At 45.7% G+C, this 144,179-nt stretch overlaps 3 protein-coding genes, 1 non-coding gene and 1 pseudogene across 6 annotated transcripts; 4 read left to right on the top strand and 1 right to left on the bottom strand.

The window, feature by feature from the left end:
• Nucleotides 1-46,064: 46,064 nt before the first annotated feature.
• LOC119512108 (vegetative cell wall protein gp1) lies at nucleotides 46,065-46,917 on the top strand. Its single transcript, XM_037806623.1, has 2 exons — nucleotides 46,065-46,145; nucleotides 46,327-46,917. The coding sequence occupies exons 1-2, from the start codon at nucleotides 46,137-46,139 to the stop codon at nucleotides 46,915-46,917; spliced, it is 600 nt and encodes a 199-aa protein (XP_037662551.1). The 5' UTR covers nucleotides 46,065-46,136.
• Nucleotides 46,918-47,011: 94 nt separating this feature from the next.
• Nucleotides 47,012-56,925, top strand: PKDCC (protein kinase domain containing, cytoplasmic). Of its 3 annotated transcripts, none has more exons than XM_037807387.1 (8): nucleotides 47,013-47,227; nucleotides 47,342-47,752; nucleotides 51,889-52,011; nucleotides 52,685-52,956; nucleotides 53,548-53,627; nucleotides 53,885-53,992; nucleotides 55,674-55,847; nucleotides 56,054-56,925. In XM_037807387.1, exons 1-8 carry the CDS (start codon nucleotides 47,114-47,116, stop codon nucleotides 56,137-56,139), a joined length of 1,368 nt encoding a protein of 455 aa, XP_037663315.1. In that variant the 5' UTR covers nucleotides 47,013-47,113; the 3' UTR covers nucleotides 56,140-56,925. The 3 variants fall into 3 exon arrangements, with proteins under 3 accessions (XP_037663313.1, XP_037663315.1, XP_037663314.1); XM_037807386.1 differs by having other exon boundaries at nucleotides 47,013-47,238; nucleotides 47,341-47,752; XM_037807385.1 differs by having other exon boundaries at nucleotides 47,012-47,752.
• Nucleotides 56,926-75,831: 18,906 nt separating this feature from the next.
• Nucleotides 75,832-76,216, top strand: LOC119512107 (annotated as a pseudogene).
• A 3,214-nt stretch (nucleotides 76,217-79,430) lies between these two features.
• Nucleotides 79,431-135,947, top strand: LOC119512106 (translation initiation factor IF-2-like). The gene is made up of 4 exons (XM_037806622.1): nucleotides 79,431-79,465; nucleotides 110,684-111,326; nucleotides 115,445-115,523; nucleotides 134,667-135,947. Exons 1-4 carry the CDS (start codon nucleotides 79,431-79,433, stop codon nucleotides 134,687-134,689), a joined length of 780 nt encoding a protein of 259 aa, XP_037662550.1. The 3' UTR covers nucleotides 134,690-135,947.
• On the bottom strand, nucleotides 126,882-127,006 carry LOC119513033. Its single transcript, XR_005212538.1, has one exon. It is a non-coding gene; the product is annotated as a U6atac minor spliceosomal RNA (small nuclear RNA).
• Nucleotides 135,948-144,179: the final 8,232 nt, after the last annotated feature.

The following is a 144,179-nucleotide window of genomic DNA, read 5'->3' as shown; positions in this document are numbered from 1 at the left end:
ATTTAAAAAAAAAGAAATCAGATCCCTCAGCCCCTTGACAGGTGAGCAGATGCCAAAGTCTGAGACGTGTTCAGCAGTTTCTCTCAGGTTGTGGATAATCCTGAGCAGCAGCCCCAGTGTTAGACATTTGCTAGCCACATGGATTAGAATCCACTTACTGTTACAGTAACCTTGGGCAAGAGGCTCAACCTCCCCAAGCTTCAGTTTCTCTTTTATGTATCTGAAAGGATTTTTAAGAGGAATCGAATTAACTAGCAGCCATTAAGCACCTAACCAGAGCCTGGCACTTGGTTGGTGTGTAGTAAATGTTAGTTCCTGCTGGTCTACAGTGAGGGCTTCTTAAGAGGAAACGCCGCCTCAGAATTCCTGCCCCCATCTGCCTCCTGCAGAGGCAGAGCTGGGGGTCAACATAGCCGGGGAGAAGCGGGTGGCTCTACTTACCTGAACAATGGAGTCCTAGCACCTCTTAACGCATCAGAACAAGAGCAAGTCCATTTTCAAAGCTCATGTTCATATCACAGTTTGTGAGATCCATGCAAACATTTATTAGGCACCTACTATGTGCAAAGCCTGTGCTGGGTGGTGAGGAAATAAAAGAATTATAAATTGTGATAAGTGCTATAAAGAATGGGTGATGTCACAACTATATAATGGTACTGTGAACAACTGATTTTACGCTTTGTATGACTGCATGGTATGTGAATATATCTCAATAAAATTGAATTAAAAAAACAAAGAACTGGTGATGTCAGAGAGTAGCTAGAGGGAGGGGCACTGTTTTCTACGGGAAGTCAGGAGAGCTCTGTGGGGGTAACACTGGCACTGAGCCTGAAGGATAAGAAAGGAGTTTCGAGAAGAGCCTGTGAGAGATCAAAGTCAGAGTCACCAGTAAGGCCGCGGTGCTAGGAACTATCCAGAAGGCCAGCATTGCGGCACCAATAAGGTCAATCAGAGAAGGGGAGGGGAGAACAGGAAAGGAGAAGAGCAGAGAAGGAGAAGGGAGCAGAGGAGAGGAGAGGGGAGGGCAGGAAAGGGGAGGGGAGAAGAGGGGAGGAGGGGGATGAGTAGGGAGGAGGCAAAGAAGGCAAAGCCCAGGATAAACACTGGGAGCATTTGGTGGAGCACACAGCAAAGGAGACTCCAAAGAAGGGGCCGAAGGTCTTACTCAGACCAATCCCTAGAGCTGCTAAAGCCCCGCATAGTCACCACAACCTTTCTCAGGGTGCAAGTTCAGCTCCAGGCCGTGGCCAGGGCCCAGACGGAAAGCCAGCGTAACTCCAGTCTCCCACCCGTGTTCCCCACCATATGCCAGCTGAGGATAGTCCACTCTCCACAGCCAGCAGGGCTAAGGCACCCCCAGGCCTGACAGTGGGGTGCAGGGCTCAGAGCTGAGAGAAGGCTGGGTTGGGTTGGACTGGAGCTGAGAGCCCTGGGACCCCCATGCAGCCCTGAGCCCCAACAGGAGTCTCAGATTGAGTGAGGGAGAGGAGGTTTGGGGGTGGGGGGAGAAGCAGGGTATGTCCTCCCCTTCCCCCTCCTACCCTTGTCCCTGCACAAGCACAGCCCTGTGGAACTGACTCCAGAGAACAATGCCTGGGGCTCGTGGAAGTGGGAGAGTTTCCAGGATGCCCCAAACGACATGCCGTCACCAGCCCCAGGAACACTGTCCCCAAATGCAGCTTGGAGAGACCAGGACCTGCTCACCTCCTCCACCCCCACCACAATACACAAATACACAAAAACCGTCCAGTCCTTTCCTCCTGAGCTAAGCAGAGCTGCTTTAGACCTTCTGCTCTTGCGGGCGGCTTCCTCTACCGCCCATGTCGCCAGCCTGCGCTCCACCCAGGGGCCATTAGCATTTTTACAGTTCCTGCTCCCATGCACATCCTGCCCTGGGACCGTCCTCTTCCTTGAGGCATTAGCACCTTCCACACGCTTTTTATCACCCCAGCCCCACCTGGCTGGAGTCAGCCTTCAATCCACAAGTGTCTGAGGCCAGGCGGAAGCCGGTCACTTTTCCCAGGCACGTTTCACTGCCCGTCCCCTCTGTCCTGAAGTCCCGCGCTCCCTCTCACCTTTTCTTCCTCCCCCCACAAGAGGTGTTCCCATAATCAGTAGACATCAGTCGTCTCTAATCAACCCCCTGTTTTGACTATTTTAGCAGCAATAAAAGGGCCATAAAGAGAAAGTCAGTGGGCCCTCCAGGAGCGTGGAGCCCCTTTGCTGTGATATAATGAAAAACACCAAGTGCTTACTCGGAGACCTAAGTGACAGCCCTGGCAGCCCAGCTATTGGAGGAAGCCTAATTATGCTATAAATTAAAGGCCTTTTTTTTAAACCAACATTATGACCTTTAATAAGATTGTTTTTACAACCGGCTGTCAATAAATCATCCAGGAGCACCAGTGAGAAGCATTCTCTGAGAACTCCTGTGAATTTCATTAGCTGCAGTTTATTTGGTTTTGGCGAGCTATGATGTTTTTTAAATCTCAAATTAAAGGCTCTGAACCATAAAAGCTAATTCAGAAAAGTTCCTGTTTCGGCCTCTGAAAACAAGCCTCCCTAATTGCAGAAATTAGCTGAGATGTGGCCAGGCCAGAAGGTAATTAACTGGGAAGCCATGACAAGTGGCTGGGGCTTCACCAGGCCTGGCAGCCATGAGACCCAGAGAACCTGAGGGTGACGGGTCCCAGGCAGACAGCTGGCCCTGCAGCAGCCAGCCCTGGGATGTCCCGGGCCCAAGTTCTTCTGACCCCAAGAGGGGCAGCCACTGAAAAAGGGGCTGGCTCTGACACGGCAGCCAAGGTCCTTGGGCCGACAGGTTAGGGAATCCCACAAAGCTGTTTAATCTACCGTTCAGATCTTCTCCCCACTCCAGCGTTCTTGGAGTTCAGTTTCTGTCCTTCTCAGGACACCGACTACTAGCCTCTCCAATATAATCCTCCTGAAATACATACAAGGAGAGACATGAAGAATTGGATATGAAAGTGGAGCCTTCAGAGGCAGCCGCTATGCCACTGGAGTACGTGGCATCCGTGGAGACATGGTCAACAGAAGCAGAGTATGACATAAGGTTTGTGGCCCACCTTTTAAGAAAGCAAATGGGCGCAGTATACGTGAGGCAGCAGCAAGTGCACTCGTGGAGACCAGTGTCAAGGAGACCTTCCAGCTCTCAACTAATTGTGGAACCTTGGAAGGTTAAGCCAGTAGAGTGTAGCAGTTTAAACGATGGAATCAGGTTGACCTAGCTCAAATATTGGTGGTGATACTTTCTAGCCGACTGACCTTGGGCAAGTTACTTCATCTTCCTGGGCCTCAGTTTTTTCATCTATAAAATGGGGATGTTAATAGTACTTACCCCAGAAGGTTGTTGTGAGGAAGATGAGCCTATGCACGTAAATCACTGAGCACGGTGCTGGTATATATTGGCTCTTAACAAATACCAGCTGGTAGTAATGGTAGTAACAATAGTAGCAGTATTTATGTCTCCCGGCCTCAACTTCATCATCTAAAAAAAGAGGAGGTTGGACTAATGATTTCAAAGACGATTCATCACTATGCGGGTGCGATTCAGAGATGTAAACTCCCCTGCATGAACCTTCCAGAAGTTTCCCATTGCCCACAGAGTAAAGCATGAGGTCTTGGGAGAGGCCTGCTTGTTTGGGTCCCTGGCCGCCTCTCCCGGATCATCTCCTGGCACTCTCTGTCCCACCATCAACAGAACTTGCATTCACAGTCCCCCTCCCTCCAGGCCCAGCCACACACTCTCCCCGACCACAGTGGGCAGCACAGACCAGGTCTGCTTGGGCCTTCTTGGGTCCCCAAAGCCTAACACCATCCCTGGCATACAGCATGGGCTTAAAATATTTGCCAAATGAATGTTAAACGTCATAGCATTTGGAGTCATAATGCATAGAAAAAAACTACACCCAGAAAATAGAATAAGTTGTTTTGTAACCAGATAATTGATTAGAAACTAGGAGTTGGGTTTCTTTATTTTAAAGGACATCAGTAGATTGTCAGAACATAAAATTGCTAATACTTTTTCTCAGAGAATGAGGAGGAGGAAGAAAAGAGACTAAATAGGATGAGGCGCATTGGAAAGGATGATTTTGAGGATCAAGAGAAACTGAGGCTGGGACCAGACCCATTCACCCCACCTCCTCCACCTGCCCAACTCCCACAGTCCAGGGTTCTTTTCTCCTGGGGTGGAAACACTGGTTCTAAAATTTCCAAATGAGAACTACACAGCACCAGGGTTGCCTGGGCAATGAGATGGCAGCAGGTGGGCAGCAGCAGCTGGGAAGAAAGTGGCCCCTTGGCACTCACCTGGGCTCCTATCTGTTTGCCTCCTCAATCGGCTCCCCAGGTCATTGGGGTGTCTCGCCTCAGGCTCACAGGTCTGGTTTTCGTATCATACACATTTCCCCCAGTTTTTATTTCATCAGCTTTTTCAAGCATGCTTTCCATTATTTCTGAACATTTGAATTTAAAAATGTAAATTACAGACGCCTGTGGACTGACGTAATGTGCAAAGAAGGCAGCTGTTTGCCCTCCCTCCAAACAGAGAATGTGTTTTTTAAAACTAATAAACCCCTTAAACCTCATGAAACCCATTTCAACCCTTTTTTTTAATTTTTACTTATGTTTATTTTGTTATCCACCCCATTCCTTTTTTTAATCATATTTTTTATTGTAGAATATAACATGTATACATAGAAGTGATAACTTTCCAAGTGCAATTTAGCAAGTAGTTAGAGACCAAATTTCGAAGAATGTTATGGGTTACAGTTCCACAGTTTCAGTTATTTCCTTACTGTGAAATATAACATATATGCAAAAAGATAACTTTCAGAGTACGATTTAACAAGTGTTATACATGAAATTTCCAAAAATGTTATGAGCTACAGTACCATAGTTTCAGTTACTTCTTTATTGTGATATATAACACATATACAAAAAAGGTGATAACTTTCAAATTACAATTTAACATGTAGCTATAGAGCAAATTTCAAAGAATGCTATGGGTTACAGTGCCACCATTTCAATTCTTTCCTTCTAGCTATTCTAGTACCCTAGCTACTAAGAAAAAGAAAATTATATAAAGATTCAGTATTCATAATCCTTTGTTAAATTTCATCTTGTCTGTGGCTACACCTTCCTCTAGTTTAATCACTTTCCCTATCCTCAGGGATGTCTAAGTAGTGACCACCCTAACCAGTTCATGTTGAAAAGGGGTGTTGACTTTATGGGAAAAGGGGACACATCTGGTTGATGTTCTTGAAGAGACTATTGCCTCTGGGTTTGGGGACTTAGCTGGCATAGGAGTTCTCTGAGAATTCAAGTTTCTGAAGAATAAATTTAGTGAGTGAAACTTTTATAGACTCTCACATAGGGATCCAGGTATTCTTGAGGGTTTTCAACACTACTGTTGACTTGGGCTTATCATAGTATGATTAAAAAAAGGAATGGGGGTGGCATATCCAGCTGAAGCCTGCATAGGAGTAACCTCCATGACAGCCTCTTGACTCTATTCATTTCAACCTTTTTACATGGCCATTTACAGATGGCAAAAGGAAAAAGAAGTGTTCGGGGCAATGTCATGGCAGGTGGGCGCGCAGGGTAGTGGGGGTGAAGGGGGTCCCAGCCTGTGCTGATGGAGTCTGACCCCTCCCTTGGGGCGGAGGTTGGGGCCTGGGAGACTGGCCACCGTGGGTGAGGGAAGGGAAGGCCCCCACAGTGGGGATGAGCTTCAGAGACCCAAGGAGGGAGGAGAGAGGAATTTCCCGGTATGGTGGTTTCTGGAGCAAGTGGGAGCAGAAGGATCAAGAGGGAGATAGGAGGGATCTGGTTTGACCTGGGCAGGCAGATTAGCTATGCGGGTCCTGGCAGATTAGCAGAGGGAGAGGAGGTGCCTGGGAAGTGTAGCCAACCCTGCCTTCTCTAAAACCAGGAATCAAATGCGGAGGAGAGCTTGGGACTAGAGGTTTATGGAAGATGGGAAGATCTGCAATCACTCCACGGGGCATTCTAGGGAGACAACAAAAGACATGTGGCAGGATGGATCTGACCTTAATGTATGCAAGGAGGAAACTCTCCTGTTTGTCAACACACACACAGAGGAGGGTCCCACTCAGTAATCTCTAGCGATAGAGTCACGCGTTACTTTCCCCTTTCCAGAGGGCTCTGGCTGACTCTGTCTACTACTCAGGCATTGGCTCCTTTTCTGCCTACAACCCTGAACCACACACCTGGCAAAGATACAAACAATAGAAGGCACCCAGCAATCTTTGCTGAATGAATGAATGAACTCATGTATGAATGGATGAGTGAATGAATGGAATGAACTTCTAAGCAAATGAAATCCTTCTGGGAAGACGTATGTGTGCCCTTCTCCAAGAACACCAAGATTATAACCCAAAAATGAGGCTGCTCTGTACCACTGTACAGGTATCAGGGATCCAAATTTTAAAATTTTCTTCCAAAGCAGCTTGTCATTCAAGAACGAAAACTTCTACAAGCAATTAAGAAGCTTTCTCTCTGTCTTGCTCCTTCTCTCTCTTCTGGGTTCAACGGGTTAGGACATGAACGTTAGAGAAGGCAGAACGGGTGGCAAAATCCATTTGGAAGTGCCCCAGAGCGAGGCTGATTGATGTGAGATACCCTGTGTGCCCCACCTATGTTGATAATCCTTGCTATTTAGAAACCTCAGATGGCAGATGCCCCCTCCCCCCCAGTCCCCTGATAGATGGTGCCAGTTCTTACGATATCTAAGGTCTTCGCCAGAGCTTCTCCCCTGTTCCAGTCTGGCTTGAAAATAATTTCTCCAGTGCTTCTCAACTTCCAATCCATTAAAGAGACTTTAAAATTTAGCAAGATTTGTCCAACCCTGCTGTTTTAGTTTCCTTGGCTGCTCAAGCAAATGTTATGCAATGGGTTAGCTTAAACAATAGAATTTATTAGCTCAAAGTTTTGAGGCTAAGAGAACATCCAAATCAAGGCATCATTGAGAAACTGGCATTCTGGGACTGGCTACCAGTGATCCTTAGTCTCTGGCTCCTCTGTTTCACGGCAATGCACAAGGCAGCCTCTCTATTCTCTTCCAGGTTCTGTGGAATTTCAGCTTCTTGCTTCCCGTGGCTTTCTCTCTCTCAGTCTAAATTTCATTCTCTTATAAAGGTCTCCAGTAATAAGGATTAAGACCCATATCCTGATTGAGGTGGGCCACAACTTAACTAAAGTAACATCATCAAAAGTCCGACTTACAAGATCTATAGTTTTCTAAACAAAATAACGTCTATAGTCAGTTTGTTCAAACACCACAGTTACATGGAACTTTGAATAGGAAGTGAGCTATGGTAGATCTGTATAGGTTAGAATAAAATAGCAACACATCCCAAAGTAATTTGGGCGGAGAATAAAAATATATATTCGGGGCCCCCCTGAGGGGCTTGGGGAGGACGTGGAGGTGCTGGACTTCCTCGCCTGGATTGTTGTTGATGTTCTCACGAACATTGGAAACTGACAGCTTGGTATGCTGAGCCCTCTGTCTTGGGGTTTGCCCCTGTGAAGTTTGTTACTGCAAAGGAGAGGCTAAACCTGCTTATAATTGTGCCTAAGAGTCTCCCCCTGAGTGCCTCTTTGTTGCTCAGATGTGGCCCTCTCTCTCTCTAACTGAGCCACCTCGGCAGGTGAACTCACTGCCCTCCCCCTTATGTGGGACCTGACTCCCAGGGGTTTAAATCTCCCTGGCAATGCAGGATATGACTCCCAGGGATGAATCTGGACCCAACATCGTGGGATTGAGAACATCTTCTTGACCAAAAGGGGGATGCAAAATGAAATGAAATAAAGCTTCAGTGGCTGAGAGATTTCAAATCAAGTCAAGAGGTCACTCTGGTGGACATTCTTACGCATTATACAGGTAATACTTTTTAGGTTTTAATGTATTGGAATAGCTAGAAGAAAATACCTGAAACTATCAAACTCCAACCCAGTAGCTTTGACTCTTGAAGACAATTGTATAACAATGTAGATTACAAGGAGTGACAGTGTGATTGTGAAAACCTTGTGGATCACACTCACTTTAACTAGTGTATGGATGGATAAGGAGAAAAATGGGGACAAAGACTAAATGAAAAATAGGGTGAGATGGGGGGGGATGATTTGGGTGTTCTTTTTTACTTTTATTTTTTATTCTTATTCTGATTCTTTCTGGTGTAAGGAAAATGTTCAAAAATAGATTGGGGTGATGAATGCACAACTATATGATGGTACTGTGAACAGTTGATTGTACACCATGGATGATTGTATGGTATGTGAATATATCTCAATAAAACTGAATAAAAAAATTAAAAAATTAAAAATTAAAAAAAGGTCCTACTTACAATTGATTCACACCCACAGGAGTGGATTAAGTTTAAGAACATGCTTTTCTGGGGTACATACAACTCCAAATCACCACACCTGCCATTCCCACATCCAAAGGATGCTGCTAGGGATCTATAGGGGAAATGCTTCTGTACAGAATGACCCTGAGATTCACACTTCCTTCTAGGCAATTGCAATGGAATGGAGAGGGGTGGATGAAGATGGGTATCCTATGAACAAGAAACAGAGAACTCTCAAATCAACCAATGCCTGCCCCACTCCACCTCATTTGATGCCAGGGAGATATGTGGATGGGTTTCCAGCCAACTGTAAATGTCTCCTGCAATTGGAACTGACTAGTCTAAAGTATGTGCTTGAGTGCTCTCATTCCATTCTGACTTATAATTTAGGGAGCAGAGGAGAAAGCCTCACAGATCTAAAAAGTTTTTAAGGTAAAATTAAAATCCCTTTTAAAAAATGCAACTGCTTATCAACTTTATTCACCTCCTATTTAGATGTGAAAAATATTCCAAAGGGAGTTACCCCGAGTGGAGGTCAGGGTTTACTATGTGTTTCCCACCAACAGGGCTTACCGGTTTGTTCTATAAGAAATGAAACGCAGAGGAGGACCCACCCAGGGGGCCTCATGGACAAAAAGGAGTCTAAGACAGATTAAAAATCCTCTTCAGGACTTTTTTACTGCTGGGGTGGGTTAGAGAGCTGTCAATGGGCAGGAAAATAGCACATCTGGAATGTGACTTTGTCCCCAGGTTGACTGGTATAACTCAACGTGTATGTCGGATCTTTTTTTTTTTTTTAATGGCCAAGATTTATTTGGCTTCTATTCGTTTTTTTAAGTCCAGGGTGAATATGATTGTTAAGTACTATACTTTTACATTTGTGTAAATTAAAAGCCATATTTCACTATTGGGCAGATTGCCTGCTTGCCTTAAAGGTAAAAATGGCAAAAACTAAGTACTGAGATCCCCAACTCACCCAGAAGATACTAAACAGAAAGAGCTTGTGATTTTCCTAACTTGAGCTATATCCCTTTGTGCCTTTATAAGATCTGGTTCTGGAAAAGTCGGTGCCAAGATGGTCAAATGGAAAGTAGACCTTTGGATTAATTTAGTCAGTCATTTTCTGACCGTGGCAACAAGAGGCTTGTTTTAGGCCTTTTTGCAGCAAGCAATTGGTTCATAAAATTGATATAGCCATTATAACTCCTAAAGAGATTAGAGAGGCAAGTTGATGGACCATTCTGGAGACAGCAATTTCTTGCTTTTTGGGTCAGAGGCTGACATCAGTTTTGACTGGAGGGAATGTCTTGTTCATGGAAGTCCACACTTGGCATTTGCTCTTATGTTAAAAGCAATAGCAATGTAATAAACGTTTGGTAACAACCCTTCACGTACTTAGATTTATTGGCTAGTTAAATCTTTAATGGCTGAAGTTAAAAAACCTTTTCTTTCAATGGCCTGGGGATTTGCACAGCTGGAACGTTGCATCTTAATATATTCAAATTGGAATGGAAAAGCAAAAGTGAACAGGACACTGACTTTCTCTCCCAGGTGCCCCCACACTGGTGGTGAGGAGGCAACAGAACAGCCTTACCCCAGGGCCTCTCTCCTCACCTCAGGCCCCATCCAAAGGGAGGGGGCAGGATGGGAGCATGCTGCAGGGGCCCCTTTGGGTGGCTCCCTCTCTTCCTTCACTCTTCTGCTCTTGTTCTCCATCCCAGTAGCTGAAAAACCAGGGACTATCTACACTCAGGTTCTGTCACCCAGGTGAGTGAACCTCCTGGCTGGGCCAGAGACCTGCTAAGTTTTCTCTTCTGGGAGGTCCCTAGTTTGGTGGCCTAGAGTGGAAGGGTGGTGCTCAGAAGTGGTGAAAAGGCTGTGGTGTCTGATTTGATGGGGCCTGATAAAGTGATGAAAGCCCAGTGGGAGAGAATAGAAGTCTGTCAAGGCAAAATGGGAGCGTGGAATGCGAGAGAGAGGTGGGAGTGACGGAAGCAATAAAGGGGTAACACTGATGACGTCTAAACAAGTGCTTACTCCATGCCAGGTAATTTCAAGTTGCTTTACATCAGTTATTTCACAGATTCTTCAGTTTGGTGTTATTTTCCTCTCCTTTTACAGATAAGGAAACTGAGGTTTGTAGAGACGAAGCAACTTGCCCAGGGTCAAGAGATGGAGCCAGGATTCAAGCCCAGGCCTTCTCTCCCGAGAGCCCACAATCTTAACAGGGACTCCAAAGGTGTAGGGATGGGAGTACCCGAGATGGAGGAAATCAAAGGGAACAGTGTTAGAGTCACCGGTGTGGCAAAACCAACAAGGAAAGCTCCACATTGCTTTCAGGCAACAAGAGAATGGGGAAATTCCCTTCGTTGGCTCCTCTCCACGATGCCCATGGCCATTTCATCCCAGCAGTTCTTCATGCACCTTAACACACACACACACACACACACACACACTTACACACATATTCCGGCAAAGGCATTTTACACATCCATCTACTCACTTCACAGGGACATGCCTCAGAGACACACACCATGGCACGAATGCTTTCACACAGGTGCACCAGCATTCAGACTCATATCATCTGGCACCACACACACACACGTTCACATTTGTGCACACCATGGGGTATACCAGATGCAGTTATCGCTTGATGATCCCCTGAGACCTGGCCATGCCTTTGTTTCACCTGCCCTGCCCACATGATCCACCTGGCCAAGAGCGGTCCAGAAGATGAAGGATGGAGCTCGGAGATCAGGTGGCTGGAGCATCAACTGACCCAAAGCCTCCCAGGGAAAAGTAGATTATCCTATGATTGCCCACCCTTTGCTTACAGTCCCCCTTCTAAGATCCCTGAGCCCTTGCCTTGACAAGGGTCAACCCAGACTTTGCTATGACTTTGCAGGTGTGAGGTTAAAGGTCAAGCCTGGGTCTTCAGTCACAAACAGCTCTCTCAGGATCCAGGAAGAAAGCCGCAGGCAGCAGGGGTTTGGGTCATTATTGGTTAGGAAACTTGATCACTAGGTCCCAGGGAGGGAAGTGTCTTGATGGAGCATGCTAGGCTCCGAGTGAATTTTCTAACTCTGAAACGCTAATATTTCTCATATGGAGGCTCATGGGCCTTCGCAGGGTTTTCCATTTCAAGACCATTTTGGTTTTTTATGGGGTTTGATGTTCTCTGCACAAACTTAGTTTAATAATTGACAGCGCACGAGGCTGCCCACTGTGGCACTTGGAGACATGTCCTGCAGGACAACGAGGCCACGCAGCTTGTCTCGCCTGCAGCACCGTGACAATCTACTCCCTGGCAGAGAGACCTTGCCAATTTCAGGAAGTTGGGAAATAAAAGAAACTTTTCAAATAAAAAGATGTCAATTTAACAGCCGGGGACCTGGAAACAGATGTTCCTCGCAAAGCCAGTAGAGCTGCCCACCCGCCAGCCCGCCCGCCCATCCGTCCTCCGGGTTTTCAAAGTCTCTTCTTGTCAGGTGCCCTGGTTAAGAGGGAGAATTAATGAGCTGTGCTCCATTTTACGGCTGCCGTCTGATGTGGGAGCCGTGTGTGCGGAGGGCTCCGCGGACAGGCCAGCCCTTCCTCCAGCAGCTCGGCTTGGATCAAAGCACAGAGCCCTTCAGTTTTTATAGCAAAATGATTAAAACCACGTGGGGCTTGTTTCCTCACACGTGACCTCCCAACAAAGTGCAGAGCGGGGAGCAGAGGAAAGGTGAACCCAGGGGTCTCCGGGCCCAGAGAAGATTAGAGACCTGAGATGCAGCGACCACAGAAAATATGCACAGACACGCGCATGCACATACACACACTCTCACACACAGGAAACATGCCTTGTCCCTGCAGGTTGAAACATAGCCCCAGAATGAGCAGAGGGCCTGATTAGCCAGGTTAACTAGGACCACAGAGCACCAAAAAAAAAAAAAAAAAACACAAGTTGTTCATTTTTCGATTATTCCTAGAAAGTACGACTGGATTGTACATTGTAGAACTTGGCACTCTGGCACATATGAAAATCAGAGCTCCCTTGTGGTAGTTGGCTCCACCTCTAAATTTGGCCCCCAATTGATGCCTGCCCTCTGATGTTGACATGTGATCCCCTCCTCATGAGCAAGGACTGGATTTAATTCTTGCTTCTGGTGACTCGAATGAGGCAGAGGTGATGAGATGTCACTTCCGAGACTGTTACATAAAGACCCCTGCAAGCTCGCTTGCTAGGGATGAAGCCAGCTGCCATGTTGATGAACTACGGAGAAGCCCATATGGCCAAGAACTGAGAGAGACTGCCTACTAACAGCCCATGTGGAAAGGAATCCTGCCAACAGCCACAAGAGTGAGTTTAGAAGCAGACCCTCCCCAGTCAAACCTTGAGATAAGTGCAGCCCCAGGCAACACCTTGGCTGCAGCTAAGCCGTGCCCAAATTCCTGACCCACAGAAACCGGGAGATAATAAAGGTTTGTTGTGTGAGGCCCCAAAGTTTTGGAATCACTTGTTATGCTATGCAGCAATGGATAACTAATGCACGCACCTTGCCACATCATCTGCATCTGAAAACTCACAGCTCCCTCAATCTCTTCCCCTCCCCTGAGATACCCCTGCCTGGCCAGGTATAACTCACAGCAATCTCTAGGGGCTTATATCATCAGCCCACTGCTGCCTGCACCTTTCTGAGCTCATCCCAGCAGCCCTGGCCTCCTTGCCAGGCCTTGAACACACCAGGTAGGTGCCTTCTCAGGGCCTTTGCACTTCCCCAGGGCTTGCTCTCCCATGTCCCAGGTCTTTGCTCAAACATCACCTTCTCAGCAAGGCTTCCCAGGCCACTCTGTTCAAAAAGGAAACCCTTTCCACTCTACCCCTAGTGCTCCCTCGTCCTCTTTCCTGCTTAGTTTTTGCCATAACCTTTGTCATCATCTAGCACACATACTGCATTCATTTTGGTTACTGTCTTCCCCACTCCCACCAGAGGACAGGGATATGGGGATATTTGTCTATTCTGTTCACTGCTATATTGCCGGTACCTAGAACCCTGCCAGACACATTGTAGACATTCAACAAATAATCCTTAAATAAATTAATGAATGATGCTAAAGATCCCTTTGTCTAAACACCTACTGTTACATACCAGTGTTACCCACATTCATTTATTCTCATATCAACTCTACAGGGTTGACATTATTACTTCTCATTTTACAAAATTTAAGACCCGAGACTAGGAGACACGATGCCATTCCGGGTCCCGCAGCTGATATGTGGGGATGCTGGGATTTGAGCCTCCTCCATTCTCTGCACTTTTTCCACTGCACTGGCTAACTCTTCACAGTTGACAAAGCTCTTCCCCAGGCAATGAGCTCATCTAACCTTCACAATCACCCTGTGAAAGAGGAATTATAATAATTATCTCCATTCGACAGAAAAGGAAATAAAAGCTCAGAGAGGTGAAAGCATTTGCCCCACTTGACCCAGCCGGCGAAGAGCAGAGCCAGGATTTCTTCCATTCATTCAGAAGACGTTTCCCGAGCAGCTCCCAGACGCCAACTCTGAGAACAGGTCCCCCCGTCACGTGCCCTGGTTCTCCAGTCGGCCCCAGTCCTGTCCAGCTGTGTGTCGGCCACTGCCGGGTACCGAGTACTTGTTCCAGGTCAATGCAGAGACTTGTAAATGTTACCTTGAGTTGTCCAGACACAGACTAAAAGGGGCTGATCTCAAGTGAGACTGACAAGTGAGGGCTGAGATCATGGAGAAGGGGAATGAGAAGAGATGATAGAAGAAGGAACTCTTGAAAGATGGAGCCAGAAGATGCATTAAGCAAGGGAAGGTTGAGTTATCAGAGCTTTCTCTAAATTTCCTTTAATCCCCAATCCTCACTCCCAACCCCACCACCAGGCAACAGTCTTAATGTGTTTAAGGTGTATCTTTCTGTTTGTTTGTGCTTTCGCAAAGTTTGCTCTTCTTTTGCACATAAGTATTTTTAACTTATGCAAATGGTATTATGTTTTCTATCTCCTACTGTGTGTGTTTTTTTTTACTTTTCCACCCAACTGCGTCTCAAAGATCCTTCCCTGTCACTGCATGTACATCTAATCCATACTTCTGTTACACAATACTCCATGGCCTATCCACTCCCCCAAGGATGATGCCCAGAGCTCCCCCCAACCACCACAAGGCTGGGATGCACATCCAGGCCATTCCCCACACCCCCTCCACCCGGGCCTGTGGGGGGAGGGGCTGCTGGTTCATAGGGAAGAACTAGCCTTAACCCAGCAGTGCCTCTCCTTACTCACTCCCACCAGCAGAGCCTGGCCATTCCTTTACCCTCAGATACCTGCCAGCTCTTGGGATCATTCAAATAATATCTCATCCTTGCTTTAATTTGCATTTCTCTGATTATTAATGAGTCAGAGCATCTCTTCATATGTTTCTTGGCCTTTTAGATATTTTTGAGTGAGCTGTTCAGATTGAAATGGAAGAGGGAAGATTCATCCATTCAACTCACCAGGATTCCTGGAAAGGGCGGAAGGGTTGGGAGGTCCCCTGGCATAGGAGCAGGGATGCTCAAGGAACCCTTCCAGGTGGAAAAGAAAAGACTCTAAGGTGAACAGTTTGGGCCTGAGCTGTGGGGTTGTCATTGAAAACTATCTGGAAGGGTAATTTATTTCCACAGAAACACAGGACAGAACTTGGAAAACGGGACAACTCAGAAAGGGAGAATAGAGTGAACCAAGAAGATAGGAGCAGGATTCAATCAATCAAAACATATTTCCTGGAAACTTAAATAAATGTAATTATATCAAGGGGAATAATTTCTGCTCTTCAAAAGGCAACATTTAAAAAGTGAAATAGCAACCCCCAATGTGAGAGAAGATATTTGCAGATATATATATACACATATACATACATATACATATATTCTGCAACTCAGATCCAGAATATATAAAGAACTTCTACAAATCAATAAGAAAAAGGTATATACCCAATAGAAATATGGGCAAAAGACTTGAACAATCGCTTCATAAAAGAGGATATATGATTGACCAATAACCACCTGAAAATGTGCTCAACTTCTTTGATAATCAGAAATACAAAACTGAGACATCAGTGAGATACCACCAGAATAGCTAAAATGATAAAGAATGACAAAATCAAATGCTGGGTGCTGAGTAATTTGGCACATCCTCTTTGGAAAACTGTTGGGCAGTATCTTCTAAAGCTGCCTTTAGGCATACCCTTTGACCCAATAATTTCACCCTAGGTATATGTCCAACAAAAAAGCATACTTATGTTCACCAAAATACATATACAAGAATGTTCATAGCAGCATGGTTCATAATACACAAAATCTGGAAACTACCCAGAGACCCATCAACAGTAGAGTGGATAAATCACTGTGGTATATTCACATAATGAAACATTATACAGTGGTGAAAATGAAAGAACTACTGCATCACACAATATAGATGAATTGCACAAATGTGATGTCAAGCAGAAAGTAGCCAGATACAAAAGAGAGCACACAATATTTATTTATAAGGTACCAAAACAGGTGCTAATAATCTATGGTGAAGTCAAGACAGTGACTGCCCTTGAGGGGATAACAACCAGGAGGCGAATGGAACACATGTTTCTGGAATGGAAGAAATGTTCTATTTCTTGGTTAGGGTTAGGGTTTCATGGATGTGTTCACTTTGTGAAATTTCATCCACCTGGATTCTCACGATTTGTGTAGCTTTCTGTAAATATGTTACAGTCCTATTAAAAGTTCAAAGAATATTTTGTGGGAGCCTATGTTCTAGTCCCAGCCCCAGGCTGGCAAATGAAGGGTAGGAGACAGCCTCTGGGGAAAGGGTGGCTGGCAACTGGCAGAGGCGTTATCACACACACACACACACGCACGCGTGCACCCACACGTGAGAAGAAACGCCCTCCCCTCGTGGCTCTGTCAGTGGGGTACCAGGGAGTGCCACATTCGACACGTGTCTGGGAGTTCAGGGGAGTGTCTTAAATGTGTGTCGGGCTTTATCAAGAACCAAGTACTTATTTTATCCCTCTTGTGCCCTTTTGCAGCTAAGTGAACTGAGATCCCAAAGGACTAAGTGACTTGCCTAAGATAATGCTGCTAGTAAATCCCAAAGCTAGGTCTCATCTCCAGGTTTCCTAGTCCAGTGGTCGTTCCTTCTCAGCTGGCAAAGCTCCATGGAGGGGAAGCGAATCACACTGCATTCTTGAAGGATGTTCAGGATTCATGAGAGCAGACAATGGAGGTAGCCAGGGAAGAAAATGCCAGGACCACGGCCTCACCGTTTTACCTGGAGCTCAGCTTCCTGCAGAAGAGGTATTATCCGAAGGCAGCAGAATGGCCAGGGGGTATGGATCGGCTCCACATGCCCTCGCTCTCTTGCCCCTTCTAGAAGGCCCTAGGAGTCTCTGTTCCCAGCAGCTCTCTGTGCCCCCAGATTTATTTTGCTTTCTTTCACTAAATCAAACTTTATCAGACAGTTTTACTGTCAGCCATTAAACCAAAATGTGTTTGTGCAACAGTAAACACCTTGTTACTGCAGGGAAGGATTACATAAACAACAGTGGACGGGCCTGACTCCCTGTGCCCGAGAGCCTGTGGCCTCTCGGTGGGGGTGTGGAGACGGGCAGCCACGAGGGCACTGCAGGGCATCCCTGGGCCTGAAGGCGAGGGAGCACCTGCAGTCAGGCCTGGGCATCTGCTCTCACCCAGATGGAAAGGCTGGAGAACATTCTAGAGATCTCAGAAGGATACAGGGACTCTTGCCAGGAGCCCCGGGGAGGTGTGTGTGGGGGGGAGCAGGAGGGAGGGAGAAGGGGGAAGGAGGCAGGGGAGGGGAGGAAAGGGGAAAGGAGAAGCATGGGTTGGGAAAACATGTTGCATTAGAACCTGGGATGGTGAGATGCAGGTGGGTTGGGAGCTAAATAGGGGTGGAAAAAAGATGAAAGCTGGAAGACAGGAGAGACCTGGAGTCCAGTTGAGGAGACAAGAGGCTAAGCACATAGCAGTGGAGCTGGCTACTTGGGCCTGAATTGTTGGGAAAAGTTAGTGGAGAGAGTTGGAGAGTTAGTGGAGAGATGGGGACATGGAGGAGAGTTGGCTTAGAGCTGGCCTGGGGTAAGTGGCAGATGGAGACACTGGAGTGTCTGACAGGGGCAGGGTAAGCCAACCAGAAGGCCCCTCTCACTGCGTCTGCCCCAGGTCCCAAGGCTTCAGGTGCTCCCCTCAGGGCACGCTTCCCCCTCCATTCGTCTACACTCAAGACCCCTTGAGTAGGGACTGCTTGCTGGGCCAGACAGGGCCACGGGAGAGAAGTTGTCTCAGGGAACTTGAAAGGTGGATTCTGAGGAGGCCCCAACTGCTGGGCAGAACACAGGGGACAGCTGGAGAGAAGAATGAATAAACAGATGTAATTCTTGCCGTCCTGGGTACCAGGCACTATGCTCGGAACTTCTGCACCACAGACGCAGTTTTGTTTTGATTCTCACACCCACATTTGGAGTATAATTGAGTATCCCCATATACTACACTGCTTGTCCATCAATTATTTTATTCCTCTTCTTCCTACCATTACTACTACTACTAAGTTATAATTTTATTGAGTATTTACTATATGCTGGGCTTTCTGACTATTTTATTCTTTTTAGTCCTTACATTCACCTTATGAGGCAGGTACTTTTTTATTCTCTTTTATAAATGAAGAAAGCAGGACTCAAAGAGGCTAAGTTATTTGGCTGGGGTCACACAGCTGGTAAATGGCCAAGCCAGAATTGGAGCCTAAATCTCTCTAACACCAAAGCCTCTGTTTTTCCTGTCTGAGTCTGTGCTAAGAAGAGGGTCTGGAGGAAGGAGTAGGATCATTGTGTGTGTTGGGGTGGGGGGTGGGGGTGTATTGGAGGGGGCTGGAAAGGGTAGCACACACAGAAGGGTTTTCCCTGGTTCCAGGGCATCTAGAGGCCCCTTTTGAGGAAGAGAGAGAGCATGCCCTCCAGTGCTCTGGGAAACACTGGCCATTCAGGCTGAGGCTCCCTGGGGCACCAACTCCAGCTTCCTGTGACATTCTCACCCTGGGGTGGGGGGGGGAGTCTCCCTCTTTCTTCCAAAGGCCAGATCCCAAGCATCTCCTAAGCCCTGCCACTGATTTCCAAGCTACTCCCCAGGCACTTTGTCTCTTCCACCTCCCTTCCCAATCCCACCCACCCACTCTAGCCCCTGACCCCTGCCAGCACACATATTGACCCCATCAGCCAGGCCACAGCCCTGGAGCCTGAGGTCACACGACAGAGGCCTAACACCTGGGGCTGGCGAGACCTCAGAGCCCTAGAACACTGGGGCTGCAAGGCCCAGGTCCCCACGGGTTTCCTGTGAGCACACACAGGCCACCTGACTTCACTGACGGTCTAGTCCTTTCTGAGGAGACCAGGGATCAAGCAATCTCTGACCCAGGTTCACAGATCCTGAACTCCATTTAGAGGAATCACGAGACAGGACTCAAGGAGGCAGGCTCAGGGGGCTGCACACAGAAGGGCCCCAGGCTTGATTTAGTGACCTGTTGCCACCAAGTTGAATTTCTTAATATATTTTTTTTAACAAGGAGCACAGCATTTTTGTTTTGTACCAGGCCCTGCAAAATTATGTAGCCAGTCCTGCCCCATGGCATTGGGTGTTCCTATGGCCTGTACCCACCTCTTGGGTCCCCCAGGTCAGCTCCAGATCCAGAAGGTCTGCTATAGACAGCAGCCCCTGCAGCTGGACACCACTGGACAGAGCCCAGGTCAGGGCCCACACAATGAGAACTTGGCTAAAGTGCTCTGGGAGTCCTGGCATTTGGGACTCTGGGGGCAGAGGGAGGGAAGGGAAAGGTTGTGGTTTAGGGAAGAAGGTAGAAGAAGGGAGAGAAGGGTGTCCAGCAGCTATAGCCAGAGCTCTCCCTCAAAGAGGACCAGGGAAAAACATACAATCAGAGGTCCAGGAGAGAACACCCCATGCCACTCAGCTAATCGCCCTGTGTCCCTGGAACCACAGCGTCAGGACCAGCCACAGGCACAGAGCCCAAAGCAGGATATCACAGGGGGTCAGGCATTTGAAGATCAGGATAAGTCCTGCTCTCCCACTCAGTAGGTGTGATCTTGCTACTTGCAAGCTTGGGTTCCCATTTGCAAAATAAAAATACTTCCTGCCATGCAGGATAGTTGCAAAGATTAGAGATAATGTCAGTAAAGAAGAGTTTCTCAAAGGCCTGCTCTGTGCCAGGCGCTGTGCTAGATACACATCACACGTGAGGCCTCATTTAATTCTCAGGATCAACCTGTGAGGTGGAGATTGAGGCTCAGAGGGCAGACCCTGCCCCAAGGCTGCAGAGCAGGTGAGAAGTAGAGCCAGTGGCTTCAAGCCTCCTGGTGACACTGGCCCTCCCCACCAGGCAATGTGACGCTGAGCTGTGGATGTGTGTGCAGTCTCAGCCACTCAAGTTGCGGCGATTTATCAGTAAGGAAAGGACTCCAGGAGTAGATGACATCAAGGAAGTTCTTCCATGGACTACCATTTAAGGTCTCTCTTTTGAAAAAAAAAAAAATCCTTTTTCTAAAAGTTAAAGCATAATTAGTCTCCATGGAGCCTGCCACCCTGTCTGAGACAGAACTGAATGGAGGCACCATCACTTCTGCACTCCTGAAGCCACTGGCTCGCCCACAAACCTACTGCACTTATTGACCTTTTTAAAATTGTTTTATGGAAATATAACCTACACACTGAAAGTGCACAAACTGTTGAGTTTACTACTTGATGGATTTTCACAAATCAAATAGATCCAGGTAACCAGCATCCAAAAACTGAATATTCCCAACGCCCCCAAAGTCCCCTGTGCTGCTACCTTCGAGTAACTCCCCACCCCACCTGCCCCCAAAGGTAACTATTACCCTGACTCCCAACACCAGAGATTAGTTTTACCTGTTTTAAAATTGTATATGAATGAAATCAAATGATATGAGCTTTTTGTGTCTGGCTTTTTTGCTCAACATTATGTTTGTGAATTTCATCTAAATTATTCCATGCCCACAGTTGTGGTTCATTCGTTCACATTGGTTTATAGTGTTCCTTTGCATGACTATGCCACAATTTACATATTCTGGATGTTTCAGTAAATTCCAATCACTTATTGGTTTTAAGTCTTGGGATTTTCAGTGGCTAAAGGACCACCTCTGCAAAACTCTTTGTAAAAAGCTAGATTGTTTCATGACTGACTGTTTTGTTTAACAAAGATGGGGATGATTTCTTTTCTCTGAACTTAAGACATCACAATCAATAGGAGTCCTAGAGAAACAGCACTTTAAAAAGTCATTTGGAACAAATACAGGGTAAATTCCATAGGCAATCTACTGAATCTTCTCTTAGAAGCAATTACACTTTCCAGAAAGTGTTAGAGCTTTCATGTTAGCAAATTACCCAACAAGAAGGTGGGACAAAAGAGCATGATACCAAAAAAACTTTGCATAAAATGTTCCTTCTATAAAAGAAGGGGTAGGAAGACCCTTTTAGCTGGCAAGTTCTTGTCATTTTTTTTTCTAAAAATATTGTAGACACAAATATGACCAAAATAGCTAGAGCAATTTTCTCCTCTTATATTGCAAGTCACAAAAAGAGGCTGAGAGAGTCTAAATGACACACATATTACACAGTAAATTAGTAATTTCCCTCACCATGAATTTCTCAGCTGCCATAAATGACAGAACTTATATTACGAAAATGCCTGAGGACTCATGTTGGCACAAAAGTGTCACTAAAGTTTTAGAAGTTACTCCAGACTTTTTTTTTGGCATTTGCTAACTTTCCACTACAAAGGGATATATTGAGAACATGAAAACCATGTTCAAAAGCTTCATTGCAGCCACTGGAGGAGAAAGTTGTCCTTATGTAGTTCTGACAAGGGAGAGGAAAATGAGGATGGACATTGTTACATCTGTCACTCACTAGCCGTTATCTGTGCTGAAGTTACTTTGCCTCTTTGAGCTCTGATATCTTACTGGTAAAATGGGGATAATAATGACCACCTGCCAGAGTTTTGTATAGATTAAATGAGATAATACATGCACAAGCCCATTAGCCCGGAGCCTGCCCATAGTAGAATTTCATTCTACAAGAAGTATGGATAGTGGAGGGGAGGGGGGGGTGTAGAGGGATGATTCATTTCTAAAGAACATTTTAAATGAAAGTTAATCAAATATCACCGCTATGTCGTTGTACTTGTCATATACTATGTTGATGAGATTCCAACATACTGGGACACTCAATCCCAGGGAGTACTACAAATCCCTGGGAAAAAAACTTTTTTGATTTAGAAAAGAAAGAACTGCTATTTTGGTTTGTCAGTTTACTTTCTAAGGATCCAACCATTCATTCAACCAATATTTATTCAACATCCAAAATGGTCCTTGTTCTCAATTTAGTTGTGTAGAAAGAAAACAAGCAGTAAATCTGATTACAAATTGTGATCAGTTCTATAAAACAAATAATCAGAGTGCAACAAGGGACAATAATGGGAGGAGGAGCTTTTTCATAAAATTGCTGAGAAGGACTCAGTGAGTGGCATCGAAGATGAAATAAGAAGGTTGAGCAGAACCAGCCAAGCAAGGAGTGCAGAGAAAGTGTCCCAGGCAGATGGACTTGCATTTGGGAAAGGACTCAAGGAGGCCAGATTAGCTGGAACATGGAGTTGGAGGAGACACTGGACAGTGGTCAGGAGACAGGTTACACGGGACCTTGTAAACACAGGCAAGGAGCTTGGATGTTCACACGTGAGGCTATAGAAAAGAAACAAAATTTATTTTTAAAAGAAATAAAATTTCCAAATACAGTCTAAACTTCCGTTAGGCAAAAATACAATTTTTCCCCTCATTGTTAAAATCAACATAATCTATCAAATGCAAATTGAAACAGTCTTTTGAAATCTTGCCACCAAAGAACCTGGGCCACTTTTTAATCTTCTCTATACAGTTGAAAATAATACCCAAGATGTTGCCTTTGAGGGAAACTGGGTGAAGGGTTACATGAGCCCTCACTCTCTGTTTTTTGGCAACTTCCTGGGAACCGATCATTATTTCAAATAAAAAGTTTAAAATAATAATAACATTAAAATAGTAAATCGCCCTGTTGGCTTGGCTTTTGAATCATTTAACCCTGTCTTCCAACGTCATCTGAGGAATCAGATGGCGTTTTGAAGACGTTGAAGCTGGAAAATCTCTCCTTTCCACAAGTTTGTTATCATCTCAGAGGGCAATGTAGAAATACAGCCTCCAAAAAGTGATTCAAAATTACAGACATTTGCAACCATTCAAGACTTAGAGGTTGCAAAAATATCTACTTTCCTTCCATTGAAAACCTTTTGTGGGATAAAAAAAGACTTTCGGAAATTTTTCTCCCAAAAAGTGATTGTACTGAAAGGTCTGGTCTTGCTCTACATTTTGTGCATATTCTTGGTTCTACTTATATGTATCTGGAAGCAGATTTTATTTTCTTCCGTAACTCTGTTTAAAACACAAGTATGAAGTTATGTTAACAAATTTTCTTTTAGGCAATTTGAGTTGGTAATCACAGGGGAAAAAATCTCTTAATATTGAAAACTTAGTAAAATTACTGAAAACGGTGCCATAATCTGGTTTGGGGGCCGCCAGTGGGGATGTGCCTGGAGATCCTGAGTCCCTCGGTGATGCCACCACTCCATTCAGTCCCTCCGAAGAATATTCTCGAGTGCTGTCCATGCACTGCACTGGGGAGAGGCAACTAGGGTGTGACACTGTGCTCCAAGGCTTGGCCCAGACCTTTCAGGATAGAAATTAGATGTTCTTTGAACTCTTTCTCAGCAACAGATTCAGACTATCAAAATTCACAGAAGCAGCAGTGGAAACAAGAGTTCCGATTTATGAAATTAATATGGGACTGACCCATTAATCCCTCATTGTAACAGTTTGCTAGAGCTGCCATTATGCAAAATACCAGATATGGATTGGCATTTATACAGTGGATTTATTAGGTTATAAAGTTACAGTTCTAAGGCCATAGAGGTGTCCAGACTAAAGCATCAACAAGATGATACATTTACTGAAGAATGGCTGATGGTGTCCAGAACACTTCTGCCAGCTGGGAAGGTATGAGGCTGGCGTCTGCTGGTCCTTTGCTCCTGGGTTGTGTTTCAAAATGGCTTTCTCCAAAATGTTTCTGGGTTTCTGACTTCTCTCATCTCTCTCAGCACCTGTGCATCGTTGCTTCTTTCTCCCAGGGCATTTCGCTCTAAGTAGCTTCTCCAGGGCAACCTCTGGGCTTCATCTCTTAGCTGAGCATCTTCAAACATCCTTCTGTCTGCATCTCCAAGCATCTCCAACTGTCAGCCTCTGTGTCACCTCTTGAACTCTCTTAAATAGTCCAGTGAAGTAATCAAGACACACCCTGAATGTGCGGGGTCCACACCTCCATGGAATTAATTCATAGTTATCACTGTTGGGTGAGTCACTTCTCCTTGGAAACACTCAGTCAAAAGTTTCTACCCAACAAGTCTGGTTTAAAAGATCATGGCTGTTCTGGGGTCCACAACAGTTTCAAACTGGCACACTCACTAAGAGCCAGGATGCTTAAATCCCCTGCACAAATAACCACCTGGTATGCAAGTGCAAGGAAGGAGTTCAGAGTGGGACCCAAGAGCCAGACTGCCTGGGGTCAAATCCCAACTCTCTCACATCTATGTGACCTTGGGCAAATTAATTAACCTCTCTGAGCCTCAATTCTATCATCTATAAAACTGGGATAACAGTAGTGACCTATGTTATTGCTTACTGTGGAGATTAAAAGAGATAATGCATATAAAGTTCTTAGAAGAGTGTTCCCTATTATTATTAAGTGGAATTATTCATCAGAAAGCCACTTGGTGAGCCAGGAATCAGAACAAAGGGCAGTTGAGGAGCTAGTTCCCCTGGGCTCTGGGAGATGTCAGTGAAATATCCTTCCTCCCCCACTATGAGTACCCTTGGGTCAGGAAGCTGCTCCTGATTTCCACATCCTCCACTCCCCTCCCCGGGGGCCAGGCTGGAGAAGCTTGACATATGTTGGTTCTCTGAACCCCATTTTCCATGTGAAGCACCTCTTGTCTGTGATGGCCCATCTTTTCTTTCTACTTAAAGTGCAGTGAGATTGGTTTCCCACAGTCCTTGCAGACATTGTATCTCCACCCCACCCCCATCCGGTCTGGGGTTGATTCAATTAGAACAACTCTCCAGGCCCTAGCTGGGGCCCCCAAGGTCAGAGCCCATGTGCAGAAATCACATTATCTTCCCTGTGTATCACAGCCCATCATTTCATAGCGGTGCCAGCAAGAGTTAAGTCTTTCAGTTAGAGCTGCACATGCACTTTGCAGTTTTAGAGTTCCCACTTATTTTTTTAGCACAATTAAATTTAGGGCATGAGTAATTTTATTTTAGCTTCCATTATTTTATTTGCATCTCACAATGGAATCTGTATATGGGTTTGCATAGTTTTTTAGCATGACAGATAAGCGGGTGGAGGTAGCCTGTGTTAACTCCCTTGATCTCAGTTTCCTTGCTTAACTGAAGACTATTTCTATTCCAAGCATCATGTTTTTGGATGACTGGCTTTGAAAATCTTGTGACATAGACATGTGACTTCTGACTTGACATTTCTCCTCTGATTTCCAAAATTGGAATTTTTGAATTTATGTTCAATATGTCTAAGGCCAAATTCATAATCTGACTCCCACCAACTAGGTCTTCTTCCAGGGTCCCTCATTTGAGTGACGGAACCTCCATTGTGCGTCTGGACAAGCCTGGAACCTAGAGGTCTTCTTGACACCTTCTCTCCCTTGCCCACCACATGCAATACATCTCCAAGATGTTTGCTCCTGGACATCTGAATCCATTCCACCTCTCTCCATCTCCAATGCCTCAGTCGTTGTCGGAGCCACCTTTGTTTCAGAGCTAGACTCTAACATAGCCCCTGACTGGTCTCCCCACATTCCTTCTGATGCTCCGTCCTCTTATTGACCATTATTGATTAAGGAGCATTTTCTGTTTTCCAGATTCTCTAGCTGCAGTTTCTAAACCTTGTTGCACATCAAATCACCAGGCATCCTTGCTAAAATGCAGCATCCCTCTGTGGAGATACTAATTCATTGAGTTTCGAGTGGGATTCCATAATCTTTATATTTAATGAGCACCCTAAAATGATTCTGATGCAGCTAGTCTGTGGATTACATTTGGGGACCATTGACTCCAGCTCCCCAGCTCCATATCTGGCCCATTTTAAAGATGGCCACAGTATGTTTCCTGCACATATCAAGGAATAAGCACCCATTTGGCAAATATTTATTAAGCCCTATTATGTGGCAGACATTGTTTAGGCTCCAGGAATACAGTAGTGAATAAAACAGAAAAAAAAAAATCCCTATCTTCATGGAGTTTACATTCCAGTCACAGCAGACAAACAGAAAATAAAAAACAAAAAAAGTAATAAAATGTGTGGAATGCTAGATGACAGTAAGTGCTATGGAGAAAAAGAAAGCAAGATGAAGGATGGGAGAACAGAGATGTGGAGGCAGGGACAGGTTACAATTCAAAATGGAATGGTCAGGGAAGGCCCCGCTGGGAAAGGAGCAACTGAGTAAAGACTTGAAGAAGAGGCAAGCCGTGCAGGTAACTTCCCTCAGGAGCTCAGGGGCTCCTCACCAAAGCTCTTTCAGAGTAGAGGCAACAAAGCTGAGAATCTTCTCAGGGGATTTGGGAAGGATGGCTGGACTTGGAACTGCATGGAGCAGGCCTCCAAAATGAAGTGGTTCCTGAGGGAAACAAGTCTCCAGGGTTGGCCACAAACGGACATGGCCCTTGAGTGCTGCCACAGGCGAGATCTGCCATGGCTTCCCACCGGTCAGGGCTCTGGCGTGGCCCAGCTCCTGGGGCACCATTCACGCTGTTCTGTAAGAAGAAACCTTTCCCCCTTGGGACAGCAGGCTGAAAGGGAGAGTCTTTGGTCCCTGTATCCGCAGGACACTTTCTTGTCCGTCCCACAGAGCCCCCTTCTCCACCCCACACTCATCCCACACTACCCACCCTCTTCCTTTCCCCGGAAGACCTCCTTCCCTTGGATTTTTCCACCACTGGCAGAACAAAATTTTACTTGAGGGAAGGGAGATTGGGGTACAGGGCCTAGGATTGAGGAAGAGAAGGCACAAAAGAGGTGACAAGGAGAAAGGTGAGGGTCCAGCCTGGGCCCAGGCAGGGCCCCTGATTCGGGAAGCTCAAGAGAAACTCGACACCAAGGCCAGGTCCCGAGCCAGGGCGGGGGAGGGAGTAAACCTTCTTCCCGGAGCCGGAAAGCAGGAAGTGAGCGAGAGTGAGAGCGAGCCGGGGAAGCGCTCTGTTTTCTTTGGCCTCCTCCGGCCCCAGCCCCCGGAGGGAACTTGGAGAGAGGGGGAGAGAGGCCGGAGGGAGGAGGATAGGGCTGAAGGAGGGATCCAGCTTTTGTGTCCTGCCCTCCCCCAGGAGATGGAGGCTGGAGGAGGGTGGTGGGGCCGGGGCCACCTAGGCCAGGCCGAGATTTCTGCTGGCTGCTCCCTCTGAGACGTGGAGGGAGCTGAGGGCCCAGAGTTCTGAAATCAGAGGCCAGTCCAGTGAGAATGTGGGGTATAGGGTTAGGAGGGTCTGGGAGGAGGGAGGGTTAGGTGCATGAGGGATGGTACTAGCCCAAAAGCAGAACCCCAGTGCCCCAGACAGCCACCTTGAGTTCCCTGCATTCTCCCCAGCCTTGGACCTCCTTAGGGACCTTCCCCCCAAAAGGTTCTACTCCCTGCTCAAGGGAGGCCTTGGCCTCATGCACTGCTCTCTGGGTGGGGTCTGAGGTTCCCCAGAACAGAGTGTAGGGGGGGTCATCCTGGAGAAACGCTCCAGCCTTAGGCAGGCAAGGGCACTTCCACCTCAGGAAACTGTCCCTTCAAAGCCCCAACATGTTTCTCCTGAACAGACGCTGAAACACAGAGAGGAGGTGGTCATCTTCCTCCTGACAGAACTGTCTTCCTTAAAGGCAACTCCCTCCCGACCCCTAATTCTTCCAGCAACTTCCACCCCAAAAGTCACCCTAACCCCAAACTCAATCCTAACACCCACCCCTCACAGGAACCCACAGCAGACCCATCCCAAGCACTATTCAAAATCCTTGACTTTAACCCCATACCTTTATCCTCATGAAATCCTAAACCTTACCATAGCCCCAACTCTAGACTCTCACCCCGATCTAAGTAAATCATAAACCTGGCCCCACATGTTGTGTGTGCTGTGGGGCAGGAATTAACAGATACCAAATGTTAACACATAATTGAGCATTTCTGAGGTGTCAGATAATGTAACAGGCTTTTTCCATTTATTACCATACTTAATTAACACCAACCCAATAAGGTAGGCATTACTGTTAACACTACTTTACAGATGAGAAAACCTTTCTGAGGCTCAGAAAAATCAGGCTAATTACCCTGGGAGGGGATCCCAGCCTGGCATGCACAGACAGAATGAGGATTCCCACCTACTCTATCTCACTGGGTGAGCCAGGGGCCTCGGCTGGGTTGTGTTTTGTCTATGTAGGGAACATTATGGCTGCTCTGGAAGCCAAACCCAGCCCTATTAGATGAGCTCCAAAAGGGGTCTCTGCTCAGATATGGGATGAGAGTTGGCCCTGAGGCCTCAGCCTGGAACCCCACAAGAATCCCAGCCCAGGTGAGAAGGACCTAACCCAGGAAAATACCCCAAAGCTGGTTAACTCCCAACTCTGCAGAACTAATAAAGGCCCCACCACCTTGGGATGCTTTTCCTGATCAGCCAACTCCAACTTGTGCTCAAGTTGGGTATTCTGACCAACCTGGGAAACATGCCAGGCAAAAGGCCATTCTAAACCACAAGGTCTTAGAGCCTGCCAGACGTAACGAGGGGACCCCTCCACCAAGACAGGGATGGTGACCTCGTAAGCATAGGGGTTTGTCCCATGCACTGCACACACTCACGGAGGGGTTTGCTCATACACTCACACACTAGCTCATTCAGGACTTCTCCAGTATCTTTGCCCCAAATTTTATGGTCCTCTAGTCCAGTAAAGGAAGGCAACAGGGGGTCGATCTCCCTCACCCTAGAGAACCTCACTTGGGGGTCTCTGGCCTGCTAGTTCCTTGGAATCGGACCAGAAGAAAGCCACCCAGTCTCTGGAGTCCTCCTTTCCTTTCTGGGTCATAATACTTTTTGTCAGGGTGTCTGTCCAACCATGAGAGACCACAACAGGAAATGTCCAGAGGGCCACCCACACCTGCCCACTCTCCACCAGTCTTGAGAAAGTGACCTAGCCAGGGAACCCCGGCCACAAAGAAGCCAGATCAGGGGCCCGCTAGGGGCTGAGCTCATCAGCCAAGAGGCTCTGGCTTGAGAGCCAGCAGAAGTCTTCTCAGGGATGCTCCTCGTCTGTAAACACTAAGTATCTCAGCCACTGCAACCCTTTCCCCTGTATTACATGTTCACATTACCCAAACGGCCTGGGGACCCCTGAGGCAGCCCAGGGGTGGGCCTCAGAAGCCATCTGTGCCCACTCCCATCACAGTCCTCCTCCTCCAATCTCCCATGTTCGTCTTCATCTCATATCCAACCCAAGTTTTGTCACTTGGAAGCCCTAATGTGGAGGTGGAGTCAGTAACAATAAGAAGTATAATTAGCTCCTGGGGAGTAGGGACGGTGGCCTAGGCAGAGCAGGACAGGGACAGGGAGCAGGTCGGGAGGGAGGTGTGAGGGCCCTGATGGAATAGCTCCCCTGCGGGCTCTGCCTGCAGCTAAAGAGCCAGGGACCCGCGAGTGCAGAGAGGTGGGTATCCACGCCCCAAACCCAAGCCCAGCAAGGCAGCTCCTCTGGAGCCTGGTGACGCAGAGTCCTCCCCAGCCCTTCCCCGGAAACTGACAGCTCCTGGAGCTGGGAATGCACCATCCACAGATCCCCTCCAGATTCCACAGATGCAGATAAAAGTCAGAATAGAAATAACTGGCTCTGCGCGGGGGGATGCAGATGTGGCTGTCAGAGCTCCAGATGTGGTTCCGCCATGCCATGGCTGCTGTGGCTGCGAACAGGAATGTGGACCCAGGTGGGGATGGGGATGGGGATGGGGGCCGGAGAGAGGGGCAATGCGTGGGGCCGCTCCAGGGCTCTGGGAAGGAGAGCCATCTGGTGTCTGACTTCATGAAAAGGCTCAGCCTGTTCCCGGGGAAAATGGATTCCTACAGAAAAATACTCTACCCCCATCCATCCCAAACCTCACTACCCCCATCCTACACTCTCTCCCACTTCCTGCCGCCCTTCCTGACCTCAGCCTCCAGGCATTGGAACGCTTCTCTGTCGGTGGCCAAGGGGTTCTCTTCAGGTACCTCCTGCCGCAGAGGGGCCAGCAGCTACGGCTGCCTCTGCCTCCAGGAAACAGGGAGGGACAAGTCGGTGACAGCCCAGCCTGGCATGTCAGCCTCTGTCCTAAGCCCTGCTAATACCCACCACTCAGGGCACCATAAAAATGAAGGGGGCCCCCGGCCCTGCTCAGAAAGCCCCTGCCCATAAACACCCCCAACGATAACAGTCCCTGTGCCATCGCTCACTCCCATTCACTTCCCACTTTGCTTGGAATTTTCATCTTGGGAGAAATTTTCAAATCCCTAACAGCAGGAGCTTCCCAGAAGTGTTGGAATATAATCAGAGCATTCTCAGCCTTGTCACTTTCAGAGGGCGCTCCTCAGGGGGCAGAGGGAGCCACGGAGGACCAGATAGCCCAGCCCCCACCCCCGGGTGAGCTTGGCCTGCGTCCCACCCAGTCCCCATCGCTGTCCTGTCTGTCAAAAGTCAGAGACCAGCCCACGCCCTGCTATTCCAGGAGGATTAGCTATCTCAGCACAGAACCTCTATCCTGGGCAGGAAGTTTTGCTTTAAATATAGCCTGGATCTCTCCCATTGCAGAATCAGCCATTTCCTTTGGTCAGGTCTCAAGAGAGTGGAGGAGGTAGAAGACAGATGTCACTGTCCTCCATGTCCTGCACGGATGAGCCAGAGCTACAGCGCTAGGATTGCCAAATCCCCCAATCACTGCACCTCTCTTTTATGTGCGACAGAAACCCACTCATTCGCAGAGTGCTCTGGGTTTGCAGAGTGGACTAGGTCTCTGGGCATGACCCTGGCCCTGCAGCAGTGATCTGCTGGTTTGGCCTCCTGAGTTGACCACAGGAAACAAAACCTCTTTTAGAATAACTGACAGTCTTCTTCTAGTTTCCTCTAAAGAGCCAAGCTAACACCTACTGAGCACCTACTGTACATTTCATGTGCTTTATCGCACCTAGTTTCATCTTTGCAACCCTACAAGTGTGAAAATGTTTCCACCATCTTAAACATGAGGAAACACCTCAGAGAGAATCAATAACAGCTAATAGATGACAGGGCCAGGACTGGAATCCAGGTTGACTCCAAAGCCTGGGTCCTCCCTGCAATGGCCCACTCCTACCTGGGAGGGCTGGTGGGCCAGACCCTGACGTTCACCAAGTGGGCAGGGAAAGGGGCAGTGAAGATGCAGGCGCACTCCCTCCCCTCTGGTCCTCAATGACGCTTCCAGCTGTGACTCCCCAGGCCACCTTCCTGCCAAGCAACATCCGGGGTTCACACCTGGGCTCACACTTCTCACAGTCCAGGCACAGGATTCCCAGCAGCCAGGAAGACCAAGGAGTGTCCACAAACACCAATTTTCCCTTCTCCATATGAGTTCCAACTGGATTTATAAATTTATAATGAGTATTAACATCAGGTGGCCTTAAATCAAGGCAAACTCCCAGGAAGAGCAGAGAAGGTGGTCAGTTTTGCAAAGAAGTGAAATTCTTTGGGGCAGAAAGGAAGGAGAACAGAGAAGGGACTGGAACAAGGACTAGAGAAGTGGGCCCACCACCTGGGGGGCAGGAACCCTATGTGGGGTTCGGCCATCTGCAGTTCTCCAAATCCCAGATCCCAGAGGGGGCCGTGGCCGCCTTCCTATGCAGTCTCCTCCACATTCCTCGCATTCTTTACGCTCAATTAAGGAGAAATAATCAGGGGGGCAAGCGAGGCCGCAGCAGGGTAGCCATGCCCCAAACGCTGCCCGGATCGCATGTGCGGAAACAGCTTGGCTCCACTGAGCCAAACCAGACCACAAGAGGGCCCTTAGGGGGGATGCGGAAAACAAGCCAGGAGGACGAGGGTGTCTCGCTGCTCTCCACAGAGACAAAGAAGAGTGGAGGAAAGGCGGGTGGTATGGGGAACGGGGGTTAGGAAAGGAAATGAGAGAGCAAGACAACAGCAAGCAAAGTCAGAGGACTTGCAGAGTCCTGATCGCGGTCATAGGCTTACTCCACCACTAACAGCATTGCCTCATCATCGGTGCCATCACCATCGTCTTCATCAAATGCCTTTTGAGATGCTCCTGGATGATTAGAACTTTACTTGCTTTCTTCAGTTGGTGGCACACGGGTGATTGTGTCATGGGAATCATCCCTCTCTGATGCCTTCTCAAAATACACCATTCCTAGTCTGCAGGGGGATGCGGTTCTTGGAACAGCGCTCAGTGGAACGTGAGTGTTGTTGCCTTCTCCACCTGAGCCCGACAGGCTTGGACAGTCACGCACACTCCTCCTCCTCAAGCCTCTGTTCCTAGAAGGCTGCCTCTTCCCAGAAGCCTTCCCTAAGACCCCCCAGCAGACCCAGCTCCTCCCTCTGGGCTCCTCCTGCACCTGGTACATGTCAACAGTACAGCTCTTATCGCGCCGTTTCGTAAATGTAGATGTATATTTATACAGATGTATGTCTGTATCTCCTCCAGAATGAACAATAACTAAACAAATGACTATTATCATCTGTTGAGCATGTATTATGTGCCAGGCACTATGTCAGCCCTTAATAGATAACCTCATTTAAACCTTTTAACATCCCAAGAGATCAGTATTCTCGTCTCCAATTTACTCATGAGAAGTTGAGACTTGGTAATTTGTCCAAAGTGACCCAGCCAGTAAATCAAGGAAGGGGGGCTTGAGCACAGAATTGTAAAATGCCAAAACCCACACTATTGACCTAACACTAAGATGCTTGAGGACAGGTCTACATCTAGCCTTGTTTATGATCATATGGCAAAGAATCAGTGATCAATATACGACAGATGGGTGATATGGACTATACAGCGTTTTGACAGTGTAACTGGGTTATTAAAAAAAAAACTCATTTCCCACCTCCCTTAGGATCAATAATTCAAATTTTTAAGATGATTTGTGAGGCTGAGACTCATCCTGTACTCTTTGTTGGGTCTCAGACTATGACACTGTTAGGAGCCAGTCTCTGCCACTTTGAAGCTTTGGTCTTGGAACCATGCTGGGATTTCAGTCTGTAATAACTTGCAGCAGCCTGTAGTCAGCGGTAGCAGTCAGTTTCCAACCAGGGTGGGGCTCAGTCTGGACAGCCTGGAGGAGCAGCCTGTGTCCAGTGTACATTGGAGGGAGAGAACCCATCTCTGCCAGGCTGACTTGCAGCTGATTAGAGAAAGGATAGTTCTCCAGCCAGAGTCTCTCCTTCCTGGCACTTACAGGTGGAGAGACGATGTGTGGGAGGAACTGGGTGTGTGGGATAGTTCAGGCTGAGTACCCTGGGAATGGGGGGCATGGGGGGGTACCCACTAAGTGTGCACCATGTGCTCTTTGTGAGTCCCACATACCCGTGTGTGGCGTGGCAAGTGAGCGAGTGTGTGTTGTGCATGTTGGGGCGACAGGGGCCCCGTGGGGTGTGGGAGAGACAAGCACACACCTGAAATAACATTAGCTTCAGACGCTAGGAGAGAAGAAATTCCCCCAACTGTTTTATCAGAGCCGAAGTTACCAAATTACGTTGTTGTTTTAAATTTGAGCTTCTCTGCCTGCAAACGGGGGATCTCAGGTTCACGAGCTTAATGCTTGGCTGGGCCTGAGCTCCACTTCCCGACCCAGCCCGGGCTCCCAGGGCTCCCAGGCCCCAGGAACAAAAGTCTTCTCTCTCAGGGCTTTGAAGTGGAAACACTAACTGCTCCCTTTAATTAGAAAGAAAATCTCTATTGTTCCTGCTTTATTACTGATGGATGAAGAAATGTTGGGGTGGGGGATTGATTCTGAGGAGCTGGGGAAGGGCTGGAAGAGCAGAAATCTCTAATGTATTTAGAATGGAGAATCCCCACTCAGTCTCCACGTACCCAAACCAGGCCTCTTTGTCCACTCAGTCAATGAGGTATTTACAGGGCATCCAGCCTTTGATTAGATGTCACAGGAAAGACTGAAGAAGACAGGGTCCCAGCCCTCAGCGATTTTACAATTTGGCTAAGGGAGGTAGTGCAGTAGTGCAGGGGGATGAGAAATGAAAGATGATTGATACTAAATCAGTACTGTCAGTGTAAGCAAGAATAATTTCACATAAATAGAGTGGGGAGATGATCCCACACAACCTCCTAAGAAAATTCTGGAGAGTGGTGGTGGTGAGGCATCTTGAGCTGGATGCTGAAAGCTGGAGTGAGTTGACACAGAGAATGGGGGAGGGCATTCTGAGCAGGGTAAGTGGTGAGTGCAAAGACACAGAGGTAGGAATGAATGCTCTTCTTTGGAGCACAGCAAGCAAACAGGTGGGGTTGGAGACGCTGGGAATCGGCTTGGCTAGAGCAGGTGGAGCAGGGCAGTGGAGACTCGGAAGCATGTAGGGGAGAATGGCCTCGATGTGACAACTAGGGAACCCCTGGGCTTTCTTGAGCAGGGAAGTGACCCAATAAAAGCTGGCTCTTGGGAAGATTAATCTGGCAGCCCCACAAAGGAAGGCAGAGAGAGAAGTTGGGGCATCCTGCAAAAGTCAGGTAATGATGCCTTAAACTAAGGTGATGGCAATGGGACCAGGAAAGAAAAGGTGAACCTGGGATAGATTTCAAAGGAAGAAACAAGGTGTGTTGTCAGAGAGTATAAAAGGGGTGAGGAATGGGAGGAGTCAAAGACACCAAGATATCTAGACTGGGAAGCCAAGAGTGTGGTGGAGGTGGGTGAGGGAGAAGGAAAAGGAAGACAGAGGCTGGCCTGATGTGCCTGTGTTTAGACACACTGAGTCACAGGAGTCAGGGGAGAGCTGAGTGGAAGTATCCTCCAAAGGTAGAAAAGGCCTGGCAGGAGCTCAAAAAGTCATCATCTAGGGCGTACATCTAGGTCTCATCTACAGGGAGGCAATGAGATGTGGCTTCTGAACCCAACTGCCTGAGTGTGAGTCCGAACTCAGCCACTCCCTACTGTTGACTTGGAGCGAGTTGCATAAAGAGGCTCTCCATTTCTACAGATGCACAAGATGAGGCTCAGGGACATCAACTGACTTGTCCAAGGTCACACAGCTACTGAGTGGCAGAGGAAGGGTTTAGGTCTGGGTGTCTCTGACTCCAGATTCCGCTAAATTGCATCAAACAGAAGGAACAAGGCACCAGGGTTAAGAGCCTAGACTTTGGCCCCAAACTCCCTGGATTTAAATCTTAGTTCTGCTACTTAACACTGATGAGGCTTTGGGCATGTTGCTTTACATCTTACACTACAGTTTTCCCATCCATAAAAGAATTAAATTAGTTAAAACAGAGTCTAGCACTTAGTAAGCACTATTTAAATATTTACTTATTAGGAGGAAAACTGACTCTTTTCTCTGCAAGGAGACAGTACTCAGCGTTGGAGCCTTGCACAAGAATAGTTCATTGAAAAAATTAATGAATCCTGCCAAGTGTTCTTACTCGCTCTGCAACCTTAGATAAGTCATTTAACCTCTCAGAGCTTCAGCCAGGTAGAGAATAATAGTACCTCTATCAAAAGCCAGTTGTAAGGATCAAATGCAGTAATGAATGTACAGTGCCCGGCACAAGAGTAGGTGTTTTAAAATTATTTGTTGTTTTTCTCTTTTGACATTATGGAAGATGAGGAGTTGTGATCCCTGACCTCAAAAAAATTTCTGGCTAAAGAGAGAAGGCATAGATAAATAAGTAGTTACATGCAGATAAGAATCAAGCAGCAAGTCATGAGGCTCATAGACAAACTGTGCTAAGTCTTTAGAGAACAAGGAGGTGAGCATGGGTTCATGCAAGAGAGGGAGCTGAGTGACATCCTAGAGAAGGAGGGGACATGAGCAGACATGAGAGGTGCGATAGGGATAGCACATGGCAAGGGCACGATGAGACCCAGCATTCTCAAGCAGCAGGGAGGAAGCATGAGCCAGAAAACAAAGTTCTGGGGCCTCTAGGAGATGTGTGGGTAAGGGAAGTTTGAAAAAACAGCCCCCCAACAAGTTTCATTCTCCCACCCAGAGCCAAAAGATACCCTGAACCCAGATACTCAGGGGACAGGAACTCCAGGGAAGATGGCCCCGTACTGTAAGACTGGGAGCACCATTAATGAAAACATCACCTTTTTATAGTCTTTTCTTTATGTGCTTCAAGACATTTCACACCTGTGCCTCATTTGATCCTCAAAACAACCACAGCAGGTATCATTACCCCATTTTGCAGATGAAGAAACTGAGGCCCGGAAAGTTGAAATGACTGGCTCAAAGTCACACGGCTAGTTAAGGGCAGAGCCTGAAGCAGAAGCCTTCTGACGTCCAGCTCAGAGCCCCTCCCGTGCCTGCTGGCAGCCCAGGAGAAGGCAGGGGCCGGGAACTGCACGTGCCCTGAGCCACCTGTGCAAGGAATCGGGCACTCAGAGAGAGGGTCCACTCCCCAACTCCAGCCACACCCCCAGTCTGCTCCTCACTCCCGAACAGGGCGTAAGTCAGGAGCCCAGGGTTGGAAACGCCAAGTCTAATCAGACCTCACAAGCCCACAGATGGTTTGAATCAACTTGCTACCTTGATAGGAATAATGAGCAGTCCTGAAGACAGTCGTATGCCAGCTCCAGCTGCCTGGACAAAGAACCTCATCTTCCACGAGAGGTTCCCTGTCCAGAGTCTCATCATCCTCCCAGGTGGGCAAATCCTTCATGAGGAAACTCCCTGGCCCCACATCATCCCTGTTCCCCAGCCCCCACCAGCAGAATCAGAGAACCCAGTTTTCTAAAGACTCCGGCCTCGGGTTCTGAGTTGACAAGCTCTGCCTTCTGGGGTTTTCCTTGAGGCTGAAAATGGTTCCTAAGGAGAAATGGGTGATTTCAGACTATTAAGGGAGAAAGCCGACAAGGTGGGGTGGGTCGGCCTGGGTGCAGACAAATACAGAACCAGACAAATGTCCTGCCCATTTCCTGGCAGAACGAGTATCCTCCCCAACGTTCATTGTTTCTTCGTTCAACATAACAAATGTCATCATGACATTTCCTTTGATGGGACACCTGACCATGGGCACCCAGAGCCCATGAAGCCAGGAATTAATAAATCTATGAGGTCAGAGTCCCAGGACAGAACCAGACCTACAGTGTAGGAAAAATGTGCCTGTTACTGGGAGTGCCCCTGGGAGGCAGACCCCCAGTCCAGTAGCAGAGCCCCTTCCTCAAGAAAAGCACAGGCGTGGGGTCTGAACCCCCAAGAGTGGCTGTGTGGGCAGGGACCTGCTTTCATGAAAATTTGGCCCCACCTTGCTCCCTTGCCTAGCAAAGCTTGATTCGAGGCTTAAAAAACAATGGAGTTAATTTTTAAAAACCTTTCATTGACTTCCATGAGACCCCTATTAATTTTATTGTTTCAATAAAGCATTTATTTAATTGTCTCCAGAAGGGCCCTGTTAAATGCACAGATGTTACCTGAGTCAGAAGAGAGGAAGCTGGGCGCCTTTTTTCACCCTCTCCTGTTAGCACATTAGCAGGATTCTGTTATTGGATTAACTGATTGTCACCTTAAAAGTCACTAAAGTAGAGCCCTGAGGGAATGAGGCGCCACACAGGTAAGTTCTAGGAAGAAGGGTAGATATGAGCAGCAGGAAGTAGGAAGGGGGCTCAGGATACAGAGGCTGTGTTGTTTGATTAGAACAGAAGGAGAGGATTCTTTCTTTCCCCTGCTTATTAGGAGACACTTACCATTTAGCCTCTGACACAAGGCCCTGGGAGAAAACAAAAATTCAGAGGACGAGTACATTACTAGATGTAAGATGTCCAAACCATAGGATGGCAAGGGCTCAGCTTGAGTTGGCCGAAGATCCCTGGAGTGTCCTGTTCAGCCTTTCCACAATTATTTACTGAGCTCCTACTTGTGCTGGCACCGTTTTAGGCTTTGGGAATACAGTCGTGAACAAAACAAAGACCCTGCTCTCATGTGCTTCATTTTTATGAGGGGAGACCAACAATAAAAAAGTAAAAATATAACAGACATACCAAGATAATTTCCAAAAATATTAAGCTCTCTAATGACATAAAACAGAATAACATGGTAGAAAGTGGTCAGAGGTAGCCAGTGTGATGAGGTGATGTTTGATGCTTGAGCTGACATCTGAATCTGGAGAAGGAGCCAGCCCCAGGAAGCTCTGAGGAAAGAGCTCTCCAGGCAAGAGGGAACAGCAAGTGCAAAGGCCCCGGGGTCGCATTTTAAGGGGAGCATCATCAAACTACTGAGCAATCCGAGAAGCCTGATGGAAGGAGAGGAGCACCCGAAACCTCTCTCAGCAAGACTATTTCGAGAAATACCCCAGGACAAAGATGACCATTACTCATCGTTGTGTCCTTGGTTACTGGCTTGGTCTCTGGCACAGAGCAGGTGATCAACAGATACAGGATTCAGTGGAGGGAAGGGAATGAGGAGGGGAAGAGCCAACACTTGGGAACATCATTCATTTAGTCAGATTATTTTTAATTCAACAAACAAACAACAAAAAAAAAACATAAAGGGGGAAAAAAGCTTTATTTCTAATCTAGGGAGGGCATAGGGGATGATACACATCTAGGTCTGTCCAGGAGATGAAAATTTAATTGAAGAAATACTAATAGTAAGCACCCCTAAAATTTTTACAGGTCCTGACTTCCAGCTTACAAAATGCTTTTACCTACATTTACTCTTCCAATGCCATTGTGAGATAGAAAATAAATACGTACTAATTGCCTGTGGGCCTTGGCCCCATGCTAGGTGATGGGAATGCATGGCAAACAGAAATCATACAGATCCCTATCCTCATGGGGTTCACAGTCTAGAGGAGGAGACAGACTTCAAATCACGCACAAATAAGAGAAATTGCAACCACAATAAGTGCTACAACGGAGAGATACAAGGGGCTTCAAGAACCCACACTAAGGGTGATCAGGGAAGGCTTCGTTGAGGAGATGTCTTGGGAACTGAAACCTAAGAATGAATGGAGGAACTAGGCAAAAAGGGGAGGGAAGAGTGTTCTGGACAGAGGGAATAGCAAGAGGGGAAAGGAACAAGTTACAAATGAGGAAGAGTGGAAGAAGGTAAGTGAATCTAGAGCAGAACGGAGGCGAGGCATGGCTAAGGGGGAGGCGGGAGCCTAAGAGACCACAAGGAGGGTTTGTCTTTGGCCTATGCGCCACCAGAAGTTGATGAGGTTTTGAGCCATCTTCAAATACTTGAAGGGTTGTCCTGAGGAAGATGATTTAGGTTTACTACATGGTACTCCAGAGGCCAGAGTGAGAATCAACTGCAGAAAGTTACAGAGAGATAAGAAAACTCCCTAATAATTTTAGTAGTCGACTCCCTAAAAGAAAATGAGCTTGCCATCAAGAGGAGTGACTTGGGCCATTCATCCATCAGGGATGTGGTAGGACAGAGGCTCGCTTTTGTCGGGAGATTGGGCAGGATCAATGACTCCAATTTTTTTACCACTAAGGATCCCTTTTTTTCATCCTGCTTCCCAACACACCCCAGATTTTGAAAGAGGCTGCCTATCAGAGGATATTTATATAACACTTAGTTTATATTCCCATTTTTCTTAACAAATAACCAATTTCTTAATGCATACCATGCCTAATGCATGATATAATTCTGGCCACAAGCAAAGAAAGTCAATGTTTCCATTGACTGGACAAATTTTTCATGAGAGATATAATCTCCTACAGGCTTTCTGAAATATTGATAATAGCTCATGGCCACCCCACCTCCCGATACATGTGCTTCAGGCTGGGAGCTACTATTCTAAGGTCACACTCCAGGCCTCTTCCAACCAGAGGGCTCTCTGGAACCACGAAGTCCAGCCTCCTTGTGTTCAGGCATCTGGGGAAGGGAGCAGTGGATGTGGGCTAAAGCACTCAGGGAAGGCTTTCTGGAAAAAGGAAACCGTGCAATGGGCCTTGAAGGATGGGTGAGGGCATCATGCACTCTAAGATTGGTGCAGCAACCAGCCAGGCTGCAACACATCAGGAAGTACTTGTGGATACAAGAATAGAAGTAGGTGGTGACAAACTTTATATACCAGGGAAAATAATCCTCGAAATTATGGGGAATCATTAAAAATTTTAAAATAGGAAAATGATGAGTTGGAAGTAGTGTTCTTGGCAGATGAATGTTTTGCCCATACACACTTGGAGGTAAGAGGAGAACAGCTAGAAGATCCAAATGGCAGATAAATGTGAGATGAAGAGCCTAGTTTAAGGGAAGATGGCAGTGAAGAAATAAAGAAGCAAATCCTAGAGACAGCTTTAAAAAGGAGAGGACTTGATGAGAATTTGAGTTTGGAAGCATCAGAGAGACTCTAAGGTGTCTAACCTTGGAATCCAGTGGTACAGAAATGAGACAGTTGCCAAGGGAAGCTGATGGGAAAGGAGACGATGAATGAATGGGGCCCTTTAGGGAGCCTCTGCATACCACACTGTGTACAGTGGTCACCTATGCAGATGGATTTGGAAGGGTAGGCAAGGTGACTTTCACATCTGACTATATATAATCTCTTTTAATGCAGGGATTTTGTGTAATTTTTACTTCCTTTTTTGTGCTTTTGGTATTTCTCAAATAATTATTTTAATTCCATGCAGACTCCCAGAGTCTCATTAACCCTTTGTAAACCATCATTCCTGGTTTGTTCCCTCTCCCTCCCGGGAAGGGGCAGGCAGAGGAATAATTACCAGGTCCAGAAGATCCACTGGGTTCTCTGAAAAGCATTTCACAGGGGTTTGGGCTCAGCTCCTGGGTCTGTGGTTTTCCCTGTTGAAGGGTCTCCTTTTTCTCCCCACCTCACCCCTAGGAGGGTCCAGTGCTGTCCTTTAAAGGCTCAGACATCATCAGACATCCATCATCTCATCAAAGATTGCCATACTAGGCTTGGAAAGATGACCTTTGGATTTTTGTAGCTGAAATCAGCTGAGCCCAGCGCAGCCCATAGACTGAACTACAGGATAGAAGATGTAAGTGAAAGGCACGGGCTCTGCCATCACACTTAACCGGGTCCAAATCCTGCCTCTGTCTCTGCCTCTTAATAGCTGCGTGTCTTTGAGCAAATTACCTAACCTTTCTGTGTCAATGTTCTCATCTTGAAATTTGGAGAAAATAATATTTATCTCCTAGAGGTATTAAGTGGACTAAATGATAAGAAAAAACACTGAATGAGTGTGCTATATCATTAGTATAAATAAGGACAATAAAACAATAAATATGACCAAACTTTGTTGCTTGGAGGCAAAAATGACCTTAATGAACTTCCATCTTGATTCCCACTGACATGGGTTTGCCTCTCTGCCTCTCTCTTCGACCTGATTTTTTTTTCCCCAAACCAATAAGGAGCAAAGAGAGGACCCTGGGTCAGGGCCTGAGTCACTGCCTCTTGATTACATGGCACTCTTCTATGCCACTTATGATTTGTGTGACCTTGGACAGATTTCTTAATCTCCTGGGCCTCAATTCCCTCACCTATAAAATGGGTATAAGAATACTGACCTCACAGTGTGTGTCAAGATGTTGGACAGTTCCTGGCCCACAGCAGGCTCTCAGTACACGTTAGCTCTCCATCCGGGTTCCAGGTAGGGGCCAGCTCTTTCTCAAATCTATGATGCCTGCCAACCCTGGCCCCAGACTTTCCGCATTCTCCTTTATATCATTCCCTGATGTCGATCTTCCCAGTTACAGTGCAAGTTCCCGAGGGCAGAGGTAGGGGCCAAGGCCTTCTTAAATGTTAAGGAGCAGCCTTCCTCCTGAGCCAGCATCCTGGGGCAGCCAGAGAAGAGGGAGAGAATTCTCAGCCCTCTAGAGGTCGAGAACCAGATGCACAAACTCCAGAACCCCTCCTTTCTTCCTTTCTTCCCTCCACTTTCCAAACTGCAGCCCTGAGGCTGCTGGCAAAGAGCTGCTTCTTTCTACTTGACAGTGGCCTAGAAGAAAAGTGGCCCCATATATTCAGGGTACAGTTGGCTTGGTCAGAGAAGGAATGATACGTTAGCTCCAAACCACCCGGCCCCTCTGAGCCCATCCCCACACAAAGCCCTCTGACCAAAGGTCAAGGCCTCACCTCCACCACCTCCAGTCCCCAAAGTCCGTCTGTCATCTGTCTATCCATTGCCCAACTCTCCATCCCTCTCCCTGCCTCTGTGTCTGCCCAGGGGAACAGAGGCCCTGGGGCTGCATCTTCCCAGTTCCCCTTCCCCTACAGGGTCTTCAGGACAGAGTCTCTATTTAGTATGGGGGATGGACCCAGAGGAGCCCCTCACTCCTTCCCGCCAGGTGCTGGCTCTAAACAGGGGCCCTCAGCCTTCTCTGGGGGAGTCACTCCCCTCTCCCGTTCTCAGCTCCACACTCCTCCCAGCTCTTCCTCCCAAAGGAAACAGTGAGAGGCGAGGGCACACATCTCAGAGAGCCAAGCCGTGGACAGAGAAACTCTGTCACCGAGCATCTCTCTGGGATGGTGGGTAAGGTTGAGCAGGAAGGAGGAGAGAGGAAGGGACAGCCAGTCCCTGGAAGGGAGACTGAGAGGGACACACTGGCCCACAGGCCCAGAGGCCGAGACAGACCCAGAGAGAGCAGCCCAAGCAGTGAGAGCTCCAAGAGCCCACAGAGCCTTTGGTTTCTGGGTTCTGGGAGGGCCTCACCCTCTGACAGTGGAGTGGAGTCAAAACGGCTCAGGTTCCCACCCTGATACCCACGGAGGGGAACTAAGCTCTTTTCCAGAAACGGGTGGAATGATCTCTCCTGAACCACAGCTCTCTGTCTCTTTGTCTGAACACCTCTCTCAGGATCCAGGGGTTTGTGTCTCTGCCTCCACGTTTCTGCATCGTTCGTCTATCTGTCTTTGCTCTCCCTCGTCTCTGTCCCAGATAATTTCTTGGGGACTCTGCCTTGGGGCTCCCGCTCTCCAGTGTGCAGGAAACCTGACCTTCATCATCTGTTTTTTATATTTTGGAAATGGCAACTTCACTTCCTACCTGGGGATGTGGGGGTGGGGAGCAGGCTGCCGGGCTCCACCCCTTCCCCTCTTCTTGGCCGGATCAGCCCGCTCCGCCAGCTCCTTGTCCCAGGGAAGGCAGAGCTGAGGCCGTCACTGCTCTCGGTCACCCTGGCGGCATCCGGAGGCCGAGCCCAGCCTCTGATTCTTAGTCTTCCCTCAGCAGCTCACTGCAGGGTGGGGGAGGCGGTGGGGACCTCTTCTGATTGACCACTGGTGTCCTGATTTGGGAAAAAGTGAAAATTCCAGGCACCGAGAGAGCCCAAGAGGCTGTAAGTTTTGCCAGTGAAAACCAGGGTGGAAAGTGGTTAAGGACATTTCTGCCTCTAGGCAGTTACAGGTGACCAAGTTGTTGCAAATACTTAGCCCTTTAACATTACTGTCAATACTAGTAATCGATAACAAATACCAAGGCCTTATCACATGCCAGGCACTTGACATGTTTTTTGCATTTCATCCACTCAACAATTTTATGTACTGGGTACTATTGCTACCCCCCATTTTCTTAATGAAAAACTAATATCCAGAGAGGTTAACTAACTTGCCCAAAGTAACCCAGCTAATGTGATTTGAACCCAGGTTACCCTGATTCCAAGGCCCAAGCTTTTTATTCTACATCGACATTTCCAAGACCTGAGAAAATGATTTTATACACTTTCTTTTAAAGGAAATAAATCTGAGGCTATATCCTCAAGATTCCAGGCACAGAGCCCAATTTGAGAAGCATTGTCTATAACTCATGACTTTCTGGGAGACCTTTGAAGAACCAGCTAGCAGAGGTGACGTGGGGAGGCTGGAAGAGGGCATTCCAGGCAAAAGGATGTGTGAGCAACCCTGGGAAAATGCAAACGATGGCTGCAAGTCAGGAGCCAGTGCAGACACTGGACTGGGAGGAATCTGGTTCTGGGAGTGGAATGAAAAGAGAGAGGGGAGGCTAGGTGGAGGCTGGGACCAACCCGTGGAGGCCTGAAGGCCCAACTAACTTTATCCTCCAGGTTTTGGAGCATAAGAATAATACTCCAAAAGAGGTGGTGTTGCTGAGCTGGAGGGAAAAGGGCCGAGAGGAAAGAGGACTTCTGGGAGGCTGGTATTAAATCCAGGCAGTTTAGGATGATCTGACAGAAACATAAAGTAAGGGGGTATCTAAGAGACATTTCCAAAGAAATACAGCATTTCAGAATCTGGGCTACCTGCCTCCTTCTCAAGGATTGGTATCCGAGTTAGCGTTCTGGGGTGGGGTGGGAGGTGTGGTGGGAAGTGGGAGAGAACAGGAAAACATGGTGTATCTGAACCACTGAACCTAACACAGACACTCGGGTCAGAGGGGAGTCCTGGGTGAGAGCTGGAAGAGGACGCCGTCTGGAGGCTCTAGGAGGGAGACGGCACCAAGGGCTCTGAGCCGGACCCACCTGTGGGCTCTGGCCTGTGAGCCCAGGCCCCAGGCCCTGCCTGGTCTCCGGGAAGGTGTGCAGACCATACACCAGGAGGCTGCAGTGTTTCAGGTCTTTCAATTTTCAATTCTTTGAAATGATTCCTCTCTCTGGGTGGCAAAAGTAAAGCAAAATTTGGTTAAGAACTCAAGAACTGCCAGTGCAGAATCTGTTCAAAATGTTCAGTCCTTTTCTTTGAGAACCCAGAAACCCATTTCCAACTCGGAATATGTATGTCTCCGTGTCTGAGAGCGTGCGAGGGAGGGAGAGTGAGTGTGAGAGGGAGAGTTGAAATGTCTTTGTTCCTGCATATGAGGCTTAAGTGTGTGCATTATATGTACATTTGCTCCTGCGTCTGAGGCCCCTGTGTGCGTTGAACTTTCAAACCATAACAGAAACACTGAAGCTTGGCAAAGATATCACAGGAATAATTATCTAATTTTGGAACATGTTATTATAATACCTACACGATGTGTAACGAACTTAACAATGTTCGTGTTATATTCACCAACTCTTGAGTTGTAGACTCACAATGCCAAGCTCTACCCTCAGAGTCTTCTCCAAGATGCACGAGCAGAGAAAGCCCCTAAGAACTTCTTCAAGGAAAATCACCACACACCTACACACACACACACACACACACACACACACACACAATGGATTCCTTAGGAACCAGGTAGATGTGAGGTATTGGCTGGGTAGATATGGGGAAATGGCTGGAAGAGGGGCAGAGCCCCAAATACCCCTGCTCCTCCCCAGTCGGGGAGGCCCAGGAACTGGTAAGAAAACAACAGCCATATAGCAGTCACAGAGGCAGACAGACTTCCCCTGACTCAGCTCTGGGCCAGAGGGCCCCCAGTGATGAACCAGGCTCCCCCTCTTCCCCAGGGGGCTGAATTGGACTGAGGCTGAGAGTGAGGGGAGTGTTTGCTGTGTGCTGCTGTTCCCTGTTGACTTTAGCCAGTAGCTCTGTTTACAAACCCAGGTTGGTTTTCCTAGCACAGCTAATTAGACCAAAGACATCTGGTGTGAGGGCTGGGGAGGGCAACTGTGCAGAGTATCCCCACCCCAACCTCAGCCCCCACCCACCCCCACACACACCCTGCAGCCATGGACCGACACCGGGCAGAACAGCTGAGCAGGACCAGACTGGACTCAAAGTTCTCCAGGGAATCATGGTTTTCCTCACCCTGCCCTTCCCATGTTAAGCTAGAGTGGGTCCCAACTCTGCAAGACTTAGGGGACCCAAAGAGTCAGGGCTGGAAGCCCTTACTTCAGTGGGGTCACAAGCAGCGGATCTAGGACTGAGTTCTCCCCTTTATCCTCCCATATCTACAAGAACCAGGCAGATTCCTTCGCTCATCACAGAGACCCTGCATTGTGCAGAAACCTCAGCCCTCTTCCGCCTCCGCCTGCAGGAAAATCTCCCCTCCCTGGACACCCCTTGAGAAAGGAGGCTCTGGACCCTCCTGCTCCTCCTCGACCCCTCCCCAGCAAATCTCTGACACCTGTGGGGAGCAGCGAGATTAACCAGTCTTGGCTCAGAGGGAGGCAGGAAGGTGCCCCGGAAGGTGAGAGGATGTAGGTGGACAGTTCCAGGGCTGTGGGGAAAGGGAGGGCTGGGAGGAGGAGGAGGAGGGGCAGCGGCTTATCTCTCCCAGGAGGGGGCAGCTCACTCCAAACAGCTAATGCACTGGCGTGTGAAAGCCCCTCAATTAGCACTAATGATGCAATCAGGGAGGGAGGAGGAGGGACCAGAAATTCTGGTAGAGTCAGCGCCAACTTGCACACACACTTCCTTTCTCGGACACAATGGCCCCTTCAAACACACCTCCACAGACAGCTTGGACCACGCACGCCCGTGGGCACAAACGTACTCTTTGCACAAACTACTAGCATGCACAAGGTTCTAGATCCGCTGCTGACCTCGTGGGACTGCGCAGATCCGGAGGGAGGGGGGCGCCCCCCACCCCGGGCTAGATTTTGGGCTTCAGGGACAACGAAAGTCACAAATCAGAAAAACTTGCTTAGAGGGGGTTAAACAGGGCATGTCCAAAAGCCTCACGATTATTCCTCTGCTCCCACAGTTCCCGTCCCGTGCGCTCGCAGGTGCTGGCCCCGCTGCGCCCGCTTCTCCTTCCTCACCCCCGCTCTCCGGTCCCGGGAACCCGCGGCTGAGCAAGGAGCCGCCACCCCCAGCCCCACCCGCGGAAGGCGGGACCCACGCGCCTTTCCTGCGTCGAGTCCGCCCAGGACCGCGGGGTTCCAGAGAAGGTTTGGAGCCAAAGCGATTCCCCGCTTCTCGGCTCAGCTGCTCGTCCCCTCCGGAGCCCGTTACCCGCCTGCCTCGCCCCTTTATCTTCTCCCCAACCCCGCCCGGCCGACTCCGTCAGGCGCCTCCCGGTCCCGTTATCCGGCAGCCCCGGCCCCGTTATCCGCCCTCGCGCGGGGCCCCGATTCCCCGGCCACAGCTCTGGGGGCCGCGGGCTGGGCAGGGCCGGAGCCGCCTCGGCGCCGCTTCCCAGGCCCGGACGGCCGCGGGAGGAGGTCCCGCTGTCAGTCAGCGAGGAAGGCCGGGCCGGGCGGCCGGAGGGGGCGGCGCCGAGGACGGGCTCGGGCCGGGAGCTGGGAGGCGGAGGCGGAGGGGGCGGAGGCGGGGGCAGCTCCGGGCCTTATAAACGGCGGGGGCAGGGCGGGCGGGAGGCAAGTGTCAGGTCGATGTGCCGCCCGCGTGGGGCCGGGGTCGGGGCCGCCGGGGCCATGCGCGCGGGCTGGGTAGGGGGCCGGCGGGGCGCAGAGCGGAGCCGCCTCGGAGCCTGAGCCGCCCGGGGCCGGGGCGCCGCGCGGGGCCGGCCGGCCGGGGGGAGGGGAGCGATGCGGCGCCGGCGAGCGGCAGTGGCTGCGGGTTTCTGCGCCTCCTTCCTGCTCGGCTCGGTCCTCAACGTGCTCTTCGCACCGGGCTCCGAGCCTCCGCGGCCAGGCCAGTCCCCCGGGCCCTCGCCCGCCCCGGGCCCGGGCCGTCGCGGGGGCCGCGGAGAGCTGGCCCGGCAGATCCGGGCGCGCTACGAGGAGGTGCAGCGCTATTCCCGCGGCGGTCCCGGGCCCGGGGCTGGCCGCCCAGAGCGGCGGCGCTTGATGGACCTGGCTCCCGGCGGGCCGGGCCTGCAGCGCCCCCGGCCCCCGCGGGCCCGGTCCCTCCCCGACGGCGCTCCGGGCTGGCCCCCGGCTCCCGGCCCAGGCTCCCCCGGCCCAGGCCCGCTCTTGGGCTGCGCCGCGCTCCGCAACGTGTCCGGCGCGCAGTACTTGGGCTCCGGCTACACCAAGGCCGTTTACCGGGTCCGCCTGCCCGGCGGCGCCGCGGTGGCGCTCAAGGCGGTGGACTTCAGCGGCCACGATCTGGGCAGCTGCGTGCGCGAGTTCGGGGCACGAAGGAGCTGCTATCGGCTGGCGGCCCACAAGCTGCTCAAGGAGATGGTGCTGCTGGAGCGTCTGCGGCACCCCAACGTGCTGCAGGTATGAGGGTGGGGATGCGGGGTGGGGTGATGGGGAGGGTGGTGAGGGTGCTGGCTGAGCGTACCCAGGCCTTGGTCACTGCCTGAAAGAGAACCTCTTGGTTAAGAAACTGAGTCCAGTGATTATGCCCAGGTTAAGCTAGGGGCAGACCCCATACCATGGCACTTCCCATTGTACCCCCTGCCTCTCATTCCTGGGTGGGCCGCCCTTTCCCAAGGGACGCTTGGTTTTTCTGAGCAGCTTCGACACGTCCCTTGAGGACAGAGGGACTCAAGACTCCCGTGTGGGAATGGTGGGAGTGTCCATTAGAACTCTGGTCCCCACTGGAGCTAGGGCATTGAGCACCAGGGAAATGACCCCCAGCAAGACACCAAAAAGTAGAGGTCGGTCCTTAGTAGCGATCTCAACTCCAGTGATAGGGCCCCTTCTTGACGGACTCTGCACCCCACTTCTCTCAACTTCCAGTGACCTGTCTGGCATTGAAGATGGGGTGGAACAGCAAAGGGGCTAGAAAGAACCCCTGTATCAGACTTCATTCCCAGAGTTTCTCCCTTCCTGCCTAGAAGCCACTGGAAGGACTCGTGGGGGGTTGGGGACTAGGCCAGAAATGCACAGCTCCTCCCAGAAGTGACCCCAGGAGTCTCCAGGCCTTAAAGTGGGTCCTTGAACCACTGGAGAAAGTTCAGGGCCTCAGCTCTGTGCTGGGGACATGCTGACAGTCTCAGGGGCTGAAGGTCACACTGCCTGAGTGTAGGTAGCCAAGAGGCTGGAAGGTTGAGAAGGCCAGATGCCAGGTTCCTGATAAGTGGGATTCTTTTCCCCTGTTCGCTGGGGGGGCAGAGGGAAGAGATGAGTCCCCCACTTTGCCTCTTCCAGGCTAGACACTAAAGAGTGGGCTTTATACTCCCAGCACTGCCCTAACACACCCTACTTCCCTTCTCCCTCTCCCCCAGGTCTCCGTCCTTGAGACTGCCCTAGGATCAGACAAACTGTTCTTTTGCACATGTCTGAGCAGACTGAGAGGGGAATCCCTGACTGATCTTGGCCCTGTGAACACAGGGTGTGTGCAGACTCCCCAGCAGGAATCCTAGCTGCACCTTCCCCCTCCCACCTCCCAGCCCACTCAAGTGAACCTTCCTGCACCCAGCAGAGCTGACTGGAAGACTAGGAGACTCTCCTATCCTCAGACAGGAGATGGGAGCCTAAAGAGCTGGGTGGGCATAGCAGAATAGTAGAGATCGGGGTGGTGACCCCGTATGAGTAGACCAGAAAGTTGTGTATACTTTGTCTGATTCCCAGGACACCCTAATTCTGGTCAGACACTTGCAACAGGGTCCAGGGCCCTGCAGTCGTCACAGGAGGTCGGGCAGAGCCAACAATGCCTGGTTGCAAGGCTGGCACCATGTCCCAAGCTTCAGGGAGTGAGCGGCTGGTTATGTGGCTAATCTAACTGGGAGGATCTTGTTCTCTTCACTTCCCAGAGGCTCTCGGGAACTTTTTGGAATCCCTGGGGTGTCAGCCAGATTCTGAGGGGGAGGGGAGGTCTTGAGTGACTTATCTCAAGTGACTTAGTTAATTGATCCAACACCCCCCCACACACACACACACACATACCTTGGGACATGTTTGATGTTTGATGTGCTTTCCTGTTTCTTAAGGAACTTCTCCCTCACTAACCCCATCCAAACTTCCTGACAAGATTCCAACTAATCCCCCCCACACACACATACACATATAACAGAATTATCTTTCTCTTACGTGTTAGAGGGCAAGTCATTTCTCCAGCCCAGTTCTGAAGAAGTCAAGGAGAAAAGAAAATTATAACTGAATAATTTTCACCTCTTCCCTCACTATACCCAGCCTGGGTTCATCTGGGGTTGGCTGTGTGACCCTTCCAGGGCCAGAGCCTGGAGTTAGCTGCCCTAGAGCAAACAAGTTAGTAAGACGGAGGGGGCCCAGGTCCTTTCCACCTGTGAAAGGTGAAAAGCTACCTTTAGGGAGAGGTGGAAGTCCCTTGGTGGTATGAGTTTAGGGAGTGTTTTGGGGTGGGTCTCCCCATTTATCTCCTGACCCTCAGGCCAGTGTCCCTCTCTTCCTTAGCACAGCCACCTCTGCTGCCAGGGAAGCCTGCGATGGGTTCTTTCCTGCTCTGGAGGCTTCAGTGTGGGTATGCAGAGAACTAGAAATAATGTTGTTTTAATACCTCATTTAAAATTTCAAAACCGTTTGACTATTTGCTGAACTAGGGAGGAGCCAGAGAACATTCCTTAGAGTTCCCGCCTGCCCTAGAGTCCCACTTCCCCGGCTGCCCAAGATTCCCTCCCCTTCTCTGTGCAGCCCCAAAGCTGGTGCTGTGGATTCTAATAGAAAATGCTCAGGATAGCATGTCCCACGCTGCGCTGCCCAGTGCCTGCCCTAGTCGCCGGGTTCTGCCTGGGCGAGGTCTAACTTTCTATCCATCTTCTGTGACCCCTCCCCAAACCACCCCTGACACACACACCCTCCCTCACGTGACAGATTCTGGTATAGCCCAGGGTCAAAGGGCACAAGGGTCTTCCCTCCCTCCCACCCCCGTCATCCCCGGGGCCTCAGGCCCCAGATGGGGTCCCAGGCCTACTTCAGCCCAGAATCTGGGCCTGCTGGAGTATGTTTCTTTCTCCCAAATGAACAAAAGATGTGGCTGAAATGCTCAGCCTCATGCTTCCTGGGGGGGTTAATGATGTCTTTTTATTTTTTTCTTGAGGGGTGTTGATTAATACCTCGTTAACAGCGCATTTAACGACCTCCGGGTGTTTAATAACCTTCAGAAGTTTTCCACAAAGGCCCAGAGGATGGGCAAGAAAATGAGAACCAGGCCCCAAGGCTGCTCCCCTTACCCCCCACCACCACCCTGCACCCCATGGGGGTTTGGAGCCCCCCTGGGCTGATGTGGGGAGGTGGAAAGAGAGGGAAGAGGACTGTGCCTGGAGATGCCCCTGGGTTCCCCAAGTTGCAGCCCAGGTGATCTGATGGCGGGACATGGAGTAGTTCTTTCCCCCGTGTGACAGCACAACAGGGGCAGCTGGCTTCAGGGAGGGGAGCTGAAAGGGCAACCCTGGGGATGGATGGGGGCCTGCGAGGGCCTGGGGAAGAGCTAGGGGAGGGTTGTGAATGGCGGCATGCAAGAGTGACAGTGTGCAGCTCGGCGTCCCTCCCCCACCCTGCAGCTCTCCCCTCTCCGGTCTGGACAACTCAGCCTTTGTGTTGCTACCCCATAGGGTGCTGGTGGTTTTGAGCCCGGAGCCGAGCCCAGAGCTGACGTGGAGTGTGTTGGGAGAGGCCGAGAGGAGCAGGACTCTGTGGATGATGGGTTAGGTGTTGGCGGCAAAGTCAGGCAGTGCTTCCTAGAAGCCCCTGGCCAGCTGGGCTATACAGAGCCCCTCCCCCAGATGATACAGAGTGGACAGTTCCATGTGTGACCCCAAATAAGTGATCTTCCCTGAGAACTTTGCCTCACCACCCCCAGGCTTATGCAAAGAACACCCGAGATTGTGAATGGTTGTTACTTCCCGAGGGAGCTTGCTTTTCCTCCCACAAGACCCAAGCAGAAAAAAAAAAACATTAAACTGCCAGAAAATGGAAATGCTGAGGAATAGACAAGGATTGGAGCAGGAGAGGAGTTACAATCCTCGTTTGCTGGCTTGTCTATCAGCAAATGGCATTCTTGGAAAGAATCAGGCTGTGGAGTCAGAGCCGCAGAAATGTGAAATCTCAGCTCCTGCATGCATTAGCTGTGTGACGTTATGCAAACAACTTAACCTCTCAGAGTCCATTTCCTCACCTGTAAATTGGAGATAATAACAGTACCTACTATGCCCTCTTAGGGTTGTTATAAGAATTGAGTCAAGCCTGTAAATAAAGCATCCAACACAGTGCCTGGCATGTGGTTAACATGTGGTAGCCAGACCTGCCCATTTACCGAATGGCAAGAGGTGAGGGCTGATGGGGTCAGTAGGAACTCTGGCTGAAGAGAAGAGAGGGAATGCAGCCAAGGCCTGCGGATGGCGGGGGCAGAGGGAGGGCTGTCCGACAGCCCAGCCCTCCTCTGTCCCCACCCCCACCCTGTGACCTAATGACCCGCCCTGGGCCTCCTCCAGCTCTATGGCTACTGCTACCAGGACAGTGAGGACATCCCCGACACCCTGACCACCATCACGGAGCTGGGCGCCCCTGTGGAAATGATCCAGCTGCTACAGACTTCCTGGGAGGACCGATTCCGAGTGAGCAGGGAGGGGGGCTCGGCCCCGGGCTCCTTGCTGGGATGGTTCTCCCTTAGAAGGCCAGCGCTCCTGAGCAGCTTCAACTCCTCAGCGAATGGAGGGAGGGCGGGAGGGAGGGAGGGAAAGAAGGAGCAAAGGCTGACTGGGCCAGTGGCCAAAGGGTTAAATAAAGAAGCAAGCCGCGGAGATCCTGACCTTCCAGGCTCTCAATGTCCTCAGCCTCTCCCCCACCCCGCTTCTCCCTACCCCACCCCACCCCCTCCACATAAACACAGGGACACACACTCACGCAGCCTGGCTGCAGGAGGGCCACAGTCCTGGGGCTAGAAAAGACCTTAAGGTCATCTTGACCATCCCCCTTTTTCCATACAGTGACCTAAAAGCTCACTCAAGAAGCAGCTCCGGGGGAGACACTTATTATCCACCCCCATCACCTCCGGCCACCACCACCATTTCCCACCCACTGCATATTACTTACAGGGTCAGCATAGCCCAGGGCTAATTAAAAAAATCACTGGCCTCAGCCCTTTCTAGGCAGGGTCCTCTAGAAGAGAAAGGCCAACCCCCAAGCCTTTCTTTGGGCCCAGAGCCCAAAGGAGGGGAGCCCTGGTGACCCCCCAGCAGGGCCCCCCACCCCAGCAGCAGTGAGCAGCCCTTGTGTCTGTCCTCGCAGATCTGCCTGAGCCTGGGCCGCCTCCTCCACCACCTGGCCCACTCCCCGCTGGGCTCGGTCACGCTGCTGGACTTCCGGCCTCGGCAGTTTGTGCTGGTGGGCGGGGAGCTGAAGGTGACGGACCTGGACGATGCCCGCGTGGAGGAGACGCCCTGCACAAGCAGCTCCGACTGCGTGCTCGAGTTTCCGGCCAGGAACTTCTCCTTGCCCTGCTCAGCCCAGGGCTGGTGCGAGGGCATGAACGAGAAGCGGAACCTCTACAACGCCTTCAGGTGGTCCCCACTCCCCCTCGGAGCTCCCACGAGGGAGAGGAGGCCTAGTGGGTGCAAGAGAGACCATGGGGTCTGGGAGGCCAGCGAGGGACAAGACGACCCAGCCTTGACCAGTGGAGTCACCGGGCAGGGAAAGGCATCCACCCAGTCAAGAAGGAAACATCCCGGCTCCTGGATGGGGAGGCTAAAAATAGTCCCGAGAAGAATCTGGGCAAGGAGGTGGCAGCTGGAGGCTTCTTAAAATAGTCTCCAACTCAGAGCCTAGGGCTGGTGGGGCTGGCACTGGCCTTTGACCTCTGAGAAGCCCCTCACTGGGCCCCGGTCATGGGCTGCTCTGACACCAGGGTTCATTCAGGGGTGTGATATGCAGTTGGGGGGTGGGGAAATCGTGGGGAGGGACCGGGGAAATAGACTTCAGTTTTCAGTTGGGTATGAAGTTAGTTGTGGCTTCAGCACGTGCCCAGACCTGTACCCCAACTCTGAGTAGTCGCCATGGTGGACCCTGGGGATATGCCTCATTGGTAGGCCTGAGGTGTCAGGGACCCTGGCCAGGTGGGGGTTCACTGAGCCCCCCGTTTCTCTCTACGGCAGATTTTTCTTCACATACCTCCTGCCCCACAGTGCCCCACCCTCACTGCGGCCTCTACTGGACAGTATTGTCAATGCTACAGGTGAGTCCCCCAGGACCCATCTGCTTCCCATCACCCTGCCCACCCCCCCAGCGGGAGTGGGGACAAGAATGACCCAGCACATCACATGGCCCAGAGTCTATTATTTCCCAAGCGGGCATTCTGGGGCAAACCCATCCCCAGGTCTCCAGACATCTGGGCCCACACTCAAGAGGAAGCAAGGGTAAGGCAGCTGACTGCCTCCTTTGGGGAGGAGTGGGAGCCCAGGCACCCTCCTCCAGCCACACCATGCTCTGCAGGAGAGCTCACCTGGGGGGTGGACGAGACCCTGGCTCAGCTGGAGAAGGTGCTGCACCTGTACCGGAGCGGGCAGTATCTGCAGAACTCCACAGCAGGCAGCAGAGCCGGTGAGTGGCCCCAGCAAGGATCCAGGGGCTGGAAGGTGGAAAGCAGGTGGGAGAGTGAAAGCCCCACCCCCTCCCCCAATTTGGCCACTCCAAGGACTCACTTGGAAAGTTGCCTTAGAGGTGTTGATGCAGAGACTGCTGACCGTTTAGCCTTCACTTTGGAGTCTCTGGCTAAGCTAGAACAATCATGATTCACCCTGGGGATATGCCTCTTTGGTAGGCCTGCGGGGTCAGGGGCCCTGGCCAGGTGGGGGGTTCTACCCCAAACCCCCCTCCATTTACTGTGAGTGGCTCCAAACCCCCCTCCGTTTACTGTCTGTGTGACTTTGAGCAAGTTAACCCTTGAGCCTCACTTTCCTTATCTGTGAATTGGGTTCCATATTACCTGCCTCACAGGTGAGGTGTGTGAAAGCTATTAGCTGGGTTGTTAGCACACAGCTGGAACAGAGTCTGTTCTCTTCCCTTGCCCTTCCTCCCACCTTCCCAGGGCTAGCAGGGCTGCTGGGCTTGGAAGGGAGCTCCCTGCTGAAACCAGCTGAGGCGCCCCAGGGCAGGGGGAGAACTCGAGCCACTGGTCACCGGCTGCCTGCGGTCCCTCCACGGAGGCTGAGGCTCGCAGGGGGCGAGGGGTGGGCAGCCTCTGCGTTCTGTGAGCCCTGGCCAGTCTTAGGGGTGGGGGAGCCCTCCTTAGCCCTGTAAATAAAGTTTAACGAGGTGAACAATGGCTGGCTCTGTCCCTGAGGACACCGTTTATGGGGCTGTAAATCACAGCCAGCCCTGGACTTTGGTCTAGTCCCTGGTAGGAGCAGGAGGCAGGAGGGCGGGGTGGTCAGAGGCCCGGGGCTTCTGCATTATCAGTCGACAGCTGGGGCTCCCAGGCAGTGGGGACGACTCTACTCAACAAACTGGAGGACTGCAGCTGGGCAGCTTCTTGATTTCAGGAGTTTTCAGAGCCTCTGGAGCTCTTTCTATATAATGGGAAGATCACAGATTTTTTCCCCCCTAGCCACCACCTCAAGCACTCAAGCAGTTGATTTCCAAAATGGGAATTTGTGTCTTCTTACGTTCATTTGCATGCCTCTTAACTTCAGAAATCCCTGACTGCCCTCCAGGCCCCTCTGAGGAGCTGGCCAGCCCCTCTCACCAAGGCCAGGGAGGAAGTGGGAAGGAGGGGTGCTCTGAGCCCTTGCTATTGAAAGTATGGTCTGCAGACCCCAGCACTGGCATCGCCTGGAAGCTGGCTGGAAATGCAGATTTTCAGGCCCAACCCGAATCTGCATTTTAACAAGATTCCCCTGGTGATTCACATGCACACTGAGATTTGGAAAACCCTATTCTAAACTTCCAGAATGTCATAACCTCAGCAGCCATCCTGGACAGCGGGTGGTTCTCTGTGTGCTACACCCATGCACACTCCCACCATCCTGTGTCTGCCTAAACACTCTGTGTACCCTTAGATTTGGGAGATGTGTGCCTCCCAACAACCAAGTCTGACCTTTGCTTTACTGAGCGGTCAGCCCATTTTCACCAGTGCTGGCAGCCTTTGTCTCCATGCCGGGGGATTGGGCTGGACCTCAGCTTTCACCTAAGAAAGGAGTCCACCGCCCTTTCCAGAAAGTGGCCCCAGCTGTCACCTCTGGACACACAGAGCTCTCATTTGTGCTCCTTCCCCAAACCACAGAGTACCAGCGCATCCCAGACAGCACCATCCCCCAGGAGAACTACCGCTGCTGGCCTTCCTACCACCACGGAAGCTGCCTCCTTTCCGTGTTCAGCCTGGGTGAGGCCATGGATGTCTGTGAGAGCCATGCCCAGTGCCGGGCCTTCGTGGTCACCAACCAGACCACCTGGACAGGTAGGCCAGTGGGGAGGGAGCACCCCAAGGGAGGAAGCGGGGCTACCCTGGAGGAGCTTGATGGGTAGTAGGCCCCCATCAGAAGCCCAAGGGGAGGCTGAGATGGTGAGAGAGGGTTATGTGAGCTCCCAAGGCAGGCGCATCAGGGAGCGTGGCCCTGCCTCCCTCCCAACATCCAGCCCTGTTACCTCCACCTCTGCCCCCAGGTCGGCAGCTGGTGTTTTTCAAGATGGGATGGAGTCAGGTGGTCCCAGATCGCAACAAAACCACGTACGTGAGGACCTCTGGCTGAGCTGTCCGTGGGCTCTGCTGACCAGCTGACGTTCCCCTCCGGCCAGACTTGCCTGTGGAGGGCGTGACCTGCACCAGCAACGCTGCATGTCACCTTGGAAACCCTGCAGACAAGGCTGACATCCCAGACAGACCGACGTGACCAGGACAAACGTGCAATAACGTGAAATATTAAAATGTGAGTTTACCAGCCTGTATGTGGACTGCTGGCCCCAGAGCCAGGAATCCTGGGGGCTGACGGTGTCTGCAGCGCTCTGGGCTGCGATCCGGAGGCCGTGCCCCTCCCTGGGACGGCGCCGTGGGCAGCCCCATCACTGTGTTCATAGCATGAGAATGTAGCCTAAGCCCTGCTGCCGCTGCACGTGCCAAGGCCAGACAGGGCTGCGTGGGGACAATTGGCCATGGAGTATTTGCTCAGCTGAGCCCCCGACAGGAGACTTGGCTGGAGGGGATGCTCCTGGGCGACTGTGGCCTCCCGACGGGGGCACTCATGGGCCAGGCCAGGGAACGAGGCGCACACATCCGTATGAGCCAAGACATGGGGTGTGGGGTCAAGGAGCAGGTTGCATTTGAGCCAGGACCTGGGGCGGGGGTGGAGCCGGGGCCTTTCTGCCTCATTTGCTTTCAGTGAAAGCAGCAAAGCAGCCAAGACCAGGCTCTCCCTGCTCCTGGAGTTTGTATATCCAGAAGCTTTTGTACTTCTTGTTAATTAAATTGTTTATTTTTGTAAAAAAGAAAATATCAATCGGTTAATAAAATGACGTTTCACAGCAAAGTCTCTTCCCAAGCCACGGTCTCTTGGGCTCTGAGTTAACACATCCTCAGTTATGTTTCCCGTGTGTGTCTGTGGGTGTGCGTGTGTCGTGGGGAATGAAATCTCAATGGCAAACACTGAAATTGGCAAAATGTATTTTCAGGCCCTACTCCCGTGGTGCCCACCTCCCTCCTTGGCCCTCCACATCCACGTCCCAACATAAGGGCTCCTTCTTTTCCCAAGGAGGGATTGCATTTAACACAAGGTTTCTTTTTTTTTTTTCCTTTTCCCCAGTTTTACTGTTATTTTTTAAAATATTTTTGAAAAAATACAATATTTTTACAACATTTTCAACTTAAACACTAATCACACTGAACACGTATGGCAATGTAACCTATCCAAATATGAAGTTTAAGAAGCCGAAACTGTTCTAGCTTTGTTGAAAGAAAAGTTGTGCTGCAGACTATTGTTGGGATGGTTGACAAAGCAAGGAAAAGCATAACTCAAATCATGTTACAATTTCTTTGTTCACTTGGATTATGGATTCTTCAAATGTTGCACTTGACACAGGCATAGCTGTGATGCAGTGAACCCCCTTAAAAAAAGATGGAATTCTCAAATCACATACTTCCTCAGATACATCAGGAGCAGAATTCAACATTTCTAACATGATAACATATCATACAAGTCAGGAATAGTTCTCATCTGTCACTATCTTGGACCTCAGTAACTGAAGGCATCCTTGTCTATAACAGATTACTTCAAATTAACAGGCCTTCTTCAGAAAAAGGAGATTCTTTTGATTAGCACAGGGTTTCTTACATACAAACCTTAACCCAAAGGAGTGATGTCCCTGTGGTGAGAGGGCAGCCACCCTGGTTAATGGGTGGAGAAGTGCTTTCAGGAAGGGCTCGTCAGGGGACATCCAGCCAGGCCAGCTTTGCCCTGTCCCATCATTTGCTGCTGCCCACCACAGGTTACAGTTTTCTTCTTCAAAATCTTTCCCTGAGCAGGAAAGAGATGGAGAGTGGGGGAGGATGGAGAGAAAGGAGGAGCTGTGGAAAGGCCAGCCTCTGTCTGGATTTTAGGAGGGGAGGTCCAGCAGGGGAAGGCCCAAGCCAGTGGAAGCCCAGCAGGGAAACAGATATGAGGGTCCAAGATCCCTGCGAGGCTGGAGAAGGCCTCAGTGCAAATGCAGGCCTTCTCACTTGAGATCCCACACCCTCTCTCCCATACACCATTCTGCATCTAGAACATTCTCAAAGGGCACAAACCTCTGAAAGCTTTCAAAAGCATAACTGAACCTTAACTGAGAATCTGGTCTCTCAATAGATGTGATTGGTATAATTTGTCACACACAAAGTTTGTTCCTGTAATTCTAAGGGATTGAGGACCCAATGTTAACTCTAGATTCCTTATGATGGACCCACTGGATGCCACTGAGACCCTCAGAGGCTGAGGGAGAGCAAGGTTGCAGCCCAACACCACCATCTCCAACACACACCTCCCACGTCTTGCCTCTGGTGCTGTCTGGGCTTGGCGGTTGTGAGGGGAGGGAGCGGCAGGGCCTTCGTTCAACCCAGACACGTGGTACCTGTGCTCACCAGCCTCAGGCCCTATAGCTCTGAGGAGGAGTCCCGGATGGAGGTTTCACACCTCCGGCCCTCTTTCCCTCAACACAACACGTGCAGCCTGCCCCATCGCATCCAATCTAAGTGCATTCAATTTTATACTGACCTCCGTTATTCTCCAACTGTCAAGGTGTCTGTGAGGACTTAGAGGGCAAGAGGATCCACGTCCGTCCCTGAGCTGGGCCCAGGGAGATGCAGGAATGGATGAGAACTGAAGGGGAGGGCCCGGGCAGGGAGCTCTTCAAGGTGTGTGCAGTCCAGGGGGACAGAAGCCCATAGTATGATCAGGGGAGAGAGGCTGCCAGGCCCAGGAGCCACAGGATTAGGGGTGGGGAAGAGGATGAAGAAGGCTAAAGAAGGACCAAGCACTGACTTCTGGACTCCCAGAAGTTTCCAGACAAGGAGTTCCCTGGACCCCGGGCAGAGGGGAACAACATTTACAGAGTGTGCCAGCTCTGGCCTCTGCGAGATGCAATTGTCATTCCAATTTTACAGACCTGAAGACCAAAGCCCAGCTCACATATGCCAAGGGATTTAGTGACCATTCAAATCCAGCCCCAACTTCAAAGCCCAAACTCTGCTCACTACCATGCACTGCCTCCCAGGGGGGAGAATTGCAGAAAAAAGAATCCAAGTTAGAGTTAGAGTTTTAGTTTCTACTTCCCACCGTACTGACATAACGTGGGCTTTTAAAAGAAAATACTATTTTTAAAATGTCTGAGTCCTAACTAAATTATAATTATTTCCCAATTTAATAACTGTTTGTCCCCATTTAAAAGAAAACTAAATACTTATTTTTATTAAAGCGGTTTTATTTTTTATTTCCTGCAATACTGACATAGTACTTGGGCCTTTAAAAGAAAATTCCTAGGAAAGAGCCTTGTGAATGTGTGGCACACCGAAATGGAGGTCCAAAGGGAATCAAATCTTTCAAGAATGACTCACCCACAGGTGGCTAAAGTGATGACAGGCAGCTTCTTCCACGGGGAGTGAGTCTTGCTTCAGAACCTATTTCTGGGGCAAATACGGTCAGGCTCAGTCCTGCAGAGTAGAAACAACAGCATTTGCAAGTGGGAATGGTGAGGTAATAGGGTACCCAGAAAGAAGGAGGGTGGTGAGTGAAAGCCTGAGGCAAAATTATTCCTCCCCACCCCAGATGGCCATTTATATGCAGCCACCTGTCTCTCTGGAGGACTCTTCGTTTCCTGGGTGTGTCTTGTCCCCACTCCTGCAGAAGCCAGGGCCATATCCCTCCCCCCCCCAAAGCCTGTGTTCTTTCCACTCCACTGCACTACCCATGACCCCCAGGTCTAGTCGATGGAAGACAGACATTCACCCACAAAGCCTCAGGTGATGTGTGCCAGAAGAGGGAGGAAGCCCCCTTCTCAGGCTGGGGGAAGCAGGCAGCAACACAAGAGGGGCCATGTCGCCCAGCGGTTCGCTACAAAGCTCTGGAGCCAGCTAGAGCTGGGCAGGAGTGCTGACAGTTACGCTCTTTACTGTGTGATCTGAGTCATGCCAGCTTTCCCGAGTCTCTGTTTCCTCAACTGCAAATTTCAGATTGGTAATATCTGTTTCACAGGAGCGTTAGGGGAATTGCATGATTTGCTGTACCTAAAGGTCTTAACCAGAGTCTGCAAATGGTAGGTGCTTAGGAAATAGCTGATGTGTCATTGTTATTGTTATTAGCAAGCTGAGCCCTCAGCGTTCATCCATCCAAGAGCATCCAGGCCAGCTGGGAGGACGGAGGCCTGGGCCGGCTGCCCTTGTGCTGCGCCTCCAGCCCTCCCAACAGGGAGCACTGCCAGGGCCGGTGGAGGGGGAGCCCAGCTCTCCGGGTCAATGCCCTGGGAGCTGAGTGTGTGGCAGACGGGAGGAAGAGGATTAACATGAAAGCAGAAAATGGGATTAGGAGGCCTCAGGATAACATGCCCACCCACCCCCATCCATGACAATGATTTCTTGCTTTCACTCCGTGGCTTCTGGAATCCAGAACGTGTAAGACTTGGTTGCCCCCTGCTCCCAGGGGCAGAGCGGTTTGGTGGACTCAGAGGATCAGAGTGCACAGACTGTAGGGCGAGGGGCAGGGCTGCTCCTGACTCCAGGCCGGGCCTGGGTGCCTATGGAAAGTGCTTTCTCATTTAATCCTCATTGCAACCCTGTGTGATAGGTCATGGCCCAGAGACCAAAGAGCCTTGCCCAAGGTTACGCAGCTAGAAAGCTCAGAGCCTGGATTCAAGCCTAGGCTATTGCACTAAAAGCCCGTTTTCCTTCCTCTCCACCCCACTGTCTCACACAGAAGCCCCGTTTCTCCCCGTACCCGCAGGACGACTGATGTGCTCACACCTGCCAATTCTCTTGGGAAGGATTCCCAGGCTTCCACTCTGCTTTCAATGGAAATCCCAAAGGCTGACTTGAGGAGACCAGGTGTTCCTCTTGGCCTCATCCCATAAGAGTGAGGATGTCCCCAAATAGCCTGAGCTTCTTCAAGGACCCCTTTGAGGCCTGTCATGCATGACTACTTTCTCCCCAGTCACTTCTCCATGAAACCCAGCCCACGCTATCCCTTTGGGTGAATCAAGTGCCTGCATCAGTCCCAGCCATATGAAGATTGGCCATGATTTATCTTAAAGTTACCTGTCAAGCTCTAGAGGATCCCTGACAACAGTGCTTGGGGAAAGTTCATTCCACCACCCCACTCCATAGGCCTGGTTCAAGGCCACTTTCAGCCTCCTTCCACCAAGACTGTGAACCCTTATCCTCCTGTCCCATCCCACCTCCCCCCACATACACTCCTACATCCTCTTACTTGCCCTCCTCTGACCTTATTCCAGCTCCAAAATGTCTCTCGTAAGGTGCAGTGACAAGAACCCCCCTCCCCTGTATCAGTCAGGGTCCCAACAGAAAACAGAGAGCACACTCAACATGAGATTTATTTACAAATGTGCAAGTTCAAGGGAGCCCCAAGAAAGGGCTGTAAGTTGGGGCTAGTAGCAGCAGAGGTGTTACTGTCCCTTCTCCAGGGACCCAGGAGGAGAGAGTCATGTAGAGCTGACACCTTGAGAAGAGAAGTGACCAAGGGACATGGGCAGACAGGGGAACCCACAAGGAGGGAGTCAGGGGGACACACACCCTGACCTCACTCCCCTTCCTCCCTCTCCCAATCTCCAGCCAAGCTCTTCTTTGGCCAAAGCTGGAGGGCAAGGGAGCTGGATGTGAGGTCTGTGCTGATCAGTCCTCCAAGAAAAGAGCAGGCTGCAGAAGGGAAGAGAGCAGATCAGGAGGGGCAAACAGAATACATCCAGCATGCCTCTCCAGTCTGCATCTGAGCCTTTGTTTGCTTTGAGGGGAGGACAAGAGGAGATTGTTTTTTGCTCACAGTTCCATTCTTAGATACTCAGCTATTTGTTGTTCTGCTCGGATGAAGTAATATGCTGGGCCCAAACCTTCCCAGGGTCGTTTACAGCATATGTTTTCAACAGGGACAGTATCACCCCCCAGGGGACGAAACTTGGTTCCTGGATGAAAAGCTTTAGTTACTACAGTGGTTTGCAGTCCTCCAAAGTGTAATTTGAATTATTTTTCCCTAAATGATTCACTCAACCTCCCCTTGCCCATGATGAACACCTTCAGCCACTCACGAGCCTCTTGCAGCTACCTGTAGCTTATAGCTGTTGATGGGGCTCTCCTTACACAGAAGACCTTAGAGTCAATCGCAAGCCAGAGGATTTCAATGTTTGCTCACTCTTCTCTTCACTAATCAAGCCACAAAATATTCCTTGAGTGCTAGTCACTGTAATGAACACAGAAATGACAGACCTGTCCCTGCCTTCTGGGAGCTCACCATTTCACTGAAGATGCCACAAAAGTAGACAAATTCAAAAAGACAGCATATGCGGTGTGACTGCAAGGTAAAAGGTTTATGAACGCAATCTAAGGGCTAAGTGGTAACCTCACAAATCATTAAGGGATGATTAACCTGGTCCCCCAGAATCATCCACACCCCACCAGGAGCCCCACTGTTGACACTTTTCCATCCAGAGAAATGCTTGTTTATCCTCACTCTTTTTTTTTTAATGTGTTTTTTTTCCTTTTTTTAATTCATTTCATTGAGATATATTCACCTACCATGCAGTCATACAAAACAAAATGTACCTTCGATTGTTCACAATACCCTTACATAGTTGTGCATTCATCACCAAAATCTATCCCTGACACCTTCATTACCACACACACAAAAATAACAAGAATAATAATTAAAGTGAAAAAGAACAATTAAAGTAAAAAAGAACAGTGGGTGCCTTTGTTTGTTTGTTTGTTTTTTTCCTTCCTCCATTTTTCTACTCATCCATCCATAAGCTAGACAAAGGGGAGTGTGGTCCTTATGGCTTTCCCAATCACACTGTCACCCCTCATAAGCTACATGTTTATACAATCGTCTTCAAGATTCAAGGGTTCTGGGTTGAAGTTTGATAGTTTCAGGTATTTACTGCTAGCTACTCCAATCCACCAGAACCTAAAAAGGGTTGTCTATATTGTGCGTAAGAGTGCCCACCAGAGTGACCTCTCGGCTCCTTTTGGAATCTCTCTGCCACTGAAGCTTATTTCATTTCCTTTCACTTCCCCCTTTTGGTCAAGAAGATGTTCTCCATCCCACGATGCCCTGTCTACATTCCTCCCCGGGAGTCGTATTCCACGTTGCCAGGGAGATTCACTCCCCTGGGTGTCTGATCCCACATAGGGGGGTATCCTCACTCTTTCATTTCTTATCTCTAAGCCAGTTCCCTAGTTGTCACCAAACATTCCCTCCATTCCCATGGCGACTCAACTTCTCCAACAGGCTTTGGTGTGGGGCCCGTCAGGGGCTTCTTGAAAGTGTAAATAGATTGTGTCTACTGGTTCCCCCTTATCCTTACACTTCTTTGACCCTTCAAAGAGCTCTAGTAGATTAGAGAGGCAGGATTTCTCCTCACTAAAGACAGGTGACCTTTCCACAGGAGGTGGAGCTTGCTCAAGTTTCCATAATCCCGCCCTCCGAGGTTCTGCTGAGTCGCCTGGCTTGGAGACTGTGGGCCCCTCAGCTCCGAGGCCAATCTCAAGGAAAGGCTCTCATTTTGTCCTGCCCTTCCATGATATCAATCTTTTTGTTGAGGTGGGAGTGGGGGAATAAACATAAAATGTATAGTATGCTTTGCTTTCCATTGCTTGGAGATTTAAGCCACTGTTATTCATCTAAAATTGTACAGAATATAAGAGTGCAGTTATCTGTATCACATTTCATTTTTTGTCATATCACCTTGTTTATACCACTCTTTAGGTTGTTTATAGGATATAGATTACCTTTAAATGCTCTGGTCTCATTTAGTCATCTGTTTTCCCCCATCAATAAAAAAAGTTTAAAGGCAGCCATTGTTCTAAGAAATGACTGTTGTACTTAGGGCAGGACAATGTTTTATTTGGGAAGGACATTTTGTCCTGTATCTTGGCTTTCTATATCTTTTTGAGCCAGGCTTTGATGCTATGTGGAGTTTTCTGACTCCATCATTGAGCTATGCAGCATTTTGCAATTATTAAGAGCAAATGAGTTTCTTCTTTAAACACAGACCTCTGCATAGCACATTTAGTACTATTTGACTTGGGTTTCAAGATAGTGCTATTCCCAGAATGGATTTCACACGTGCTGAAAATGTTTTTAAATAATTACCCACAATCCTATCACATATGCTGAAATGACTTTTTTTTTTTCTTACAGGCTCTCCAACAATTTGCTGAGATGAAAAGATTTATGCAGGGTACTTTCGGGTTAGGAACTTACAGGTTAACTCTTTAGCGTTCAAGTCATTATATAGCCTATTAATTCTGCTTCTGAAAATATATTCTGAGCAAATAACTCAAAATATGGATTCATATGCACATAGTTGCTCCTTGCAACATTATTTAGCATAACCAAAACATGAAGATTATATAGCAATACAAAAAAAATGTGTAAACATAGTGTTAAATGAAAAAGGCAAGATGCAAACCCATGTACGCAACTACGTAAAATTGTATATGAAGAAAGACTGGAAGAAAATACACAAAAATAATCTTGTGCAAGGATGACAAACTGGTATTTTTTCTTTACTCTCTAAACGTTTTTTAATATGTTGTAAAGTTGCTTTATTAACAAAATGATTTTAATTAGAAAATTGTTTCCATGAATTAAAGGAGTAGCTGAACTTCTTTACCTAAAGGAAACAAAATCTCTTTCCCATTGTGTTAGATAACCTTTATTTAAATAGCACTTTTGGAAAGTCAGCCCCACCAACTCTCCAATCCATAAAAAGTGTTTGATAGCATTGAAATTACAAATGACTACAGAACCCATGAAGGAAGGCAGTAGGGGGAGAAGGAAGATGATGGGGTGCCCAGAGCAATCTGTAGGATTTAGGTCAGAGCATATTGATACCACAGGAGAATGCAGGGCCAGAGCTGTCAGGTTTTCTGATTTTTCAAGGGAATTGGAATTTTTTGTGAACCTTCCTGATTTGTACATTTTGGTCCCTAATTCAAATACAAAAAGAAAATAAAAACATTTGTGGGCCAAACAGACTATGTCTACAAACTGGATTCAGCCAGCTGGCGGCCAGTTTGTGACCTCTAGCATAAAACTCATTTCTAACTTTACAGCCAAATGCCTCCTTTCCAAGTATGCAGACAACCCAAACCGCGCCCCTGTTCTTCCACTCACTTGTCCTCGGTGAGTCCTCCACCACTTCCGGCTATTTGATGAGGGCGATGAAGGATATTAGTCCTCAGAATTATGAAGTCCTGTGCATTTGTTCCTCATTGGATGCATGTCTCTTGCCATAACATGAAAGCTGGCAACACTTTTTATATTAATTCATTTCTCCGTCTGTCGCTTACATTTAGTGTTGCTTGAGAAATGGATTTGATGCTGTTCAAATATGCCCAATTTCATACTTGAGCTCCTTCACAGTTGTCAGATGGTGCCAGCCAGTCCCAGGCTCTGTTTCCAGTTTGTTGTCAATCAGACTGAAGCAGTCAATGTGCTTATCGCTGTTTTTTTCCAATGCCACTGTCCTGTCTAACTCTGCCTACCAGCTCTAGAGGACTGATGTCAAGATGTAGCCACCTCTTCTGCTCCACCTCTGCCCTCCATCTCCCTCTCCCTCTTATCCTTGGGAGCACCTTTGGCCCTATGACCACTGAGGGATCCTGCCTCCTTCAGGCTGGCATCTGCTTCTGATCTCCCAGGAAAGGGCCCAGACAAACTCCATTTCTGGAAAATGACCCTTTCCCCTGCAGTGACCTCACTGGCTTTGCCACAGAGATTTTCCCAATGTTCTCAGGTCCTGGGATACTCAGACTCTGGACTTCCAGCCAGGCACAGCTGATTCCCCAGAACAGACAGTCATTCCCAGTCTCCGGTACACCAAGGACCATTTGGCCTCACAAGTCAGTCATGAGGACCTGGGGCCATGGAAAACCGCAACAGCAGAAGCTTCTAGGAAAATGTGCATTGATCAACTAATTTATCACAGATCAATAAGCAAATGAGTTGAGGCTCCCCAATTAGCCAGCTTTGGCTTCTACACAGCCAACCACCTACCCTTCCCCATCCAGGACCTGTTGTGGTTACAAACGTCCCTTATTAGATCTTGGTTTATTTTGGGCATTGCAGATGCTGCCAGATGTTTACTTTTAACGTGAAGAGAATTACACTGCTCTCGTGGTTTGGGGGGAAGGAATAGAGAGTTCAGGGCTGCTGGGTCTGTCAAGCCCTTCCATAGCCCAGTCATCGGGGGCTCTTTCCTCTCCCCTCCAGATGTAGCCCAGCCCCCAAGCCTCTTATGATCAGTTTTGCCAAGTCAGCAGATCCAGGCTTTTCCAAGCATGGAGGCCCTCGCAGAGCCCGGGCAGCACACATGGTCCACCATGTGGGGAGCACGTGTGTTACTCTGAGGTCATGCCCGGGCTCCACCCATGTCAGAGGTGACTTCGGAGTGGAACACCCACCGCAGAGCTGCCGTCTCACCTTGGCTCCCCTTTGAAACAGCTCCCTCCTTCACGAGAACAAAAGGTAGAATTCCCCTTTGAATTATTTGGACTATCTGAAAACGACACTTTGGGCAGTTATGGCCATGATAGGACCCCAAAACTAACCTCAGAACCCCACAAAGCCTCACCCATTTTGAAGTTACAATCCTATTCCTGATCCCATCATAGCTTGCAGAGTCCAGCAGGATTTGCTAAAGGGAACTGAGGCTATTGGCAAAGCCCAGTACAAATATTGTTTCTTCCTACCAGGGTCTGAAGACTTCCAAAGACATGGGAGGCCTACAATCCATATCCTTTAAAGGAAAGTTCCTGATTGCACACCACCTTGTGCCACCATTATCTCAGCTGCTGGAAAAGGAGGGATAACCTACTCATTTGCCCATTTATCAACCTGTTCTGTCCACCCTCCTTCTCTCCATCAGCCTTCCTCCTTCCTTCTGCCCTCTTGGACACTAATAGCCTAGAGGCTAAAATTAACTTCTCTTTTCCTTTTTTTCCTCCTAGTGCTCAATAAACAGAACCTAAAAGCAGCAGTTCAGAATCAACTCACACCCCAAACAGAAATGGACCTGGGAGAAGGGAAGGGCGAGCAAGAGCTGGAGGAGATTTAGAGAGGAGACAGGCCCAGGGGCAGAGCCACACGTGGTCATTATGACTAGGTTGGCTACAGCCCATGGGCTGTTTCCTCCTAGAATTCCTAGGAAATATACTTCTCCCATTTCTGAGCCATTTATCTCAAACTCAGCAATGATTGAGAGCTCGTATGAACAGGAGAGATCTCTCTCTTTCTTGAGAAATTGCTTTCCCAAGAATAAACGGGAGGCAGAAATCACGAAGCACTGGCTCAACATGAAACTGAATTTACTCAGTTATAGTCCTGCCTGTACCCAACCCCCTCCAAACCACCATCTTTTACCATCCCCATCCCCTTCACCAACTCACAGTATATAATTATTCAGTTGGAAACTGGAGTACCCCCAATCCAGGGCCCATCCTTTCTTTCCCTTTCCCCATAGCTACTCTGGGACAGGGCTAAAGCCAAGACAATCTCCACCACCGCCTTCTCCAGAAAACTCTTCCATCTCTCCTTCAAAGACTCCTGCCACCCCCAGGGCACCTTTCCTTTCCTGCTTCCCCACTCTGACCCATCAAAGACAGCTCCATCAATTAATAATTTCATTGCACACACACGTTTCATACTCCAGCTTTGTTAACCTGGAATATGATGACTCCCCTAAAAACGCTAAGCCCAAGGGAGGGCACACAGGGGAGAGGGGCCTGGGGAATACACGGGAAGGATTGGGTGATGGGGAGCTCTGGAGGTCCACTCCTGGAGGTGGCCAGGAGGAAGTTTATTCCAATATTCTTCTCTTGAGGATGCAGGAATGTCCAAAGGCTTGTCTGAGAGCACAGCCTTAGCTCAACCCTATCCCTGTGCATTAGTGTACCAAGGGGGCGCTTTTGTCTAGTGGTTATGAGCTTGAACTCTGAAGACAGGCATCCCAATTCTGATTCCCACATCCATAAATTACTCATTGTGGGACCTTAAGCAGATACATTTATATTACTAAGCTTGGTTTCTTCATCTATGAAAAAGGGATATAAATAATAGTACTTAACTTCCTGGAGTAGTTGTGAGATATAAGGAAAATAGTGTTGGTAAAGCACGGAGCCTCTCACATCATAAGTCCTTAATAAATATTAGCTAGGACAATAATTATCATTATTGTATTTTATTATAATAAAATAAACCTGGCCTTCCCCGAGAGGTCCTGAAGGAGGATGACCATCTCTCTCCAGGTGTCAGTGTGTTGTGGGTCCTTCCAGGCTGTCCCAGCTCTGTATCCAGCCAGATGTGGCTCATAAAGTGCAGCAGATGAGGCAGGCTGAAAGGGCCAGGAACTGGACAGGACCACCCACTGGGCGGGAGAAGGTGCTGGCAGGAAGGCCTCAGTTGCAGCTGCTGGGCAGCTGTCCAGGGTGACAGGCAGAATGCAGCATGCAAGGGTGTGGAAACAGATAACAGGTGGCAGCCCAGCAACAGTTGGTCTTGTTGGGGAGCAGCACATCATCTAGCATTTGGGAACAGGGTGTTCCTACCAGCAGGTGGATCATAGCAACGGGCAATTCCGGATGGGTATTCCAGAATCCAAGCAGATGGACAGCATCAGGAAAGCCTGTCAGCAGATCCCAGAGCCCAACTAAAGGCTACATCTGATGGGGGGAGGCCAGTGAGAGCCAAGCAGGGCCTCAAGCCTACAAGGACTAGACAAGGGATCAAGACAAGACTGCAGGCACAGGACAAAGGTAGTAGTCACATAGCAGAACACGGGCATCCAGCCTGCAGGGAGAAGACTGCATGGGCTAGAGTGTGACGGGTCCTCATGTGGGCCAGCACTACCCCGCCCCTGGGTTCAGGCCAGGCCAGTTGCCAGGGCAACGGGGGCAGGTCTGAGATGGTAGATGGTGCTGTCCCCACAAAAAGGACGGTGAGGGAGAGGGAAGCTCCAGGTCGTTGTAGGGATAACTCCAATCTCTCTCTCCCTCTCTCTCTCTCACTCTCTCTCTCAAACACACACACACACAGTTCTCTCATTACCCCTCCAATTTTCCTGATTCTTGCCCTTTTGTGTATTTTCTATCTCCTGCATCATACTTGCTGATAAGGAAGATCCAAAACAGGTAGAATCAACTTTTTTTAAAATGAAAAACCCAGTCTATCAGGTCTAAATAACTCCTGACCATCATCTAGCAAGTTATGTGTCACTAGCCCTCTGCTCTGCACCCCAATGGAAAGAGGGGTCTGCAGTGGTGAACACGGCTCAGGGAGCTGGACCCCCATTAAGCAAGGAAGATGAGAGTTCCCCTAAACCCTGACTTGAACTCATCCCCCACCTGTCCATTTCTTAGGGACTCAGCTAACAGCTCCCACATAAATTCTATTCTAGTCCCCTGTCTTACCAGTGACCCCAAAAGACGTTATCTTGGAAACCCTAAGTGATCTTGGAAGCCAGGCTCAAAGTTCATTATGCCAGACCCACATCCTCACAGACATGGAACTAAAACCCATATTCGTCTGTGCAGGACACTAAACCACACTCCCCCGTCTACATTACCCCTGAGCCTCACACACACACACACACACACACACACACACACACACACATCCTATTTCCCAAACCACACACAGGCTCTTAATCACTGGCCTCTGGAACTTAGATGTACATGTGATAAAAATAGAACCACATCAGGGTACCTCAAAGGGCAGGGAAGCTGTCACTAGATCAAAACACATCTAGCCTCTGGGCACATCAGCTGCACTGTGCTCCCACAGGCCATGGCCAGGCCTCTTCTTCCTCCCTCATCTGGGGGGCTAGTGATCAGGACTTGGTGGGAGCAGGCCAGGCCGCCTTCTCAGTTTGTTCTCAGCTTTGGACTATGCTTACTGGTGTGCAAACACATGGATCCAGCTGAGCTCCACGGCTTCCATTCAGAGCAAGGACTATGCTTCTGGTGATGGGGAAACCAGGATCACGGGACCTTCCCAGCCCTCCAGGGTTTCCTGGACACACGAAAGGCAGAATGACCAACTACATCGGTCTATGACTTTGCAACAAAGGGAATTTAATAGAGAGAACTTATTACACAGGTGATGAAAGAGCTAAGAAGCCACACAGAGGATGATGAGCCAATCCAGAGATTACCAACAGCAGAAAACCATTCTGCCCTAGACCGCAAGGAAGAAAGGAAGGCGAGGAAGTGGAGTTATGAGACTCCAAAACCCAGAGCTTCCAGTGGGAATTGCAGCCACAGAGAGAGGGGCTGTCTGATGTGACCTGGAGCCATGAGAGAGAGACAGCCTCTGCCAGAGATACCATAGGAAGCAGAGAGAAAAGAATACTCTATTTCACTCTTCTAACACCTTCTAGTCTTCTGCCAGGATCCCCCATTGGCTGAATTTACCTGGAAACCAAAAAGCGAGGAGCCTGGGAAATGCAATCTCTGCAGAGCTGCCTGGAACCAATCTGAGAGCAAACAGGGAACTGACCAGCACCAGTCAAGAATGACACTCACTGGGCCTTGGAGTGGCCAATTGCATGTTGTAGAGGAAGACTAGAACCAGCACCCTCCTTAGTCCTCTCAGCCTCATAAATATGAAAAAGGGTCAGCAGCCTCTGATGGTAAAGTGTGCACTGTTCACGTGCACAAACAGGCTATTTTGTATGTTCCTCAAGCAAAACGATATCCCTGAAAGAAAGTGGACATTGTCTGTAAACAAGCAGCGCCCTCCCTCGGGGGCTATCTGTAACTGTGCCCTAGTTAGGGGATGGTCCTTTGTACCATTTCTTAAGCTGGAAAAACGCTTGCCCTGTGCCTGGGGAATTGGTGAGGTATCTGGCTGGGGGCTAGGAAGGAGGCATTGTCCAGAGCACCAGAGCACTCAGCTCACTCCTTAGAGGAGACTGGAGAGCCTTTTCCTCCCATCCCCACCCTGTGCAACCCACCCCACCAAACCCAGTTCACATTTGGCCCAGCTTCCTGCAGGCCTTTTAAAGTGGCTTGCCTGAGATCTGCAGCCTGAGCTGGGTAGCAGGGGCATGTGCCACTTTCCATCCTTGAGCAGTCCTCCCAGGCACTACGAGACCCCCTCCACCCACCACGCCCTCCCCAGGATCTAGTCCTGATATGGGAAGCCCATCCCTTCAAGGCCTACAGATTAAGGGTCCTGGAATGAGGATAAGGGAGGAGATAGGGTGGGGAGAGGAAAAGGACATTTCTAAGATTCCTGGAAGCTTTTCTGGCCCCAGAGCAGGAAGGCTTTGCCCAAGGGAGTCGAAAGTCTGAATGTGTGCCAGAGAGAGTATGCAATATGGGAGGATCCACCTCACCCTCTCCCAGCCCTCCTGTGCTCACAGCCTAACTTCTGCTCAGACACTGTCATTTACTAGCTTCAGTGTTTCACATAAACCTCATGCTCTCAGCTGGTCTGTAAGGTCTCTACAGGCACAACTCCTGAGGGCACTTTCATATCAGGCAAATACAAGACAGGCTGCATAATTTGTAGGGCCCAGTGCAAAATGAAAATGCAGGGCCCCTTGTCCAAAAATTATTAAAATTTCAACATGGTGAAAGCAGAACATTTAATCAAGGGCCAGACCCTTCTAAGTGTGGGATCCAGTGTGACTGCAAAGGTCACATGATCACAAAGGTGTCTTTGGTCTGTATGGTGTTCTGTGATATCTTATCTCCAAAGATGCTGCCATCAATTCCTTACCTCCCTTTGCCTGTATGCCATTCCCATGGCAAGAGGTGGAGTCTAATTCCCTCCCCCTTAATCTGGACTTGACCAATAGAAGTGGATGACCAATAGAAGTGATGTTCCTGAGCCTCCAAGACTAGGTCATAAAAAGCTTTGTGGCTCTGCCTGGGCCTCACAGAATGCTTGCTCTTGGGACATTCCCTCTCAGAACTATCCAATATGCTGTGAGAATCCCAAGCCACATAGAGACCACATGTATGCACACTAGTCATGCTTCCAGCTGAGTCCCCAACCGACAACCAGCAACAACCGCCAGGCATGTGAGTGAACAACACTCTGGTCATCCAGGCCCATGGAACCTTCATATGACTACAGCCCCCAGATGACTTCTTATTGCAACCACATGAAAGACTCTAAGCAAGAACTACCCTATTGAATGGGACATCACCAAGATGGCAGAGTAAGGCACTCCAGGGTTCCATTTCCACACAGAGTCTTTAAACAACTAGGAAAAAACTGGCAGAACCATCTTCTCAGAGCTCTGGAAAACAATTAAAAGGTTGCACTAACCAGGGAAGCACCAAATCAAGAAAAAAACAACTTAAAAACTATAGGAAAACCCCATGGTACAATTGCTGCCCCTCTTTGCCTAGCTCAGTGCAGAGCCAGCCTGTACTCTCAGTGCTTATCACTAGTCCAAGTTCCAGAGGGAATAGTGTAACTCCTGTTCACAAAATGGAGGCATATAGGTCACTCCCAGTCTCTCTGGTGGCAGCTTGAAGGACTGAACCAGGACACTCACTTCTGGCTTGCTGTCCCAAAAGTTGCCCTGCATGCAGAAACAGTTTGTGGTTAGCTAAATCAATGTAAAAACCGATCAAATAGTAGCAGTCTGTGGCAAAAGATTTCCACATTAAGACATACAATAGAGCACACAGGTTGGAGAGGAAAGGCTATTTCATAGGGAGAAGAGGGGCATTTGGACTCATGTAATGGGGGAATTCTTAGGACCACAACACAAGCCCAGAAAAGATCAGAGAGGACCCTACACTTTGTCTCAGGCTATTCTTCAAGTTCATTGGTAAGATGCCTAAACTGAATGAGAACAACAGCCAACACAGGGGCAATCTGCAAAGACCATAGGAAAGTGTTTTGTTCATTTCTTTGTTTTTGTTAGCTTCTGGCATTCAAAAAAATCTCTGTCATTTCACTAGCTGGGTACAAACTGAAGGAACAGACACCTCAGGGACAAAATACCAGAGTTAGCACATTAGAATATCAAAATGTCCAGTGTGCAACAAAAGATTACAAGGCATAAGGAAAACAGGAAATAATATCCCATCCAAAGGAGATTAGAAATTATCAATGAAGACCAGACTTAGGACACTCCAGACAAAAATTTTTTAAAAATTGTCTTAGATATGTTTAAAGAGTTAAAAGAAAAAATTAAATGATATCAAGAAAATGATATATGAACAAAATGAGACTTTCAATAAAGTGATAGAGATTATAAAAAGAAATAAAACAAAAACACTGGAAATGAAGACCACAGTAACTGACATACAAATATTCCTTAGAGGGTTTAAATAGCAGATTGGAGCTGGCAAAAGAAAGAATCAGTGAACTCAAAGAAAAGGCCATTAAAATTATTCAGACTAAGGAGCAGAAAAAAAAAAGAATGAAGAAAAGTGAACAGAACCTAAGAAACTTATTGGACACCGCCATGTGTACCAATATATGTATTATCGGAATCTCAGAAGGAGAAGAAAGAAAAGAAGGGGCAGAAAGAATACTTAAAAAAAGAATAGCTGGAAACTTCCCAAACGTAATGAAAGACATGAATAAACACATCCAAGAAGTTCAAAGAACTCCAAACAGGATAAGTGTCAAGGATCAGTACCCAGACACATTATAATCAAACCACTAAATGACAAAGATAAAGAGAGAATTGTGAAAGCCACAAGAGAGAAGCAATGTGTCATGTACAAGGGAGATAGATGCTCAATAAGATTAAATGCTGATTTCTCACCAGAAATCACGCCAGCAAGAAGGCAGTGGGATGACATATTCAATAAGTGCTGAAAGCAAACAATTGCCAACCAAGAATTATATATCTGGGAAAACTACCTTTCAAAAATGAGGGAGAAATTAAAACATTCTCAGATAAACAAAAACCAAGGGAATTTCTTACCATTAGATCTGCCTTACAAACAATGCTAAAGGGAGTTCATCAGATTAAAAGGAAAGAACGCTAGACAGCAGATGAATGTTACATAAAAAAAATTCTCTCCAGAAAAGGTAACTACATGGTACTTACAAATGCCAGTGCTATTGTATTTTTTGTTTGAAACTCCACTTTTTATTTCTTATGAGATCTAAAATGGAAATGCATAAAAAGTAATAATAAATCTATGGTTTGGAAGCCACAATGTATAAAGACATAATTTGTTGACAGGAACAACAAAAAAGTGAGGGGCACTGGCTCATGGTTTGTGTATGTTATTGAAGTTAAGTTGGCATCAAGTCAAATGATAGTTTTATACATTTAGGATGTTAAATTTAAACCCCATGGTAACCACAAAGCAAATATCTGAAAAAATATATACAGATGGACATAAGGAACTCTAAATGGTTCACTACAAAAGATCAACAAATACAAAAGTAGCCAGTAGTGGAACAATTGAGCAACAAAAAGGTACAAGATGTACATACAACAAATAGCAAAATGGCAGAAGAAAGTTGTACATTATCAGTAGTTACTTGAAACGTAAATGCATTAAACTCTCCAGTCAGAAGGCAGAGATTGGCAGAATGGATAAAAAAGCATGACACAACTATGTGCTATTTACATGAGACTTCTGAAATTCAAAGATACAAGTTGGTTGAAAGTAAAGGGATGGGAAAAAAATTATTCCACACAAATAATAACCAGAAGAGATCTAGATGGTTATAACAATATCAGACAAAATAGACCTTAAGTCAAAAACTGTTACTTGATTGCATACTTTGGATGGATTGTGTGGTGTGTGAATATATCTCAATAAAACTGCATTTAAAAAAAAATGTTTCAAAAGACTAAGAAGATTACTATATATTGATAAAAGGGTCAATTCATCAAGGAGATACAACAATTATAAATATATATGTACCTAACAGCAGAGTCCCAAAATATATGAAGCAAATATTGACATATTTGAAGGGAGAAATAGATGGTTCTACATTAATAGTACGAGACTTCAATATACCACTTTCAATGATGGATAGAACACTTAGACAGAAGATCCATAGAAAAACAGAAGACTTGAACAATACTATAAACCAACTAAACATAATGGAAATATATAAAACACTTCACCCAAAAACAACATATTACTCATTCTTCTTAAGTGCACACAAATCAATCTCTAAGACAGACCATATGCTAGGTCACAAAACAAGTCTCAGTTTAAAAAGATTGAAATCATGAGAATTATCTTCTCTGACCTCAGTGGAATAAAGTTAGAAACCAATAACAGAGGGAGAACAAGAAAATTTACAAATATGTGGAAATTAAACAACACATTCAAACAATGCATGGCTCAGAGAAGAAATCACAAGGGAAATTATAAATATCTTGAGAAAAACACAAATGAAAACACAACATACCAAAACTTATGGGATTCAGCAAAAGCAGCATGGAGAGGGAAATTTATAGCTCTAAATGCTTAAATTAAAAAGGAAGAAAGCTCTCAAACCAATGACCCAAACTCATACCAATAGAATGAAGGGGAAAAAAAAACACAATCCCCTCAATTGATGCAGAAAATTTGACAAAATCCAGCACCTCTTCTTATTAAAAACACTCAGAAAATTGGGAATAGAGGGACTCTTCTGCAACATGATGGAAGGCATAAAACCCCAAAGCTAGATCAACCACATGTATGGGAGCTGGGTTGAAGCTTTCGGTAAATGCCAACACCAACTGGCATCGCACCTGTTGGTGTTCAGATGGAGCAGTACACTAGTCGTACTAATAGAAAAGCCAAAGAGGGAAGTAGTGCTGTGCCTCTTTGTTGAACCAAACACTCCCCCAGCTATATTAAAATGCAAGCAAATCCCCCCTGCCCCAAACCACTTTCCTGAACATCCAGATAACAAAGCTACTCTCAGGAGTTGACCACAAGCCCAAGGAATGCTTAGGACTCCTAGAATGTACGTACGCCAATCTCCAGCTTCAGACCCAGCATGCATAGCAACAGATGGCCCTTTTGGAAAATTTACAAGCATCCATGGCCCAAAACTGGCTCTTCTAAAGGAAAGCAAAAGCTTATCTCTCCCAGCTGTATCTCATAATCTGTTGTTAATTGAATTGTGGAACAACTACAACCAATAAAACAAAAAAACAAAAAAACAAAAATCTACAGCTAACATATTCAATGGTGAAAACTGAAAGCTTTTCCCCTAAGTATAGGAATAATTTAAGGATGCTCACTTTCACCACTGCTATACAATTTTGTAATGGAAGTTCTAGCCAGGGCAATTAGACAAGAAAAATAAATAAAAGGCATTCAAATTGGAAAGGAAGAAGTAAAATGTCCCTATTTGCAGGTGATATGATACTATATGTAGAAAATCCTGAAGAAAGCTACTAGACCTAATGAAGAGATTCAGCAAAGTGGTGGGGTACGAGATCAACACACAAAAATCACTGTTGTTTCCGTACATCAGTAATGAACAATCCGAAAAGGAAAGTAGGAAAACAATTCCATTAGGGAATTAAACAATTATTCCTAAGGGAAATGGAAATCAAAACCACAATGAGGTACCACTTTACACCCACAAGAATGGCTATTATATTTTAAATGGAAAATAACAAGTGTTGGCAAGGATGCAGAAAAATAGATCTCTTCATACAATGTTGGTGGGAATGTAAAATGGTGCAGCTGCTGTGGAAAACAGTTGGGTGGTTCCTCACAAAGTTAAGTATAGAATTACCAATTGACCCAGCAGTCCCACTTCTAGGGATGTATCCAAAAGAATTGAAATCAGGATCTCAAAATAGATACCTGTACACCAATATTCTTAGCAGCATTATTCACCATAGCCAAAAGATGGAACAACCCAAGTGTCTATCAACAGATGAATGGATAAATGAAATGTGTTACTATACATTCAATGGAATATTATTCAGCCAGAAAAGGAATAAAGTTCTGATACATGCAGCAACATGGATGAATCCTGAAGAAATCACGTTGCATGAAATAAGTCAGACACAAACAGACAAATGCGTGATTTCACTTATATCAAATCACTAGACTATACACATTCATTGAGACAGAAAGTAGATTACAGGCTACCAGGGGCAGAGGTGGGGAATGGAGACTTTCTGTTCAGGGCACCAGAAAAGTTTTGGTAATGGATGGTGGTGATGGCAGCACAACATTGTGAATGAAATGAACACTACTGAGTTACATACTGAAAGTGGTTAAAATGGGAGATTTTATGTAGTATATATGTTAATACAATAAATTGTTAAAAACATGGAACTATACAACACAAACAGCAAACCTTAATTAATGTAAACTAAGGACTTTAGTTAATAACATAATCATAATGATAATTATAATAATACTGGTAAATCAGTTGTAACAAATAGTCCACTCTAATGCAAAATGTTAATAATAGGGAAAACTGGGGAGAGTGGGGTTATATGGGAACTCTGTCCTGTCTGCATATTTTTCTGGAAACCTACAATGGCTCTAAAAAATAAAGTCTATCAAAAAAAGGAACAGCCAGTTGAGTTCCGTCAACCCATGGAGCCGTGGAAAATGATAAAACTGCGGTGGTGGTTTGTTATACAGCAGTGGATAACCAGGACATGCTCCAAGGAGTGACAGCCACTTAGAATACAATGGGAATGTCCTGGGTTGTTTAACACAACAGGACCAGCTGAGCACACAGTAGGAGCTCAATAAAGGCTGATCGCCAGTATTTTGGCACCAGACCTGTGGGCCTTCTGACCCAGGCTTTGCCCCTCCACTGCCGTGTCCTTTCTGATGAAATATTCACCATCTGGCTTCATCCTGACATCTCCCTGGCTAATGAGGTTGCGGATACTGCTGTCTCCGGAGATTCATGACCACTTCCTCCCACCCCATTCCTACCCTTCCTATCTCAGGAAATGAAAACCAATTTTTCCCTGGGGTTTGTTTACTCCAGCAACATAACAGGATTCCAAAAACCAATCCCACAGCCAGTTTCAATGTCTGTCTTCACTGTCAGAAGACAGATGCTGCACCTGCCCCCAGATTCTGTTCTCTGCTCTGGTGTTTGTTCATTTGTTCCTCCAGGATCTTTAACCATCTGATTACATTTCATGCTTCAAGTGAAAAGTTCTGAAGATGGAAGTTTATCAGAATTGTGACTTTCCTCAGCCCTCCTCTCTGCTTGCCGGCTGTTTACAACCCCTTGTCTCCCACTCCTCACCCCCTGCCTCCCAGAAGTGCTCTCGTGTCCTAATAATTCCTCTCCCAGTCGTTAGTCCCAGCACCCTTGCCTGCCTACAGCCCACCCGTGAAACCCATGATGTGAGCAGAAGCTAGAGGAGGTTCCAAAGTCTGTGCTCAGCCCATGGCTGAGAAAAGGTGTAGCTTGGCCAGGGATGTGGCCCCCAGATGCTCAGCCAGACAAAGATAGGTCTAAGCCGAGGCTAACATGACATGCCCTCCCTGTGATGCTCCTGGTCACGTAACCCCACTCTTTATTGTACAAACTTCCCCCAAATTCACCCCTTCCTAAGGTGGGCCAAAGAGTGCAGGTGAAACCAAGTGAGGCAGGACCCCAGGCAGAAGCACTGGGACTGGGGAGTGTGTCCACAGAGGATCCTAAAGCTGCTTCTCCTACCAACTGCCCCTTCTATTTCTGGGACAACAAAAAGGATGTGGTGGGCCCTGGGCCATGCTTAGTCTGCACAGCCTGATTCTTCTCAGTTTGTGAGCATCAGGTACCACTTTAGATCTGGGTTGCAGGACAGGTCGTCCAGCAGCTTTCACTTACTACCTTATTTGCATGTAGAATGTTGGGCTGCCAGGTGAGTGGGGGTGTCAAGGCAACACAAGGCAACAGGAAACAGTTCTGAGATAATAACTGGTTTTTTTCCTCCCAGGAGCTCCCTTCTGTCCTCCTACCTCCCACCCCTTTCCCAACTCGCATTCCAGCAGCCAGGCTGTTCTGTGCTCTCAGCCTTAAGTGGGACTGTAATAGTGAGAGAAAGGAAGATACAAGCTTTGATGTCTGAGCAAGATTAAAATATTTAGGAGATTATTCTGTTTTGAAGCCAAAAAAAAAAAAGTATTTAGGAGAAACATCTTGAGTAAGAGCAGGGCTTCTCTCTGCCCTTCCTCTACACCCCCTAAAAACAAACAGTAAAATTCCTCTGAAATGGTGAGAAGAGATGGAGGGAAGGTGATGAGTGCAGAGAGGCTGGTGGGCCCAGGCCAGAGCCCCTGGCCTGAAGGACCCACTGGACGGCATTAGGGACATACCAGACCCTTGGGGCGGGGGGAGGGGTCCGTAGGCACCAGCCATCACCAGCACCCAGGGACCCCATGGCTGTCTATCCTGGGGGGGACACCAATGACAGGTAAGCCATGCTTTGCCCTCTCCCCATCCAAGTCACCCCCAACTCCCCAGTTCCATGAAGTACCAGGACACCTTTGTACTCAAGAAAAGGAAGTTGGGTCCTCAACACCCACTACCACCACACCTCACATCCACCTACGGTGATGCAGCTCAAAACCCCACTTCCCACCCCCAAGGGGGAAGAGGGTTAAAGATGCCTCAATTACAACACTGATTGAGTGCTTGCCAGGTGGCATTAAAGCATCTAGAGGGGGCTTTTCGCCGCTTATCTTATTTAATGATAATTCAAGTTCCTGACCTTAAAACTTGGGCTCAGACTTAGCCTCTCTGCAAGCCTTCCCTGATAGCACTGCCCAACTTCAGAGAGGTAGTTACGTCTATAAACTTTTCCTACTTCTATTGTTCCTTTTATTGTACTGTATTGTAATTGCCTGTTAATAGTCTATGTCTGTTATTGGACTGGAGCGTCTTGGGAGCAGGACCCAAGGCTTACTTGTTTTTGCATGCCTTGTAATTGGCACATAATAGGCACTAAATTAATGTTTGTACAGTTAAATTGAATTGTCCTCCCAATGCACTTTTTAAAATTAGAAACAGAATTCCTCATTAAATCAGTTGCAGAGCAAAGGAGATTGTCCTAAAGAGCAAGCAATTAAAGAAAATGCAATTATTTGGTACAAATATCACTAGGTTTCACCTGTTCCTAATTGCTGCTTCGTTTTCCCTAGCACATTTGCTCCAGGCCCTGTCACCTGGATTCTTCTCACCTTCCCCCTCTTCTTGAGCCCCAATCTTCATTCTGAACCCTGGCCAGGATCTCACCCCTAACCTTATTGAGAAGAATAAGACTATCTGATAGGAAGTCCATCCAGTCCCCTTCCCCTACCTCAAAATCTCTCTGAAAATGACTGGCAAAAGGTGTGGGGAAAGGGAGAGACTTCCATACTGCCTGGGTACATTTGATACAATCTTATTGGAGTATAATTTGGTAATATGCATCAAAATTGTAAATATGCATTACATTTGACCTAGCCATTCAACTTCTAAAAATGTATTCTAAAGAAATAATTGGACAAGTACACCATGAAATCTCTAAAGATGCTCTTTGCAATGCTGTTCATAACATGCTTTTCTAGCCTTGTTTTGGTACCATATTTGCTTTCTGGGCTTTGGCTACTCTGGCCTTTATTTACTTTCTCTTTCTTCTGTCTTTTTCCCTAATATCCCCAAAGTCCCCACATCCTGTAGACTCTTCTCCCCCTGACTCAACCCAATCCAATTTCTTTAACCTTGCTCAGGTCCTTATTAAGCCACCTAGACAACATCAAACTGGCTGAGTCAAAGAGACCACTCCGGTAGCAAGGACAGGGCAGCCAGGCTCTGCTCCCTGCCTCCTGGCTCTTGAATCTTTTCCTCTTCCTTGGTCTCGCTGGCTCCCACCTTCACCATACCATTCTGCATAAGCATGAGATCGCCTAAAACAGACTGGAATTTTTCAAAAGGAATTTAGTTTAAAAGGGGGGGGGAGTGAATTCCAAAATATAAAATATTAAAAATAGAAACAAATGAGTATACATGTTTTCCATCTTTAAACAATGGCCACCTGGCCACATGTGTCTTTCCTGATAAAAGTTCACTAAATCCCCAAGCCCTGGCTCCCTGCGCTTTAGTTCTACGTGCAACCCCACTGCAAAGCCCTCTTCTCTTTCCCACTGGGACAAGTGGGTCAACAAGCTGGACCTTGGGTGGATAATGGAAATCACATATTTCCGTGTGGTTGTTGTTCCAACCAGTACGATATTTTATTTTATTGTAAGTTTTTATTTTTGAAAAGGTGACCCATAAACAGGTTAAAATGTTTTTCGACAATACCGAAGTGTATACAGTGCAAAAACTCACTCACTCCCATCCCTATTCCAGCATCCAGTTGCCTTCCCCAGAGGCAGACACGGTTCCCTTATCAACATATAGGAGAGGAGATGCTTATGTGGTGGCACATCCTATACCCTGCTCCACTCTGTACCTTTTTCACCTAACAATACATCTTGAAGATTGTTCTATAACAAACATACAGATCTGCCTTATTCTTCTTATCAGCTTTATGGATGTGCCAAATTCCATACGATCAGTCCCCTGTTGGTGGTGACTAAGCTCATTTCCAGTCTTCTGCTATTACAAGCAAGCTATAGTAACTATCTCTGTGTGTTCCCCTTTGTACACCTGTTAGAGAAATGACAGAAATGGAATTTCTAGGTCAAAGAAAATGTGTATTAAAAATTTTGATAGATATTGCCAAATTGCCTCCGTTCTAGTTTGCTAATGCTACCTTTTCACAAAACACCAGAAATGGATCAGCTTTTATAAAGGAGGTTTATTTGGTTAAAAAGTTACAGTCTTAAAGCCATAGAGTGTCCAAGGTAAGTTATCAACAATCAGGTACCTTCACTGGAGGATGACCAATGGTGTCCGGAAAACCTCTGTTAGCTGGAAAAGCACATGGCTGGTGTCTCCTCCAGAGTTCTGGTTTCAAAATGGCTTTCTCCCAGGATGTTCCTCTCTAGGCTGCAGTTCCTCAAAAATGTCACTCTTAGTTGCTCTTGGGGCATTTGTCCTCTCTTAGCTTCTCCGGAGCAAAAGTCTGCTTTCAACAGCCAACTTCAAACTGTCTCTCATCTGCAGCTCCTCTCTGAGCTCCTGTGCATTCTTCAAAGTGTCCCTCTTGGCTGTAGCAAGCTCACTCCTTCTTCTGAACTTATATAGTGCTCCAGTAAACTAATCAAGGCCCATGCTGAATGGGCAGGGCCACATCTCCATGGAAAGTATCCAATGAAAGATCTCACCCAGAGTTGAGTGATCACATCTCCACAGAAACATCCAATCAGAAGTCTCCAACCCAATCAACACCAATATGTTTCCTGCCCACACAAGACTGCATCAAAGATAATGGCATTTTGGGGGACATAATACATCCAAACCAGCACATACCCCCAAAACAGTTGCTCCAGTTCATACCAGTAATATATGAGAGTGTTGGTTTCTCCACAACTTTGTCAATCATCCATCAAACTGATATCTGAAAAACAATGTTTTGGTGTAGTTTCGATTTGAATTTCTTTTTAGAATAAGTGAGGTTAAGCAGGGAATGTATCCAAAATATATAAAGAACTCCTATAGTTCAAAAACAGAAAGACAAACAATCCAATTTAAAAATAGGCCAAGGTTAAAAAAAAAAATAGGCCAAGGATTTGAACAGACATTTCTCCAAAGAAAATATACAAATGGCCAATAAACACATGAAAAGTTGCTCAACATAATTGGCTGTTAGGAAAATGTAGATTAAAGCAACAACGAGATAACACTTCACATGTACTAGAATGGCTATTACTTTAAAAATGGAAATTTCAAGTGTTGGCAAGGACACCAAGAAATAGGAATCCTGGTACATTGTTGGTGGGAATGTGAAACACTGCAGCTGCTGTGGAAAACAATACACTTGAAATCTGATTGGAGTTACTCTCGAGGAAATTTAGACAGAAGGAGGAAAAGTCTGAATGTGGAAAAATCACTGAGGAGGTATTAGGAAATAACCTTGGACAGAAAAAGAGTGAGGGGAAGAAAGGCAGAGAGTAAAACAAAAAGTAGTTCTAGTTTCTTTTCATTCATACCCTAGGAAGTGTGAAGTTTTTGAAGCAGCTTTAAGTCCAAAGGTCTTAAAGAAAAGGTTGATATATTTGGCTACATAAAAATGAAATATTTCTACATAGCCAAAATGCCATAAATAATGTCAAAAGACAATGACAGACTGGGGGAAACATTTGTAACACAAACGATAGAGGGTTAATTTCCCAATATAAAGAATTTTACATCTCAGAAAGAAAAAAATAACAACCAATGATGAAAATGGGAAAAGGACTTGAGTAGACAGATCACAGAAGGAAATATAAATGGTTGTTAAATGTATGAAAGTTAATAATGATAGTTAATACTTCTATAAGTTTTATATTTATTAATTCATTGAATGTTCACAGTAATTCTATGAAGCATATTATTATGATACCCATTTTTACTGATAAGGAGCCAAAAACATAGAGGCTAAGTGACTTGCTCAAAGTCACCCAGTAATAGCAGTTGGGATGGGATTTGAACCCAGGCCATTCAGGTACCAGAGTTTTTAATTTTGATGAAATCCAATTTATCTATTTTTTCTTTTGTTTAGGCTGATAATCCATGTCCTAATACAAGGTCCTAAAGATATTCCCCTGTGTTTTATTCTCAGACTTTTACAGTTTGAGCTCTTGTATTTAGATCATCAATCCATTTTGAGTTAATTTTTGTATATGATGGGAGGTAGGGGTCTACTTTCATTCTTTTGTGTGTATTTATCTGGTTTTCTCAACACCATTTGTTGAAGACACTATTCTTTCCCCTTGAGTGAACTTCACATGTTGTCAAAAATCAATAGGTCCTGCAGTGTGATTGTGAAAATCCTGTGGATCGCACTCCCTTTATCCAGTATATGGACAGATGAGTAGAAAAATGGGGACAAAACCTAAATGAAAAATAGGGTGGGATCGGGGGGGAGGTGATTTGGGTGTTCTTTTTTACTTTTATTTTTTATTCTGATTCTGATTCTTTCTGGTGTAAGGAAAATGTTCAAAAATAGATTGTGGTGATGAATGCACAACTATATGATGGTACTGTGAACAGTTGATTGTACACCATGGATGATTGTATGGTATGTGAATATATCTCAATAAAACTGAATTTTTAAAAAAAAATCAATTGGTCCTGGATGTGAGGCCTTATTTCTGAATTTTCAATTCTATTCCATCAGTTAATGTGTCTGTCCTCATCTCAATACCACACTATTTTTATTATTGTCACTTTGTAATAAGTTTTGAAATCACAAAGAGTGAGTCCTCCAACTTTGTTCTTCTTTTTCAAGATGGTTTTGGCTATTTGGGGTCCCTTGCCCTATTACTGTCACTTTGTAATAAGTTTTGAAATCACGAAGAGTGAGTCCTCCAACTTTGTTCTTCTTTTTCAAGATGGTTTTGGCTATTTAGGGTCCCTTGCCCTTCCATATGAATTTGATGATTGGCTTTTTCCATTTCTGCAAAGAAGACTATTGGAATTTTGAATGGAATTGCATTGAGTCTGTAGATGCTGGAGTCTTGAGGCAGAATTTCTTCTTCTCCAAAAAACCCAATTTTGCTTTTAAAGCAAAATTGGCTTGATTGAATAAAGCCAATCCACATCATTGAGAGTAATCTCCTTAAAGTCAACTGGTTATAAATGTTAATTACATCTACAAAATACCTTCAAACCATCTTTGATTAAATAATCAGGTTATATTGCCTAGCCAAACTGATACATAAAACTCACCACCTCAGATGGGGAGGGAGGGATTATGAAGGAGCAACTCCTCTCTGGCTAAGCTACCCCACCCAGCCATCTGGGCTGTACACGGTAAGAGCTGTCTGTCCTAGTCAATCTCTCCTGCTATGTCAGATGTGGGTACTGGTTTGCCTTCTTTCAGTTGCAAGTGTAAGAATAGCCAGCTCTTAAACAAAAAGGAGATTTACTGAGTGGATTCAGAGGCCTCTGATGTTGTCACCAAAAACCCTCCACAGGGAAAGAGCACCTGCCTCTCCCAGCAGCCCCAGCAAAAGTCTCCTCACCTTTCACTGCCTCTTACTGGATTGAGTACTCACCATGAGGCAATCACTCTGACCAGGGGAATGTATTGCACTCCTTCATCAGTCCTGGAGCAGGGGTTGAGCGGATTCTATGAGCACGTGTGCAGCATATAATCTGGGATAGTTCCACAAAAGAAAATTGACATGCTGTTACCAAAAGAAGGAAGAACAGATGCTGGTTGACCAAAAACACCAAATATCCACCGCACGGAATGTAGAATGCCGCCACCCTCCTGGGGGCAGGACGTGGGCCCGAAGCCCCAACCCTGAGCTGTTTCTCTCCCTCCTGCCACTCTCCCCTGCCCTGGAGGCAATGGCTCCAGCTTCCAAACACAACATGGACCCCCAACGTTTGTGGCTCAGCCGCAAGGCCAGTGCGAACAGACTCAACCAAACCCCAGACCAGGCGATAGCTGCTGTGGTCCAGCGGACTCCAAGTTATTAGAACCAGGAGTCCCAGCCCCGGTCCCAAGAGTTGCAGGAGTGTTTATCTTTGTTGGGGAAAAACTGCAGCCAGAGCCATAAATCACTGCCCAGCTGGATGGCTTCGCTGAAATGTTTGTTTAAACAATGAAATCTCCTGACTGACTGAAAATACAGGATGGATCACCCTGCTCTTCTCAGGCCCAGTCTCGCAGGCCAGAGCCCGGGGCCTGGCAGAGGGATGCGAAAATGGCTCCCCACCCCCACTCCCCATCCTTCCCACCCCCAATATCAACCCTAAAGAATGAAGCCACAGCATGGCTAATCTGAAACAGCAGATAATGCAAAAGCCATGTCTATCAATCTTTGAAATGCAATATCTGGAGTGGTTTGCATTGGACGTGCCTTCCTAATGGAAGTAGTATTTCTTGGCTAATGTGAACAAAGAGGCTGCTCAAAGGGTGGTCTCTGGAAGAACACTTCAGAGAGCCAGGGGATCCAGCTCTGCCCAGACCTGCTGCTGAGTGTGGGCAAATGACTTCCCCTCTCTGGGCCTCAGTTTCCTCCTTCGTTTCATCAGAGTTAGGCTTGGTCTTTATGTCTCCCTCGGATCTTCCATGCTGTGAGTTTACATTCCCAAAAGAAACAGTGGATGACAGTGGGGACGGGAAAGGAGAGGGAGAGGAGGAATTGGGAGTGTTGGACTGGATGATGCAGCCCTGGGATGTCCGTTCTGTGCCCTCCAACCCTTCAGGGAAGGAGAGGAAAGGAAGGTGCTGACTAAGGGCCCAGCTGGCAGGCCCCTGACCAGGAGCCTGGTGCACTCTGAGAAGGAGTAAAATGTTGACCACTGATCCTGGAACAGGTGTGAGGGACAGGCCGCAGGACTGGGCTCTGCTCCCAGCGCCACTGAGCGTCCCGAGGGGGAGTGAGAGCAGGGAGCCTGCCCGGGCTGATGGAGCTTGACGGGAGAAGGGGAGTATCCAGAGGAGAACAGCTTCTTTTCCAGCTCTTTCTCAAAGGAAAGTGTGCCTAGGAGACTGGGGCTGTAACCGGGCTCTGTGATAGAGTCTGTGATGTGGTCCGGGCACTGGCTTGCCAGATATTTTCAAGAACATATTACTTGTAGGGGACTCAGGGAGGCACTAGGAGTACAAAGATGAATAAGACCAGGTTCTTGGAGAGTCCATGATGGGGTTCTCCATTCGGTGAACGACAGGATTCACAGCAAGCATTGCACTTGTGATTGGGAAAGGATTGTAAAGGGATTTGTTATATGAGGGAGGTGGTGAGAGGAGGGCATGAAATAGGGTCTATAATTAAGGTCTGCAGGAGGGGCAGAGATTGGATTACATGATGGAGGGAATGATGGAGCCCTTCGGCTGTAAGATGGGAATATTATGGAGTGTGTTGATGGGGGGCTTAGTAGGGCCTGTGTGGTTTGTTGGGATGTATGATGGTTCGCTGACAGAGCAGCCTTCCCTGACAGCCCAGATGAGATCAAATCCCTCCTGTTATTTTGGTCCGGTAGTGCTTATATTTATCATTTTAGCACTGACCACAATAGGAATGACTTAATTGTTTTGCAATTATTTTGTTTAATGCCTGTCTCCCTTAACTAGGCAGTAAGATCGGAGGGAACTGTTTTACGCCCAGATCCCAACTCATAGCCCAGGGCTATGCACATAGTAAGCGCCCAAAACATCATTGAACAAATGAAGGGAGATAGGATCTATAACCAGTTTGCATGATAATCAGGGTGGCCAAGGCACTCCTGAAATCCAGACCCAAATCCTACAGGGCAGCTCGGGGCCCTCGGAACAAGTAACAGCTTTCAGCTGTCCAGACTCCAGCGACTTTGCTTCCATGCAAAGGGAGATGTTGCCATCTGGTGTCCGAATGGAAGAGCCGCACTGAGGGGAGGGCCCCGTCCTGTTCCCTTTGAAGCTGCCACTGCCTGAGAGGCCAGCCAGCAGCCACCAGTATACAGCAAGCCCCGAGCCACACAGAAATCAGCCTCAACTTCCCCCACAGCCTCGGGAGTAGGGCAGGAAGAAGCCAGAAGGTGGAGGTCACACAGGCCCTGCCCAGCCTGCCCCTTCCTCAATCGCTCCATGCAGTTCGCAGGCCCTGGGGCACTGGGGACACTCAGCCCTGCCTTGCCTGCTCCTGGGCTCAGCCACTCCTCAACTTGACCTTGAACCCAACCTTTCATCCTGGGAAGCAACTAGCCTGGTGGGGAGGGGGTAGAGAGCAGGGGGACTAAGCGTTGTTTCTGTGGCTTCCATAGGAGAAATTTCTCATCATCTGAGGTTTTACTTGGGGCTTTGACCAAAAGATGAACAGAAAGATGAGAGGTGAGGGGACGACTGATTTTATCAGGACTTGCAGGCCATTTTGCAGGGTGAAATGCATCTGTTTGTGTGTGAAACTGGATGGACCCGGTCTGGACTGCAGGTGCTGGTGGGGGCACTGGAGAAGCAGGACTTGTTTCCATAGCCAATGAGCACATCCCTCAACACTCACCCCTCATCCTCCTCGTCCCTTCCTCTGTCCTTCCCTTGAAACTGAACATCCTTTGGCTCACCATTCAACTGGGCCCAGATTTTTTTTTTATGTCCAACATTCAAACCAAGCTTATGAAACAGAAAATGGAGTTTCACCTGTAACATAAAAGGATTAATTGCTTTACAGTGTGAGTCACTGCAGCGTCATTCATTCAACAATTGTTCATTGAGCACATACTCTGTGCCAGATCCTATTCCAGGCACTAGAGAATCAGCAGAGAATAAACCAGGCAAACATGCTTGCAAAGAACACTGCTCCCTCCTTAACAATAAGGGAAAAAAAGGATAATCTACAAAATTCCTAGCTTCATTGAAGCACAACTGAGTAGCCTGAAATCTAAGGGAAGACAGGTGCCACCAAGGACAGCGGGTATGACCACAGGCTCACCTGAGGCACCCCACAGGAGAAAAAGACACCAAGAGCTGTACAAGCAGGTAAGGAAAATTCAACTACAATTTTTAACAAACCGCTAAGGCTGAGTGTGGGATAGTGTGAGAACAGAGAATCTCTGGGAGCTGCACAACAAGAGGAGTTAGTGCCCATTCGCAGGATCTTCCCCATGGACTTCCTTCAGACACTCACAAGAAAAATTGGGAGGAGGGCAGAAGATGTGAAAAATCCTTCCTTAGTGATGCAAGCTTGAAAGCGAGGAGTAGCTGGTGCCCCAGAAAAGGCACAATGCCCATGCAAGCCCTTTATCCCTACGGGAGAGAAGCTCTAAGCTGCTGGAGCAGAGCAGCAAACCCTGTGATTCCCGGGGCGGAGGTGAAGACCCCATGTGGCTGGGGGGGTGATAAGGGAAAAACCATCTACCCCTGGGCTGGGGCATGAAGTCATCCCTGGCCCAGGTCATTCAGGAACTTTCACAGCCGAGGGAAGTGCAGGATCACTGAGAAAGCTCCATGCCTGGGAACCAGGGCCATGAGGCCTGCCCAGGGCTGCAGCTGAGCCAGGACACCAGAGAGTACAAAGCAACAGAAGTTACCACTGGGGGAGGGCAAGGATGTGGAGAGAGACGCCCTCTGAGGCACAGGCCAATAGAGAAGGCTGAAAGCAGTAGCAGGAACATTGGGAAAAAAACTTTCTGACAATTCAGTACTCACCCTAAGTACAAGGCAACACTTAAGGAAATTGAAGCAGCAGAATAAATATCCCCTTAAAAAGGCATAAAAACCATTCACCTCAGTCTCCACCACTCTACACATGATGCCTGGCATGCAATAAAAAATTGTGAGACGTACTCACACACATGCACACACACACACACACACAAGCAATAGACACTCCACTGTAAAGAGATGAAACAACCAACAGAACCAACTTCAGAGATAACCCAGATGTTAGGACTACCAGGCAGGGAATTCAAAATAACTATGATTACTATAATAAGTGCTTAGTGGAAAAGATGGACAGTATGCATGAACAGATGGAGTATTCCAGCAGAGAGATGGAAACTTTAAGAAATAGTAAAATTGAAATATTAGAAACAAAACCACAGAAATGGAAATGGAGAATGTATTCAGAGGACTCATCGGTAGATTTCGCATGACCAAGGAAAGAATTAGTGAATTGAGGATAGGCCAATTGAAACTACCCAAACTTAAACACAAGAAGAAAAAAAATACTAAGAAATTTAAAAAGAACAAAGCATCCAAGAGCTTGGGACAATAGAAAATGTTTTAAGTAGATGTGATTAGAATCCCAGAGCGAGAAGAGAGAAAGAGCAAGGGAAGAATTTGAAGAGGGAAGGGAATGGCTGAGAATATTCCAAAAATAGTAAAAGATACCAAATCACAGATCCAAGAAGCTCAGAGAACTCAAAGCAGGAATACACACACACACACACACACACACACACACACACACACATTATATTCAAATTTCTGAAAAACAAAGATAAAAAACAATCTTGAAGGCAGCCAGAGATAAAGAATATTTTACATGCAAAGGAACAAAGATACAAATCAAGCAGACATCTTGTCAGAAACCATGCAAACCAGAGGACAAAGAAGTGACATCTTTAAATGTTGAAAGAAAAAAACTGTCAACCCAGAATTCTATACACAGTGACATATCTTTCAAATATAAAGGAGAAATAAAATTTCAGATGAACAAAAGCTGATAAAATCAAATACCAGCAGAACTACATTTTAAGAAATGTCAAACCAAATTCTTCATACATTAGGAATATGATACCAGACAGAAATTCAGATCTCCAGGGAAAGTTAAAATTAAAGCAAATATAAAAGATTTTATTTATTTTTAATCATTCTAAAAAGTAACTGGGAACCTAAGATGGCGGCTAGGAGAGACAGGACAAAAAAACACCTCTGTGAAAAATACTAGATAAAAGCCAGAAAGTTACCCAGAACACCAGTTCCAGCGATGCACCAGCTGGACAAAGTCTGCTAAATCCACAGGGACCGTGAACTTGGTGAACCTGGGAGTCTGCGTTCTGAAACGAGTGAGTAAGCCACTGAATATCCGGCAGCCATGCTGTGGTGTGGGGAAACCGAGGGATGGCGTTTGGAGGCAGACTAGTTCTTTTTTAAACAAACCCAAAAGCGGCTGCAGATATGGCAGTGAGAACCGCACAGTGAAGCCCAGCGGGAACAGGCTGTGAGAACGCCTCAATATCTGGTGTGGAAAATAGCCTTTCGTGCACCTGCTGCTAATTGTCTCAGATCAAGGAAGGCAGAGGTTAGCCAAAAGGGGAAAAAAACCACGCCCTTGCAGCCTTCTTCCCGGTGGGCTGGGAACGCTCCTGCCCGGCACTGGGGCCACAGCCCAGAGCAGCACCAAAAAAACCCAGTGTGACAGGAAGTGTTTCCAGCAACACACACACATGCCACAATATCGGGAGTGGACAATAGCCTTTTGCACACCCACAGCTAATTGTCCCAGAGCTGGGAAGGCGGAGCTGTGCAAAAAGGGGTAAATTAATACACCCCATACAGCCATCCTTACAGCAGGCTGGGAATGCCCCTACACGGCCTGGTGGCCCAGGGCTTCCCTTGAGGCACGGCATGCACTTGTGATGTAGCACAACCTTCCCTCAGCAGAGGCCCTAGAAGGGCACAGCTTGGAAGAGGGACCCACTCAAAAATCCCAGGGACCCTACGCCAATACCAAAGACTTGTGGGTCAGCTGCAGAGACAATCTGTGGCGAGAATGAAATGAAGGTTTAAACTCTTGCAACAGCCTTAAATCTCCAGGAACATCTGGGAGGTTTGATTATTAAAGTTGCCCTCCCTTCCAAACTGCTCAGACACACGCTTGACATTCAGGGTGGACAGAACCAACAACACACCCAAACTTGGTGCACCAATTGGACCCCACAAGAATCAGAACCCCACATATCACAAAGACAAAGTTGGAGAGAACTGACTTGAGGGGAATAGGTGACTGAAGGATGCCGTCTGCTGGTTAGTTAGAGAAAATGTACGCCACCAAGCTGTAGATCTGACAAATTAGAGATTCATCTTTGAATAATCCTACATATCCTAAAAGAACCCTGTCAAGTAAAGCAAATGCCAAGAGGCCAAAAACAACAGAAAATTTTAAAGCATATAAAAAAACAGATGATATGGATAACCCAAACCCAAACACCCAGATCAAAATATCAGAGGAGACACAGTACTTGGAGTAATTAACCAAAGAACTACAAGAGCATGGCACAGGATATAAAGGACATGAAGAAGACCCTAGAAGAGCATAAAGAAGAAATTGAAAGAGTAAATAAAAAAATAGATGATCTTATGGAAATAAAAGAAACTGTTGACCAAATTAAAAAGATTCTGAATACTCATAGTACAAGAATAGTGGAAACTAAACAACTAATCAGTGACCTTGAGGACCACAGAATGGAAAATGAAAGAACAAAAGAAAGAAGGGGGAAAAAAATCAAAAACTCTAAATGGATCTCAGGAATATGATAGATAAAATAAAACATCCAAATATAAGACTCATTGGTGTCCCAGAAGGGGAAGAGAAGGGTAAAGGTCTAGAAAGTGTATTCAAAGAAATTGTTGGGGAAAACTTCGCAAACCTTCTACATAATATAAATACACAAAGCATAAATGCCCAGCAAACTCCAAATAGAATAAATCCAAATAAACCTGCTCCAAGACATATTCTGATCAGACTGTCAAATACTGAAGAGAAGGAGCAAGTTCTGAAAGCAGCAAGAGAAAAGCAATTCACTACATACAAAGGAAACAACATAAGACTAAGTAGTGACTACTCAGCGACCACCATGGAGGAGAGAAGGCAGTGGCATGACATACTTAAAATTCTGAGAGAGAAAAATTTCCAACCAAGAATACTTTATCCAGCAAAGCTCTCCTTCAAATTTGAGGGAGAGCTTAAATTTTTCACAAACAAACAAATGCTGAGAGATTTTGCTAATAAAAGTCCTGCCCTACTTCAGATACTAAAGGGAGCCCTACCAACAGAGAAACAAAGAAAGAAGAGAGAGAGATGGAGAAAGGTTCAGTACTAAAGAGATTCAATATTGGTTCATTAAAGGACATTAAGAGAGAGAGGGAAAAAATATATCTGACAAACATAAACCAAAGGATAGGATGGCTGAATCAAGAAATGCCTTCACAGTAATAACATTGAATGTAAATGGATTAAACTCCCCAATTACATCGATCAAAAATATGAACCATCAATATGTTGCATACAAGAGACTCATCTTAGACACAGGGACACAAAGAAATTGAAAGTGAAAAGGATGGAAAAAATATTTCATGCAAGCTACAGCCAAAAGAAGGCAGGAGTAGCAATATTAATCTCAGATAAAATAGACTTTAAATGCAGGGATGTTAGAAGAGACAAAGAAGGCCACCACATACTAATAAAATGGGCAATTCAACAAGAAGAAATAACAATCATAAATGTTTATGCACCTAATCATGGTGCCACAAAATATGAGACAAACACTGGCAAAACTAAAGGATACAAGGGATGTTTCCACAATAATTGTGGGAGGCTTCAGCACATCACTCTCTCCTATAGATAGATCAACCAGACAGAAGACTAATAAGGAAAGTGAAAACCTAAACAATCTGATAAATGAATTTGATTTAACAGATATATATAGACCATCACATCCCAAATCACCAGGATACACATTCTTCTCTAATCATTATGGAACTTTCTCTAAAATAGACCATATGCTGGGACATAAAACAAGCCTCAATAAATTTTAAAAAAAATGAAATTATTCAAAGCACATTCTCTGACCACAATGGAATACAATTAAAAGTCAATAACCGATGGCAGACTGGTGAGCTGTATGTTTTAGTTACTCCTCCAGGAAAGTAGGTAAAAAGCCAGGAACTGCGTGGACTGGACACCACAGAGCAATCTGTCTTTGGGCATACTTCATACAACACTCATGAAAACGTGGAACTGCTGAGATCAGCGAAATCTGTAAGTTTTTGCGGCCAGGGGACCCGCGCCCCTCCCTGCCAGGCTCAGTCCCGGGGGAGGAGGGGCTGTCAGCTCCAGGAAGGAGAAGGGAGAATTGCAGTGGCTGCTCTTACCGGAAACTCATTCTACTGATTCAAACTCCAACCATAGATAGACTGAGGCCAGACACCAGAGACTCTGAGAGCAGCCAGCCCAGCAGAGAGGAGACAGGCATAGAAAAAAAAACAACACGAAAAACTCCAAAATAAAAGCAGAGGATTTTTGGAGTTCTGGTGAACACAGAAAGGGGAAGGGCGGAGATCAGGCCTTGAGGCGCATATGCAAATCCCGAAGCAAGGCTGATCTCTCTGCCCTGGGCACCTTTCCTTAATGGCCCTGGTTGCTTTGTCTATTAGCATTTCAATAACCCATTAGATCTCTGAGGAGGGCCGTTTTTTTTTTTTTTTTTTTAAATCCTTTTTGCTTTTTCTAAAACAATTACTCTAAGAAGCTCAATACAGAAAGCTTCAAAGAATTGAAATTTGGGCACGTCAAGTCAAGAGCAGAACTAAGAGAGCTCTGAGACAAAAGGCAATAATCCAGTGGCTGAGAAAATTCACTAAACAACACAACTTCCCAAGAAAAGGGGGGTGTCCGCTCACAGCCACCATCCTGGTGGACAGGAAACACTCCTGCCCATCGCCAGCCCCATAGCCCAGAGCTGCCCCAGACAACCCAGTGTGACGGAAGTGCTTCAAATAACAGGCACACACCACAAAACTGGGCGTGGACATTAGCCTTCCCTGCAACCTCAGCTGAATGTCCCAGAGCTGGGAAGGGGGAGCAGTGTGAATTAACAGAGCCCCATTCAGCCATCATTTGAGCAGACTGGGAGCCTCCCAACACAGCCCAGCAGCCCAGAACTGCCCTGGGGGGACGGCACTCACCTGCGACATAGCACAGTCATCCCTCAACAGAGGACCCGGGGTGCACAGCCTGGAAGAGGGGCCCACTTGCAAGTCTCAGGAGCCATACGCCAATACCAAAGACTTGTGGGTCAGTGGCAGAGACAAACTGTGGCAGGACTGAACTGAAGGATTAGACTATTGCAGTAGCTTTAAAACTCTAGGATCATCAGGGAGATTTGATTGTTAGGGCCACCCCCCCTCCCCGACTGCCCAGAAACACGCCCCACATACAGGGCAGGCAACACCAACTACACACGCAAGCTTGGGACACCAATTGGGCCCCACAAGACTCACTCCCCCACTCACCAAAAAGGCTAAGCAGGGGAGATCTGGCTTGTGGAGAACAGGTGGCTCGTGGACGCCACCTGCTGGTTAGTTAGAGAAAGTGTACTCCACGAAGCTGTAGATCTGATAAATTAGAGATAAGGACTTCAACTGGTCTACAAACCCTAAAAGAACCCTATCAAGGTCAGCAAATGCCACGAGGCCAAAAACAACAGAAAATTATAAAGCATATGAAAAAACCAGACGATATGGATAACCCAAGCCCAAGCACCCAAATCAAAAGACCAGAAGAGACACACCTAGAGCAGCTACTCAAAGAACTAAAGATGAACAATGAGACCCTAGTACGGGATATGAAGGAAATCAAGAAGACCCTAGAAGAGCATAAAGAAGACATTGCAAGACTAAATAAAAAATGGATGATCTTATGGAAATTAAAGAAACTGTTGACCAAATTAAAAAGATTCTGGACACTCATAGTACAAGACTAGAGGAAGTTGAACAACGAATCAGTGACCTGGAAGATGACAGAATGGAAAATGAAAACATAAAAGAAAGAATGGGGAAAAAAATTGAAAAACTCGAAATGGACCTCAGGGATATGATAGATAATATGAAACGTCCGAATATAAGACTCATTGGTGTCCCAGAAGGGGAAGAAAAGGGTAAAGGTCTAGGAAGAGTATTCAAAGAAATTGTAGGGGAAAACTTCCCAAATCTTCTAAACAACATAAATACACAAATCATAAATGCTCAGCGAACTCCAAATAGAATAAATCCAAAAAAAACCCACTCCGAGACATATACTCATCACACTGTCAAACATAGAAGAGAAGGAGCAAGTTCTGAAAGCAGCAAGAGAAAAGCAATTCACCACATACAAAGGAAACAGCATAAGACTAAGTAGTGACTACTCAGCAGCCACCATGGAGGCGAGAAGGCAGTGGCACCATATATTTAAAATTCTGAGTGAGAGGAATTTCCAGCCAAGAATACTTTATCCAGCAAAGCTCTCCTTCAAATTTGAGGGAGAGCTTAAATTTTTCACAGACAAAGAAATGCTGAGAGAATTTGCTAACAAGAGACCTGCCCTACTGGAGATACTAAAGGGAGCCCTACAGACAGAGAAACAAAGACAGGACAGAGAGACTTGGAGAAAGGTTCAGTACTAAAGAGATTCGGTATGGGTACAATAAAGGATATTAATAGAGAGAGGGAAAAATATGGCAAACATAATTCAAAGGATAAGATGGCCGATTCAAGAAATGCCTTCACGGTTTTAACGTTGAATGTAAATGGATTAAACTCCCCAATTAAAAGATATAGATTCGCAGAATGGATCAAAAAAAATGAACCATCAATATGTTGCATACAAGAGACTCATCTTAGACACAGGGACACAAAGAAACTGAAAGTGAAAGGATGGAAAAAAATATTTCATGCAAGCTACAGCCAAAAGAAAGCAGGTGTAGCAATATTAATCTCAGATAAAATAGACTTCAAATGCAGGGATGTTTTGAGAGACAAAGAAGGCCACTACATACTAATAAAAGGGGCAATTCAGCAAGAAGAAATAACAATCGTAAATGTCTACGCACCCAATCAAGGTGCCACAAAATACATGAGAGAAACATTGGCAAAACTAAAGGAAGCAATTGATGTTTCCACAATAATTGTGGGAGACTTCAACACATCACTCTCTCCTATAGATAGATCAACCAGACAGAAGACCAATAAGGAAATTGAAAACCTAAACAATCTGATAAATGAATTAGATTTAACAGACATCTACAGGACATTACATCCCAAATCACCAGGATACACATACTTTTCTAGTGCTCACGGAACTTTCTCCAGAATAGATCATATGCTGGGACATAAAACAAGCCTCAATAAATTTAAAAAGATTGAAATTATTCAAAGCACATTCTCTGACCACAATGGAATACAATTAGAAGTCAATAACCATCAGAGACTTAGAAAATTCACAAATACCTGGAGGTTAAACAACACACTCCTAAACAATCAGTGGGTTAAAGAAGAAATAGCAAGAGAAATTGCTAAATATATAGAGACGAATGAAAATGAGAACACAACATACCAAAACCTATGGGATGCAGCAAAAGCAGTGCTAAGGGGGAAATTTATAGCACTAAACGCATATATTAAAAAGGAAGAAAGAGCCAAAATCAAAGAACTAATGGATCAACTGAAGAAGCTAGAAAATGAACAGCAAACCAATCCTAAACCAAGTACAAGAAAAGAAATAACAAGGATTAAAGCAGAAATAAATGACATAGAGAACAAAAAAACAATAGAAAGGATAAATATCACCAAAAGTTGGTTCTTTGAGAAGATCAACAAGATTGACAAGCCCCTAGCTAGACTGACAAAATCAAAAAGAGAGAAGACCCATATAAACAAAATAATGAATGAAAAAGGTGACATAACTGCAGATCCTGAAGAAATTAAAAAAATTATAAGAGGATATTATGAACAACTGTATGGCAACAAACTGGATAATGTAGAAGAAATGGACAATTTCCTGGAAACATATGAACAACCTAGACTGACCAGAGAAGAAATAGAAGACCTCAACCAACCCATCACAAGCAAAGAGATCCAATCAGTCATCAAAAATCTTCCCACAAATAAATGCCCAGGGCCAGATGGCTTCACAGGGGAATTCTACCAAACTTTCCAGAAAGAACTGACACCAATCTTACTCAAACTCTTTCAAAACATTGAAAAAAATGGAACACTACCTAACTCATTTTATGAAGCTAACATCAATCTAATACCAAAACCAGGCAAAGATGCTACAAAAAAGGAAAACTACCGGCCAATCTCTCTAATGAATATAGATGCAAAAATCCTCAACAAAATACTTGCAAATCGAATCCAAAGACACATTAAAAAAATCATACACCATGACCAAGTGGGGTTCATTCCAGGCATGCAAGGATGGTTCAACATAAGAAAAACAATCAATGTATTACAACACATTAAAAACTCGAAAGGGAAAAATCAATTGATCATCTCAATAGATGCTGAAAAAGCATTTGACAAAATCCAACATCCCTTTTTGATAAAAACACTTCAAAAGGTAGGAATTGAAGGAAACTTCCTCAACATGATAAAGAGCATATATGAAAAACCCACAGCCAGCATAGTACTCAATGGTGAGAGACTGAAAGCCTTCCCTCTAAGATCAGGAACAAGACAAGGATGCCCGCTGTCACCACTGTTATTCAACATTGTGCTGGAAGTGCTAGCCAGGGCAATCCGGCAAGACAAAGAAATAAAAGGCATCCAAATTGGAAAAGAAGAAGTAAAACTGTCATTGTTTGCAGATGATATGATCTTATATCTAGAAAACCCTGAGAAATCAATGATACACCTACTAGAGCTAATAAACAAATTTAGCAGAGTAGCGGGATACAAGATTAATGCACATAAGTCAGTAATGTTTCTATATGCTAGAAATGAACAAACTGAAGAGACACTCAAGAAAAAGATACCATTTTCAATAGCAACTAAAAAAATCAAGTACCTAGGAATAAACTTAACCAAAGATGTAAAAGACCTATACAAAGAAAACTACATAACTCTACTAAAAGAAATAGAAGGGGACCTTAAAAGATGGAAAAATATTCCATGTTCATGGATAGGAAGGTTAAATGTCATTAAGATGTCAATTCTACCCAAACTCATCTACAGATTCAATGCAATCCCAATCAAAATTCCAACAACCTACTTTGCAGACTTGGAAAAGCTAGTTATCAAATTTATTTGGAAAGGGAAGATGCCTCGAATTGCTAAAGACACTTTAAAAAAGAAAAACGAAGTGGGAGGACTTACACTCCCTGACTTTGAAGCTTATTATAAAGCCACAGTTGCCAAAACAGCATGGTACTGGCACAAAGATAGACATATAGATCAATGGAATCGAATTGAGAATTCAGAGATAGACCCTCAGATCTATGGCCGACTGATCTTTGATAAGGCCCCCAAAGTCACCGAACTGAGCCATAATGGTCTTTTCAACAAATGGGGCTGGGAGAGTTGGATATCCATATCCAAAAGAATGAAAGAGGACCCCTACCTCACCCCCTACACAAAAATTAACTCAAAATGGACCAAAGATCTCAATATAAAAGAAAGTACCATTAAACTCCTAGAAGATAATGTAGGAAAACATCTTCAAGACCTTGTATTAGGAGGCCACTTCCTAGACTTTACACCCAAAGCACAAGCAACAAAAGAGAAAATAGATAAATGGGAACTCCTCAAGCTTAGAAGTTTCTGCACCTCAAAGGAATTTCTCAAAAAGGTAAAGAGGCAGCCAACTCAATGGGAAAAAATTTTTGGAAACCATGTATCTGACAAAAGACTGATATCTTGCATATACAAAGAAATCCTACAACTCAATGACAATAGTACAGACAGCCCAATTATAAAATGGGCAAAAGATATGAAAAGACAGTTCTCTGAAGAGGAAATACAAATGGCCAAGAAACACATGAAAAAATGTTCAGCTTCACTAGCTATTAGAGAGATGCAAATTAAGACCACAATGAGATACCATCTAACACCGGTTAGAATGGCTGCCATTAAACAAACAGGAAACTACAAATGCTGGAGGGGATGTGGAGAAATTGGAACTCTTATTCATTGTTGGTGGGACTGTATAATGGTTCAGCCACTCTGGAAGTCAGTCTGGCAGTTCCTTAGAAAACTAGAGATAGAGCTACCATTCGATCCAGCGATTGCACTTCTCGGGATATACCCGGAAGATCGGAAAGCAGTGACACGAACAGATATCTGCACGCCAATGTTCATAGCAGCATTATTCACAATTGCCAAGAGATGGAAACAACCCAAATGTCCATCAACAGATGAGTGGATAAATAAAATGTGGTATATACACACGATGGAATACTACGCGGCAGTAAGAAGGAACGATCTGGTGAAACATATGACAACATGGATGAACCTTGAAGACATAATGCTGAGCGAAATAAGCCAGGCACAAAAAGAGAAATATTATATGCTACCACTAATGTGAACTTTGAAAAATGTAAAACAAATGGTTTATAATGTAGAATGTAGGGGAACTAGCAGTAGAGAGCAATTAAGGAAGGGGGAACAATAATCCAAGAAGAACAGATAAGCTATTTAACGTTCTGGGGATGCCCAGAAATGACTATGGTCTGTTAATTTCTGATGGATGTAGTAGGAACAAGTTCACTGAAATGTTGCTATAGTATGTAACTTTCTTGGGGTAAAGTAGGAACATGTTGGAAGTTAAGCAGTTATCTTAGGTTAGTTGTCTTTTTCTTACTCCCTTGCTATGGTCTCTTTGAAATGTTCTTTTATTGTATGTTTGTTTTCTTTTTAACTTTTTTTTTCATACAGTTGATTTGAAAAAAGAAGGGAAAGTTAAAAAAAAAAAAAAAAAAGAAAAAAGACAAACAAGGAAAAAAAAAAAAAAAAAAAAAAAACGATGTAGTGCCCCCTTGAGTAGCCTGTGGAGAATGCAGGGGTATTCGCCTACCCCACCTCCATGGTTGCTAACATGACCACAGACATAGGGGACTGGTGGTTTGATGGGTTGAGCCCTCTACCATAAGTTTTACCCTTGGGAAGACGGTTGCTGCAAAGGAGAGGCTAGGCCTCCCTGTATTTGTGCCTAAGAGTCTCCTCCTGAATGCCTCTTTGTTGCTCAGATGTGGCCCTCTCTCTCTGGCTAAGCCAACTTGAAAGGTGAAATCACTGCCCTCCCCCCTACGTGGGATCAGACACCCAGGGAAGTGAATCTCCCTGGCAACGTGGAATATGACTCCCGGGGAGGAATGTAGACCCGGCATCGTGGGATGGAGAACATCTTCTTGACCAAAAGGGGGATGTGAAAGGAAATGAAATAAGCTTCAGTGGCAGAGAGATTCCAAAACGAGCCGAGAGATCACTCTGGTGGGCACTCTTACGCACACTTTAGACAACCTTTTTTAGGTTCTAAAGAATTGGGGTAGCTGGTGGTGGATACCTGAAACTATTAAACTACAACCCAGAACCCATGAATCTCGAAGACAGTTGTATAAAAATGTAGCTTATGAGGGGTGACAGTGGGATTGGGAATGCCATAAGGACCAAACTCCACTTTGTCTAGTTTATGGATCGATGTGTAGAAAAGTAGGGGAAGCAAACAAACAGACAAAGGTACCTAGTGTTCTTTTTTACTTCAATTGCTCTTTTTCACTCTAATTATTATTCTTGTTATTTTTGTGTGTGTGCTAATGAAGGTGTCAGGGATTGATTTAGGTGATGAATGTACAACTATGTAATGGTACTGTAAACAATCGAAAGTACAATTTGTTTTGTATGAAAAAAAAAAAAAAGAAAGGATTAGAGGTCATAAAGACATGGCAGAATACTGGGGAAAGGAAGGGGGAGATGGAAGGGATGGGTTGAAGAAGATGAACAAATGCGAAGCACCATACATGTCTGTTTTAATGAACCTCCTGGCATTTGTCGAAAGTTAAGTTTCCAAATTCTTGCATGCTTTTAGTCAGATTTTGGCTGAGATATCGTCATGTGAACTGTAACAATTTGCTTATTGTAAGCTATTTAATAAAATATTACATAAAAACTGTTAAAAAAAAAAAAAAAAGATAAAAAAAAAAAAAAAAGTCAATAACCATCAGAGACTTAGAAAATTCACAAACACCTGGAGGTTAAACAACACGCTCCTAAAATAAATAGTTTATAATGTAGAATGTAGGGGAACTAGCAATAGAGAGCAATTAATGAAGGGGGAATGATAAGCCAGTAAGAACAGATAAGCTATCGTGGATAAATTTAATGTTCTGGGAATGCCCAGGAATGACTATGGTTTGTTAATTTCTAATGGGTATGATAGGAACAAGTTCACAGAAATGTTGCCATATTAGGTTATTTTCTTGGGGTAGAATAGGAACATGTTGGAAGTAAAGTAGTTATTTTAGGTTAGTTGTCTTTTTCTTACTCCCTTGTTACGGTTTGTTTGCAATGTTTTTTATTGTGCATCTTTTTTAAAAAAAATTTTTTGATATGATTTTTTAAAAAGTTAATTAAGAATTAATGACAATCAATGCAATATATGATACTGGAGTAGATCTAAGAATGGAGGAGAAAAGCTTAAAGGGGGCATAAGGAAAAATTAGAATATAGAATTTAAGCTTTATATCCATATTAATTTTCTTGAATTAATTGCAGTTAAGTTAATAACATAAGTCAATATCCTTTTTCGTAGGAAATGTACATGGAAGTGTTATGAGTTCAAGGAGTATGATATATGCAACCTGCTCTCAAATGTTCAGAAGATGATAAATGGATAGATAGATAATTGATAGAAAGATAATAGATATAGTTGAAAGAAAGAGAGAGGGAGGGAGGGAGAAAGGAAGGGAGGGAGGGAGGGAGGGAGGAAGGAAGGAAAGAGAAAGAAAGGTACTGCAAAGGTAGCAAAATGTAAAATTGGTAGATACGGATATCTGGGTGTGGGGGGGGTGTTGGAGTTCTCTGTTTGGGGTTTGTATTGTATTTGCAACTGCCCTGTATGTTTGAAATTATTTAAAAATAAAAATTAAAAAAAAAACTGGTTGTCTAAAGCAAAAATAGTAGCAATCCACTGTATGTTTATCACATAAAAGTAAAATGTATGACAAAGGCCTAAAAGTTGAGGGAAGATTTGGTAGTATACTGTTGTAAGGTTCTCACACTATACATGAAGCAGTATAATATTATTTGGAGTAGACTGGATTAATTAAATGTATATATTTTAAACCATAGGGCAACCACTAAAAAAGTTTTAAGGTATAAATAATAAACCAATAGAAGAGAAAAAAATGAGTAATAAAAAATTCTCAACTAATCCAAAAGCAGACAGAAAAAGGAAAAAATGAACAAAGAACAGATAGAACAAATAGAAAACTACTAGCCAGGCATTAGATTTTGATCCTTGCAAATGGCCTAAATACTCAAATTAAAAAACAGAGATTATCTGTTTGGAAAAAATAGCAATATACAATTATATCCTGTCTACATGAAACCCACTTTGAATATAAAGGCATACATAGGTTAAAAGGAAAAGGATGGCAGCGATTGCACTCCTCGGTATATACCCGGAAGATCGGAAAGCAGTGACACGAACAGATATCTGCACGCCAATGTTCATAGCAGCATTATTCACAATTGCCAAGAGATGGAAACAACCCAAATGTCCTTCAACAGATGAGTGGATAAATAAAATGTGGTATATACACACGATGGAATACTACGCGGCAGTAAGAAGGAACGATCTGGTGAAACATATGACAACATGGATGAACCTTGAAGACATAATGCTGAGCGAAATAAGCCAGGCACAAAAAGAGAAATATTATATGCTACCACTAATGTGAACTTTGAAAAATGTAAAACAAATGGTTTATAATGTAGAATGTAGGGGAACTAGCAGTAGAGAGCAATTAAGGAAGGGGGAACAATAATCCAGGAAGAACAGATAAGCTATTTAACGTTCTGGGGATGCCCAGAAATGACTATGGTCTGTTAATTTCTGATGGTTGTAGTAGGAACAAGTTCACTGAAATGTTGCTATATTATGTAACTTTCTTGGGGTAAAGTAGGAACATGTTGGAAGTTAAGCAGTTATCTTAGGTTAGTTGTCTTTTTCTTACTCCCTTGCTATGGTCTCTTTGAAATGCTCTTTTATTGTATGTTTGTTTTCTTTTTAACCTTTTTTTTTCATACAGGTGATTTGAAAAAAGAAGGGAAAGTTAAAAAAAAAAAAAAAAAAAAAAAAAAAAAGAAAAAAGACAAACAAGGGGAAAAAAAAAAAAAAAAAACATGTAGTGCCCCCTTGAGGAGCCTGTGGAGAATGCAGGGGTATTCGCCTACCCCACCTCCATGGTTGCTAACATGACCACAGACATAGGGGACTGGTGGTTTGATGGGTTGAGCCCTCTACCATAAGTTTTACCCTTGGGAAGACGGTTGCTGCAAAGGAGAGGCTAGGCCTCCCTGTATTTGTGCCTAAGAGTCTCCTCCTGAATGCCTCTTTGTTGCTCAGATGTGGCCCTCTCTCTCTGGCTAAGCCAACTTGAAAGGTGAAATCACTGCCCTCCCCCCTACGTGGGATCAGACACCCAGGGAAGTGAATCTCCCTGGCAACGTGGAATATGACTCCCAGGGAGGAATGTAGACCTGGCACCGTGGGACGGAGAACATCTTCTTGACCAAAAGGGGGATGTGAAAGGAAATGAAATAAGCTTCAGTGGCAGAGAGATTCCAAAAGGAGCCGAGAGGTCACTCTGGTGGGCACTCTTATGCACAATTTAGACAACCCTTTTTAGGTTCTAAAGAATTGGGGTAGCTGGTGGTGGATACCTGAAACTATCAAACTACAACCCAGAACCCATGAATCTCGAAGACAGTTGTATAAAAATGTAGCTTATGAGGGGTGACAATGGGATTGGGAAAGCCATAAGGACCAAACACCACTTTGTCTAGTTTATGGATGGATGTGTAGAAAAGTAGGGGAGGGAAACAGACAGACAAAGGTACCCAGTGTTCTTTTTTACTTCAATTGCTCTTTTTCACTCTAATTATTATTCTTGTTATTTTTGTGTGTGTGCTAATGAAGGTGTCAGGGATTGATTTAGGTGATGAATGTACAACTATGTAATGGTACTGTAAACAATCGAAAGTACAATTTGTTTTGTATGACTGCGTGGTATGTGAATATATCTCAATAAAATGATGATTTAAAAAAAAAAAAAAAAAAAAAAAAAGGAAAAGGATGGGGGAAAAGTCAAAGTATGAAAAAAGATAAACCATACTGATACTAACAAAAAATGTAGTGGCCATATTAATATCAGGCATTTTAATACAAAGAAGGATGTTACATAATGATAAAGAGGTCAATTCACTAAGAAGAGATAACAGCCCTAAATTTGTAAGCACCAAAAACAGAACTACCAAATACATGAAGCAAAAACTGATAGAACTGAAAGAAGAAATAGCCAAATTCACAATTACAGTCGAAGTCTTCAACATTCCTCTCTCATTAGGTGATAGAACAAGGAGACAGGAAATCAGCAAGGATATAGAAGACCTGACCAACACTATCAATGAACTTAACCTAATTTAATTTATAGAATACTCCACCCAACAATGGCAGAATACACATTCATTTCCAGTGCATGCAGAACATTCACTGAGATACACCATATATCAAGACATCATACGAGCCTCAACAATTTTAAAAGAATTGAAATCATCAAAATACATTTTCTGACCAAAATGGACTTAAACAATAAATCAGCAACAACAGGATACCTGGAAAATCCCCCAATATTTGGAAATTAAATGTCTGATGGAAGCCTTTATTTGATTGTTGCTGTTTGGTGTGAGAAATAACTCTCTTCTCTACCTCCTCACAAAAATTTTTCATAAAATATGTGTGGCTTACTAACGTGTCAACTCTAGGGCCATGGGATAAATCTGGCCACTTCCAGTTTTTGTGTGGTCCTCAAGCTAAGAAAGATTTTTTACAACGTTAAAGTATTGTAGAGAGGAAGGAGGAGGGGAGGGGAAGATCAGGAGGAGAAGGAGCAGGAGGAGGAGGAAGGAAAAGAGGAGGAGGGGGAGGAGGAGGGAGAAGAGGAGAATGAGGAGGGAGAGGAGAAGGAAGTAGAGGAGGAGGGGGGAGGAGAAGGAGGAGGGGGAGGAGGAGGAGAGGAGGAAGAGGAGGGAGAGGAGGAAGAAAAGGAGGAAGAGGAGGAAGAGGAGGAAGATGGGGAGGAGGGATAGGAGGAGGGGAGGAGGAGGCGAGGAGGAGGAGGAGGGAGAGGAGAGAGAGGAGGAGGAGGGCGTGGAGGGGAAGAGGGAGAGGAAGAGGTATAATAAAATTGGTATTATTTCTTCTTTAAATGTTTGATAAATTTCACGAGAAAAGCCATTTGGGAAAGTTATAAATTATAAATGAAAATATATTTTTTTCAGATTTTTAAAATTTGTTCTTTTGTCAGTTTTGGTAATTCATCCCTTTGTGTTAATCCAAGTTTTCATCTGGTATCATTTTCCTTCAACGTGAAGAATTTCCTTTACCTGTCTTGTAGCGCAGTGTTGTCAGTGTTGAATTCTCTTAGCTTTAGTCTGCCTGAAAATGAGTTATTTCACTTTCATTTTGAGGTATTTTTGCTGGATATAGAATTCAAAGTTGACAGCTTTTTCTTTTATAGTACTTAAAGGTACCATTGTATTGTCTTCTGGCTTTCGTTCTTTCTAATGAGAAGTCAGTGTTAGTTCTTACCTTTGTTCCCTGTTTCTAAGGCGTCTTTTTCTTCTGGCTGCTTTTAAGATTTTTCTCATCCTCACTAGTTTTCAGCAATTTAATGTGAGGTGTCTTGGTGTGGTTTTCTTTGTATTTATACAACTTGGGGTTTGTTGCGTGCCTTAGGTATTTGTGTTTACAATTTCCATCAAATGAGGAAACTGTTTGGCCACTATTTTTTCCAATATTTTTTCTGTCATATTTTCTCTCTTCTCTTTTCCTGGAACTCTAATTACATGTTAGGCTGCCTGACATTGTCAAACAGGTCACTGAGTTTCTAGGAACTTCAATTTAGATAGTTTTTATTGCTATGCTTCTGCATTATCTAGTAAGTCTGATGTTTAGCCCATTTAGTGAACTTTTCCTTTTTCAGTTCTAGAAAAATGTAATAGTTCAGGTTTTTTGTTTTCCTTTAAATCCCCTAACATCTTTATAATAGCTCTCTTAAAGTCTTTGCATGCTAATTCCATAACCTTTACCATTTCTAGATCTGATTCTTATGACTGATTTTTCTCCTGCTATGGGTCATATTTTCCTGCTTCTTAGCATGCTAGTAATTTCTGCTGAATGCTGGACATTGTCATGAAACAAGTCTCAATATATTTAAAAAGATTGAAATCATACAACATGATAGAGTGATGATGGATAATGATAGATAAATAGATGATAGATGAATAGATGGACAGATAGATAGATAGATAGATAGATAGATATAGGAATATGGCAAAATGCTAAAAGTTGGTAAATCTGGGTATCTGGGAGGAGGCACGGTATGCTGGTGTTCTATGTATTGTTTTCATATTATTTTGCATCTTCCTATAAGTTTGAAGTCACTTCAAAATGAAAAGTTAAAAAAAAAGAATCAATAGAATTGGGGAGAAGGATGTAAGCAGGGGCAAATGATGACAGAGTATTCCAGTTTAACTGTCTAGAACAAGTGCTAAAAAATAAACCTAGAAGAAAGCTGATACGAAGAATTTGTATTTTATTTTGTAAACCAGCAAGTATTTATTGGGCTCCTACCAAGAATGAGGTGCTATTCTAGACCCTGAATTTCTAAAGGTGATTGTGTTTCCATATATATATCTGTCTGTGAACACATACATGTTTCACTGTGCATACATAACTGTCTCCCTCTACGTGTCTTTTTGATAGTCCATTTCTTTTGTGTGTGCATTGCCATTCCTGTGTGTGTCTACACATAACCAGAAGATGGCATCACAACATCATAGCTAGGAAGGAAAAGGCCCAGCTTCCAGCCTGTTGGCTTCTCAGACTGTCAGGCCCCTGGAGTTTACAAATTTCAATCATAAGTGTGATTCACCATTGTATCCATTGCCTGGCACTGTACTTAACACACTGAAGATACCCAATGAATATTAACAGAATGAATTGATGAAATGCCAGCATGCCCCATAGGAGAAGCAGTTGCTAGGGGGAGCTAGGGGAAGGAAAGAAGCACAGAAAAGTTGGCCCTCCAGTAAAGACCCCACAGGAAGTGGGGTTTCGCAGTCACACTCAATAGACGTCACAGATGAGACAGGGATGGAGGGAAACGTGTGATAAAATGCTGTCTCACCCAAAGGCTTTCACTCCTCACAAGGTGGCATCTACCCTGACCCTTCCCTAAGCTGACTGTTAGTTAATGTTGACAGTGTTCTGGGATCTGTGGGAAGTGCCATCCCTGCTCTCTAGGAGCTTACAGCCTAGGAAGAGAAATAAAGCTTGCAAAAAAAATAACAACAAATGCAACGCTCTCTGCCAGTTGCTCAGAATGGACCTTCCCACCCCATATGTGAAGTGCCCTGTTAGGCATGGAGGTCTCTGCCCAGTGGTCCTCTGGTCCCTTACCACCCCAGCCGCCTTAGGAGACTGTCTCCCTCTCCCCTTCAGGGCTGATGGGCTGCCCCATGGTGTTGCCTTTTCAGAGTCCAAAGTTTGGATCTCTACCCACTCACCATCTCCGGCCTGCCCCAGCCTGCAATGGCCCAAAGTGGCTGGTCCTCTGGTCATATCACACAGAACCCAGACACCTCCTTCAATACCTGCTTTCCTCCCAGAAGGACCCAAGCTCACAGCAAAAACATTCAACTGACAGATTCCTAGTCAGTGGGTCCAATTTCAGGCTGGCTGTGAGGGCTGGGAACATAAACCACTTGAATGGCCTGGTTGAGCTGCTGTTGGGGATGGATCTGGCTGCTTTCCCTTTTCCCCTCAGACCTCCCCGTTGCCTCCCTCCTCATGCTTAGCTTCCAGCAGCACATGGCTGCCAGTGTCGTATCTTTGCCTGTCAAGCCTCCTTGTGCCCTCTGACAAACTGCATACGATCGTCTGGTGGGCCTCTCTCCCTGCTCCAGCCCCGTCTCCCATTTCTCCTTTGTACCCATCTACCCCTAGGCGTTCAGCTCCCTGAATGTGCCCTGCAACTTAGCCGACACTGTTCCCTTTCCTAGAATACTGTCCTTCCTCCATCTCCACCTGTCTTTCAAGGCCCACTTCAATGCCGTCTTCTCCCTATGGTTTTGTGGGCTCTTCCCCAGCCTGAGGTGGCCTCTCCCTCCTCTCTCTCTAATTGGTTTAATTATCTTAATGCTTCATTATTTAAATTCCAATTCCTTCTATTAGACTCTGCAAGGGAAAAATCTGTTTCCCAATCACCCGGTAACCAGACATCTGCTTGACGCATAGTAGGTGATCAACAAATACAGAGAAGCAACCACAACTGAGGGAGTTTGCTGGGGGTAGGGGGGTTGTACCCAGCTGTGCTTCAGAGCTCTGAGACAGAGGTCCTAAGAGCCGAGGAAGTGATTATTGGAGGTCACTGTCTTGGTCAATTCCTGTTTCTGGAACAAAGATGCCAAAATCTGTTCCTTTTTCTTGTGAAAAAATGTAGGGGATTTGACTTCCAAAATTCCCAGAACTGATGCTGTCACTGTGAGCTGTCTATGTTTCTGTCTGCCTGTGTCTGCGTGAGGGTCTGCCAAGGCCTCCTGGGCCTGCTTCTCATGGGAGAGTGTCCAGGGGCAGCCCTGGAGATGACACCTCTTTCCCTGCCCCTCCCCAGTTCCACCACCACCCACTGGGCCTGGCTGAGGAGGGGCAGGCCTGGCTTTTGCATCCCAGTTTCCTCCTGGGGCCTTTTGGGGACATTCTGAGGAGAGTCCCACCCCTCCCCACCGCCCCCACATCTCTAAGCCTCTGGAGGGGTGGAGACTTAAGCTGGTAATTTGGACTCAGAAGTGATGTGGGTGTCAGTTTGGGAAACTCCGTTTCTGCCGTGCTTTCAAGCTTGAAGCCATCCTACCCTAGAGCCAAGAGCAAGAAAGAGAGTAAGAATTGGGATTAAGGTTAGGACTAGGGTTTGCAGGTCAAAGTGACCTTGGGGAAGTAATGTTGCCCAATGCTCTGGACTGGGGCAGTTTGGGCAGAGGGCAGGGCAATGCCTATGTAGAAAGTTCTCTGTCCACACAGGAGGCACAATGTTCCAACCCAACGTTCAAAGGGCTTGGGCTGGCGCAGCCCTAAGACCAAGGAATACACCAGGCACAGAGCAAGACATGGGTTTATCAGGACTTATGAACAGGAGAAGTTTCTTCCCGGTGGCAGCTATTTGAGAAATGGAAGTCAGCACTCCGCAAGGGCAGGGAGTGCAAAGGGCAGTTTATAAGGGTTTAGGACAAAGACATTCCATAGGGTGTGAGAACAGAGTTTCAGTAGAGTCTCATGACACAGGAGTCTGGAGATCTGTTATCAGGGGAAGGGAGTTTTGATGCTTTGTTTATGATATCATCTATACATACTTTCTTTCCTGAGGAGGTCTGATGCCGTTCAACTTCTGTCCTGGTCACGTAGGCTGCTATGGGCTCTAGGGCCTAATTCCCCATTAGGGTGGGGGGCCCGGGCTCTGGGTCCCCATACACAGATTAGAGCTTTCTAGCAGGATCCCCTTCCAGTGTATTTTCCTCTGGTCTCTGCTTCTGTTTGTATGGAATCCAGCCAATTCCTTCGTCTTTCTCTCATTCATTCATTCAACAAACGTTTAAGTAAGGCAGCCCATGGTAGACACACTGGGCCAGACCCTTCCCTTGTGGAGCTATTGTCTAACTGGGGAGATGATGTATAAACAAATGATCATGGTCTAGTGTGAAAGGTAAGCCATGGGAACAGATGAAGGGAGCACAAGTTAGTGGGGATCAAGTAAGAATTCACAGAGAATAGAAGGCATTTGAGCCAGAAGCCCAGTGGTAAGCTCAGTGGTGCAGTTTAGGGGTGTGGGGCAAAGGGTAAAGGGCCTTTGAAATCTAATTCTTGCCAGGCTCAGGAATCCCAATGAAGTGGAGCCTGAAGGATGAGAGAGATTCTGGATCAAGCGGCCCCAGTTCCGAGCCCCACAAGCCACCCTCCTGACAGGATTTACACGGGAGGTTGGGCCGGTTTGGAGGGTTTCTGTTAGAGCCTGTGCCCCTTCACATGCTCCCCTCTAGGTTTTACCGGGCTCTGGGAACCCAGATGCCGACACTGAATGGCGAGAGCGCTCTCAGGGAACCAGGGCACCCCTCGCCAGCGCCCCGCCAACAGTGGCGCGCGCGCCCTAGCCGGCTCCGGGCGCACGGTCCCGGCATTGTCCTCCCCGCCCCCTCCGGGCCGAGTTGGAAAAGCCCCGCCCGCCCCGAGGCCCGAGCGAGGCTCCGCGGGAGGAATTCCGGCCATTTCCTCCGCGCCGCGAGGTATGTGGCCTGTCACTGCCCGGCCGCCGCGCTGCTCGGAGGTGGGGGCCGGGCGCCGTGGGACAGTCACCAGCCGCGTCCGGCAGCTGCCCGCGCCTCGGGGTCCTTCTGGAGGTTCCCGGCCGGCCTCCCCCCTCGTCCCGGGCGACCCCGCCGCCTTTCCAGCAGCCCCGGGCCTGGGCGGCCCCTCCAGGCTCCGGCCTCGCCCCGCCGCGCCCCCTCCCCGGCGGCCGCGGACGAGCCGAGGGGTGAGAGGGCCCCTGGGAGTCCCCAGCGTCTGACTCTGAGTGTGAAACTGAAGTTGACGCTTGCTGCGGAACTTGGGGCCTCACTTTCTCCATCTGTGAAATGGGGACCCTATCAACTGTGTCTACCTCATTCGTGCTCCCCTGAGTTAAAGGTGATAAGGAAAGAGGTGGGCAAATGTCAAGGATGTTTTGGTTGCCCTAGGTAGTGCTACTGTTGTTTGCTTTTCTCAGGTGGTCCCCCCCACCTCTCCCGCCTAATTTTGTGGGTGAAGCAGTCGCCCGCCCAATTTACAAGAAGGCAGAGGGGATGGCTGCCTCCCTGCGGGGGCCTCCCGGAGACAGCAGCCTCACATGTCCAGAGCAAGCCTTCCTGGGGATTAAGCATTGCTCTCCCCAAGCACCAGGGTCTTGAAAGGCCCAGAGGACAGTTATATACTTTTTTCTAAAATGATGTCATCGCAGTCTGAGAGCAGCCAGATTAGAGGAAGGTGACGACGGTCAGACGTTCCCACCAAGGCCCCATCATGGGTCCGCCAACGTGGACTCTTTAGTCTTGCGGTTTGAAAAGAGGATCGTCCACCACGTGCTCTCTGGGATCCTCTTTCAAAGCGCAGATCCCCGGGAGAGGGAACATTCTTTCTTTTCCTTAACCCTTTGGAGGGGCTGCGTCTCCTGCTCTCCTGCGGGGGAAACAAGAGGGCCCCCGGGGAACTAGGACGGTGGGATCAGCCTCCCCCACCGCCCACACCTGCCTCTCCCACGTCCAAGGCTGCTGCAAACCTGAAGCTGTCAAGGGTTGGAAAGCCCCGAGTTTCACCAGGCCTAACCACCCAGTGCTTTGCAGACACAGAACAACCACGAAGAGCCGCTCTGCCTGCGGGTCCCCCCAGACCGCACCTTGTTTTGATTTTGTAACTTCTATTCAAGCCAGAGTACCAAGGCCAAGAAGCAGGCCCTTGGAGCGAGCCGTGCCGCTCGTTCCCCACACACGCTGCAGCCACAGGCCGCATAAGTCCAGGTGAGGACGCGTCCTATAAATATCCCAGTCTGGCGGGGAGGCTGAGCTCTCAGGCAGTCGCTCCCCACCCACCCTCCTCTGGGCCCAGCACTTCCGGCCATCGCTGAGCTGCAGGCGGGTCTCCCCGCGGTGGGAGGAGCGGGCTTCAGCAGCATCCGAGGCCTGACGCTTGCTCCTGCCTTCCCCATCCCCTCCCGAGACATCCTGACTGCCCAACCTGAGGGTTTTCCTGTGTTTAGGATAAAACTCCCAAACTGCCAGCCGCAGACGGCTCCCATTCCTCCCCTGGGACTTTTAGAAGACTCCCAGGGAACCCACACTGTGGCCTCTTCAAAAAATGTTGATCCCTCAATGGAGATGGATGAGGGATGCTAACTTAGGGTTGGAAGGCATCAACCCAAGTCAGATCTTACCATTTTAAATTCGATTTTAAATTTTGGTTGCGCTTTTTGTTTAAAGAAAAAAAAAAAAATACGGGCTGAAGACAGAGTCGATCTAAAAGAGAGGAAGGAAGAAGCTGGAAGTATATGCAAGGAGAGGATATTGCCCCACTTGAAAACAATTGCTTTCCCAGCAGACTGGTTCCCAGGAGCTTAGTGGGGCTTTCTGAGCCAGGCTCCGGGACTGGGACTTCAGTGGTGGAGTTCAATAAAGAGGAGCCTGTCGGGCAGCAAGAGACTCCGCTGGGGAAGAGGTCAGTGAAGTCTCACCACCTGAGGCTAAGGGGACTCAGACACCAAGATTGTCCCCAGGGAACAATGATTGTCCCCAGGGAACCCTCAGGGAATGGGTAGAAAAGACAATGCTCCTCTGCAGAAGACAGCTTGAAAATGAAGGAAACAGGTCTGCACCAGTGGTTTTCAAATATGGCTGAAAAAAATAAGCTTTAACTAACTAAATAAATCCCTATTTTAAAACATAGTGAGTAAGCCTTCTAAAAATGAAGTTACATGTGGGTACTTTTCCAATGTAAAAGCTTACTCTTCAGACACTGGGCTAAAGAAGCACTTTGCAAGCTCTATCTCTGAATCCTCCTTAGAATGTACTCTTAATATCCCATTTTATAGATGTGGAAACAGGTCACAGAGGCCAAGGAGAGCCAGCTTCTAGAGCAGGGGCTTGAACCCAGGCATCTGACTCCAGAGGTCACATGTTCAACCACCATGCTGTGGAAAATACACTCCACTGATCTCTCTGACCAGAGATAGAAACGACTCCACTGCGTCTCCAGCTGCCTGTCACGGTGAGGAAGACTTTCCTGTTACACTCACCTGCCTTTAGTGCACCTGAGTGATTGCAGCCTCAGGGAGCTTGATGGCTTTCCCTGGGGGACCTCTTCCAAGACCCCAGTGTATCCAGGAACAAACTGTCCATAGGAGCAGGGTTCAAGTCAACCAAGCTTAGAGACCATTCTGGACCAGCTCTTCCACTGTGATTTCAGAGACTGCAAAGAGACCCAAATGGCCTTTTTGCTAAAAATCAGCCACTAAAGAACCACTGTACTTACCATGCAATCAGATGTGTGCTTAAATTTACAAAGGTCACCAATATCTCACCTGGGGCCAAGGTGACCCAAAGATATATTTTGTCTGGTTCTACTACTCTTTTTAAGTTGAATTAAATTACCAGAAAGATTTTTAAAAATTGGATGATTTCACATAAATACCTAGATTTTTCAGCTTCTCTACCAAAATCTGAAAAGCTGGCCACACTGCCATGTGCTCTTCATTCACCACGGTCCCTGCCACCGCATCTGGTCGCTTACTCCCTCCCAACTTCACCCATCAGCATTTGAGTTTGCTGACCTCCAGCACCCTCACTAAAATGCAAAGATCACTAAAGAGGTAACTTGTGTCTGACTAGTGACATCCCAGTATGGATATCCTTTACCGAGAGCTGGTTAAGGGAGATTATTTGAGGGTAGGAGAGAAAGCTTGGCTTCTACAAACAAGGCGTCAGATTTCTAGGGTCCTAGAAGACCACAAGATGAGAAACTGATGTTCCAACAGCTGTCATGAAAGCAACACGTACAAGGAAAACATCACCTGTTTCCCAAGAGCCCACCCTTTCATTTAACCCAGGAAACGCCAGCTTAGCATCCTGGGCCCCCTTCCCTGCACCTCCTCCTGGAATTGCCTTGGGCTATGTCCAGAGGCAAACCCTGGAGGTGATTACAGGGCTGGCAACTCAGGCTGTGAGTGAGCCCAAAGGAATGAGTCTGGCTTTCGACCAGGACAGAGCTGAGCCCAGAAGAGAAGCTGAGTGAAGAGCAGGACCAAGTAATTAACTGGGATTGGGAAAGCCAGGAAGGAACTGAAGCACAATTTCATTCACCAAGATGGTGAGCAGCTGTGTTCTCCGAAACATGGACCACATGAGGGAAAATCATCTTCCCCGAATTTGGAAGCTCTTCCTACTAAAGTAGTTTATTGTGCAAGCAGGGAGGAGAAGACCACGGGAAGTTTTGTATGAAGAAGAGGGAATGAATGAGATGGCCTGAGGAAGACTATCTGACAGAACTTGGGGCTGCCTCCACCTTCCCAAACTGTAGATCCAATAGGAATTCAGCTCTGTGAATATTTGAACTCAGAATTTTTTTGGCAGTAACCCATGTGACAAGTGTGTCAACAGAGCCCAAGATGTGTGCTTGGGGGTGGGAGGTGGGGGTGGATATGAAGTACTTTTAGAGCTTTTAGAGAAAGGAAGTTCAATAATGAGAGATAGGAAAATCTATCCTATCTCTTTTAAAGCCAGTGATAATATGGCAGAGTCAGAATCGTCACAACTGCTGGCTGCAGCCTTTGGAAAAGGTGAAAAATTAGAGAGCAGGAGAGGAGGAGGAGAGGCCCCTATGGGTTGTTGCCAGGCTGGGTCAGGGGCACAGTCTATTCTGAATCCTCCCCTAACCTTCCCCGCATCATCAGACAGGAAGAAGGACCTCCTGAAATGCACCCCTACTGAACCCCAACACTCAGAGCCTTTCACCATCATCTGCCTTGTCTCCACAGGGACTGATCTCACTGTGTCCTTGTCCCTGTGTAAGTCAGTTCTGGGAATTTCCTGGCTCCCAGATCACCTCATTTCCAACCCTCTAATCCCCGTGAGACTCTGCCTTTCCCCTCAGTTGTGTTCTCCCACCCTCCCCAAGTCCTGAAACTTCCTCCAGGCTCTTCAGAGGAGTTTATAATCCATGATTAGCAAAATCATCTTTATCCTCGGCTCTGAATGTCCTCCTCACCTCTTTCCCTACAGGGCATCAGGCTCTCGCCTGAGAGCCAGCCTTCTCAAGCAATGGCTGTTTGTTCTCTCTCAGTCATCCCCAGGCCTAGAGGTGAGATAAGTGTCTTTCTTACCTATCATTGTCACTTTCAGATGTATTATCAACCCCCTGCTCTGTAAACCTCTGCACCCTTCATGACTCTCATTTTATCAGTTTGTATCACCCACCACTATCCTCTCCTGACCCCCAGAGGTCATTTTTCAATTACTTTAGATCCTGGTTCACTGTCACTCCCTCCGAAGCTGTCTGAACTCTTGATGATTTCAGTATGGCCCATAGATTACCCTTCTGACATCTGGGTCTCTCGGCCCCTTGAACTCCTCTCCTCTCATCACCCTCCCTCCACTCGATTCCTGGTTGTGATTACCAGTAACTGCAGCCCCTCCATAATCTCAAGTTCACTCTTCCTGCTTTCTGACCCCAACCTCCTACCTTTCCAGCTCACCTGCTCACCCCATCCCTACCATCCCTCCCCACCGGAACCTCCGATCTGTTGATCTCACCACCTTTCATCGTTGCCCACCCCCTTAATGTCCCTACTCCCTTTCTGATCCCCTGTAAATTTCATGGTCAGGTATTATAAACACCCCTTTCCACACAGCCTCAACTCCTTGCCTCTCTTTTTCTTTGTTTTACTCACCTGGCAAGACAATAGACCTAGTCAAATCCAACTCTGCCTACTCCACACCTCTGTACACACGGCTGAACATGCCTAGAGAAAAACATGCAGCCATGCTGCCTGATCTCACTTTAAATTCAGGATAACAAACTTCAAGTGGGCCCTTAGTGGGCCCTACAGTCATATTTTCCTGGTGAGGCCATTCACATACCTATTTCCCTAGACAACAGTTTCATACCTTCTTTTCTCTTCTCAAATAATCAACATTTTCTTACCATGCTCACTCCTACCTGATAATTGGAATTTTTTTCCACTGAGAAAACAGGAGCAATCAGAAGAGAACACCACAGATTCCCACCACCACATTTACCCACTTACCAGCGTTGTACCCTCATAGTTTGCCATTCTGTTATCAGAGATGACCCAGCCATCAAAAGCAAATTCCTCCACTCCTGCACGCTATCCAACCCTTCTCACCTACTCAAGGACATTATTTCAGCAATTCTCCCTTTTCTTTCCTACACCAACTTGTCACTCTCTACTGGATTATTTCCATCAGCATATGAACATCCCAAACATGCTGTAATTTCTCTCATCTTAAAAAAAAAAAAAGGCTTTTTGTGATTGCACTTTCTTTGTAAGCCTCTGTACTATTGTTTGCTTTGAGGAGCAAATTCCTCAAAAGAATCATCTATACTTGCCAAGCCCAATTCCTCTCCTCCAGTTCTCTCCTAAACCAACCCTAAATCAAGCTTGAAGCCCCATAACTCCAAGGAAATTGTTTTTGTCAAAGTTACCATGACTTCGATGTTGCAAAATCTAGTGGTCAATTCATTGGTTATCTTTTTATTTATTAAGAGCATCTGATATAATTGATCACTCCCTCCTCCTTGAAACATTTCCTTCACTGGGTATCCAGGACATCTCACTCTATTGGTTTTCTTTCTATCTCACTGGTCCCACCTTCTCATTCTCTTTTCCTGGTTCTTCCTCTTCTCCCTGACCTCTACCTGTTGAAATGCTGAAGGCTCAGACGTCAGTCCTCAATTCTTCCTTATCTACCTCTTCTGATGATCTCACACAGATACATGGTTTTAAATTTCATCAATATGCCCATGTCTTGTACATTTATATCTCTAGCCCAGACATCTTCTCCAAACTCTCGACCAATGTATCCAACTATCTGCTTGATATCTCCAAACTCAAGATATCCCAGGCTGAACTCTTGTTATGTTCCCCCAAACTTGATCTACCCACAGCCTTTCCTATAACAATTGATGGCAACTCTATTCTTCCAGTTGCTTGGTCTAAAAAACCTAATCAGTGTTGACTCTCATATTTCTTCCCCCGCACACAACAGATCTGGCAGAAATTAACTCTACCTTCAAAGGATATCCAGAATCCAACCACTTCTCACCACCTTCATTGCCACATCCTAGTCCAAACTTCCATCATCTCTCGCCTGGATTTTGCTTTCAACTCAAGCAACCGACAGTGTTGCTTTGAAAATGTACATTGGAAAATATACTTCTCTCTCAAAACCCTTCAGTAGCCCCCCATTTCTCTTAGGGTAACTCTCCAATAACTCCCTATTTCTTTCAGCGGAAAAGCCAATGTCTTTACAATGGCCAACAGGATGCTACATTACCTGCCCAATCTGCACACCATTCACCTCTCTATCTTCCTCTTCTGATACTCTCTTACTCATTCTGGGAGACCAGCTTCTGTATAGTTCCTCAAACAAACTAGGCATGCACACACATTTGGGTCTTTGCTCTAGTTGTACCCTCTCCCCAAACGTTTCTTCCCCCAATAGCTATTGACTAACTTTCTAATTCCAATCTTCAAATTTCACCTTGAACCCCTGTTCAGTAGTGAACCCTGTCCTTTCTCCTCCACCTGCATACTTCCAATCACCCTTGTTCTTGAAAGAACAGTCTTATTCTTTCTTATCCTCATAGCACTTAGTATCTTCTGACATACTATATAATTGACATATTTCTGTTGATTGCTTACTGTCTATCTTCCCACTTCCCCACAGGGGTCTTTGTCTGTTTCCCTCACCATTATATCTTAAATGCCCAGATCAGTGCCTGGCACTTGGTAGTGATGCAATAAATATGTTTTTTTTTAATCAATGTGAAGAATCCAGGGAAAGAGGGGATTATTTCCTCAGTCATCAGAAATGCTGAAGGAAGGCTCTAGTCTGGGCCCAAGAATAAAGGCAAAAATAGAATTAGAAAGGGCAACTGGAGCTGACTGTAAAAGTGTGATTTGTGTGCACAATCAGGTCCAGTTGAAGTGAGCAACTGAACTGCATGCCTATAGTTACTCTGTAAATAGATAGTCAGAGTCATAAGATCTCCCACATGACAGGTAATAAAGTGACTTTATCTATATATTTGGGGCAAAAAAAAAAAAAGATGTAGGAGAGTGACACTGACTTACCTAATTCCTACCTCCCGGTTTGATGGAGAGACACAAGAGAAAAGCAAAGGTGAATGGACAGGGCCCCACAAGTGACATCTCTGAAAGGAAGAGACCTCTGAAAGGTCTCTCTCTGTGCTGTTCCCCCCGTGTGTCTTTTCAGTAGTGGGTACTGCAGTTGCTGGATGTTTTGGGCTGTCCCTGGGCCCATTTCATTGGAGTTTAGTGATCAGTGGCTACAGAGGGGTTAACAGTTCTGCTTGCTCAGCTCCTGCCATGTCCATTTTAACAGAGGCCTTCTGGAGGCCATGTCGTCCTTTCCTGTAGGGCTTGCAGCTTCGAGGCTGACTGCCAACATATTCCTTCCCCAAAGATGCCAATATTAAGAAAGAAGCCTCTGCATTCAGGAGATACTAGCAGAATGAGTCTCCTAACACCCTCCGGACATCTTGCTTAGAAACTCTGGAGTATCAGCCATTGTACTGCTCCAGGGACTTGAGGCCAGAGCAGGGTCTGGGGCAGGCAGCCTTGAATCCCAGAAGCCTATGCGATCTTGAGACTTGACCTCACATCATCCCTAAATAATCCTAGGCCTCCCTTAGTTTCCTGAGGGCCCTGGGCAGAACAAGAGCCCAATTCACAGAAGAAACTCAACCCAAATTGCAGCACCTTTTGCAAAACAGAGGCACCTCTACTCATAAGGAGGGTATATGCATTGATGGCGGTCACTCAGGGCTGGGAGAGCAGCCAGTAGGCTCTGAAATAGGGCAAGCCCATGTCATTTTCTCCATGGAGTGGATACATCCATTCATAAGGAAGTTATTCATGTTTGTGTAAACCAAATACAATAAGGAGCCCTGTGTGGTTCAGAGAAAGCACAAAAACGCAGTAAGAGAAACAATAGTCCTGCAGAAAATGTAATTTAATCCAGTTAAAATATTTACCCAGTTTCATGAGAAAAAGTCAAAGGGTGTAAGTATATTCTTAACACAGTGTATCATTGCTTTCTTCCATCATAGCTGCTCCGTTTTGTTCCTCCTCACTCTCCCAGAACTCAGCCCATGCCCCCCACCTCCCCTCTGCAACTCTCCCCTTTCCCTCCCCTCCTTCCCCTCCACCCCCCCCCATCCCCCAAACACACACACTTCCTCTCATGCCTTTCCACTTCCCCTGCCTCCCTGGACTTTTTTTTTTTTTTCTCCATTTCCAAAATTAGGATCCCGGGTCTGTCTCAGCTCTTTCCCTGGTCAGCACAGTGGCAGAGCAGGCAGACCTGGAATCTTTCTTAGGTAAAGCTGCACATGTGCCTCTCCTCCATGTCCATTTTCAGCTCCCAAAAGGAGGTTTTGCTTTCCACTTCCATTAGCATTTGCTCTCAAGGGGAGAAAGGAGTGAGATGAGGAGAAGAGAATGAGAGGAATCAGAACATGACTGGAGGAAGGAGATGGGGGTAATTTGATCTGCTCTTTGTACTCATTGCCCTGGTTACTAGTTCATTCTGAGGACATTCTCACCTTCGTAGCAAAGGCACAGGGGTGAGAAAGCACAGGACCCAAGAAAATCTCACCTGGCTGCAGTTGAGGGAGAAAAGATAAATCAAATCAGATAAGTCCTATCTGACTTACCTGGCAGACAGGTAGAGACAGGATTTCATGTCAGGAAAAGACATTTGGCCCTTATTCAGTAGGTATTTCCCAGTGTGCTTTAGGTGTTACACCAAGAAAGGTAACATTAAATGCAAAAATTCAACCTGATCGTGGTTGCTGTTTGGTGGTGGGTGTGATTTATGAGCAGAACTTCTTAAGTCCTTTATAGGCTTATCTAGGTGACAAAGTTGAGAGAAGGACATTGGATTTTCCAAGCTTCTTTGAACACAGAACTCTTTTTATCATGGAATATCTCCTCTGATGTTCCATGAGACACAGATAGGGGCTAGTGAGCCACTGCAAATTTTTGAGCAGGAAAGTGACACATGTGGAAAACATGTGGTGGGCAGGAGCAGAAAGGGCCTGGATTCAGGCAATCCGATTACGTGATTGAGTCAAGGCTCAAGATAAGGGGGGTTGGACTAGACTGGAGCCGAGAAGGAAGACCAGAGGCACAATTGAACGCAGCCTGCTCCTGAGCTCTGGGGAGACCTAGAGGTGTCAGATAATCCCTGGGTTTTATAGGAATTTGAATGAGCATGAATCAGGATTGGATTGCAAGGAGCAGAAATCAATTTACAGCAGCTTAAACAAAAGGAGAGTATTTTAAAGGAAAGACTAGATCCATGTACTGGAATGCTGGCAAAAGTTCCCTGTCTGGCCTCACCTTCTCTCTGCATCTGCTCCATATTCTTCATATTCATTTCCTCCCTCCCTTCTCCCCTCCTCCCTCTCTCTCTCTTTCTCTCAGCTATCGTGGAACAAAATGACTTCCCCCAGGTCCTGAGTTTGCACATTACACTAAGTTACATGTTACAGTTCTAGCCCCGTAAGAAACAAACTCTCCATCTCTCTGCCTCAGCTTCAGACTTCCACTAGAATCTTGTTGGCCCAGCTTGGGGTCCACTCAGTTATGACCAAGTGGGAGGGAGAAGGTGTTAAAATACAAGTATGGCTACAGGAGGGCCACCCTGTGAATTAGTGAGGGAGTCATTTTCCAGAAAAAAAAGTGTCTGCCGTGGACTGATACTGTGACTTTTCATCAAAACTGTGCTCTGAAAGATTTGAGCAGGAACAGACAACAACTGAATGAATGGATGACTATGACGTTTCATAGCAACTTCCTTTAAAGCACCCATATCCTTGTCCCTTCTCCAAACTCCCTCAGTTTCCAAGTCCTAGAAGCAGGGAATGAGGGACACGGAATGCCATAGTAGTTAAGAGCACTCTGGCATTAGACTGCCCATGTTTTGAATCCTGGACTCACCCTTAACTAGCCTAGGACTTGGGCAAGTTACATAAACAGCCTAAGCCTCAGGTTCCTCACCTGTAAAATGGGTATCATGTGGATTAAATAATTCCTGTAAAGTACTTGACACAATGCACTCAGTAAATGTTAGCAACATTTTCTTTTATGAAAATTAATTGACGGGGCTGAAATTTGAACATCCACGTATCTTCGATACACTGAGTAAAAGAGAGTTGAATTGGCACATGGGCAAGTGTTCATCTTGGCTCTCCAGGTATCTCTGTGAATGTGGCCTCTGGAGTGAAAGGTTTGGGGAGAAAAATAATCCATGGAGATCTTGTGGCGCCAGTGGGGACATCAGGGATCATTTGAGCCAGTCACACTCCCCTTTGATGCTAGAGATTTAATATCTACCTACCCATTAAATGGCCATGATTTGGAGGAGAGAAGACAAGAAGAGAAATTGCTTTCAGCTGGCCCTCGTCTTTAAATAACCAGGGTACCACATATTTTAAACACGAAGGAGACATATGTGAAGCATTAGTTAAATTCAGATATAAATCTAGTCTTTGACCAGTCCAGAGCTAATCAATATGCTTTTCTACTCTCTTTGAACTTTGAGTTTTCTGGCAACAACAAAAATCCGAAGCCCTATCCAAAACCATAGTCCAGACAGCCCAGTTTTTCTGCTCTCCTCCCTCGTGTCACTTATTGTTGACAGAACTACTCTCATTACCACATTCATTCCAGTGGTGATTCAAATTCTTCTGCAGAAATAGTCTTGAAAGACAGAAAATTGCTCCTGTAATCACTTAATAAGGAATCCTAGACTAGAAATACAGAGCTATAAATATGGATTTACTTTTAGCCTTTATGGATGCATTTTTTTTCAGCTATTTTTGTTGAAAATCATGATGAATTAATTTAAATAGCAAGGTAAACTGAGATGAAAAATTACCCACAATAAGAATTCTGATGAACATATTGGCTGGCCTATTTGTCAGCATATCCAGGGTGCTTTGTTTAAATTGCAAATTCACATTTATTTGAAATGTGTTTGTTTAAATATGTCAGTTTTAAGCAAAACTAAACTTCTGTTCCTTTAAGAAAATCGAGAATTTTCCTTGGAAAAAATTCATGCAGTTTGATTTACAAAGCAGAGGTGGGGAGGAGTAAATAGTGGGTAAGAAAGACCCACCCAGGGGCTGCAGCCATTCTCCCTAGGAAGATTCATGGCCATGCATCAATTCTGTCCTGCAATTCTTTCCAAAGGATTTTACTCTAATTCTCAATCATTAGAAGCAACTGCTGCTGCTTCCAGAGCTATCTTTGCCTCAAAAAGAGGAAAATTTAGGACATGCAATATAATCCTCTCAGTACTTAGGATAGAAATCAGCCCATTTGTCATAAGAACTGAAAACATCAGCTATGTAGTATACTAAATGTTAAACTTTCATATCTCAATATTATATATCTTTTGCAAAAAAAAAAGTGAGCACATACAAGAGGTGATTGGATGCAACAGTGATAAAGTTACTTAAGTAGGATTGACTAAATACAGCCTATAAAAAACCATCCTAGCTATTGGAAATCCTTTTTAGAAAAAAGGTAAAATAAATTCAATTGACGACATTTTTTAAACTTTCTGAGCTAGTCACAACAAATGAATCCTTACCCTTATCAGATGTACAAACATTTATGGTGCTAACACAGGGTTCCTCCTCCTTTTGACTTCAATGACCGCTTCTCTATTAGAGTCATTATTGCTTCATTCTGTCCCAGGAATGAAAGGACTTTGAAAGGCTCCAAGAGGGATCCCCAACCAGGGGCACTGGCATCCCAGGGGAAGAGCTGGTTAGAAATGCAGAATCTTGGGTCCACTCCAGGCTTAGTGACTCAGACTCTGTATTTTGACAGAATCCCCAGGTGATTCATATGCACATTGAAGATTAAAATATGCTGCTGGATGTCATTCTGCTGCCTTTGGGCAAAACTGGGCACAACAAATAGACAAGTCTCATTCAGCCAATTTTATGTCTTTTAAAGAGTTCTCTGTTTGAGTCATTGAGAGGAAAGGGGAAATACACTTATTTAAGGAAGTCTTGCATAACATAACAAAGTTAGTTAAAATACATTCAAGTACCTATTCTTGGAAGCCCTGCAGATTAGGTCAAAGGAGAGAGAAGCAGAAAACGGAATGGGTTCAGATAACAAGCTCTAATCAAATAAGGGTAGTACAGAAGCTGAGTCTGTGAGGGATGGCAGGAGCAATTTCACCTAATTACCAGATCCAAAATGTTCTCTGCCCTGTGGGTGATTTATAGCCCTGGAAGCTTAAAGGCTTGATTCTTTTGCTGTATTTCATTTTGCATTAGTAATTTTTATCTAGTACTTCCCTGCAGCTTAAACTGAAAGCCTTGGAACTACTAAAATGGATTTATCTGATGATTTGTGTGCTCATTCTGCAGTTATCCTATAAGTTTCAGATTTGTAACAGGTCTGGAATCTGGACAATAGAACAACCCAACCTCTAAACCAAAGGATGAAAGACTTAATTTTAGATGTGTTCCAGTGGTTATCAAACTTGGCTGCACTTTAGAATCACTAGATAATATTTTTAAAAAACAGTTTTCTCAATTTTTAATTGATATACCATGAACTGCACGTATTTAAAGTGTACAATTGGATGAGTCTTGACATGTTAAATACCTGTGAAACCATCACCCCAATCAAACTAATGAACATATCTATCACCTCCCAAGTTTCCTCATGCCCTTTTGTAATCTCCCCCACTCCCACCACAGCCTACCACTGGAAACCACTGATCTGCTTTCTGTCTCTATAAATTAGTATGCATTTTCTAGAATTTTATATAAATGGAACCATATGGTATGTATGGAATGTAACCTTTCTTGGTCTGGCTTCTTTCACTCAGAATAATAATTGTGAGATATTAATTGTTAATTAATAATCGCTCAATTGTTGCATGCATGAATAGTTCATTTTTTAATGGTTGAGTACTATTCCGTTGTGTGGTGGTACCACAGTCTGTCTAACCATTCACTGTTGCAGGACATTTGAGCTGCTTCCAGTTTGGGGCAATTATGAATAATGCTGCTGTAAACATTTGTGAACAGGTATGAGCATAAATTTTCATTTCTCTAGGGTAAATACCTAGAAGTCGGTGAGGTAAGGGTATGTTTAACTTTAAAAGAAACTGCCAAACTGTTTTCCAGAATGGTTGTACAATATTTTGCTTGCCCACCAACAATGTATAAGAGTTCTAGTTGCTCTATACCCTCACCAGCAGTTGGTACTGTCAGTATTTTTTTTTTAATTTTAGCCATTCTAATAGATGTGTAATGGTATCTCATTATGGTATTAATTTGCATTTGCCCAACAACTATTGATGTTGAGCATCTTTTCATGTGTATATTTGCCACCCATATATCTTCTTCAGTGAAGTATCTTTCAAATCTTTTGCCCATTTTTAAAACTGGCTTTTTTGTTTTCTTAATTGTTGAGTTTTGAGAGTTCTTTTTTATGTTCTGAACTCAAGTCCTTTTGTCAGATATGTGATTGGCAAATAACTTTTTCCCAATATTTTTATTCTCTTAACAATGTCCTCCAAAGAGCAGAAGTTCTTAATTTTGATGGAGGCCAATTTAGTAAATTTTCTTTAATGGATTGTGCTTTTGGTGATATATCTGAGAAATCTTTACCTAACCCAAGGTCACAAAGATTTTCTCCTATGTTTTGCTCTGGAAGCTTATTATTTTAAAGTTTATCTTTAGGTCTATGATCTACTTATGGATTCAACATATTCAGGAAATAAGTAGTGAAATCTACTATGTGCCAGAAACTGTGCAAGATTCTTTCATCTTTATACCTGCCATTGAGGTAGGCATTATTCATTCCCTTTTTACAGAAAATGAAATTGAGTCTCAGATACTTACCCAAGATCACATAGCTGGTTAGAGAGACTAGCTGGGATTTAAACTCAGGTTTTCTAACTCAACATTTATTGCTTTTTTAAGTACATCACAGCTACTTATATTTTGTTCTGTGCAGTGTGTTTATTGACTTGAGTTCTATCCGTGCTTCCGTGCTGTCCCCCTAATACACTGTTTTGGGTTGTGAACAGGAGCCATGTTTAACCCCAACCTTATAATTTTCACTGGATCTACCACAGTGTGTACGCTCTGGGGGTGATTCTAAGGTTTTTCTTTTTCTTCTTGAAAAATCTCAGTATCTGGGTTCATTTGACGACATAATGGTCCATCCAGAACTTATGGTTTAAATCAGGCTGTAATTAACACTGATACACAGGCTTTTTTCCAGAAGCCTTCTAGACTGCAGGCTGTTGGTCAGCTTTCCCTCCGTTAATGCACAGCATTGGCAGCCAGAGACCAGATTTTGCCCTGAGCTACCAACACATTTGGGGCAAGATTATGAGGAAAGAGCAGCTGTGGTGCATGTATCTCTTATGTGTAAAGACTTTTTTGTTTGAGCCATTCCAAGTGCAGGTATACCATGATTAATTAAATTAGCCAAGGATTAATTTTTTTGAAATCAGGAATGACTTGAATCATTCCTCCAGGTTAGTTGCTCTGCTGCCTCTAGGGAAAGGATCAAAGAAAACAGACTATTAATGTTTGGAATGTGCACATTCCGAAAAGATAAAGAGAAAACCTAGCGTGGTGCCTGTTTGGCACTCTTTTATTTTTATTTTTATTTTTATTTTTTTGTCCGTGGAGTCCTCAACCTCTAATGAACCTGAGTTGTTCCTTTGCATAAATTTTCAACTATGCAAATTCTCCCCCCAAAACAGCCTTCTTTGACCTATCTTCTATATCTGTTACCTTCCAATTCCCTCACCTGACTCCCTTCATTATCCATAAGTCACATTCTGAGCTCAAAATTTGATAATTGTTGATGGGACTTCCTCCATGTATGAATGTTTTCTTAGTTACCACCCAAAGAACAATAATCACACACACACACACAGGCACACACAGACACACACACAGAGAGAGACACTAAAATAAGTTAGAGCTTGGGTGTGCTTCTTTTTAAAAAAAAAATTTTTTATTAGAGAAGTTACGGGTTTGCAGACCAATCATGCTTAAATACAGCATTCCCATACACCACCCCACCATCAACACCTAACATTGGTGTGGAACATTTGTTACAATTGATCATAGCACTTTTTTGTAACTGTACTAGTAATTTTTTTTAACAATAGTTACCTTTGTTACAATTGATGAAAAATTGTTGCACTAATACTGTTAACTATCGTCCACATAGTTTACATTAGGTGTATTTTTTCCCATATGCCACTCTATTATGAACACCTTGTGTTAGTGTTGTACATTTGTTGTAATTCATGAAAGAATGTTCTTATACTATTAACTACAGCCCATCGTCTACAATAGGATTCACTGTGTTATACCGTCCTGTGTTTTATCTAAAAACAAAGGTTAGAGTACACGAAGTAGGTGGAAATGCCTTCACCATGTGTGTTGTGCAGGCTTAAGGGCCTCTTCCATCCTTGTCAAGGGGCGTATTCACCTTCTCTCCTTTCAAACAACGCTTGGGTGTGCTTTTTTATAAAAAGAATAATTTATTCCTAAGACAAGTCTAAACAACATTAAAGGCAGTTGAAAAAGAAAGCATCATGCATAGTTCTACCACTTCACACAAACACTTTCTCTTCTCCCAGATTTCTCCCCAGACTTCAGTCAGAGATAGAAATACTTTGCATGATTATAATTTATTGTTCATATGATTTTTGTTTTCCACTTTGCAATTTAAAATCACTTAATGAACGCTTTTCCTTGTCCTTCCATAATCTTCATCATTATCATTTTTTGTGGCTGTATGATTTTCCATGGGTATATGATAATTTGTTTAACCATCTCCCTACTTCTGTACATTAAGTTGTTTCCATTTTTCTGTATTATAAGTGCTATAAACATCTTTGTCCATATAAAGATTTCTGCTCCGCTTTTTTAAAATTTATTTATTTTGGTTTGAGAAGTTTTAGGTTTACAGATAAGCCATGCAGAAAATCCAGAGTTGCGATATACCTGTATCCCGCCCACACACAACTTTCACTATTATTAATATTTTGCATTGGAGTGATAGCTTTGTTACAGTTGATTAAACCATGTTATTAAAATTATAGTATTAACTATAGTCCATAGCTTGCATTAGGCTTCACTGTTTGTGTTGTATCTTACTGTAATTTTTTTTTAATTTTTGTTCTAGTACCATAGATACAACCTAAAAATTCCTCTTTTAGCCACATTCAAACATAAAGCTCAGTGGTGTTAGTTACATTCACAATGTTGTGCTACCATTACCACCATCCACTACCAAAATGTTTCCAGAACACCAAAAAGTTAATTAAGCAACTCCCCACTCCCTACTCCCTACCCAACCCCTAGAAACGTGTGTTCTAGTTTCTGAGTCATTGAATTTGCTTATTATAATTATTTGATATCAGTGAGCTCATACAATATTTATCTTTTTGTATCTGGCTTATTTAACTCAAGGTTCATCCATGTTATCATGTGTATCAAAACTTCATTTCTTTTTATGGCTGAGTAATATTCCATTGTATGTATATACCTTGTTTGTTTATCCATTCCTCTGTTGATGAACACTTGGGTTACTCCCATCATTTGGGAGTTGTGAATAATGCAGCTATGAATATCAGTGTGCAAATATTTGTTCATGCCCCTTCTTTCAATTCTTTGGAGTCACATTGTAATTCTATACTTTGACTTTTCTGAGGTATCACCAAACTGTTTTCCATAGTGACTGCACCATTATTAATTTCTAGCTTCACTCCACTGTGGTCAAAGAAGATACATTGTATGATTTCAATATTTTTTAATTTATTGGCACTTGTTTGGTGACCTACGATATGGTCTATCCTGGAGAATGAACCATGTGCACTTGAGAAGAATGTGTATTCTTTTGCTGTTAGGTGAAGTGTTTTATGTATGTCTGTTAGGTCTACCTGGTTTACAGTATTTTTCAAGTTTTCTATTTCCTTATTGATTTTCTGTCTAGATGTTTTATCCATCGTTGAAAGTGTAGTCTCCTACTGTTAATGTAAAACCACCTGTTTTTCCCTTCAAATCTCTCGATATTTGCTTCCTGTATTTTGGGGCTCTGCCATGAAGGGATATATAATTTGTTGTGTCTTCTTGTTGAATTGATCCCTTTATCAGTATATAGTAATCTTTGTTCCTCATAACAGTTTTTTTTTACTTAATGTCTATTTTATCTGATATTAGTATAGTTGCCTCAGCTCTCTTTTGATTACTATTTTCATGATACATTTTTTTTCCATCCTTCCACTTTCAACCTACTTGTGTCTTTGAATATAAGCAGCATATAGTTGGGTCATGCTTTTTTACCTATTCTGCCAATCTCTGCCTTCTGACTGGAGAGTTTAAGCCATTTACATTTAAAATATCCAATGATAATACAGGACTTTCTTTTGCCATTTTGAACTTTGTAAGTCTTATAATGTTCCTCAGTACTTTCATTAATGCTTGCTTTCATATTTATTTGATTTTTTTACAATGTCCCATTTGAGCCTTTCGTATTTCCTTCTGTATATATTTTTCAGTTATTTTCTTGTGATTGCTGTGGGACTTAAATTTAACATCCTCAATCTATAAACATGATGTTTGATTTGATACCAACTTAACTTCAATAGCATACACATACACTGCTCCTAAAACTCTTACCCCCCCACCTTTTTTGTTGTACTTATTACAGATTATATCTTTATACATTGTATGTCCAAAACCCTAGATTTTTCATTACTTTTTATGCATTTGCATTTTAGAAACTGTAAGAAGTAAAAAGTGGAGATACATACCAAAAAATACAAAGCAGTAGTACTGACATTTGTAATTACCCATACAGTTACCTTCACTGGAGGTCTTTAGTTCTTTATGTCACTTTGATTCATTTTCTAGTTTCTTCCTTTCAGTCTGAAGGACTCCCTTTAGCATTGCTTGTAGGGCAAGTCTAGTGGTGAAGAATTCCCTCAGCTTTTGTTTATCTGGGAATGTCTTAATATCTCCCTCATTTTTGAAAGACAGTCTCACCAGATATAAAATTCTTTGTTAACAGTTGTTTTCCTTCAGCACTTTAAATATTTTGTACCACTGCTTTCTTGTCTCCAAGGTTTCTGATGACAAATCAGAACTTAATCTTATTGGGACTCCCTTGTCCATAACATGTTGTTTTCCTTTTGATGCTTTTAGAACTCTCTTCTTATCCTTGGCTTTCAACAGTTTGACTACTATGTGTCTGGGCATAGTTCTCTTTGAGTTTATCCAGTTTGGGGTTTGTTGGGTTTCTTAAATGTGTACATTCATGTTTTTTGTTAAATTTGGGAAGTTTTCTGCCATTATTTCTTTGAATATTCCTTCCTTCCTTCCTTCCTTCTCCTTCTGGGTGTCATCATGGATATATTGGCTTGATGCTTGATGGTGTCCCAACAGGTCTCTTAGCCTCTGTTCACTTTTTTTCATTCTTTTTTCTTTCTGCTCCTCAATTGTTGAGAAGCAGCAATTGTCTTGTTCACATTCATTAATTCTTTCTTCAGCTAGCTCCAATCTGCTGCTGGCACCCTCTAGGGAATATTTTATTTATCATGGTCTTCAAATCCAGTAGTTCTGTTTGGTTCCTTTTTAAAATTTCTACATCTTTATTGAGATTCTCATATTGTTCATTCACTGTTTTCCTGATATCCTTTAGTTCTTTCTCTGTGTTTTCCTTTATCTCCTTGAGCATTTTTTTAAAGACTTAGTATGTCCAAAGTCTGGTCTTCATTGCTGATTACTTCTCATTTCTATCTTGTTCCCTCAGATGGGCCATCATTTCCTGTTTCTTTGTTTGTCTTGTAATCTTTTGTTGCACCCTGTACATTCTGATATTTTACAACATTAATTCTGAGATTTAGTCCCTGAGCTGTCTGTTCCTTCATTTTGTATCCAGATAGTGATGTGACAGAGATTTCTTTGAGGACCAGAAGCTAACAGTAGCAAACCAATGCAGAAAAACAACTTTCAGAGTCTTTGCAAAATTGGCTCTGCATTGGTGGATGCTTTCCTTCAGAGTTTAGTACTCCTATCAAGAAGACCAGCCTGAGGCCAAAATGAAGTACAGTATCCTCATCATTTTTTTCTGAGCCAGTGTCTGGGCTTGTTCTTGCTCCTGGCTTTAGGAATTCCCCTGCTTACAGAATCAGAATGTCGCTTCTACTCCCTATGAAATAGAATTTCACCCCCTCCTGGAAGCCCTATTGATTGTCCTAAAGTTGGTAATCCTTTGCCCCTGGCCACTTTGACATCATTGTCTCTTACACTGCTTTCTCTGCCTGTGAGCTGCTTCTGCCTACAGGGCAAGGTTCTGGGAGAGAGAACTAGAGACAAGTTTCCTGATTCAGTCTTTAGGCTTGCACCTGATAGATTGGTAACAACATACAAGAATGACTGTATGTGAATGGGTGTTACTCTGCTCCATTCAGAACAGGGCCAGGACCCACATGGGAGTGCAGATGGATACATACTCTCCCAGGGAATGGATCAGCAAGTTTCTTCTACAGTTTTGAAGCTGCATTTTCATGATTCAGCACTCACCCAGTTACTGAAACCCTTTGTTATCTGGAGTTTTGAGGAAGACGGCTTTGCTAGTTTTTGCTAGTTGCTCAAGGATTTTGTGAGGGGACAGTACTCTAGAGCATCTTATGCCACCATCTTGGCCAAGTACCCGCCTTCTTGTTTTGAATTATTTCTGTTATAAATTTCAAGGAATGCTTTTACCAGGTTGAAGGGTTTGAATGATCTTACAGGATGAAGAACATTTAAAAAGGCGGCATCACTTATGTTCATAACCCATGTCATATCTTGATTCAGAAAATTAAATATGGAAGGGCCAAGATAGTTCCTAAAGCATCATTCACTGTCTGCTCGCATACCACAAAGTGGTCTCTGCAGTACAAGATGAACACAGCATGTCATTCTTTATTCCACTGAATAAAAAAAAAAGTGCATGCAAAAAAGGCATTTCTTCCCTCATTTTAATTGATGAGCATTTGGAATAAGTCTTAAGAAACTCTAGAACAAAACTATGGAGCAAACCAAAGACCCATTTCCTGAGATAAATCTTGTCCTAGAAATTAATGAAGGCATACAATTAGCGTAGCAGGAGGGCCACAGGGAGCGGGTGCAGGTTGGAAATGATTGTAACGCCAATGTCACAGTTGTCCCCTGAAAACTGGTCTCTGGGAGCTGGGGCAAGGGAGTTAAGTTGAAAGGCAAATGCAGATAGCAGCTGTTTGAGGATGTGAAGTCTCTGGACAGATTGGATAAGGAGGTGGGTGTGGCCACCCAGAGGCCAATTTCCACTCCACCCTAAGGCCCAGTGACTGGTACTGAGAACAGAGAACTTCCCCTGTTGCATTCCAGTCCTACTGGCTCGGCTTAGTGAGAACATCTGGGAGAAGTCGCCTGATTGCACACACCCTGCCTGGAAGGCACCCAGGCTTCTGAGAATGCCATGGCCGGAGAACTAGCGAGCAGGACTGACCTGCCACTGCCACACAGCCCCGAGGATAGCCCTGGGTATAAGGTAAATTCTGTACTGTCCTTGGGAAACAAGGTGAAACTGCAGGAAACAAATCATCTCTCCTAAATTGCACAAGTAAATGCTGAGCCACATTGGTGACGAGCACTGCCCCCTTCAAAGGTTTCCCAGATCAGTTGACAAGAACCCAGTGGGCTGCTTCATTGAGCAGGGAATCTTCATTATTCATTTCAACATCGCTTTTCTTGGAAACCCCAACTGCCTCACTTTCCAGAAATAATCCATCAACTTTTCTCTTTGTTGAAGTCATACTGCAAAAAATCCCATCATCAAATTCCCCACATCAGGATCCCTGGTGACATTATGTAACAATAGAGTCAAGAAGGGAAAAAGTGGGCCAGACACAGTCATCTTTTTTTTTTTTAATTTCTCTCTCTCTTTTAACTATTAATCAGGAAAATTTTCAAAATGTACAGAACTAGAGAGAATGAGATAATGAACCGCCATGTACCCACCACCCAACTCAAACAATAACGAGTTCTGTTCAACTATCATCCCCCACCCCCAAATATGCACACTTTTCTTTTTTTTACTGGAATTTTAAAAGCAAATCCCAGACATGGCATCGTTTCACTCATAAATACTTCAGCATGTATCTCTAACTAGTAAGAACTTCCTTTTTCATGTAACTTCTGTGGACACTAGAATTTATTTAGTATCTACCAGTATTTATTCAGTAGTTAGGGCAATGCATTATAGTAAGATCTTTACAAAGTTTATTTCATGAAAGCTCAGCTCAGCAGAGAAACACTTTGGAAATTCACTAACTCTCCCAGGAGAAGGAAATGCTGTAGCCCAAAGAATATTGCTATTTGCATTTTACTCATGAAGAAAATTGCTCAGGTAACTCAAGGTAAGCTGTGGAAAGGCTGCAGTCCAGCAGCTGTCAAAGCTTGGAAGGAGAGCATGTCAGAGCCTGACTTTGCTCCATTCCTCCTGCATAGTCAGGGTATTAAAAGGCATCTCTTCCTCATCTGAAAACCACCTTTTTTTTTTTTAAAAAAAAAAAAAAAGCTTCCTTACGCCTATCATTTGAAGTTACATTGTCAAGACAGAAACATCCAGAATTCTTGAAAAGATAGTGCCTTAAAAATAGACAGCATTCAACAAAAGAGTTTTGAAAAACCCAGTTTATACTTCTGATCAAGTGTGTATGTATACAGACCTTCACACAAAAGCATTCTCAATAAAATTATGTCTATTTTCTGTGTGCTCTTTCTTGGCAATCTCTGTTCCGAATCCATCTACCTATGCTTTTTTTTTTTTGTATATTGAGAAGAAAAGAAATTTATTCACGATCTTGCAAGAACGGGCACACAACTAAATTGTGGTGGCTGGTGAGCAGAATAATAGAATACAGCACTATTTATTTCCTAAGCCTTACACGCAAGTCCCTCCCTTGTTTCTCCATTGGCTGGATACTCCAGAGGTTACAGCCTATTTGACAGGCCTAACTAACCTGTGCAAATTTGAAACATTTGAACAAGAAATATTTGAAACAAGTCTCCACCCCTGACTATAACTGTTATGCAACACACTGACGCCACTCTTATGCTTACTGGCCTCTTTCCTTTGATCCTTAACTGCAGAGCCAGTTTATCTACCTATTCTTAAGAATAGCTACATTGGGTTGACTTACCCCAATAAAGGTGGGGGGCTGCACAAACATAGTCCTGGGATGATCCCAATCCCAGGCATGATGATTCCACACAGGCTTTGGGCATCTGTCTGTGGCCAGGCCTGCTAACTCCAATCTCCTAGACTCAAAACCTTGTCAGCTTCCATAGATGGTTACCACATACTGTTGATTTTCCTCTCAAAAACCCAGTGCCTTGTTGTTATTGCCCTCCTCCAGGTGCTCATCACTTTATGCAAGGTTATTTTGACAGCATCTCTCTTGGACCTCTTATCTGTACAACTGCAGATAAGGGGGTTGAGACTCATTGTACAAAGTGGCTGCCAGAAACCGCAGTTGTGGATAAGACCTATGTTCACTGAGAGGGAGGGATGTTGTTAACCAGTACTCCACATAGTGTCCAATAAAAAATGAGCTTTTTCATATGCTTTAATAGACGTTCCTTCAGAAGTCTGTATAACTTGCCCCTTTGCCCCCTTGGCTTCTTTCAGATCACCGACTAATAACCCCGTTATCAGACAGGTCTTCTGTGACCACCCTCCATAAAATAGTATACCACTCTCGATGACACTCTTGAGCCCTTTATTCCATTTTGTCTTTCTTTATACACTTTAATAACATATTTGCTTATTTGTTCTCTGTTCTGGTCATTGCTGAATCCCTGCACCTAGAACATTTCCAGGAATATGGTGGGAACTCAGAACATTTGCAGAGAACGAATCATCTTCTTGAGAACCAGATCTTGTCCTCCCCTTCCACCACACATAGCTGATTAGAATGGGCACTGATTATGGCATGCTCCTCTGCTGAGGAGAGGCACAGCAGGCAATCCATGCCATGGTACAGACAAGCTTTCCAGAGCCAACATTCACCCCAAAAACCTAGCTGTCCAAATAGTATTGTCCATTTATTAAATCTATATCCTCTGTGATTATTGCAGAACTCGTGACTACTGGCTCATAACCAAGTCCTGTACTTTGTTCCTGGTCTTCAGGATCTATGAAAAGCTTCCAATGGCCTGACAAACAAACTATCAAGCATGTACGCTTTAAGAATAATATATCCCTCTCAGAGCCACACCACTGAAAGATGTTCCTTCAGCAACAGAAAGATTTATTACTTTCTTCCCCCACAGAAAAACCACAAAAACATTTCCTTCTTCACTGCAGCAGTAAGTTCCAAGGTTCATTAAAGAACCAGCCAAATGCTTCCTCCTAGCTTGTAGGAGAAGAAGTTAAAGATGAAGAGCATTTAAAACTCTACCTCTGGACACCTGCCACATACCTGATTCCTTTCTGACATCTTCTTCCGGTTCCTCCAGGGTAAGGGATGCAGAGCTGCCACAGTTGGGGCCGTGGAATCTCTCTGGCTCTTCTCCTCTGGTATTAATAATAGATGGCTCTCATTGAATTGCACACCTGCCATAAACCAGCCTCTGCATTTTACAAATTGTCTTGAACTTTAACCCCAAAACTGGAAACAAATGTAACTTGAGTGTTGGCTGCCTGGGCAGGCTCTAGATTCATAATTGCAGAATGCATCTTTCTGTCCCTGTCACCAAGGATCGCCTTCCTTTGGTACATTTGCAGAAGGCATGTCGGTTTCCTAAACTCTCTGCTTAGCAGGGGCCTCTGCTCACTGTGCTGTGGGTTCTGGCTGGTGACTCTAGGGTCACCGTCTTTCCTCAACATGCCACAGATGGTGGCCTCAGGGGTGTAGATGACAGAATAATGACTCCCTGAAGATGTCCACATCTGGGAACCTGTGAATATGTTACCTTTCATGGCAAAACAGACTGCAGATGTCACCAAGTTAAGGACCTTTGGAAAGGGAGATTATTCTGGATTGTTGGGTGGACCCAATGTAATTGCAAGATTCTTAGAAGGGGAAAAGGGAAGCAGGAGAGTCAGAGTCAGAGAAGGTGATGTGATGATGGAAGCAGAAAGTGAAAGGATGTGAAGAAGGGACCACTGAGTCAAGGAATGCAGGAGATGACTTGAGTTTGTAAAAGGCAAGGAAACAGACTTGCCCTTAGAGCCTCCAGAAGAAATGCAGGACTGCCAACACCTTGATTTTAGGGCTTCTGACCTCCAGATCTGTAAGATAATAAATTTGTATTGTTTTAAGCCACTGAGTTTGTGATAATTTGTTACAGCAACAACAGGAAACGAGCATAAGGGCTGATGCAGGGAAGGCCACATTTCCCTTTGTAGCCTTGTCCCTTAATTCTGCACCTCTAACCTATATGTGTAACAAACTTTGTTGGAAGTTTGGGGATAACTAGAAGGGGAAAAAGTTGGATGTTAAATATGACCATTCCCAAAGCCGAAAGGAAGAAGGAAAGACCCTTAGCAGGGTCCCTTTTTGGGCATACTCCATTCCCTACTCTTCCTGTCCAGCCTTAAGGTCTACCCTCTTTTCTTCTTTTCCTCTGTGGGCCCCCTCCACAGCACAAATTCACTCACTTAACAGAATTTTGCTGAGCACCTACTACATGCCAGTCACTGTTCTAGGTGTAGGAATAGAGCAGTAAACACAAAAGACACAAATCCAAGCCCTCACAGTGTGTACATTTTAAAGGGACCTGCTCCGTGAAACCCCCACCCAACGAGTCCATCTGAAATTTTTCCCTTTTCCTTAAATAGGATAATCCATGAAAAACAGATAATTCACAGCAATGCATTTCTCAATGCTGGAGTCAACCATCGTGTAATTAGATGATTCCCAGAATATTCCATGGTAAGCTTCATTTCTCCAGCTCCTGTTCTCTTAGAGCTCCCTCTGCTAGTGTTAGGTCAACAGCTTCTCCACACTCATTTTTCCTACAGCTTTCTAATCTCCTTAAGTAACTCTTAGTTCTCACACACACACACACACACACACACACAGACTACATGCTCACATGCCACAGACAGTCTCAGTCTGAATCCATATTAAAGTGGAGAGGGAATCTTCCTAAAGGCAACGTATTCTACCCAATTAAATAAGGAAATGCCTTCAATTTTGCTCCGCAGAGCAGTTCCCACTCCTCCTTTCTCAGCCCCCACGTGTAGACTGTGCCCAGGGCCTCCGTGTACACTGGAAGTGCTCCCCAGCACTGTGTTCTCAGAAGGAAACACCCCACGCGTGTTTCTTCTACCCAGAGGATGGGTAGAAGCTTTGTAGATGTGCTTTTCCTAATCCTTGAGCCACATCAAATTCGTCCCCATGGCTTCTTCTCTACCAAATCTCCACGAGGAAGTGAATTTGTACCCCCTGCCCTCTGTCCATAGCAAGCCCTCAAACGTTATGGGGTTTTCCTTCTTCTTCTAGTTACAGAAACGCCCAGGTGTAAGTCTGTCCTTTTAATCACAATGAGTGATCCTCTCCTCATCCCCTCTCATGGTCTTTTCCTGAAAAAGAATGAGGACAATTCCGGTCTTAAGCATCAGCACCATCCTAAACTAATATTTTTGAGTAGAACTTTTACTCGACACTGAGGAATTTCAGAAGGAAGAATTGTTAGGTGTAGATTCTAATTAAGCTTAGCACAGTCAGCTATGTAACACTGGTTGCAGAGTAATTATTGTAAAATGATAATTAATAATAAGAAGAATACCATCCATGTGTTTACTGGGTGCCAGGTACTTTGATCCTCAACTATGGGTTGGGACAATTATAATTCATATTTTACGGATGAGGAAATTGAGACTTCAAGGGGTTAAGAAAATTGCTGCAAAGTCACACCACTAGCAAGTAGCAGAGCCAGGGCTCAAATACAAGTTTGTCTGACAGTCAGACCTGGACCTTGACCCTGACCCTGACCACTCCACTCCAAGGCTGTGGTGTGCGTTAGTAACTGGATGACTAGGAGGATGGTAACTTCCATCCCCATTTCCATTTTAAAGTGAAAATAATGAAGAAGGAAAGGAGGTAAAAGGCAGATTGCGTGAGCGAATCTGACCACCATAAAAATTATAAATAGATGAGAAGAAACCTGAAAAATCAGAAACACTTCAAAAAAAATACATTTTTTTTTTTAAACTAGTACCTAATTAAGCAATGGTAAGATTGGAAATTTGTGGTTTAAGGTCAACAGTAGTGTGGGGACTGGTGGCAGTATTAATTTTGAAAGTGTCAAAGACTGCCACCTCCATTTAGATGCCTTTTATAAATGAGAGTCTAAAATACTCTAAAGTGAATCCCAACATAGACCACAAGCCAGTAATCCTTGGCTTACAAAATAATGGGGGCTGCTTCTTCCCAAGTTACCATGCACAGAAGCAAAACTTGGCAGAATCTGAAACAAAGGATTTTGATCCTGTTCCTCATTGCTTCCACAGAAGGAAGCAAAACAATCCACTGGGTTATAGCTACTAGCACTCCTGAGCACCAAGACGCTACTGGGCTCTGCTTGGAAGAAAAAATTCTACCCTGCTTTCTGTCCAGGGAAAGCAGCATCTCTGGTGGCAACCCCAAAAGATCTAAGGACATGACTGGATTTTACTAGCCCCACTAATTTTCTGCAGATTTCTGTTTCTTGAGGAAAATTTCCACATATCATCGAGCTGCTACTCTGACACCATTTTCATTGAGTAATTCCCGGTGATGTCATACCAGTCAGGCACTAGGGAAAGCCCTGCTTTTATGGGTTGGCTCTTAATTTAGGAATTTTTATTTTCTAACTTCCCTCCCTTTTTCACTGGACTCCACTGCTTTGGAGGCAAGATGCCTGAGTGGTGAAGTGTTGCCTGCTTTTGAGCAAAGGAATTCCTGCTAGTTGAGAGTCAAATGGTTGAGTGAAGGCAAGATGTGTGTCCCGTAATAGTACATCTTAATTGGAGAGTTGGCAAGAAAGGAAGGATGTGTGGGCCTGGTGTGAGCTTCATTTCTCTTCCCTTTTTTGCTTCATTTCTCTTCCCCTTTTTGGTGGGCTTCATCGAGCTGAGCCGAGGAGATGGGCTGGGGGCAGCCATGCACCGGAGCCCCAGTCACACCTCGGTCACCTGGGGAGTCAAACGCCTCCTCCCTGGCACCTGGGCAACCACATCTACGCTCACTTCCCCACCTCCCTCCCTCTCCTCTCCTTGCAAAGGCGAGCTTGGCAAACCTCGCCTATAAAAGCCTAATCCAAACAGCATGTCCGCTGAGCTCAGCGGGGTGACTCATGTGCAGTGATGTGTGAGGCCAGTGAGTGTAGATTAGGATCTGGCCCGCCAACCAGCCTGCTCCGCACTTCCTTTGATCAACTCTGATGGTTTTTAATTCTGCAGAAGCCGTTTCCTGCCAGAGGCAAGCACCTCTCAGTGGAAGCTGGAGCCACGTCTATGCTGACATGTAGGTCAGGCGAGGCGGGCGTGTGCTGGAGGCACTGGGGCTGACATCCTGGGCATGTGGCCGCACAGAGCTGAGAGGGGAGCCTCTTCCACTGAGGTGCCCATGGTGACATCAGAAGCTTGCTCCTCAGCCAACAGCAGCAAGGCCACGCGTGCAAGGAGCCGGGCAAGAATCTGATGCTGGCATTGGTTAGAACTCGCTGGGTAACATAAAGAAAACTAGGATTCTCTCTAGGGGATGTTTTTGCAAGCTGGGGCATCTCTAAGGATGGCGTCTGGCATGAAATGAAGCACTATCTGGGTTCTTCAGAAATACTGTTTCACATCTGTTTTGCTCAAAATGGAACACATTCGGAGTATATTGCTTTCTTAAACTGTTCTGTCCCTGCTGGGTTGGAATGTGTTTGCCTCTTGATTCTTCCAGACCCCTTCAATTACCACTGCCAAGCAGAGCACCTGAAACTGGGTCTCATTCTCTCTCTCTTTCCCTCTCCTTCCTCTCGACTAAGCAACAGCACCACCCAAGAAGGTAGAGAGGTTTCAACAACCCCTGTGCCCAGGCTACACTCCAGAATAATTCGTTCAGAATCTCTGAGGGCAAAACCACTCATCCATAGGGTTTAAAGCTCCCCACTGTGCAGCCAAAGTTAGGACTCGTTGAGATTTAGGGTCCCATGGGATCATCTGTGAACCCCAAGAATAGTTCCTATCTCCCCACCATTCTATTTGAGGACCTTCTGGAAACTGGTGTGTACTTAGTTAAGGTAAGATGTTTCCTGGATGGGATAACTAGACTACAAGTGAAGAAGAATTTGTTCATCTGATTTCAGTATTTACCATCCCACTGAAACTTGGCAAGAGAATGCACACGAGGGACAGAAAGATAGGGAAGCAAGGAAGAATTCAGCCCACAGAACAATGAACAACCCTGTGGAAATTTCTGGGAGGCAGGTCTGCATGTGGTGGTGAAGGGTGGTGGGTAGAGTTACCAGGCAAAATACAGGGAGCCCAGTTAAATTTGAGTTTGGGTTACCTTGTTTAAGTTACTGATTTGTTGGTTGGTTGTTATACCTTGTCTGCTTCTAAAAAAGCTCTGGCATAGTTGAAATTAAATGCATAAAAAGGTGAGGCAGTTACAGTAAAGATGAAAAGGGAGATGAGAAACCATTTAGAGGAAGAGGAAGACCAGGAACCAGAGATAAGATAATTTTGTAAATAGGTACTAAATTTAAGTCTGGGCTTCCTGACAGTCAAAGCAAAAAGGGAAACATGATTGGTTACATCACTCTTATTGTCTGAAAAAAGGAAGCAATATCAGTTCATGAGGAAATGAAATCTTTTTCCTGATACTATATCCTAAGTGAAATTTATCACATAGATCATAAAAGACAGAACTCGGAGAAACATAATGGACAAAGTTTTCAATTCAGTTTTTAGAAGATACAAAAAAAAATGTTTTTTCTTCTATTTATTATGTTTACCCTGTAATGAAGTTGGAACTATAGTATTGAACCTTGGCTCAGTGAAGGCATTTTTATAAGAAGCTAAGCTAATATATTCTAAATTTACTGTTTTCTGACAATCTTATTAATAAAGGGGTGCTCAGAAGTTTTCAAGTGCCCAGGGCTTTTATGAATCCTTCAGTGTGGCTCCTCTAGGAGCTTCTGACTGCCATGAGGAAAAGATGGGGATGGGCTGGGAGCTAGGTTTACGGTGAGGGATAGAGGAGAGGTGGCCAGGAAACCCATTCCCTCTCCCTAAGCTAGAATTCCACAGTTGGAATTACCCACCCTGTCCAGAGGAATCTTCCATGCCACATCCCCAGGAAAGAGATAAAGGAAAACAGTGTGTTACCAAGGACACCACCACCCCCTCCACATAGGGTCCTGAGAATGACTTGAGGGACTGCCTGACCCACGGAGCATCCTTTAAAGAATACACTTTGGGGTTAGTTCACCTCTCTTCCCAAGGCATGGAACAATTAACTAGATACCAAAAAAGTTTCCTTTTTTTTTTGGGGGGGGGGCGCTTTTTTTTTAATTGACTCCTGTTCCAGTTTGCTAATGCTGCCATTTTGTAAAACACTAGAAAATGGATTGGCTTTTATAAAAGGGGGTTTATTTGGTTACAAAGTTACAGTCTTAAGGCCATAAAGTGTCCAAGGTAAGGCATCAACAGGGTACCTTTACTGGAGAAAGGCCATTGGCATCTGGAAAACCTCTATTAGCTGGGAAGGCACATGACTGGCATCTGCTTGCTCCCAAGTTGCGTTTCAAAACGGCATTCTCCAAAATGTCTGCATCAGCTTCCAACAGTAGTCTTTAAAATGTCTGCAGCTCTGAGGTTCTTCTGTTTGTGAGCCCCTTAATAAGACTGCAGTGAACTAATCAAGGCCCATGCTGAATGGGCAGGGCCACACCTCCATGGAAACATTCAATCAGAGGTCACACCCTAACCAAAGGTGTCACTCACAGTTGGGTGGGTCACATCTTGGTGGAAACAATCAGAAGGTTCCAACCTAATCAACACTAATACGTGTGGCCCCACAAAATTGCATCAAAGAACATGGCGTTATGGGGGACATAATACATCCAAACCGGCACAACTCCCTAACTGGGAGGGAGATTAAAACAAACAAACAATAAATAAACCAGATTTTTTTTTAAATCCCCCATTGGACAACATCAGTGAGCAGAAGCTGTGGCCTGGGGTTTTGAGGTTCAGGGGCTGTGGGTGGCTATGAGAGCACACACTCACACATACCACCATTACCCCGCTTCTTCTCTGTGCACCTGCATCTCAGGTGCCAGCCCTAGTGCTTGATGGTGAGCAGTAGCAAAACCAAGGGGAGTCATACTCAGTTAGGATCTCGAGATTACCAAGAGTTTAAGCAGTGGGTCTGCGATGAGAGGTCAAGACTAAAAGTGAAAATCTCTGACATGGTGTGGTTTTTTATTTTCAGATGGTGGCAGCTTGGATTTCCTTCCTGCTGATGTGGAAAGGAGGGCTGGGGCAGGCAGAACTAATCCAGGTGCAGGTGGAAGAGTCTGCTTCAGCAGCAGGGGCTGCTCTTCTTGCTCCCAGGGAGCCCCCACCCCCATTCTCACTGAGGCTGGGAGGGGGCTCTTGTGGGACATTAGGCAGGGTCATTTTGGCTACCCAGCATCTGAACTCCCTCCCTACTTTATAAAGCTTGGTGCCCTAAGAAAGAGCTCTCTTCTAGCCTCCTTTGCAGCAAGGACATGGACATGTAACTAAGACTTGGCCAACGAGGTATACCTGCTCCAGACAGAATCAGAAGTCACCAATAAACAGTGACAGTGGAGAATCCTTTCTGGAGGGAGGCTGCAGGGAAAATGACAAGATCTGGGCTCTTGGAGTAGCAGAGCACCTGGTGGTATCCAGTGTCCAAGGCTGAAGATAGTGGCCGTACAAATTGTGGCCCAGCACTGGGCAGTGGTAGCTGCTGTGTCCGCATCTCACTCTCCCTATGTTGTAATTTTGGCTGTGGCCTTGGCTGTGGTCTGAAGATTCAGGTTCCTGTGTTTTCCAAGCCTGTTTCTCCAGCTTTCCCAGTGATTAGATGAGCTATCTGATAGCCTTTCAACAAATTCCTTTTCTACTTCAATCCATCACTGTTGGTTTCTGTTGCTTGCAACTGAGAACTCTGACCCTGTCCAACTACAACTGGCTTTATGTCAATCATTTGCAGAAGCTTTTTTTTCCTCTGCCTGCATCCTTCATGCCTCTCTACTGTCAGCAATTCCACAAGTAATCCAGAAAAGGAGGAGTGAGCATGCGGAGAATTTGACCACAGCTGGGAAATGAGCCAAGAGAACACTGAAGAACTTGAATATTAGATCCCTTACTTTGTTAGGTGGGGAAGATGCGGGATTAATGGGACAGAAGACTGTGGCTTGCCAATCGTATTTTATTTTTTCTTATCTCTAACTTGGTTACACAGTGACTACTTATGGCCCTTAAAGATCCATGAAAGTGTGGACTGAGTCTTCCTTGTTCTCCCCAGCATCTAGGACATACTAGTTCCTCAGTAAATAGTAGTAAAGGGATGGTGATTGACATTTGAAAAAGAAAATTCAGGGAACAGACACTTAACATATCCTTTGTCTCTTTAAAACAAGAATTGTCTCAACTATATGGGAGCTAAAGATTAAGTTCTGTGAGTTGAGCCAACACTGCAGACATTTGGTGGTGTCGACTGAAGAGCAAAAGCCTGAAGCTTTAGCTATCAAGCAGCCAGGGGCAGGAAATGACAAACTCCCAGGCAGACAGAGCTTGATTTGGGTCTAGTCCAGACAGAATGCCTGTCCACTTCTTGGAAATGGGCCCCAAGACTGCCTGCAAGCTGAATTGAGATGGCTCTCCAAACAACATTTTGAATCACTTTCAAATGTGTTGGCAGTACTTGGTTGAGACCCCAGAATTGTGTGTATGTGGGGGGTCAATTTGAGCCTAGAAAACTAAGGGCAGGGTTTCCAGGGTTTCTCCATCAGCTACCTTAACTATGAAAGAACTTCAATTCATCTTTTGTCATTAGCCTGGTTTTGTGTAACACTCTTATTTGCATGTGGATCCACAAGGAGTGTTTGCTACAAATTGACTCAGGCTCTAATACTCGTTTGTGGGACTAATTATTGAATCCTTACCCTAGGCAAGTCTCTTAACAAACTTTTCTAAGCTTTCATTTCCCAATTTAAAAATCCCTGGTTTTAAAATATAGGGTTTGGACTATCTCACATACCAATTTCCTATCTTTGTTTTCATTATCCCCCTAAAGGACAAGAATTCTTCCCCATGCCCTTCAGTGTAGAGCTGGACACAGCAGGGCACAGACAGCTTTCAGTGTGGCCTTGTGCCAGAAAAGACTAGGCTAGGTTTCCCTAGGAAATTCCTCTAGCCAGGACCTAGGGCTAGCTGTGATGAAGTTAAAAGGGGGAGAATGCCTGCATCCTCTGACCTGTAACTACAATCTGTAGCCAGCTACAGCACCCTTTTAGTGCCTAGGTTTGCTGCTGGAGCTGTATTTCCAAAGAACCTACTTCTAGCACAGTCTTATCTTTAAATTCACATTTAACACTAGAAGATGATTAAGGGTAACACTTTCCATACTGCCTGGG

This window comes from Choloepus didactylus, chromosome 17, assembly GCF_015220235.1.
Source record: "Choloepus didactylus isolate mChoDid1 chromosome 17, mChoDid1.pri, whole genome shotgun sequence".
Classification (NCBI taxonomy): domain Eukaryota; kingdom Metazoa; phylum Chordata; class Mammalia; order Pilosa; family Megalonychidae; genus Choloepus; species Choloepus didactylus.
Note: the sequence above shows the minus strand (reverse complement) of the source record. Positions and strands in the feature narration are given on the sequence as shown.

Excerpts from the sequence above, each read along its gene's own strand:
- LOC119512106 (XM_037806622.1), top strand. The coding sequence starts at position 79,431 with ATGGCTGTCTATCCTGGGGGGGACACCAATGACAG. Across the intron at positions 111,327-115,444 it reads CGTGCTCCCCTGAGTTAAAG|GGCATCAGGCTCTCGCCTGA; the intron begins GTGATAAGGAAA and ends CTTTCCCTACAG. Across the intron at positions 115,524-134,666 it reads AGTCATCCCCAGGCCTAGAG|AACTCGTGACTACTGGCTCA; the intron begins GTGAGATAAGTG and ends TGATTATTGCAG.
- PKDCC (XM_037807385.1), top strand. The coding sequence starts at position 47,114 with ATGCGGCGCCGGCGAGCGGCAGTGGCTGCGGGTTTCTGCGCCTCCTTC. Across the intron at positions 52,957-53,547 it reads AACCTCTACAACGCCTTCAG|ATTTTTCTTCACATACCTCC; the intron begins GTGGTCCCCACT and ends TCTCTACGGCAG. Across the intron at positions 53,993-55,673 it reads CACAGCAGGCAGCAGAGCCG|AGTACCAGCGCATCCCAGAC; the intron begins GTGAGTGGCCCC and ends CCCAAACCACAG.